The sequence below is a fragment of the Salmo salar genome, chromosome 12 (assembly GCF_965601325.2).
Source record: "Salmo salar chromosome 12, fSalSal1, whole genome shotgun sequence".
Lineage (NCBI taxonomy): Eukaryota > Metazoa > Chordata > Actinopteri > Salmoniformes > Salmonidae > Salmo > Salmo salar.
The window spans coordinates 55,581,922-55,689,457 of NC_138302.1; the positions used below are offsets into that span (position 1 = coordinate 55,581,922).

The 107,536-nt window shown below is 43.9% G+C and overlaps 7 protein-coding genes across 14 annotated transcripts; 4 read left to right on the forward strand and 3 right to left on the reverse strand.

Moving 5' to 3' along the window:
• The first annotated feature begins 11,910 nt into the window (after positions 1-11,910).
• Positions 11,911-17,855, forward strand: zgc:112334 (rab GDP dissociation inhibitor beta). Its single transcript, XM_014131922.3, has 11 exons — positions 11,911-12,008; positions 14,828-14,935; positions 15,025-15,121; positions 15,256-15,390; positions 15,594-15,792; positions 15,874-16,005; positions 16,123-16,222; positions 16,393-16,564; positions 16,702-16,846; positions 16,968-17,022; positions 17,293-17,855. The coding sequence occupies exons 1-11, from the start codon at positions 11,967-11,969 to the stop codon at positions 17,440-17,442; spliced, it is 1,335 nt and encodes a 444-aa protein (XP_013987397.2). The 5' UTR covers positions 11,911-11,966; the 3' UTR covers positions 17,443-17,855.
• A 363-nt stretch (positions 17,856-18,218) lies between these two features.
• On the reverse strand, positions 18,219-21,291 carry ndufaf3 (NADH:ubiquinone oxidoreductase complex assembly factor). Its single transcript, NM_001140686.2, has 5 exons — positions 21,141-21,291; positions 19,877-20,072; positions 19,584-19,650; positions 18,946-19,046; positions 18,219-18,631 (listed from the first exon to the last, which is right to left on the reverse strand). The coding sequence occupies exons 1-5, from the start codon at positions 21,227-21,229 to the stop codon at positions 18,536-18,538; spliced, it is 549 nt and encodes a 182-aa protein (NP_001134158.1). The 5' UTR covers positions 21,230-21,291; the 3' UTR covers positions 18,219-18,535.
• Positions 21,292-21,355: 64 nt separating this feature from the next.
• On the forward strand, positions 21,356-42,330 carry nckipsd (NCK interacting protein with SH3 domain). Of its 3 annotated transcripts, none has more exons than XM_014131919.3 (13): positions 21,356-22,129; positions 28,929-29,041; positions 34,158-34,335; positions 34,465-34,540; positions 34,713-35,263; positions 36,689-36,859; positions 37,099-37,185; positions 37,369-37,507; positions 38,428-38,508; positions 38,673-38,801; positions 39,516-39,605; positions 39,798-39,970; positions 40,168-42,330. In XM_014131919.3, the coding sequence occupies exons 1-13, from the start codon at positions 21,959-21,961 to the stop codon at positions 40,381-40,383; spliced, it is 2,175 nt and encodes a 724-aa protein (XP_013987394.1). In that variant the 5' UTR covers positions 21,356-21,958; the 3' UTR covers positions 40,384-42,330. The 3 variants fall into 3 exon arrangements, with proteins under 3 accessions (XP_013987394.1, XP_013987393.1, XP_013987395.2); XM_014131918.3 differs by having other exon boundaries at positions 21,359-22,129; positions 34,710-35,263; XM_014131920.3 differs by lacking the exon at positions 21,356-22,129 and adding an exon at positions 28,135-28,306 and having other exon boundaries at positions 34,710-35,263.
• A 2,432-nt stretch (positions 42,331-44,762) lies between these two features.
• On the forward strand, positions 44,763-51,223 carry slc25a20 (solute carrier family 25 member 20). Its single transcript, XM_014131916.1, has 9 exons — positions 44,763-45,097; positions 47,454-47,546; positions 47,660-47,787; positions 47,905-47,995; positions 48,236-48,353; positions 49,024-49,096; positions 49,300-49,409; positions 50,100-50,224; positions 50,514-51,223. Exons 1-9 carry the CDS (start codon positions 44,996-44,998, stop codon positions 50,574-50,576), a joined length of 903 nt encoding a protein of 300 aa, XP_013987391.1. The 5' UTR covers positions 44,763-44,995; the 3' UTR covers positions 50,577-51,223.
• Positions 51,224-51,517: 294 nt separating this feature from the next.
• On the forward strand, positions 51,518-65,464 carry LOC106565134 (cAMP-dependent protein kinase type II-alpha regulatory subunit). The gene is made up of 9 exons (XM_082959562.1): positions 51,518-52,213; positions 53,567-53,706; positions 55,608-55,714; positions 57,243-57,396; positions 57,488-57,589; positions 57,790-57,864; positions 57,965-58,030; positions 58,298-58,436; positions 65,005-65,464. The coding sequence occupies exons 1-9, from the start codon at positions 51,973-51,975 to the stop codon at positions 65,127-65,129; spliced, it is 1,149 nt and encodes a 382-aa protein (XP_082815688.1). The 5' UTR covers positions 51,518-51,972; the 3' UTR covers positions 65,130-65,464.
• A 610-nt stretch (positions 65,465-66,074) lies between these two features.
• On the reverse strand, positions 66,075-97,434 carry LOC106565133 (msx2-interacting protein). Of its 6 annotated transcripts, none has more exons than XM_014131907.3 (15): positions 97,160-97,434; positions 90,726-91,046; positions 87,501-87,986; positions 87,084-87,244; positions 86,645-86,845; positions 86,340-86,491; positions 86,100-86,225; positions 84,254-84,367; positions 84,034-84,147; positions 83,839-83,939; positions 75,764-83,708; positions 75,554-75,637; positions 75,168-75,362; positions 69,275-69,436; positions 66,075-67,293 (listed from the first exon to the last, which is right to left on the reverse strand). In XM_014131907.3, exons 1-15 carry the CDS (start codon positions 97,240-97,242, stop codon positions 67,162-67,164), a joined length of 10,377 nt encoding a protein of 3,458 aa, XP_013987382.1. In that variant the 5' UTR covers positions 97,243-97,434; the 3' UTR covers positions 66,075-67,161. The 6 variants fall into 6 exon arrangements, with proteins under 6 accessions (XP_013987382.1, XP_013987384.1, XP_013987381.1 ...); XM_014131909.3 differs by having other exon boundaries at positions 86,340-86,485; positions 87,084-87,247; XM_014131906.3 differs by having other exon boundaries at positions 69,275-69,433; positions 87,084-87,247.
• Positions 97,435-101,665: 4,231 nt separating this feature from the next.
• fblim1 (filamin binding LIM protein 1) lies at positions 101,666-107,006 on the reverse strand. The gene is made up of 8 exons (NM_001139916.1): positions 106,916-107,006; positions 105,616-106,013; positions 105,261-105,418; positions 104,240-104,339; positions 103,698-103,867; positions 103,424-103,602; positions 103,131-103,251; positions 101,666-102,893 (listed from the first exon to the last, which is right to left on the reverse strand). Exons 2-8 carry the CDS (start codon positions 106,007-106,009, stop codon positions 102,780-102,782), a joined length of 1,236 nt encoding a protein of 411 aa, NP_001133388.1. The 5' UTR covers positions 106,010-106,013; positions 106,916-107,006; the 3' UTR covers positions 101,666-102,779.
• Between the last annotated feature and the right edge of the window lie 530 nt (positions 107,007-107,536).

Genomic DNA, 107,536 nt, shown 5'->3' on the forward strand with positions numbered 1-107,536 from the left:
GGTGAAAGTCACCCAGGAAATACAACTTGAGTAAAAGTCTGAAAGTATTTTGTTTTAAATATACTTATCAAAAGTAAATGTAATTGCTAAAAGTATAAATCATTTCAAATTCCTATGTTAAGCAAACCAGATGTCACAATTTTCTTGTTATTTCTTTGTAATTTACTGATAGCCAGGGGCACACTCCAACACTCAGACATCATTTACAAATGAAGCATGTGTGTTTAGTGAATCCGCCAGATCAGAGATAGTAGGGATGACCAAGGATGTTCTCTTGAGAAGTGTGTAAATTGGACCATTTTCCAGTCCTGCTAAGAATGAAGGCCCAAACTGATATTCTGTTACCAAACTTTGCATCTGCACGGTTCTTCAAGTAAATGTGTTTTTGTAAAATCTTTAGTGGAAATGGTTAAAAGTAGTCATTGTACATAGAGTTGTATTATTTGTTTAACTTTGCAATTATTGGTTTTTGTTTGACATATATTTTAAAGTGAAAAATCTGAGTCTCAGTATCTCTCGGTTACCATGGAATGGTAAAGTTCAGCTATCCATATGCCTGAATAATGCTGTGTGGTAGCTTGCATAATAAATCAGACTTTTATACCAATACTGATATACAGTCTGAAATGTAGAGGTTTACCTTTACAAGCCAGAATGTTGAATAAAACTACATTTGAATTTACTCTGTCAGCTGTCTATGCGGTTGGTCTTTCAGCCGCTCGTAATTTGAGATAAAATATCCACAGGAAAGTATTGTTTACCCTACTTTTTAGAGCGCCGGTACTGCCGTTGAAATTGATATCACCCGGCACACACGCAAAACCATGTCAATTTACTTGAAGAACCATGTATCGCCACATTTCTTGCCTATGTGATCCATACATTTAAGAGGTAGTCATAAATCTGTACTTGGTTTCTGACTTGATTGATGTAGGCAAGCTCACATACTTTGCAAGCCTTGGGATCATGTAGGTGTGCTTTGACTCTTTGCTGTCTTTTTGCCCTTACAGAAGCGCTCCCTCACACACAGACACACACACACACTCCCTCTCTCATTCTCTCCCATTACAGTTCTGTGAGGATGGCAGCCTCAGCCTATCTCTCCTCTATAGAGGAGGATCTATCATGCCCCATCTGCTGCAAGACCTTGAGGGAGCCTGCCATCTTCTCCTGCAGCCACAGCTTCTGCAGGCCCTGCCTGGAGGCCAGCTGGAGGCAGGCAGGTGTCCAAGCCTGTCCTGTCTGCTGATGCAGGTCCTCCAGAGACCATCCCCAAGTCACTCTGGCCCTAAGAAGTAACTGTAATGCCCTGCTGAGGGAGAGGGATCGCCAGAATACTCAGGGGCCCACATAGGAGGCAATGGAATGGGTAACAGAGGGTGCTATGCAAGTAGAAGACAAAGGCTCGCAGGCTGTGTGTAGCCTCCACTCCCAGAGGCCCTGTTTATTCTGCCTTGAGGAACAGTGTGTGGTTTGTGCGGAATGTGTGTCTGATCACACAGACCACATTTTCTGCTCCGTTGCAAAGGCAGCAACCCAGTGGAGAGAGCAGCTCAGAACCACACTGAAGGCCCTGCAGTAGAAAATGGATTAGACCAAAGTCACCTCGGACAAAAGGGCACCTTACATCGGGGTTCAGGCCCAGCAAACGGAGAGGCGTATAAAAGAGGAATTTGAGAAGCTGCACCACTTCCAAAGAGTGGAGGAGAAGGCTATCTGCTCTGAGGGAGGAAGAGGGGGGAAAAGAGTAAAACGATTGTAGTGGAAATTCTTACACAGGGACACTCAAAGGCAATCTTAAATGAATTATTTTTTATTGTCAGGGCGCTGGAGAGGTTACAACAAACTTCATGCACTAAAGGGAATGTCTGTCAGGAGCTCTACCGGGGCAGTCCCGTTAGTTCTCTTATATACTTACACAGAAAGTAATATTTGCATGATTTAGCTTATTCATAATTTATCATTAACGTTTGCTTCATTCATGTGAACGACCAATACCGGTTCATGCATGTGACCAATACCTCACCAGGCTTCTTCTCTCCAAGCTGAGACCTTGAAACTGAGATATCACTTGCATGAACATAGAAATTGGTTATTAGACAAGCACAAACAGAACACAGAAATTGGTTATGAGAAAAGCACAAACATAAGAATTTCCATCACATTACATCATCTTATCACTTGTGTTATCATAACCATTACATTTTAATGTAAGCATTTAGATTTTAGCTTCTATATCAAAATATTCTATGCTTCTATTAATGTAAGGGAAATCAACACATAAAACCAGACACTTCATCATTTCAAACCCTTCTTTCTGGGTTAAACAATCTAATTAGTATGGTAATACTATAATCATAATAAAGGTTATACTTCTATTAATGGGAGTGAATTCATTAAAAATGCACACACATGTTAAATAACACAATTTAGACAAACTAAGAAAACAAACACATTGCAGCCCATTTGGCAATTTGGGATCCCTCACTTCCAAACAGGGATTCCAACCAAGTTGCAGGCGTCCACTCTGGATGTGGGGAATAATTCTTAGCAACAGTGGCAATGTATTCGGCGTGATCAGTCATATTAGAAGAGTGATCTCGGACAAAAGTACAACATTCATCGCCAAAGACCTGCCAAAAGATAGTCCAGAGCCTCTCTCTTTTGCAGAGACAATTTAGGCAATTATTTTAGCATTGCCAAATTTCTCTATGTCTCTAGAGATCTCCTGAATTTGGTCTAGGGCACATGCGTATTGACTTTCACAGGGAAGAGAGAAAACACGTTATAACACTTTCACACCAACCTTGATAAGAATGAGATTGGGACAAGGTTAGCCCAAGCTACAATCTAGTGGCTCTCCTCACAATTTAGGGGCTGTCTCTAGAAGCCTCGCCGTCCCAAATCTTTTAGCACTATTGAGAAATTATCCAACCCATATTTAGAATGACAGTCCTTAGTGCTTCACATTGGTTCTATCACTTTATTTTAAGACCCTCAATTTAGCACACACCAATACTGGCAAAATGTACATTTACATTGACATACAGTATATTCATCTTATATTTCTAGCATTAACTTCTCATCACTTGTGGTAATGACAGATTGGTATCTCAATGCATTTTAGTCTAAATTAATATACATTTAGCAGTGGGCAGGCCTTCACAATCAACCTGATACCCTAAATAAATCATTTTGGATAAGGCTAAATCAATTACGGGCACCCCCTCCCTCCCGGAACACATCCTTCTGGCGTTTCTTCATGTTATTCTTCAGATAGTGTTTCAGTTCGTTCTCCCAATGGCACATGTTCAAAGTGGATGGCCCTTGATAATGTCTCTCACCTGAGCCGCCACTGTCCTTTACAGTCCATTATGTCTTGTCCATTTTCCTACCAGTACACCAGCAGCATGAGAGACGTTTGGATGGGATCTCTCTCCATGCTCACTCCACGTGGACTCATGTTGCACTCCTGAGAGAAAAGGCAGTTGATAGCTTCGACTGGATGCAGTGTACAGGTTGCTGGCTCAGACTCAGGTCTCACGGTAGAAGTGGTGAAGGACCATACTGAACGCCATTGTCACCATTGCTTCCGCCGGTTGGAGGGGACCAAATTGGCCCAGGGGACCAAATTTGCATATTTACCATAGGGGACCGGTAATTCCCCCTTTGGACACATGACAGTGATTCATGCATCCAAAAAAAAAACAGCACAAGCATTTCCATCACAGGATGGAGAAATTGGATGAGATGAGTAAAGTTATGTTATTTTTGTAAGACAGAATCAGAGGTGAAGCTAGCGGGGAATGATGTGGCATTCCTGCAGAGTTAGAAGACTACGAGAGAGAGAGAGCAGCAGAGAGTATACCTCAGAACCCATAGATGGGTCCAGGAGCACTGGTCGATGTGGCCAAACACTTGGGCAACCTCGGGTTCAAGGTGTAGAGAATATGAAGGAATACACATGTGGTTCTGGACCCAAACACTGCACACTCAAGTCTTTGTCTGAAGATCTGACCAGCATGTGATGTAAAGGTGACATACTACAGAGTCTCCCAGACAACCCAGAAAGGTTTAGCAGATACGACATCCTGGGTTCAGAGGGGTTCATTTCAGGAACTCACTGCTGGGAGGTCTAGGAGGGGGGAAATTACATGTGGATGGTATGGGTGGCTAGAGAGTCTGTTGACAGGAGGCCCAGATGCTGGATTTTGGACTATAGGGATTAATTCTAATGTGCCATACATTCTGTATAACTTAGAACTTTCAGAGAATCAAAGTTTGGCTGGACATGGACAAAGGGGAGGTGTCATTATCTGTGTTATTCGGAGTGGAGCAGGTGAACCCAAGAGCAGACTCAGACAAGGAGACTAAGGTAGCCAAGGTATTTATTGAAAAACGGGGAAGATGGGGTGCAGGCCAGGGAAAGCTTGGGCAGGTTGCAGGGAACCAGGTGCTAAGGCAAGGGGAGTTGGGGCTGGGTAAGCAGGTCTGGAGTGGAATCCAAAGAAGCGGGAGAGTGGGGGGGTCCAGGACAGGGTAGCAGAACTGATGAGATGTGGGACACAGGGACCAGAGTGAACAGAACTGTAGCGGAGAGGAAAACAGCATCAGGCAAGGGAAAACAGGCACAACACGAAAACATGATCTATGCAGGAACACACGGCTAAAAACGCAGACTGACTGAGCAGAGGTTACGATCTGGCAGTGTGGAAGTGGCAGGGCTGAGTATTTGTAGAGGTCTTGATTAAGCCTGACCAGGCTTATCTGGGTGTGAGGTATAGAAAGCACGTAAGAGGGAGGGGTCCAGAATATGATGGCAGAGAACCCAGCAGTGCTCCTCAGGCCTGTATCCTTCCCAGTCCACCAGGTACTGCCAGGAGCGACCCTGACGGTGCACGTCCAGAAGCTGCCAGACGGTATAGGCAGGATGGTCATCGATGAGCCGAGGGGGTGAAGGAGCTTCTGCAGGAGGAGACAGGGAAGAGACTGGAACTGACAGGTTTGATCAGGGATACATGGAAGGTAGGGTGGATCTTGAGAGAAGCTGGGAGTTCAGGTGCACAGCAGAGGGGTTAATGACAATAATTTTCAAAGGGACCAATGAATCGGGGAAAGTTTCTTAGAAGCCACCTTCAATGGCAGGTCCTTCATTGAGAGCCATACCTTTTGGCCTGGAGCTGAGGCACAGTGACGGTGGGCTTGGGACTGGGTCCTGGCGGAGGCACGAATGGCAGCCCGGTCCTTCCTCCAAGTGCGATGACAATGGTGCATATGATCATGGACTGAGGGAACCGCCGCCTCGACCTCTTGGGTGGGGAACAAGGGGGGTTGATAACCCAGAGCACACTCGAAGGGTGACGTTCCTGATGAGGCGTTGGTGAGGGTGTTGTGGGAATATTCCACCCAGGGTAGCTGAGCACTCCAGGAGGAAGGGTTAGCCAAAGTCACGCAGCATAGGGCAGTCTCCATCTCCTGGTTGGTCCATTCGGTTTGGCCATTGGTCTGGGGGTGATATCCAGATGAAAGACTGACATTGATACCCAGTGCTGAACAGAAGGATCTCCATACCTGGGATGTAAACTGGGGTCCCCTGTCGGAAACAATGTCAGTAGGAATGCCATGCAAACAAAACACATGGGACACCAGCAGGTCCGCAGTCTCACAGGAGGAGAGAAGCTTGGAGAGGGGAATGAAGTGAGCCGCTTTGGAAAATCTGTCAATAATGGTGAGGATGACCGAGTTACCGTTAGATGGGGAAGGCCAGTGACAAAGTCCAGAGCTATGCGTGACCAGGGACGACTGGGTATGGGAAGAGGGCGAAGCAGGCCGGAAGTGGGTTTAGTGGAGGTCTTATTCCGGGCACAGACCGAGCAGGCTGATGCAAACTCCCGGACATCTCTCTCCATGGTGGACCACCAAAGCGCTGATACAGGAAGGGGAGGGTCCAGTTCATACCCGGATGACAGGTGAGGTGAGTAGAATGGGCCCACTGAAGATCAGAGCGAACTCAATCTGGAACAAACAGAGCATTTCTAGGACCGGTACCTGGGTCAGGCTGGTTCTGCTGAGCCTGGTGAATATGGGACCCGATCTCCCAGGAGATGGCGGCAACGATGCAGGTAGATGGCACAATGGCATCTGGCTCAGAACCAGTGTTGTCGGTGGTGAACTGGCGGGAGAGGGCGTCAGGCTTGGTATTGCTAGAAGTGAGTGTGAAGTTGAATCTCCCGAAGAACAATGCCCACCTGGCTTGCCGCAAATTCAGACGCTTGGCGGTCTGAATTTAGAACAGGTTTTTGTGGTCCGTCCACACAATGAAGGGGAGAATAGAACCCTCCAACCAGTGACGCCATTCCTCAAGAGCTAGCTTCACTGCCAGGAGTTCCCAGTTATCGATGCCAAAATGTCTCTGCATGTGAGAGCTTACAGGAAAAGAGCACACATGGGTGGAGCTTCTGATCAGAGGGGGGACGTTGAGACAGAACAGCACCTAACCCGGTGTCGGAGGCATCCACCTCCACAAGGGTCTGGCTGGGTGAGGATCGGAGCGGAAGTGAAGCGGCGCTTGAGTTCCAGGAAAGCTGCCTCAGGGGTCCAGTGGAACGGAGTAGAGGTGAGAGTGGTGAGGCGCTGCTAGACGACTGTAGTTGCGGATGAAACGTCTAAAAATGTGCAAACCCCAGGAAATGCTGTAGCTGCTTCAGGTTTGAGGGTGCAGGCCACTGACTGCCCCTGACCTTGGCGGGACCCATATGTAACCTGTGCAATAATATAACCCAGGAAAGATAGGAAGCATGGAACTCACATTAAGCTTATTCTCCAACAGCCATTGGAGAACTTGGCGACTGTTGCTGGTGAGTCAGAGTCCTAAGAAAAAAATCTGAATGTCATCCACATAGACAAATGAAACGTCCAATCACATCCCTCAGTACATCATTGACTAGGCTCTGGAAAACAGTAGGGGCGTTAGTGAGACAAAAATGCATGATCAAATACTCAGTGTCCAAGTGGTGTATTGAACGCCGGTTTCCACTAGTCCCCCTCTCTGATGTGGACAAGGTGGTAGGCATTCCGGAGGTCGAGTTTGGTGAACACCGTGGCACATGGGGTGTGGCAAAAGCAGGAAAGATGAGTGTCAAGGGACACTTGTTCTTCACAGTAATGTTATTCAGCCCACGAAATTCTATGCATGGCCTCAGCGACCCATCCTTTTTCTTTACAAAGAAAAATCCAGCAGCTACCGGAGTGGAATAGGGCCTGATATGTCCTGTAGCCAGGGAATCCTGGATGTACCTCTCCATAGTCTCCTGCTTGGGAGAGAGGTTACACAACCGGCTACAGGGGAGAGGAGCTCCAGGCTGGAGGTCAACAGCGCAGTCGTATGGCCGATGAGGAGGCCACGACAGGGCGTGGTGCTTGCTGAACACAGGAGCTAGATCGTGATACACGAGAGGAACTGATGACAGATCCAAAGGTTCAGGAATAGACTGGGGCACAGACAAGGCAGGGGCAAGGGCAGAACAAAGACAATTTAAGTGACAAAATTAACTCCAAGTGGTTACCTTTCCGGTGGTCCAGTCGATCTGTGGTTTGAGCAGATCGTGAATGTCTTTTCCACCTATGGCAGGGGACGAGAAGTGCACAGGAGTTCGCTTTGGACTTTCGGACCCTGGCCTCCCGAGCAGGATGGAACGACAGGGCCCTGATCGACCACTATCACTACAGTTTGCGCGAGGATGTCCGTCGAGAGTTGGCCTGCAGGGACACCACCCTTACCTTCGACCAGCTGGCGGACCTGTCCATTTGGCTGGATAACCTGCTGGCTACCTGCGGACGTCCAGATCGGGGTCTGTTGGTTCCATCCCTCAGCACCACCGCTCCGATGCCCATGGAGTTGGGAGGGGCTGCACTCAAGGAGACCGGAGGAGGTTTCGTCTCGTGCACCATCTGTGGCCGCAGAGGTCACACTGCCGGTCAGTGACGGGTTGGTTCCTCTGGGGGTCGAGGCAGCAGGCAGGGCACTCTGGCATCACCCCAGGTGAGAAAACACCATTCTCACCCAGAGCCCTCTGTTGCACACATGTTTTTGTTCGTCACTTTCCTTGAGTTTTCTCCGCATTCCCAGCATAAGGCACTCATCGATTCAGGCGCAGCTGGGAATTTTATTGACAGATCATTTGCCCATAGTTTAGGGATCCCCATCGTTCCTGTGGCTACGCCCTTCCCAGTTCACGCCTTAGATAGTTGACCATTAGGGTCAGGGTTGATTAGGGAGGCCACCGCTCCTCTGGGCATGGTGACGCAGGGGGGTCACACGGAGAGAATCAGTCTCTTTCTCATTGACTCTCCTGTTAGGCCTACCCTGGTTAGCTTGTCATGACCCCACTGTTTCATGGCTACGGAGGGCTCTCACGGGGTGGTCGCGAGAGTGCTCGGGGAGGTGTTTAGGGGTTTCCGTAGGTACTACTACGGTAGAAAGTCCAGACCAGGTCTCCACCGTACGCATTCCCCCCGAATATGCCGATTTGGTTCTTGCCTTCTCCAAAATGAAGGCGACTCAATTATCACCCCATCGACGGGGGGATTGTGCGATAAATCTCCTGGTAGACGCTGCACTTCCCAGGAGTCACGTGTATCCTCTGTCACAGGCGGAGACGGTGGCTATGGAAACATATGTCTCCGAATCCCTGCGTCAGGAGTACATTTGGTCCTCCACTTCCCCCGCCTCCTCGGGTTTCTTTTTTGTAAAGAAGAAGGAGGGAGGTCTGTGCCCGTGTATTGACTATCGAGGTCTTAATCAGATAACTGTGAGGTACAGTTGCCCGCTACGACTTATCGCTACGGCGATGGAGTCAATGCACGGGGCGCGCTTCTTCACCAAACTTGATCTCAGGAGTGCTTACAACCTGGTGCGTATCCAGGAGGGAGACGAGTGGAAGACGGCATTCAGTACGACCTCAGGGCATTATGAGTACCTCGTCATGCCGTACGGGTTGATGAATGCTCCATCAGTCTTCCAATCCTTTGTAGACGGGCAGGGTGTAGTGGTGTATATTATAGGGGTGTATATTGATGACATTCTGATATACTCCGCTACACGCGCCGAGCATGTGTCCCTGGTAAGCAAGGTGCTTGGTCGCCTGTTGGAGCATGACCTGTACGCCAAGGCTGAGAAATGTCTGTTCTTCCAACAGTCCGTCTCCTTCCTAGGATACCGCATTTCCACCTCAGGGGTGGAGATGGAGAGTGACCGCATCTCAGACGTGCGTAATTGGCCGACTCCCACCACGGTAAAGGAGGTGCAGCGGTTTCTAGGGTTTGCCAATTACTACTGGAGGTTTATCCGGGGTTTTGTCAGGTAGCGGCTCCATTACCTCACTGCTGAAGGGGGGGACCAGTACGTTTGCAGTGGTCGGCTGAGGCGGACAGGGCCTTTGGTCATCTGAGGGCTCTGTTTACCTCGGCTCCCGTGCTGGCCCATCCGGATCCCTCTTTGGCATTCATAGTGGAGGTGGATGCGTCCGAGGCTGGGATAGAAGCCGTGCTCTCTCAGCGCTCGGGTACGCCACCGAAGGAGTGAAACTATGACGTGGGGGACCGGGAGCTGTTGGCTGTCGTCAAGGCTTTGAAGGCGTGGAGACATTTGCTTGAGGGGGCTAAACACCCTTTTCTCATCTGGACTGACCACCGCAATCTGGAGTACATCCGGGCGGCGAGGAGACTAAACCCTCGCCAGGCAAGGTGGGCCATGTTTTTCACCCGTTTTGTTTTCACCCTTTCTTACAGACCAGGTTCCCAGAACTGTAAGGCAGATGCACTGTCCCGGCTGTATAACACAGAGGAGCGGCCCATGGATCCCACCCCCATACTCCCGGCCTCCTGCCTGGTGGCACCGGCAGTGTGGAAGCTGGACGCGGACATTGAGCAGGCGTTGCATGCAGAGCCCGCTCCCCTCCAGTGCCCCGCTGGGCGTCTGTACGTTCCGTCTGCTGTCCGTGACCGGCTGATCTATTGGGCCCACACGTCAGCCTCCTCTGGTCATCCAGGCATCGGTCGGACGGTGCGCTGTCTAAGTGGGAAGTACTGGTGGCCCACTTTGGCTAAGGACGTGAGGGTGTATGTTTCCTCCTGCTCGGTGTGTGCCCAGTGTAAGGCTCCTAGGTACCTGCCCAGAGGTAAGCTACACCCCTTACCTGTTCCACAGCGGCCATGGTCACACCTGTCGATCGATTTCCTGACCGATCTTCCCCCATCACAGGGAAACACCACGATCCTGGGAGTCCTGCCATCTCCTCCCGCTGCCTGGTCTCCCTACGGCCCTACAGACTGCGGAGGCCTTGTTTACACACGTCTTCCGGCACTACGGGGTGCCTGAGGACATAGTGTCTGATCGGGGTCCCCAGTTCACTTCGAGGGTCTGGAGGGCGTTCATGGAACATCTGGGGGTCTCGATCAGCCTTACCTCGGGTTTTCACCCCGAGAGTAATGGGCAGGTGGAGAGAGTAAACCAGGATGTTGGTAGGTTTCTGAAGTCTTATTGCCAGGACCGGCCAGGGGAGTGGGCAGCGTTCGTGCCCTGGGCAGAGATGGCCCAGAACTCGCTCTGTCACTCCTCCACTAACCTCTCCCCCTTCCAGTGCGTACTGGGGTATCAGCCAGTTCTGGCTCCTTGGCATCAGAGTCAGACCGAGGCTCCTGCGGTGGACGACTGGTTCCGGTACGCGGAGGAAACATGGGACGCCGCCCATGTTCACCTTCAGCGCGCCGTGCTGTTCCAGAAAGCTGCCGCAGATCGTCACCGCAGTGAGGCCCCGGTGTTCGACCCGAAACCTGCCCCTCCGCCTGCGCTGCCGGAAGCTGGGTCCGCGGTTTGTGGGGCCATTTAAAGTCCTGAGGAGACTGAACGAGGTGAGTTACAGGTTACAACTTCCCCCAGATTACCGTATTTACCCCTCGTTCCATGTGTCTCTCCTCATGCCGGTGGTGGCTGGCCCGCTCCAGGAGTCTGAGGTGCGGGAGGTTCCTCCACCCCCTCTGGACATCGAGGAGGCCCCGGCGTACTCCGTTCGATCCATACTGGATTCGAGACATCGAGTGAGGGGCCATCAGTACCTCGTGGACTGGGAGGGGTACGGTCCAGAGAAGAGATGCTGGGTTCCGGGGGAGGACGTGTTGGACCCTTCAATGCTGCGGGAGTTCCACCGTCTCCGTCCTGATCGCCCTGCACCTTGCCCTCCGGGTCGTCCTCGAGGCCGGTGTCGGTGCGCTGCTGGAGCCGCGCGTCAAGGGGGAGTACTGTCACGACTTCCACCGAAGTCATTTCCTGTCCTTGTTCAGGCGGTGTTCGGCGGTTGGCGTCACCGGTCTTCTAGCCATCGTCGATCCATTTTTCATTTTCCATTTGTTTTATCTTGTTTTCTTACACACCTGGTTTCCATTTCCCTCATTTATTGTTGTGTATTTAACCCTCTGTTCCCCCCATGTCCTTGTGTGGAATTGTTTGTTTATAAGCGCTTGTACTCTATGTTACTGGTGCGTGTCGGGTTTTGTACCCATGTAGGTTCTTTTTGTATTGCAGTGGGTTTTGTAATTAAACTGCTCCAGCTATTACCTATTTCTGCTGTCCTGCCGTCTGACTTCACTGCCACCAGTTCCGCAACCCTTACAGTTTGTGGCAAGAAATTATATTAAATAACAGGTTTGGGCATAAGTCATGGAATAGGATTTAAATTTCAACATGATTCCATTGATTTTGGTGATTTGTTATTGAGACACACAGAGATAAAGTTCAGTGCCCGTCTAATTACTTGTCGTGTCTGTGACGCTTGAGAGGATTATCATGACGGGGAAGACATGATAATGAGGTGTAGATGGAGAGAGTGAATCACACACACAGCCATACTTAACCATACTGGTGCTCAGTAGTAGCAGAGGGACTTGGCCCTGGGCACTGATCAGTCACCATGCAGGAGTTTGATATCATAGTGTTGGGTACAGGACTGAAGGTAAGAGAAACTCACATTCCCTCACACATATTTAGTTCTGCTTTCTGAACTACCCAATAAAGATACCATAAAGACTTAATACTATAAAAACACTTATAAAGTATGCGTGGCAGTTTATTCATATGTAGGGAAATAAAAAAAATAAAAAAAAGATTAATGTTTTTCATGGTGTTAATGTGTATCATTGATTGATCATTGATCATGGACTGTACTTGCCAGATTTTTGTCAGAATTTGACTATAGAAGAAACAGTGAATTCTATCAGCATGAAAGAATAAAGAAACGTAAGTCAGAGAATTTAGAGATGAGGTACATAGAACACAGTGGAGGCTGTTGAGGGGAGGACAGCTCATAATAATGGCTGGAACAGCGTGAATGGAATGGCATCAAACCACGTGTTTGATGTATTTGATACCATTCCACTTATTCTGCTCCAGGCATTACCACCAGCCTGTCCTCCCCAATTAAGATGCCACCAACCTCCTGTGATAGAACAGTATTATTATATACAGTCACTAGTGAAAGTCTACACACCCCTTGCACAGTCTTCACATTTGTTGCCTTCAAATTAAATCTAAAAAGGATTACATTTTTTTTATCCTACAATCTACACAACTGACTTCACATTTTCAAAGTGAAACAAAGATTCTACCAACCTTGCAGAACTCCTTGGGCAACATACAGGTAACTCCCAAAATAAATGAAACACATGTATATTGGGTATACAAAGTACATTGAAAGCAGGTGCTTCCACATATGTGTGGTTTTCTGATTTCGATGAGCAATTAACATCCCATCATGCTTAGGGTAATGTCTAAAAATGCCCAGTGGCCCATTTTGGCTACCATGGCTAGAATAAGAGATCTCAGTAACTTTGAAAGAGGGGTCTCAAAGGCAACCTGAACTCAGGAGTAGACATAACATAGTAAATGTGAATCCTTTACACTCCAATTAGTATGGTATGTTTCGTATGGTATGTATTAATTTGTGGATGTCCATCGTCCATTTCATACAATATGTTACGAATTGCAATTCGTACAAAATGTTAAAAATCAGCAAAACGTATGTTACAAATTCCAATTTATTGTGGCTAACATTAGCTAGGCTAAGGGTTAGGGGTTAATGTTAGGTTAAAGGGTTAAGGTTAGGGTTAGGGGAAGGGTTAGCTAACATACTAAGTAGTTGCAAAGTAGCTGAAAAGTAGCAAGTAGCTGCGAAGTTGCTAAAGTAGCCCATGCTGATATTTGAACATGCAACCTTTGGGTTGCTAGATGTTCACATTATACGCCTATCCATCCACCCCGACCAACTACCCTACTTTAATGATTGCCTTAAGTAACCTTTTGTCTTATGTAACCATACCAAACATAACATATCATACTAATTTGAGTGTCCCAGATTAGGATTTACATTTACTACGTTACGTCTAGCCTGAGACCAGGCTGGCATGTGCACCACTAAATCTCAACCCAATTGAACACTTATTGGAGATTCTGGAGCGGCGCCTGAGACAGCGTTTCCACCACCATCAACATAACACCAAATTGTGGAATTTCTAGTGGAAAAATGGTATCGCATCCCTTCAATAGTCCAATAGACAGTAGAGTATATGCTTGTGGTGGCCCAACACCTATCTGTCCCTGTACTAAAAACACATGTGGATGTTTCTGGAGTGTGAGTGCTGATGACACAATGAATAGATGTTGAAAGTAGCACTTGCTTTGAACAAATGGCTCGTGGACATACCATCTATTGTTTTTGTCAAAATTGCTCAAGCTAAGTAAATTTGGTTGGGAATCTTTTACGGACAGCAATATTCAAACCTTGTCTCTGATTCTTCAAGCAGATTTAAATCGGGACTGAGACTGGACCAGTCAGAAACACTCTTGGAACACCTCTTGGAAAGCCATTCTGGTGTGTCTTTGGCATTTGAATTTGTATAATTCTCCCGCGGAAAAATGCAACTCTATTACCTGGGCTTTGCTCTTTTCATATTTATTTTGATCCTAACAAACTCCCCAGTCCCTGCCGGTGACAAGCATACCCTTAACATGATGCTGCCACCACAATACTTGAAAATACAAATGGATCAACAACACTGAATTCACTCCACATTCCCAACCAAATTTACAGAGTTTAAGCAATTTTGACGAAAACAATATATACCAGTTGCCCTAAGAGTTGTGTAAAGTTGGTAGAATCTTATTCAAAATGTGGAAGGGGTGTGTGTAGACTTTCACAAAATATTGTATATTTATGGTACCATGGACAAAGTAATAATGATTCAATATAATACCTACCACTAGTGATCACATTTCTTTAAAATATTATATTTTACTTCAGTTCAATGCTATGTGTTTCATGTGTATTTTCTATAATATCAAGTGTCATAAATGTGTATTAATGAATGAATTAACCTACACACACATACAGACACGCACGTGCGCAAACACACACACACACACACACACACACACAAACACACACACACACGCACACACACACACACACACACACACACACACACACACACACACACACACACACACACACACACACACACACACACACACAGGTGATCCCTGGGCTCTCGAGGAACGTTCAAAGCCTTGCAGGCTGTCTAAGGAATTAGCATTATCATTTACCTGTCTACTGGAGCGCAGGTAACCTAGCGGTTAAGAGCAATGGGCCAGTAACCAGAAAGTTACTGGTTTGAATCCCAGAGCCAACAAGGTGAAAAATCAGTTGATGTGCCCTCGAGCAAGGCACTTAACCCTAATTGCTCTGGTTATGAATAGCTCTGACTCTATCTCCCTTAGGAATGTATTCTCTCTGGCTTGATGTCAGTGGGTGGGAAGAAGGTCCTTCACATTGACCGCAACCCTTACTATGGTGGAGAGAGTTCCTCTATCTCCTCCCTAGAAGAGGTTTGTATGAACGCATGCACAAACACACAAACATACAAAGCACTGAAGGGTTATTGTATAGTGTTAATGAGAGTGACTGTATTTTGTAGCTATATAGGAGGTTTCAGGTTCCATGTCCAGCTAAGCCAATGGGACGTGGGAGGGACTGGAATGTGGACCTTATTCCCAAATTTCTACTTGCCAGTGGTGAGGACTATGATTCATATTATGTTCATCTGTCTTGTCATCATACGTCTAATATGAATGTGAACATGTTTAACTGTGTGTCAAGGTCAGAGTTCATTCATATTGTTTTAACCTGTGTTTGTGTGTTTGTTCAGGTCAGCTGGTTAAAATGCTGGTGTACACCAAGGTAACTCGGTATCTGGACTTTAAGGTGGTGGAGGGCAGCTATGTGTACAGGGCTGGTAAAGTCCACAAGGTCCCTTCAACTGAGGCAGAAGCCCTAGCTTCAGGTAAAGCATACAGATCAAAATAAACAATATTTGTAACTTACAAATCCTGTGTTTCCGAATCGTTGATTCTAAACAAAGGATTGCCACATAACAGTCAAAGCCAACTGAAATTCATGGACATGACAAATTGATTAACTTGATTTCAAATACATACAATCATTCAAGGTCTCAAACAGTGGTTGTAACATGGTGTTGTGTTTCAGATCTGATGGGGATGTTTGACAAGCGCAGGTTCAGGAAGCTTCTTCTGTTCATTCTGAACTTTGAGGAGAGAGACCCGCGGACCTACCAGGACATGGACCCCAACAGGACCAGCATGAGGGAGCTGTTCCGCCACTTCGACCTGGGACCAGACATCATGGAGTTCACTGGTCACGCCATGGCCCTGTACCGCAGTGACGAGTCAGTGCAAATACTACACAGACAGTCAGAAAGACGGACACACACACACCTATCTCAATGGTTGTGTCCCTGTCTCCACAGTTACTTGGACCAGCCGTGCATCCAGACCATCAGACGGATCAAGCTGTATTCTGAGTCTATGGCTCGGTATAACTTCAGTCCGTACCTCTATCCACTGTATGGGCTAGGGGAATTACCCCAGGGCTTTGCCAGGTAACATAAACACACTCGTAAAGGTACTCAAGAATGCATAAATACATTAACTTCAAGTTTTTTTATGGTATTGAATATGACCGCAATGTAAACCCTTACTATTCCTGTGTGTCTCAGGTTAAGTGCACTGCATGGAGGGTCCTACATGTTAAACAGAGGAGTGGAGGAGATTGTGATGGACAAGGGCAAAGTGGTAGCAGTGAAATCTGAGGGAGCGGTGAGTGGCTGGTGAAGTAGAGAGTGGATAAGAGAGAGCGAGAGAGTTGAAGAGGGAATGAATGAATGAGAAATGGTAGAGCATGAACCGGAACATGGGCTGCATATCAGTGTAGTAAATTAGTAGTTGGACCTAATCTTTCTATCTTCTTTCACTTCCTCTTTGTGAAGCTGTTCCACTGTAAACAGCTGATCTGTGACCCCAGCTACGTGCCCAACCGGGTGAAGAAGGTGGGCCGGGTCATTCGGGTCATCTGTTTACTGAATCATCCAATCAAAAACACCCATGATGCCAACTCCTGTCAAATCATTATCCCTCAAACACAAGTCCACAGGAAATCAGGTATGACATCACAGATAGACCAGATATACACAAGAAGTTAGACAAAGGCCTAGGACCCCATATACCAAACAGGGAAAATATGATTGCAGTATTTTAGCCTTGGTATGAATCAAAAATGGACCCTCTTTGTTTTTCAGATATCTATGTATGTATGGTGTCCTACGCTCACAATGTGGCATCAGAGGGGATGTATATCGCTATGGTGAGCACCACCGTAGAGACCAGTAACCCAGAGAAGGAAGTGCAGCCTGGGTTAGAACTGCTTGAGCCCATTCAGCAGAAGTAAGTTCCACACAACCTACTGCAGACTTTTACATCCAGAGCCATTTGTCTATAGTAATGATGCAAGGCTAATTTCATAATACAAAAACAGTTCACTAAAGACAATGTGATTGGTCTACAGATTTGTTTCTATCAGCAACATGATGGTCCCCATTGACGATGGAAGGAACAGTCAAGTAAGGGTCAATACCTTCAATATATTGTAGCACCGTCAACCCCACAACTAACGTCCTCACTGAGATTCAGTTCAGTTCACTTGGTGTAATGGCTGAGTTGTTGGGATTACAGTTGCTGGATCTGGGTTCGAGTCCCAGTTGAGGCTACTGACTGAATGCACTGTAATATACAAACATGTGTTCATATTTCTTGGCCATTGGTTTGTACCAGTTTTATTAATTGTGGAATCTCCGGGTTTTGTTCATTGTGATCCTGTCTCCCTTTTTCAGATCTTTGTGTCTCGCTCCTATGATGCCACGACACACTTTGAGACGGAGTGTGAGGACATCAAGGATATGTATCGCCGCATCACAGGATCAGAATTCATCTTTGGTGACTTACGCAGAGACTGTGGTGGCGATGATGATGATGAGGACTAAGCGACACAAAGTAGAGTTGCTACCATTTTTGTCTTGAGTGGCTCAGTTGACAGAGCATAGTCCTTGCAACACCAGGATCCTGGGTTCAATTCCCTCTAGGGCGGGCCACCCATACAAAAATGTATGCACACGTATAAAAATGTCAGCAAATATGACATTACAACTATATTGTGGCTGTCTAAAATGTCCTTGTTTTTACTGTTTTTTTAAGCAACCTTTCGATTCACCTCTTGTATCTCCCAGAATGCCCAGCTTCACAGCTAATCTATCAGTCCTATTTATCATGTGCTTTATGTGGTAGATGCTCTCGTACTCTGATGGCATTGAGACTGGAGAGTGGCAAAGCTAAATAACTCAGTTGATTTAATACCCTGTCTAATAAACACCACACTTTATCTGACTGTGGTAAATGTAAAATGTGGCCTGAGATTGTGTTTAGTGTGTGTTCGAGTGAATGATTGAATGCATAGCCATGTGTTTGTGTGAAGTAGAACTGGATGGATGATGCTAAATGCATCAGAGCAGAGTAATTAGGGATACCCTTACCCTACAGATTAACTCCAAGGACAAAGCCGCTGGAGTTGCGTTATGTTCTATTCTGAGACAGATAAAGAGGTGGTTCAGAGAGATGGGGGTGGAAGCCAAACGGATAGACAGACAATGAGATTAGAGAGGTTTACTAATCCCAGTGAAGGAAAGTCACCTTGGGTAGATTACATACACAATGCACATACTCTCATATGCTTTCACTGACAATTAAATAAATACAAAACATTGTGTATTAGTTTATTGCGTCATTGGTAGCTGGCCTTATGTATTTACCATGATACAGATATATGAAACACTAAATAACCCTCCCACCAAATCATATCCTCCAATACTCGTCAGAAATCCTGTTCCCTTTCTCATTTACACATTTCATAACCAACCTACCCCTCTGTGGGGAAAGATCACACAAGTACACAAAGTTTGCAAAGGCTAAAAAACATAATTCAGCACTTGAATGAGGACAGATTTATCCAGATCATCCATCCCAGTGGTGAAAGTAGTTCCTCTTTTCCATCGAGACCTCCTCCTGTCATTTTTGTTGTTGCTACTCCAGGTCCGTGCTGATTGGAGGAGGAATCAGACCTGCCGCCACCACTCGCCGTTCACTGCTCAGGAAGTTAAAGGTTGCACAAGCGTTTGGCTGAGGAAGGTAAAGGGATGAGTGTCAGAGAGAGGAGAGAGGAGAGAGAAGAGAGAGAGAGAGAGATGAAAAATGCTAAATTATAACTGCCCTTTGCCTTATTCTATAGGCAGGGGCTGCCCATGTCTGTGTATGGATGGATAGCTACTTTCCAGGTGGTGGCACACAGTAACTTGATGTGAGAGAAATCTCAAGAGGACATTCTGAACCAGTCTTGGGCAAACCGGCCTATGAATGCTCACGCACTGAAATCTATTGCACAAGCCCAATCCTTCTACTGTAGACAGATGCCATGTGAGGTCAGGTGTCCCTACCGTGTCCTGCACCTCCACAGCGATGCCTTTGCTCTTGAGGAGGGCCAGGACTTTGGGGTCAATCCGCTCTGACCGACCCCCTGTGCCCAGGACCAGAACCTCTGTGGATACAAAGCATTCATGAGACACATCATGGTCATACACAATCATTAAGTTGTTCAGGTGATTACACCGTACAATTATCATCATAGTCAAGCTCTGACGATCAAACATGAACTGGCAACTATTTAAGAGGGGGCCCATCCCAACAACACTCCAACTGTAGTCTTATCTCTCTCTCACACACACACCCCTGCCCACGAAGGTTCTGGACTCAGGCTGGGCCATGATACAACCAATAGGGGATCACTCAGTTGTTGCCCTCCAACAGAGACTGATAGAAATACAAGGAGGTGACTCCGCCAAATCGGAAGATATAAATATATGCTTGCATGAATTGCATGGGCGCTATGCAGCTGTAGCCTCCAGTTTGGGTGGAATAAATCTAGTCTGAGCTTCCGCTGGTGTCCAACCGGATTTGTACCAGAACCTAACAGCATCTTGCATGAGTTTGTACATTCATAAATTAGAGTATGTGACTTTCTGTCTATCCTCATAATTCGTATCGGTGTGACTAAAGTATAATTTAATTATCTCACCAATTCGAGGTTCCAGCATGTGGAAAAGGGCCATGCTCTCTACAGTGATGTCTTTATAGCTGCCTACCTGCAGGGGGCGACAGATGAGCAGCCAAAAGGACAATCGACATATTACACTGTTACATCTCATATTCTACTCATCATCACTCCTCATTTAGCCAGTTAAATATCTCACTCTCAACAGTATTACAGGGAGCAGGTAAACTGAAGAGAGATGAAAAAAATAAAACCATCATAAAAGGTTGACTTCTGGTAGGGATTAGAGGAAAGATTTAAAAAAAATGTTTTCCTACATTCCATTGGAGGATTGCTGGAGGTAGCAGGGCACATGGCCCGAAAACACGGTTCCCATCGATGTTGAACCCTCTGGGGCTGTAGCTGTGGATCAGTGCTCCAGCTCCTGGTTCTTTTTGCATGACAGACACTGTGGTACGCTGGTACATCTCATCATCACTGGGACCAAGCCTGTGGGAGCGAGATAGAAAGGGGCTGGAGGAGAAGGAGAGACATTAAGTTGCCTTTCCATCACATACTGTACCATTACCTGGCTAGTGGCTACAACTGGATGACGTGAGATAGGGACATCAGACCTCGTTGATGTCTAAAAACGTTTGACAAACTTTGATATTGGGGTTGACTTTCCCTTCAAACATGTTTTTTATTTATTTATTTATTTCACCTTTTTTTAACCAGGTAGGCAAGTTGAGAACAAGTTCTCATTTACAATTGCGACCTGGCCAAGATAAAGCAAAGCAGTTCGACAACATACAAAAACAGAGTTACACATGGAGTAAAACAACATACAATCAATGATGCAGTAGAAGAAAAAAAAATAAGACTATATACAATGTGAGCAAATGATGTGAGATAAGGGAGGTAAAGGCAAAAAAATGCCATGGTGGCAAAGTAAATAAAGTATAGCAAGAAAAACACTGGAATGGTAGATTTGTAGTTTGAAGAAAGTTCAAAGATAAAATATAAATAATATGGTGCAAAGGAGCAAAATAAATCAAATAAATCAATACAGTAGGGGAAGAGGTAGTAGTTTGGGCTAAATTATAGATGGGCTATGTACAGGTGCAGTGATCTGTGAGCTGCTCTGACAGCTGGTGCTTAAAGCTAGTGAGGGAGATAAGTGTTTCCAGTTTCAGAGATTTTTGTAGTTCGTTCCAGTCATTGGCAGCAGAGAACTGGAAGGAGAGACGACCAAAGGAGATATACCTGCTGGAGCGCGTGCTACAGGTGGGTGCTGCTATGGTGACCAGTGAGCGGAGATAAGGGGGGACTTTACCTAGCAAATGTATTGGGATGCCATAGCCATTTTTTATCAGATTATATTAAATGGGGCTCTCTGTACCTAGCAAGATGTAATAACCATAGAATAGGTTTATTCTGCCTGGGATGTATTTCAAGTAGCAAGCCTTGACATCAGCATCTACCAAAAGCTAAGTAGCCAGTCAGGGGGTAGATATGTCAAATTGTGTAGCTAGTAGCAGTTAGCACTAAAACATTGTCGTTTCTATTCTCTAGATGTCTCGTTTCTCAGCAGTACTGTACCTTGTGAACGCGGGTGGTGTCAGAGGGCTGAGCCGAAGACCCTGTGCACATCTGTGGAGAAACAGTCGTGCACACATAGTGACAGCCATGTTGTTTACAATTAAGTACCTAATGCCCGTTGGAACCAGACATTAAAACCAGGGTGGGAACTAATTATGTGTAGCACAACGTTTGGTACTTCCGTTTGGGTACATCCGGTTATTTTATAACGTAACGGGTCTTGTGTAGATGCATTCTAGAAATCAGTGATTCATTGTATCAATGGCAGAGGAGGAAGATTACTTGCATGTGGTGAAAAAAACAAAACATTATAAAGCACATAAAAAAGTATATATTTCTAATCTGGAAATAGTTTCCAATAATGTCCTCCAATGGAACATGATAGGATGGACAGTCATAATTATGGCCCTATATCTGATACACATGTGAAGCAAGCTTGCATACGTTGGAATTATATTGCAAAACAACAACAACAACAACAACAAAGAGCGATAGGACGAGAAGCCTCCTCCGACAGCTCTGCCATTGATGAATTCGCCTGAATACCAAAGAGGCGTGCCCGCTTGTGTGTTATTCTGCGTGGGTGCGTGCGCGCCCCTTACTGTGTTTACGGGACAAGCTTGAAACGGTCAAGTCGCAAATTGGATTTTACAATGTAAATAGAAAGCAGGAGAATCAATCCCGAAGTCGTAAATATCTATTTAAAATTACCTTAGACTGGGTACATCAGTTATTTACTGAACTAGCTAATTGTGCATTTGCTGAAACAGTCATATCGGTGTTTTTAGGAATTACAAGGGATTTAAAACAGAATAAATATGTATCGGTCTCTGTATTCTTTCCGATCCGCGGAGCCCAACTCGCTCCACTTCGGGGCCGGGGAGGGCTTTCTGATCCTGGAACGCAGCAACAAACACTGGTGGCTCGGCTCGCGCTGCAGTTCGGGCGAAACCGGCTACGTTCCCACTTCTTACATCGAAAGGATTCAGGTATGTTTAACGGATTATCACTTTCTCGATTAGTGAAAGTGGGACGTGGATTTTGACAAGCAGGTCCTCCATGCTAGCTTGTTAGCATGATAAAAGAGTGGACCACAGAGAATTTGAACGAGGAGGCGAGGTCCAATTGGTACGTGCATTCCAATAGACCTCACTTCAGTTACTTTTGTGACTTTCATGTGACGGTTCTCCCTGAATGGGAGACGTGAGACAGAGCATTTTGCTCTACTGCATTGCCTGTGCCTCAGTTGTTTCTCATGAATCAAAGCAGATGTATTGGTCACATACACATATTTAGCAGATTGTATTGCGGGTGTAGCGAAGTGCTTGTGTTCCTACCTCCAACAGTGCAGTAATATATAACAACTCATAAAATACACACAAATCTAAAAGTAAAATAATGGAATTAAGAAATATATAAATATTAAGACGAGTAATGCCAGAGTGGCATTGACTAAAATACAGTACAATAGAATACAGAACATACATATGAAATGAGTAAAGCAGAATGTAAACATTATCATACTAGAATGTTTTGCTTCATTATTATACAGTATTTTCCACATTCAATACGCTATGCTAACGTTTACATGTTAACAAAAATATGTTTAGAATAAATAAAAATGTTTCAAATGGGTTAATGAGAGAGGCTTGGCAAGTTCGCAATGCCATCTGGGTGTGCACCGCAGGGGTCGTTGCGATATAAGCCAAAAATGCATGAAAATGTGGCGCAGCATCTGCCATTTGTGTGTGTCACGCGCATCTCAGCTCTCGTGACTGATATGAGATTAGAGCAAGTACAGTACATATGATAAATTGCTTTTAATCACATAACACAAATACAACTGTAAGGGAATTAACTGTGCCAAATCTAGGTCAGTTAGAAAGTTGTAATAGAAGAATGCACAAGCCGCAATTTCGAATTTGGGTTTTGCATCATCAGTTCCTCTTCTCATGTTATTAGTTGCATTCCTTAGAGAGCTGTTTATAACTTGTCAGAAATGTGCAGATCAACAAGCCCATGTCAGCTGTTTTTTATTTAGTTTTTTTGCCCATAGATATTGTTGTAATTTTTTGGTCACTCATATCACATGAGACATGGCAAAATACTTAGAATTGCAAGAAATGTAGCTTTGAAACTGAAACATTTTCTATGTACCCCATGACAAAATGGGTAGAATTGCAGCAAATAAGCTTTAAACCTGCTAAATGTTCTCCACTAACAAGAGAGGTGTGAACAGTTTGTGGCATGAACAGTGCTTGTGCCCATAAAAATAGACGTGGCAGGTGGGGCGTGAGATGTTCCCCAATGCTGGAAGGGGGGTCCCTAGTGAAAAAGTTTGCGAACCCCTGAGTTAGAGCTATGCTTAGATTGTGACAGAATACAGCTACTCTCACAGTTTCATGCATGCATCCATTAGCCCCGAGATGTACTCTTAAGGAGCCTACCATTGCTCCTTAAAAAAACAGAATTCTAGGACCCCTTAGGTATAAAAAAACAACTACTATAGCCAGTAGAAACGCATTGAATAACACATTCATAAATGGCTCAGGAAATATTTACGTTTTTTTCGGATACATATTTAACCTCTTATTTTTGTGGACACAAACCTATCTCCATACTTCCATTCATTTGTATGGGTTACCTTCAGACAAATCTTGTGACACTGAAAACGGAGAACACCATCCTGTTCGTGAGACTGTCCCCTTTCCACAGTGGAGTCATATTTAGGGTTGCAAAGGGCTGGAAACGATCCGGTAAATTTCCGGAAAATTAAGCCCAGGAATTTTGCTTAAATTCATTCAAAAAAAGTTAGCTTATACTAGTGAACCTTTTTTTGTGGGATACACATAAGGCAATTCTAGGTCTTGGGGCATATTTTGGTTAAACTATCTCCAATTCAATGGAATTGCAACCCTCTGCATGCGCAGTGCATTCTTCCATCACATGTACAGCTGATTCTCAAGATCTTGCACACTAAAGAGATGCTATTGAGCCCACACTACTACACTGTCTGAGCCAAGGACTACATGCTTTCTGGTAAGTTTTGATTACAAGACTGGGTGGGGTAAATATATTTATGACATACATCATTTTTTGTTAACTAGTAAATAGTAGCCTACAGCAAAGTGTGTTTAAATAATTTCTAGCTTGTTAACAATTTCTGCTAGTTGGTTTTTGCTACCATGTGGGTTTTAGCTTGCTTGAGTCTGCTAATTGAGGAGTGTTAATTCACCTGTTTCCATACATGTTTCATTTTAAAACATTTATCTTACAAAGGAGTTGTTTAATCTAACTGCTAACTATTTATCTGTACATGGAATTGTATTTGCTTTTATTTATTGTTTTACAAATGTTTTCCTAATCTTTACAGGAAAATGCCACGGGCACTATCTGATGTGTGGAGACATTTCACTGCAGCTAATGTAGAAGGAAAAGCTGTGTACATTTGCAAATACTGCGCCAAATCATATGCGAAGAATGCAACACATCTGGCCAAGTGCATAAAGTTCCATCAGCGCTCACAACAAGTAACCTCAGACAAAAGTCCCTCTACTTCTATTCGAGGTGAAAATGATGAATCAGACACCTTATCGATAGCAACAGTTCATGGTCCTCCTGGAATCAAAAGTTTTTTTGACTCAATGGAGGAACGTAGTCAGTGAAATGCTGATGAATGTCTTGCTCAAGCTGTGGATGCAATTGGTTCACCTCTGATGTTCACAGGCAATGTGTATTGGAAGAGATTTCTGAATGTTCTTTGCCCAGCATACACCCCTCCAACCATACATGCTTTATCTACTTATTTGCTGGATGCAGAGCTAAACAGAGTTCAAGTGAAGGTCAAGCAAATCATAGAGAAAGCAGACTGTATTGCAATCATCTCTGATGGGTGTTCAAATGTTCGTGAGCAAGGAATAATTAACTACATCATCTCCACCCCTCAACCAGTATTCTACAAGAGCACAGACACAAGGGACAACAGACACAAGGGACAACAGACACACTGGTCTCTACATTGCAGATGAGCTGAAGGCAGTTATCAATTACCTTGGACCACAGAAGGTATTTGTACTGGTGATAGACAATGCTGCCAACATGAAGGCTGCTTGGTCTAAAGTTGAGGAGTCCTACCATCACATCACAGCCATTGGCTGTGCTGCTCATGCATTGAATCTGCTCCTCAAGGACATCATGGCACTGAAAACAATGGATACACTCTACAAGAGAGCCAAGGAAATTGTTAGGTATGTGAAGGGTCATCACGTTATAGCAGCAATCTACCTCACCAAGCAAAGTGAGAAGAATAAGAGCACCACATTGAAGCTGCCCAGCAACACCCGGTGGGGTGGTGTTATCATGTTTAACAGTCTCCTGGAGGGAAGGAGTCTCTCCAAGAAATGGCCATATCACAGTCTGCCGATATAGACAGTCCCATCAAGAGGATCCTTCTGGATGATGTATTTTGGGAGAGAGTGGGAAGCAACCTGAAACTCCTGAAACCTATAGCAGTAGCCATTGCATGGATTGAGGGAGACAATGCCATCCTGTCTGATGTTTAGACTCTGCTTGCAGATGTAAGAGAAGAAATCTGTACTGCCCTGCCCACTTCACTGTTGCTCCAAGCAGAGGAAACTGCAGTTCTGAAATACTCCAAAAAGCATGAAGACTTCTGCCTGAAGCCCATACACGCCGCAGCGTACATGTTGGACACCAAGTATGCTGGCAAGAGCATCCTGTCTGGTGCAGAGATCAACAAGGCCTATGGTGTCATCACTACCGTGTCTTGCCTCCTTGGTCTGGATAAGGGTGAAGTTCACTTCCAAGCAAGGGCTTTGGGATGGAGATGCAATATGGCAGTCATGCCGACATATCTCATCAGCCACCTGGTGGAAGGGACTTTGTGGATCTTTCCCCTGTTGCCTCCATCATCCTCTAAATCCCACCAACATCAGCCTCCTCAGAGCGCAACTGGTCATTGTTTGGGAACACACACACCAAAGCACGCAAATTGGTGGGCATCCGGGCAATTTTAGGCTTTTTGAGCCTGACAACGAGCCATCCTCAACAAGGTTGGAAAGTGACAGTGAAGATGAGGCCTCAGAGTCTGATGTTCAAGAGGTGGACATTGAGGAGGTCCAGGGAGAATACATGGAAGCCTGAGAGGAAGACAACCAAAACTTTAGTTTCTAGACTATCATTTTACAGATCTATGTTGAAATTGTTTTTGGGAGATGCGATGGATCATTGGGATCATTCAATATTCCCTTTCTTTCGTTGTTCAGTGAAATCATCCCATGTAAAGAGTCAAATAATTTAAGTTGAATTCGTAACAATTTTTTTGAATCATTGAGTTTATAAACCCTCCATACAAACATGGTCTCTTTTTTGCTTTCTTGAGTAAGGTAGGTGTTTCAGCCTAGCTCAGTGCTTTCTATGGTTGTGGAGCAGCCAGGGGAAAATACAGAGCGTAGGGGTTGGTAATGTTCTCTAGATGCACCGTGACTGGCTCAGTGTTCTGTCACTCATGGGGACACTACCTCACTGCCAAATCTAAGGGTTGACCTCGAAAATTCAAGCCCCTTGGGTGCTGCCATAGAGTTACATTAGAAGTGACCATCCAAGAAGGCTCAAGGTCATTGGCCACAGATAAAATGTAAAATCATGTTATATCTACTGTAGCTTTGATTGCACTGATGTTAACATCATACTTTCAAAATCTTAGCTAGCAGTCATCATTATGAGTCAAGTCAACAATCTATTGACAAATTCTTTTTAATCCTTGTCATATGAAGAACAATTATAGATAAAATGCATCAGTGCTCATCGTCCATTGGACATAAACATTACACAATAAGGTGAAAATCGCAAATTCAACAATGAGTGGTTTGTAAGGAATCAGAGGCTAATTGCAAGCATTGCAAAGCAATCACTAGCCTGCTATTCGGTGGAGTAGATGTGTGGTCCCAATTCTCTTTTCCAAGTTTAAAATTCTAAACATTCAACATTGGCCATGCTGTCAATCCAGCATGATTTCAGCCACGCTCAAAACAACTGTTGACTCTGAACTGAGAAATCTGACTTCAGTGAGTTCAAGACAACTGGGAACTCGGGGAAAAAACTAGCTCCAACTGGGAAAGTCCGTTTTGAATGGTCATCCATCTCAGAATTGTAAATCGGGAACTTGGTGTACAGGGAGAACACTGTAAGAACGCCCAATGTTCTGAATTTTGTTGCTGTACATTTCAAAAGTGCTGAACAAATAGTTATATTGACTACGTTCCTCCTAGCTTGATAATTAATGTCTTAATCAAAGTTACGTGTTGCCTCTTATGCGCTCATCGTTCCCTTATGCCATAGTTTGTACATCTCATTTGTCAGTAGAAACCACATTTGTTTAAGCAAGTCAGCCATATCAGCTGTTTTTTTTTTTAAAGTAAATTAGTCTGAATGAACTGTTTCGCTGCCAGACAAGGCTCCGCTGATAGCCAGGTGTAGCAGTGGTAAGGTGTTGGGACAGCTTTATGTAGATCCTAACAGTTTGTGGGCACCGTTTGTCACTGTTATAGTGCAATTCATCTATTGTTTAGTGTTGTGTAGTGTAGTGGCTTTGCTGGCACGCATCGCCAAAATGTTTTTGTTTGTTTGCCCCACCAAGATTTACATGCTAAAATCGCCACTGGTTTCATGGTCTGGCAAACACCGCTGTAGCTCGGCGAACTTCGACCGCAGATGCGGAAGGCCGACATTGGCAGATGCAGTAGATTGAGACGCATATATCTCTAGCTTAAACTCACGGATTTTGATGGGTATTTTTTTGTTCCTTAGCCATATCCTCCATCTAAACGTGAATGAATTCTCTATTGCGATACGATTCTAGAAACATAAAGCCCTTTACTTTCATATCTCATCAAAATAATTTCACAAATGCTAAATATACACTTACTGTACACTGTTTTAACCGGATTGAACACAGTTGTAGCCAAACGTATTTTTCAGTGACAACACATTTCTGTTGGCCTTCTTCCGTTACACACAGGTGTTGGGAGCATGCTAGATAGCTAATTAGCACAGGTGGTCCCTCTGTCTCCCGTCTGTCTTCCGCAAACATGCGCCGTAACATGGATATATGGCCATGTGGGAACACTAACCGTAACTCTATAAAGGTGTGTATCAATGTAACCTTTTGTTTTTTGAAAGTTATTTCTCGCCGATATGAAAGAGAAGGTCCTTATGCTTCCAAAAGCGTACAGCAAGCGACGTATGTTAATGTTCAAACCTAGCGCCAGGGCTCTTAAAAAAATACAATAAATACAGAAGACACCTTCCTCCTATGACTCTTATGTGTAATGTAATGGAACTGAGAGTCACGATCAAGGGCTAGCATCCCATATGATGTCATAGGCACACAGACGGATGCTTCCATGCACTTTTATTGAGTCAGTGTGAACTGCTTGTTTCTGAGTGTGTGTTGCTGAAATTTCATCTGACGAATCAGTCAAATGAAACCATGCTGAAACAGATCGATATTCCGTGTGGATTCTCTGACTGTGCAGCAGGATTTGCTGTGTCTGTCCCTGTCTGGGTCGTGTAGTAGGTATGTTCCAGTTCAAGAGGGTTTGATTTTGGTTAGATAACTAGATTTTCCGCCCGGAGTCCCATTTTGCCTTTCGGCCAAATGTTTTGTTTGTTTTTGTTTCCAGTTTCATAATCATGAATGCTGATGATGAATATTTCACTCTCTTTTTCTCTCTCTCTCTCTCTGCCCTCCTTTCCTCTGTTCTTCAGGCTCCGGAGCAGGATGAAGTGTTACAGTCTATCGACAGGGCCATCGAAGGGATCCATAACGTGGCCATGAAGAACGGGGGCAAATACAACCTGGAGCAGCGAGACGTGCTACAGTGAGTGCAACATTAGCATGCACACAAACACACACAGATGCACACACACACACTCACGCACACACATTTTCACATTCAGGCACGTGCACAGATAGGGCTCTACTTGTGCAGAACACATGCCCCTTTGCCCTTACAGTCTCCAAAGTGCCCTTTTCAGTGGTAGTAAAATTCCCCCCCAAAAGTTTTATTTAAAAAAAAAAAACCCACTGCCCGCAAGACAAGTCGTTTCATGTCATTTCAGCAAGTCATGACACCATTTCAGATTGTTCTGAAATGGTTTCTGTAGTTAGAAACAGATAAGATACGCATTCCTGCTAAATTTGTTCAAAGACAATTTGAAATAAGCTAATTGATTGAACCCAAATTGGACATTTCAATTGATAGGATTCATATAATATTCAAGAAATATAGTACCCAACATCCGATTTGGAACAAACCTCTTCATAACAATGAAGTCATCCACGGACCCCAACGGCCAGTATACAGTATCAGTTCTCTATGTTTGACAAGTAGTGTATTGCTTGGAGTTTTGTTTATTCATACTATGTAATCTCAGTGAATTTAAGGATGTTCCCCCGTTCAGAGAAATTAGCCATTGAAGTCGCTTGCATTTCCCCTCATAAATTAGTGAAGGTACACCGTTTTGCCCACTAGATGCTGCTGTTCCTGCTACTGCCACACCTTTTTATCAATTTTACTGGTCTCTTGTATTTATTAAGTGGATCACTATTTTTTTTGTTGCAACATTGGGTAGAAAACCAATAGCTTTTGATCATGTAGAAAATAAATTGTGTGGTCATCCTCGCAAGTCAAGCCAGTCCTCCATGAATGCTTTGTCCAAACCGCTCGCCCACACGACGGCCGGTTGGATGTAATGCCAAATTCTGTAAAACAACGTGTTAGACGGCAAATGGTAGAGAAATGAACATTAAATTCTCTAGCACAGCTCTGGTGGACATTCCTGCAGTCAGCATGCCAATTTCACGCTCCCTCAAAACTTGAGACATCTTCGGCGTTGTGTGACAAAACTGCACATTTTAGAGAGGCATTTTATTGTTCCCAGCACAATGTGCACTTGTGTAATGATCATGCTGTTTAATCAGCTTCTTGATATGCCACACCTGTCTGGTTGATTGATTATTTTGGCAAAGAAGAAATGCTCACTAACAGAGATGTAAAATGTGAGAAAAATACACTTTTTTGTGCGTATGGAACATTTCTGGGATATTTTATTTCAGCTCATGAAAGATGGGACCAACACTTTACATGTTTAATTGATATTTTTGTTCAGTGTAGTATCAATAAACAATACACCAAGCCACAGCTTTATACTAGAGTCGTGGCCAAAAGTTTTGAGAATAACACAAATATTAATTTCCACAAAGTTTGCTGATTCAGTGTCTTTAGATATTTTTGTCAGATGTTACTATGGAATACTGAAGTATAATTACATGCATTTCATAAGTGTCAAAGGCTTTTATTGACAATTACATGAAGTTGATGCAAGAGTCAATATTTGCAATGTTGACCCTCCTTTTTCAAGACCTCTGCAATCTACCCTGGCATGCTGTCAATTAACTTCTGGGCCACATCCTGACTGATGGCAGCCCATTCTTGCATAATCAATGCTTGGAGTTGTCAGAATTTGTGGGTTTTTGTTTGTCCACCCGCCTCTTGAGGATTGACCACAAGTTCTCAATGGGATTAAGGTCTGGGGAGTTTCCTGGCCATGGACCCAAAATATCGATGTTTTGTTCCCCGAGCCACTTAGTTATCACTTTTGCCTCATGGCAAGGTGCTCCATCATGCTGGAAAAGGCATTGTTCGTCACCAAACTGTTCCTGGATGGTTGGGAGAAGTTGCTCTCAGAGGATGTGTTGGTACCATTCTTTATTCATGGCTGTGTTCTTAGGCAAAATTGTGAGTGAGCCCACTCCCTTGGCTGAGAAGCAACCGCCACACATGAATGGTCTCAGGATGCCTTTACTGTTGGCATGACACAGGACTGATGGTAGCGCTCACCTTGTCTTCTCCGTACAAGCTTTTTTCCGGATGCCCCAAACAATCGGAAAGGGGATTTATCAGAGAAAATGACTTTACCCCAGTCCTCAGCAGTCCAATCCCTGTACCTTTTGCAGAATATCAGTCTGTCCCTGATGTTTTTCCTGGAGAGAAGCGGCTTCCTTGCTGCCCTTTTTGACACCAGGCCATCCTCCAAAAGTCTTCACCTCACTGTGCGTGCAGATGCACTCACACCTGCCTGCTGCCATTCCTGAGCAAGCTCTACACTGGTGGTGCCCCGATCTCGCAGCTGAATCAACTTTAGGAGATGGTCCTGGTGCTTGCTGGACTTTCTTCGGTGCCCTGAAGCCTTCTTCACAACAATTGAACCGCTCTCCTTGAAGTTCTTGATGATCCGATAAATGGTTGATTTAGGTGCAATCTTACTGGCAGCAATATCCTTGCCTGTGAAGCCCTTTTTGTTCAAAGCAATGATGATGGCACGTGTTTCCTTGCAGGTAACCATGGGCGACAGAGGAAGAACAATGATTCCAAGCACCACCCTCCTTTTGAAGCTTCCAGTCTGTTGTTCAAACTCAATCAGCATGACATTGTGATCTCCAGCCTTGTCCTCGTCAACACTCACACCTGTGTTAACGAGAGAATCACTGACATGATGTCAGCTGGTCCTTTTGTGGCAGGGCTGAAATGCAGTGCAAATGTTTTTGGTGGATTCAGTTCATTTGCAGGGCAAAGAGGGACTTTGCAATTAATTGCAATTCATCTAATTGCTCTTCATAACATTCTGGATGGAGTATATGCAAATTGCCATCATACAAACTGAGGCAGCAGACTTTGTGAAAATTAATATTTGTGTCATTCTGAAAACATTTGGCCACGACTCTACTTGTCAAACATAGAGAACTTATATTGTATACTTGCTGTTGGGGTGGGCTTGGTGTGGTGGGTCCGTGGGTGGCTTTTGCCATTTCTTTTGGTCTCACTCATGTCTCACTCATTGTTAGGAAGAATTTTTGTCCAAATCGGATGTTAGTTACTATATTTATTAAATATTATATCAATTCTATAAATGAAAAGGGCCAATTTGTGTGAAATCATTTAGCTTAATTTCTCAGAGATAATAATGTTGAAGGAATTCTAGTCTGTTCTGAAATAATTTCGGTAGTTAGAAACAGATAAATCTGAGATGGTGGGAGTCGAAATCCTATTTCTTGTGCTTTTTGAAGTGGAATAACGCAGAGGTAAATCGCAATCAGTAAAAGAAATCAAGCTAGCTAACTAGCAGATTTACATCAGTCATCAACGTCATGATCAGCTGATGGACTTTACAGAAAAACCACATGATTTTACGTGTGGAAAATCACATGAAATCAGGCCCGCTTTCACATGTAGTTTCATGTTATCACGTTGCTTGACATGTTATCACATTAACTTCACACAAGATCACATGAAAACATGTGTACACGTCAAATACAGGTGTTTTTTCCGTAAGTGAGCCCACCCTTTTTTTCACAATGTCAATAAAGCTGTAAACTAGCTTGAATAAATCAAATCAAATCAAATGTATTTATATAGCCCTTCGTACATCAGCTGATATCTCAAAGTGCTGTACAGAAACCCAGCCTAAAACCCCAAACAGCAAGCAATGCATGTGAAAGAAGCACGGTGGCTAGGAAAAACTCCCTAGGAAAAACTCCCTAGAAAGGCCAAAAACCTAGGAAGAAACCTAGAGAGGAACCAGGCCATGAGGGCTGGCCAGTCCTCTTCTGGCTGTGCAGGGTGGATATTATAACAGAGCATGGTCAAGATGTTAAAATGTTCATAAATGACCAGCATGGTCAAATAATAATAATCATAGTAGTTGTCGAGGGTGCAACAAGCACGTCCGGTGAACAGGTCAGGGTTCCATAGCCGCAGGCAGAACAGTTGAAACTGGAGCAGCAGCACGGCCAGGTGGACTGGGGACAGCAAGGAGTCATCATACCAGGTAGTCCTGAGGCATGGTCCTAGGGCTCAGGTCCTCCGAGAGAAAGACAGAAAGAGAGAATTAGAGAGAGCATATTTAAATTCACACAGGACACCGGATAAGACAAGAGAAATACTCCAGATGTAACAGACTGACCCTAGCCCCCCGACACATAAACTACTGCAGCATAAATACTGGAGGCTGAGACAGGAGGGATCAGAAGACACTGTGGCCCCATCCGATGATACCCCCGGACAGGGCCAAACAGGCAGGATATAACCCCACCCACTTTGCCAAAGCACAGCCCCTACACCACTAGAGGGATGTCTCCAACCACCAACTTACCGTCCTAAGACAAGGCCGAGTATAGCCCACAACGATCTCCGCCATGGCACAACCCAAGGGGGAGCGCCAACCCAGACAGGAAGACCACGTCAGTGACTCAACCCACTCAAGTGACGCACCCCTCCCACGGACGGCATGGAAGAACACCAGTAAGCCAGTGACTCAGCCCCTGTAAAAGGGTTAGAGGCAGAGAATCCCAGTGGAAAGAGGGGAACCGGCAAGGCAGAGACAGCAAGGGCGGTTCGTTGCTCCAGCCTTTCCGTTCACCTTCACACTCCTAGGCCAGACTATACTTAATCATAGGACCTACTGAAGAGATAAGTCTTCAGTAAAGACTTAAAGGTTGAGACTGAGTCTGCGTCTCTCACATTGGTAGGCAGTTTGAATACAATTTGTGATGATGAGTGAGTATGTTGCAGAAATAAATTGGCCTATGTAAAAATAAATAATGTTTTGGCTACTGAGGCATTTAGAGCACCTGTCCCCTGAAAGGTCTGTGCACGGCCCTGCTCCTATTGTTATACCATACACAACCACGCATGCAAACTAGTCTCATGTTGTCTGGTATTGAATGGTCGCTATGTAGAACCGTCACGCTGCAGGTTCCTGATTGGTGCATCTTCTGCATTGTGATCAGTTATCTTCATAAGCTGCATCTGAAATAGCCCCCTATTCATTATATAGCCTGGTCCACTATTTTAGTAGTATTAAATGCCGTTTCAGACATAGCCACTGTCTCTCGCTCTCTCTCGATCTCTCTCTGTGTGTGTCTGTCTGGAACAGGAAGTTGATCCATCACAGGAAGGAGACCCTGTCAAGGCGAAGTCCAACTCCATCCAGTCACAAGCAGGGCCTGCCCTCATCTACCAGTGAACTGTCCCTCAGCCACACCCCTCAACCACCCAATGGGGTCAGCCGCACCCTGTCAGAGAGTACCGACAATGTTCAAGGGCTTTACCAGGTATTGCAGACTAGTATTCGTACACACCTGAGCAAGAATCCTTCATAGTCCATATTTTGCGGAACCTGAGACAAGTGCATGCACATAAATATCCTGATATTTACTCTGATTTACTCTTCTCTCTTGCAGGTGCCACCTCAGCCCCGCCGTGCAGCACCCATAACCCCTCCCCCTCCTGAGAAACAAAGAGCCAGCCGACGCCCAGGTGACTGTCTCACCATCACCATGGAGACGCAGAGCTACTCATCTTCTATCCGGACACACACAAGCGCACACACATACACACTACTCATGCAATCTACTGCAACATTACTTCTACACTGACTCTATCCTCTCCCGCACTTCCTTAGTTTTCCTTGTTCTCTCTTTCTCAGCAGAGTTTTCCATTCCTCCTCCTCCTGGCCCAGCCCCTCCTGCCGGGACTGGCCTGTCCCCCTCGGTCAGCTCCGCCTCCCTGGACTCTGTCTCCTCCCACTCGGTGGTGTCCTCTGATGTCAGCCTGACAAGCGTTGCCAGCACCCCGCCCCCAGTGCCAAGCCGTGTGAAGCCCCCACCCCATCCTCCAGACGACGTGCCACCCTCTACCCCCTCTCCCCAGCCAGTTCCCTCAAAGAAGGGCCATGCCCCCCAACCTCCACCACCACAGCCCACTCCACCACCACAGCCCAGCACCGAGGACCAAACAGAAACCGACTGGCCTCTTGCTCCGCCCTCTGTCGCTGAAAGCACCCCCGGCAGCCCCTCTCACTCAGAGCCTGTCCCCGGGACAACAGGGGCGGAGCTTATCGAGCTGGTTCGGAGCAACACAGGCCTGAGTTACGAGCTGTCTCGGGTGGCGGTGGGGGTGGTCGTGGGTCACCTGCAGACCACCCTTCCTCAAGCCTCCTCTGCCTTAGAGAAGGTCCTCCTCTCATTGGTAGAGAGCAAGGTCAGTCACGTAACCGTGTAGTTGTAGGATGTCAACTAACTTGCTCCAATATATGGAATTTCATGTTAGGACTGTGTTTTAACCACACCTTCCAGAACAGGGTTCTCCAACTGGCAGCCCGCTGACCGAATTTGGGCTGCAGTGATTTTAAGTTTTCAGAGCTTGTTTTTTTTTTCATTTTTATTGTTGGACATAAATGACTGTAAAAACACCAGCAAATCAGCTCAAAGTAATTATAATTTTGGAAATCTGTTCCAAAGTATTCCCACATTATAGAGATTATATGTGATCCTATACAAATGTAATCAAGATTTGAAATGTGTATTTGTATTAAGGCTCCCCATTTAAGGCTCCCTCTTCCTGTGGTCCAGCAACATTAAAGCAGTTATATACAAGAAAAAAATATATTACATGACATTACATTTCATAACACTTTTCACAACACATTAAGTGTGTTCCCTCAGGCCACTACTCTACTATCACGTCTCTACATTACAAAATCCATGTGTACGTGTGTGTACTGTAGAGCGTGTGTCGTATCATGTGTATGTGTGTCTCTTCACAGTCCTCGCTGTTCTATAAGGTGTATTTTTATCTGTTTTTGAAATCTGATTCAACTGCTCTATGTAGTACGGTGCGCCCCCCAGATTCTGTTCTTGACTTGGGGATTGTGAAGAAACCTCTGGTGGCATGTTTTGTGGGGCATGCATGGGTGTCTGAGCTGTGTGCTAGTAGTTTAGACAGACACCTCGGTGCATACAGCATGTCAACACTTCTTACAAAAACAAGGAGTGATGAAGTCAGTCTCTCCCCCACTTTGAGCCAGGAGAGATTTACATGCATATTATTAATGTTAGCTCTCCTTGTACATTTCAGGGCCAGCCATGCTGCCCTGTTCTGAGCCAATTGTAATTTTCAGAGGTCCCTCTTTGTGGCAGCTGACCATACTACTGAACAGTAGTCCCAGTGTGACAAAACTAGGGCCTGTAGGACCTGCCTTGTTGATAGTGTTGTTAAGAAGGCAGAGTAGCGCTTTATTGTGGACAGACTTCTCCCCATCTTAGCTACTGTTGTATCAAATTATTACATTTTGGTCAAATATTATTTATGTTTGGGCTTCTTGCCGTCAATTTGCGGTCAACAAATGAATTGTAAATTATATACCGGCCCCCTGACCATCCACTCAAGAAAGCATCGGCCCGCGGCTGAAATCTAGTTGACGACCCCTGCTCTAAGAAGTGACGTGGTCAAATGCGCACGTTATACATCCGCGCCTGATGAGAAACTGTACACAAAGAAACCCGGAAAGCCTGCAAACTACAATGCTCTTTATACTGACTATAATTGTGACAATGTTTCCATCCGAAGTGGCTCTTTGGCAGGTCAAACAGATTCCACGTGCACGTAACATACCTCTCCCCGTAGGATCAGAGATCTGCGTTGCCACAGGGACAAGTGTGTCACGATGAACAGCGCCTGGAGGTCATATTAGGCGACCTCGCCCGTCACGTCGACGACTCTCAGCAGCGCAGCTGGGCCCTTTACGAAGACCACTCCCTCATCGCATGTTACCTTGAGGAGCTGCTGAAGATACTGGTGAGGCACATGAACTCGGGGACAGTTGACTCAGGGCTGGTACCTGGATAACGGATGTGTCCAAAATGGCACCCTATTTCCTGTTTAGCGCACTATATGGAGAATAGGGTTCTGCTTGGGACGGAGCCAAACACTTTCCTTGATTACCTGTTGGGATTTGATGTGAGAGGACCACTGAGACCTTTGGTAATTGTTGAATCTAAGGAAGTGTGTGTGTGTCTGTGTGTGTGTCCGTCCAGACGGATGCAGATCCAGTGGTGTGTAAGAGGATGTGCAGGGTCAACCACTCTGAGCCAGTGCTGTCACTCGTGTCCTACTATCAGATGGTAAGAGATTCTACTCCCACACCGCCGCTACTGTTCTCCTGTTGCCCACCCAAGAGTACCGCACTATTGTTAAATGTGTTGTTGGTGCTAGGAATGTACTTCATTATCATAGATTGAGTGACGTCTCACTGGCACGTTGTAAGCGATGTGTAACTGTGTGTTACTTCCTGTGCCACTGTGCAGGAGCACCGAGTGTCTCTACGCCTGCTGTTGCTCAAGGTGTTTGGGGCGATGTGTAGCCTGGACTCTGCCCTCATCTCCACCCTCCTCAACTCCATCCTGCCCATGGAGCTGGCCAGAGACCTGCAGACTGACACACAGGGTGAGGAGGCCTCCCCTCCTTTCTCTCTTTCTCTTTCTTTCTTTCTTTCTTTCTTTCTTTCTTTCTTTCTCTCTTTCTTTCTCTCTCTTTCTCTCTCTTCTCTCTCTCTCTCTCTTTCTCTCTCTCTCTCTCTCTCTCTTTGGGACCTCTGTGTCCTTCCTTATGTCATTCTGATTCAGCCTCTATTATTCAGCATATCTGTGCCCCTCTATATCTCTTTCATTAATGTGTGTGTGCCTGTATCTCTTTCATTAATGTGTGTGTGCCTGTATCTCCTTCATTAATGTGTGTGTGCCTGTATCTCCTTCATTAATGTGTGTGTGCCTGTATCTCCTTCATTAATGTGTGTGTGCCTGTATCTCCTTCATTAATGTGTGTGTGCCTGTATCTCCTTCATTAATGTGTGTGTGCCTGTATCTCCTTCATTAATGTGTGTGTGCCTGTATCTCCTTCATTAATGTGTGTATGCCTGTATCTCCTTCATTAATGTGTGTGTGCCTGTATCTCCTTCATTAATGTGTGTGTGCCTGTATCTCCTTCATTAATGTGTGTGTGCCTGTATCTCCTTCATTAATGTGTGTGTGCCTGTATCTCCTTCATTAATGTGTGTGTGCCTGTATCTCCTTCATTAATGTGTGTGTGCCTGTATCTCCTTCATTAATGTGTGTGTGCCTGTATCTCCTTCATTAATGTGTGTGTGCCTGTATCTCCTTCATTAATGTGTGTGTGCCTGTATCTCCTTCATTAATGTGTGTGTGCCTGTATCTCCTTCATTAATGTGTGTGTGCCTGTATCTCCTTCATTAATGTGTGTGCCTGTATCTCCTTCATTAATGTGTGTGTGCCTGTATCTCCTTCATTAATGTGTGTGTGCCTGTATCTCCTTCATTAATGTGTGTGCGCCTGTATCTCCTTCATTAGAGCATCAGAAGATGTGCTACACAGCCTTGGTCCTGACTATGATCTTCTCTATGGGGGAGCAGGTGCCATATCACCACTATGGTACGTGCAATATCCCCTAACCCCCTTAAATATCACCACAATATTGCTTTAAAAGCCAAATGTATCAGCTATAGAAACAAAAGTCCAAAATGTATATATTGATTGATTGATAGAATTGACATTTTCTCCTCTCTCTCTGTCTCTCTCCATCCCTCCCTGCGCAGAGCACTTAAACGCTAGCTTTGTTCAGTTCCTGCTAGATGTGGTAGAGGAGGGTCTTCCCTCTGACCCCACGGAACAACTCCCTGACCTTTGCGTCAACCTCATCCTGGCCTTCAACCTGCATCTCACAGGTGAGTCGACAGAGGCTTTAGACAGAGCAAGCACCTTTTTGTTTTTAGCCATCTGCAGTTGCTGCATCCATTTTGGACTTCACTTCTAAATGATTAATATGTACCCATTGATTCCTGACGAACATAACTTATAAACGCCTCATGACGAGCTTAGTTCAACTATCGTACCCCGTCAGAACCCAGAATATAAGCTTGTTTTACTCCAATGTTTGTAAACAAAAGTAGTAGTAAACATACACTGTGTAGTCTCAAAATAAGGTTAAAACTATAATCGTTATATCATGGATGGTCATTCCTTGCATTCATAGATCTGTCTATAAATGTGAGAGTGGCTACAATTCTCCAGCCCCATCCCTCAGCTTTGTTCCCGAAACATTGGCTGGTAAACGCTTTGTTAGTGTTTCAACTGCGGATTGCCACTTTTCAACCTCATATTCATCGTGATCTGCAGCACCATACCAATTTAATAATGTATTTAATCTATGTGAGGTGAAGAAATGGTGAAGGGCCCCTTTAATGTGCTATCAGAATAGTGAATCGGGAATGTTCCCTATCGACTGCTTTAGGTTTTGGGATAATGGAGACCCGAGTCCTCTTTTTGAAAGATTTTGAGTTACTTTAACTGTGTGTGTTTGACCTTGGAAGTGTGGTATTTGTGGTAATGTAAAGTGTGTTATTTGAAGGTGTGCACTGTCTGTTCTGTCTCTCTCTCAGTGCCCAGCAGCAACGTGATAATGCAGACTTTGATCAAGAAAAACGTGAAGCTCTTTTCTGAGAAAATAGTGCTGCTACTAAACCGAGGAGGTGAGGCACACACTTGTTAACATGGATTTTATTCAATATATTTCAATTCAATACATTTCAATTCAATACATTTCAATTCATTCATTTTTTTCCCCCCCAACCCACTCTCATTCCTTTGCCATTTGTTTACTGTTTTTACATTCTATGCTTCCTTTTTATCTCTCTCTTACTTGGTCTTTCTCTCCTCTCCAGATGACCCTGTGTGTGTCTTTAAACATGCTCCCCCTGCCCCACACTCAGTTCTTAAGTTCCTGCAGGATGTCTTCGCCAGCCAAGACTCTGCTAACATCTTCTACCGCACGGACATGATGGTGATGATAGATATTGCTGTTCGATGCATCTCTGACCTCTCACCTGGGGAAAAGGTGAGACTGATACGCACACCACGCCTCTTTCCATTGACCAGCCAGCAGGCACCCTCGCCATGACATCATCCCGAAACAGGAAAGCGAATGTCCTCTGTATAATGACTGTGTTAATGGCCTCTCTCTCTCTCTCTCTCTCTCTCTCTCTCTCTCTCTCTCACCTTCCCATCTTTTTATTTTTTTCCTCCTCCTCCCAGTTGAGAATGGAGTACCTCGCGCTCATGCACTCCGTCATGCGCTCCACAGACTACCTGGAGCACCGGCACCGCCTCTCCGACCTGCAGGGCGCGCTGCAAAGGATTCTAAGAGAGGACGACTCGGGAGCGGACGAGGGCGGGGCCACGGCCAAACAGATGGATAAGCTAATAGTGCAGGAGATCTACAAGGAATTCCCTCAGATCAGAGACACCTAGGACGACTGAATACGACAGGGGTGGTGTGCACTCATGAGTCGGTAGTCTGTCTCCTTTATACCGAGGGATGGTACTGTGGCGCTTCCTAGGGTTGACAAAGGACTGTAGTCAGCCACATTAGTTTCTGAGTGTTACAACCCTCCTTCACACTTTTTACAGTTATGACATAAGAGATGGCGTGAGCACCAGCTGTCACGGCAGTTTATTGCATCCATTGTGTTATGATAATGCTATGTAGCTCTTATGACGGAGGATTCAAGTGAAGTGTTACCCAACAGCATACTGCATTGTGCTTTAAATGTACTCCCTTGTACTGAGGGACCAAACTGCGGTGTGAACGGAGGGCCTTGTAAACCCTGGGACTGGTGTGCTGTATACTGTCTTCTTACTTTCAGTCTATTCATGTGTCTTGATCACTCTTATTCCTCACCACCTGGCATGGCCTGACAGTATGTTACTAAGACAGTTCAAAGAAAAGACAAACTAGGTGATTTATACTGATTAAACAAAACATTCTGGTCCAGTTTCCTAGACACAGATGAAGCCAAGTTCTGGACTGAAAAGCGTGCTCAATGGAGAATCTACATTAACCAGGCTTAATCTGTGTCCTGGAAACCAGACCTCTGACAATAATACATTCTAGGCATTGAGGTTAGTTTAATACTCACTATTTATTGCAATGGCAATGCTGCTACATGAGCCTCATTTACCTTAATATCTATGGCTGTGATTCTCTGACTGAGCACAACTTGTTACCATGCTTTCGCCATTACCTGTTACCTTGCTTTCGCCATTACCTGTTACCTTGCTTTCGCCATTACCTGTTACCATGCTTTCGCCATTACTTGTTACCTTGCTTTCGCCATTACCTGTTACCATGCTTTTGCCATTTCTTGTTACCTTGCTTTCTTCCCTACACTTTATCTACAGTAACCTCCACTCTAGGCATGGCTAAACTATGACATGCTCTAAATTCTTCTCAACCAGACCACTCCTACTCTGCTCTGCTGCTTGTGCTGTAGATGGAACGTAACGGTACTGTAATAACAAGCTGTAACACGCTGCTTCTACATACTAAGCCTTGACTAACTTCCTATATAGCTATAGCTCTCTGAAAGGGAATATAGATATTTATTCATAGGAAATAATAAGGGATTGATAAGATTCGATTGGTCAGTATTTTTTATTTTTTAAATGTAGTCTGGGGTTAACTAAGGCACTTGTCACCTAGATTGATTGATTGCTTTTCCCTGATCATTTTGGTCTGAAATCTATCAGTTACCACAGTATGGTGTCTCCCATCCTTAGGATGGCACTCTACTATGCCCCCTACTGTAATTTAACCCTTTACTATAGTACCCCTGAGAATCAGTCTACAAGACACAAAGCATATCTTCTTAGTTTCCACCAGTTTTGCTCGACACACAATTTTTATTTTGCAAATCTCACTCTTTACTGACTTCTCTGAGTCTCTGTCTCCCTCTCCGTCAGAGCTCTTTCTCTCTTTGTGTCATAGTTTATTTTTACTTGGCTCTGTTACAGCTAATAGGGGAAGTGTTTGTGGCAAAATAGTCGTGGCCATCCTGATGCACGTATACCTTTTAACACACACTTAAAAGGAAGTGTTTACACACATAAACATATATACCAGAGTGTATTTTCTCTGACGTATGTGTTTTTATTATCCAGTGTTCATGCATAAAGCTATGCATGTGTGTGTCTATGTACGGTTTGTGTTTATTTTCGTAACTATGTATGGTTTTATCATTGTCCCTGTAGGTTTGAGCCTCCATTGTCCCTTAAGGTACGACTGTGTAATAGTAATAAAACCAACTGAACTATATTTTCCCAATTAAATATATCTGAAATGGTTGTTCAGAGAGGGGTGACGCAACAAAGTGTATTTTCTTAATGTTTACCATCAACTAATAAACATCTCAATGAACAGTGAGTGTTCCATTTTTTTTTTTTTTTTGAGTGTACTGTACAAATTTGGGGTAAATATCAACATTTTAATAAAACAAGAGGGTTTTTACGCATATTTAGCAATACCAAATGTTTGCCATTTATTTGAAATAGTATTTTGAAAAAGTAGGGTCGAACATTTTGTGAGAGGAAATGCTTAATTCTTACTGTAGTCTAGGCCTATAAAAATATGAAGCGTTTATGGTGGGACACTAAGGCTTTATAAGTGGGATGCACTGTTGAACGCTACATCGCGAGGGGTTCGTGCTGATTGTACGGAGATTGTGGCAGCTGGTTAAAAGGCGTCCCTTGACAAGGCAAGAACAACATGTACGTCAGAACTGCAGTATTATCATAAGGAGCGCTATACTTGGAATACGGAGGAGGAATGGAGGGAAAAAGAGAGGCAGAGGAGGTCTAAGAGAGAGAATGGGAGGAAGAGGGTGAGCTTGAGTCGGTTGAAAATGGTGGGAAAAAGGGAGATGGTTTGTTAAAGAAGGATGGTAGAAAGTGTAAGCAGAGTGAGTTGAAGACAGGAGGGGAAATGGAAGTGAATGAGGGTGAAGTATCGGAGGTGACAGGTGTGGTGAAGTTCTCTGCTGGTCAGAGAGAGCAGGCTCTCCACTTTAAACAAATGAGGGCAAGAGATGTGAATTGTTTTGCTCTCAAGAAAAGGGCGCCATTGAGTGGAGTGATTACTGGGGTCACGGTAAATGTGAAAGTTGACCAACTGAAGGGGAAGATTCCCAGTATTTGTGACGCTCACCATTTGGTGCGACGCAGACAGGGTGGCGTGAGTGGTGAAACAGAAGAGTCGTTGTCTGCTGTTTTGATGTTGAGTCTTTGGCCGACAAAGTGATGGTAGGATATTATCCTGTACGAGCTTTTGTGCCGAATACATTTCCTTGTTAAAGGTGTCAAGCTTATGGGCATGTGGCAGCAGTGTGTAGGAGGGAGGATCCTCCTACACACTGGAGAGGTCTGGCAGTAATAAAGAGATGCTCTGCTTTTTTGACACCACACTCCAAAAAGCAAGTTCTGCAGTCTCTAGTTTTGTCTAATCTTGATTATTGTCAAGTCGTGTGATACAGTGCTGCAAGGAAAGACCTAGTTAAGCTGCAGCTGGCCCAGAACAGAGCAGCACATTTTGTTCTTAATTGTAATCAGAGGGCTGATATAAATACTATGCATGCCAATCTCTCTTGGCTAAGATTTGAGGAGAGACTGACAGCATCACTTTTTATAAGAAACAATGTGTTGGAAATCCCAAATTGTTTGCATAGTCAACTTACACACAGCTCTGACACACACAATTATCCCACCAGACATGCCACCAGGGGTATTTTCACAGTCCCCAAATCCAGAACAAATTCAAGAAAGCGTACAGTATTCTATAGAGCCCTAATTGCATGGAACTCACTTTCGTCTCATATCGCTCAAATAAACAGCAAACCTGGTTTCAAAAAACAGATAAAGCAACACTTCACGGCACAACGCCTCTCGCCTATTTGACCTAGATAGTTTGTGTATGTATTGATATGTAGGCTACGTGTGCCTTTTAAAAAAATGTATGTAGTTCTGTCCTTGAGCTGTTCTTCTCTATTGATCTGTATTACGTCGTTCTGTATTATGTTTCGTGTTTTGTGTGGACCCCAGGAAAAGTAGCGGCTGCTTTTGCAACAGCTAATGGGGATCCTAATAAAATACCAAATACCTAGGTGTGAGAAGTGTGCAAGGGCATGAGACAAAGGAATGTGTAACATTGGGGAAAGTAGTGGTATGGGTTAATTGTAGTGGTGCCCATGGGGCTGGGGATCAGTAATGTCCCGTGTGAGAGAGGCAGGTTGAGGTTTCCAGGGTTAGAGTAGTGCAGAACTTGTCATACGCTGAGGCAGTGAAGAAAGTAGAGGATGGTGGGTCAAGGGGGAGGGACCTGAGAGGAGTGGTGTGAGTAGTAGATCTGTAACAGTACAGAGGGATAGGCCAACAAGTTATATATGTTTCAGTAAGATTGGATTTTTGGCATTTATAGCAATGGTTATCAACTGTACTGCAGGGATGGAACATAAGTCGTGGAAAATAGAAGTTTTGGTGGCAGCTGCAGAGAGGTATTTGGGTGTGCAACATTTGACGTCAGAAGAGTTACAGGGTTTGTTAAGTGGTGGTGTCCCATCCATTCAGGCTGTTGGTCTGAAGTAGGACTAAATAGATTTAAATAGTGGAGTATGGTATTTATTTATTTTTGGTGAGTTTAGTGTTAGATGGTAAGGTATTTGTTTTATTTATTTATTTCAAGCAAAGTATAAGGGAGTTATACCCCAGTCTAGTAGGTGGCGGTAATGCAACATTTATTGGATGCCAACTGCCGTTAAACCTCATCAAAGTAGAAGGTCGGACGCTAAATGAAGAAGAACCAAAGCATTTGTGTAACAGACAATTCGGTCCGGGCATTTATCTGGGTGAAAGGTCCACATTGGATGACACTACTGTAGCTGTCAAGAAATATACCTTTCATTTGAACCGACAGTGGTTACACAGGGTTAACCTGTTAGCTAGATAGTTATTTTCCCAACTAGTTACGGATCGTAACGACGCAACATTTTGTGTTTTTCTTTTCTCGTTAGCTGTCTTTTCTTGAACAGAAACCATGTCTAAACAGCAGGCGATAAGTCCAGGGAAGAACTTCTTTGCTGGGGGTTTTGGGGGTGTCTGCTTGGTCTTCGCAGGACATCCACTTGATACCATAAAAGTAATTATTTATTTCTCAAAGTAACTCATTCCTCATCTAGCTAGCTGTTAATAATATCTTGCCTCACGAGCCTAACTTGAATTGTTATTTGCTGCACGCAGAATTCAGATGTATAATTGGTTACTGGGTGTGAGTGTCGTGGCTGTTTACATTTGATAGAGCTCCTGACATTTTCAAGGGACTGTCAGTTAACCCAATGAGCGAGGTCGAGTGTAACATTAGACCTTTGACCTATGTCAATTTCTGTCATATTGCACAACATTAACCCTATGACAGTGACTGGCCTGTCATTACAGGTGAATTATCACATGAGCCACTTATAGGAAGTAAGAAATACACACTGTAAAAGGTTTACTTATTTTCGGTAATTATTTTTATCCTGTGTGCTTGGCATGTGCTTAATATGCATTTTAAATGTATAAACCAACTCCTATATATGTTTGTACAATTTCAAAAGGTTAATTAAACAAAACATTCCAGGGGTTTTATTTTTACTATTTTCTACATTTTAGAATTATAGTGAAGGCATCAAAACTATGAAATAACACACATGGAATCGTGTAGTAATCAAAAAAGTGCTAAACAAATTTAAAATATATTTTAGATTCTTCAAAGTAGCCACCCTTTGCCTTGATGACAGCTTTGCACACTCTTGGCATTTTCTCAACCAGCTTCATGAGGGTTGAGGTCGGGTGATCTGATGCAGCACTCCATCACTTTCCTTGGTCAAATAGCCCTTACACAGCCTGGAGGTGTGTTTTGGGTCATTGTCCTGTTGAAAAACAAATGATTGTCCCACTAAGCGCAAACCAGATGGGATGGCGTATCACTGCAGAATGCTTTGGTAGCCATGCTGGTTAATTGTGCCTTGAATTCTAAATAAATCACAGACAGTGTCACCAGCAAAGCACCATCACACCACCTCCTCCGTGCTTCACGGTGGGAACCACACATGCGAAGATCACAGATGACAGCTTTGCACACACTTGGCATTCTTTCAACCAGCTTCATGAGGTAGTCACCTGGAATGCATTTCAATTAACAGGTGTGCCTTGTTAAAAGTACATTTGTGGAATTTCTTTACATAATGCATTTGAGCCAATCAGTTGTGTTGTGACAAGATGGAGGTGGTATATAGAGGTAGAAGATCAAGTCCATATTATGGCACGAACAGCTCAAATAATCAAAGAGAAACAACATTCCATCATTACTTTAAGACATGAAGGTCAGTCAATCCGGAACATTTCAAGCGCTATGATAAAACTGGCTCTCATGAGGACCGCCACACGAAAGGAAGACTCAGAGTTACCTCTGCTGCAGAGGATACGTTCATTAGAGTTAAATGCACCTCAGATTGTAGCAACACAATAAATGCTTCACAGAGTTCAATTAACAGACGCATCTCAACATCAACTGTTCAGAGGAGACTACATGAATCAGGCCTTCATGGTCGAATTGCTGCAAAGAAACCACTACTAAAGGACACCAAAAAGAAAAAGAGACTTGCTTGGGCCAAGAAACACGAGCAATGAACATTATACCTGTGGAAATCTGTCCTTTGGTCTGATGAGTCCAAATTTAAGATTTTTGGTTCCAACCACCGTGTCTTTGTGAGATGCAGAGTAGGTGAACGGATGATGTCCGCATGTGTGGTTCCCACCGTGAAGCATGGAAGAGGGGGTGTGATGGTGTGGGGGTGCTTTGCTGGTGACACTGTCTGTGATTTATTTAGAATTCAAGGCACACTTAACCAGCATGGCTACCACAGCATTCTGCAGCAATACGCCATCCCATCGAGTTTGGGCTTATTGGGACTATCATTTGTTTTTCAACAGGACAATGACCCAACACACTTCCAGGCTTTGTAAGGGCTTTTTGACCAAGAAGGAGAGTGATGGAGTGCTGCATCAGATGACCTGGTCTCCACAATCACCCGACTTCAACCAAATTGAGAGGGTTTGGGATGAGTTGGACCGCAGAGTGAAGGAAAAGCAGCCAACACGTGCTCAGCATATGTGGGAACTCCTTGAAGACTGTTGGAAAAGCATCACTCATGAAGCTGGTTGAGAGAATGCCAAGAGTGTGCAATGGGTGGCTACTTTGAAGAATTTAAAATATATTTTGATTTGTTTAACACGTTTGTGGTTACTATATGATTATTTGTGTCATATCATCGTTTTGATGTCTTCACTATTATTCTACAATGTAGAAAATAGTAAAAATAAAGAAAAACCCTTGAATGAGTAGGGGTGTCCAAACTTTTGACTGGTACTTATATATCTCTTAATCTATACATAAGTAATGTCATGTGTGTAGGCCTTTAGGGTGAGTCTGTTCATATCCTCCTCTCTCTTAGGTGCGCATTCAGACCATGCCTGTGCCCGGCCCTGGCGAGAGCCCCCTGTATAGAGGCACCTTTGATTGTTTCAAACAGACCCTTGCCAAAGAGGTGGGTAATAGTAGGTGTATGGCTTTTTGGTTTTCCATTCAATGTATTTGTTTGTTCACCACTCTTTGCTCTCTCTTATTCATTCCTTCTCTCTCTCATGTTCTCTACAACAGGGGTTCAAAGGCCTGTACAAAGGCATGGCAGCCCCTATCATTGGAGTCACGCCCATGTTCGCTGTCTGCTTCTTCGGCTTTGGCCTGGGCAAGAAACTACAACAGAAAACCCCTGACGATGTCCTTACGTAGGTGATTGTTCCATAGTAGAGTGTCTTCCCCATTTTTTTTATATGGTGAAATTGTGTGCGGGCGGATGTATGCTTGTGTGTGTGTTGTGCATTACCATCTGCTGTCCCTCTCAGGTATCCACAGCTGTTTGCTGCCGGCATGCTGTCAGGCGTGTTCACCACAGCCATCATGGCCCCTGGAGAACGTATCAAGTGTCTCCTACAGGTGAGGAACGCACTTACAGAACTGAACGTAGGTTAACAAGGATTAGGTTAACTGGGTTTTGGATAACAGGCTGAGGTCAAAGGAGATGCGTTTCAGTGAACCGCACTCACGTGATAAGGAGCCTTGCCATAGACCGGAAGACTTACGTTCCCTGGGCTAACACAGTCTCGTGGCATGAAGAAGGCCAAGGGTTCCAACCTAGTTGGTTACATTACATGTTATGTGTGGATGTGTGTACAGATCCAGGCGGCCAAAGGGGAGGTGAAGTATGCTGGGCCCATGGACTGTGTGAAGCAGCTGTACAAAGAGAGTGGGATCAGGGGAATCTACAGAGGCACTGCTCTCACCCTCATGAGAGGTACTTCCTGACTGAATATTCACTGAGTGTACAAACATGAGGAACACTTTCCTAATATTGAGTTGCACCCCCCTTTTTGCCCTCAGAACAGCCTCAATTAGTTGGGGCATGGACTCGACAAGATGCCGAAAGCGTTCCACAGGGATGCTGGCCCATGTGGACTCCAATGCTTCCCACAGATGTGTCAAGTTTGCTTGATGTTCTTTGGGTGGTGGACCATTCTTGACACACACGGGAAACTGTTGAGCGTGAACCCAGCAACGTTGCAGTTCTTGACACACTCAAACCAGTGCTCCTGGCACCTACTACCATACCCCGTTCAAAGGCACTTAAATATTTTGTCTTGCCCGTTAACCCTCTGAATGGCACACATACACAATCCATATCTCAATTGAACTCAAGGCTTAAAAATCCTTCTTTAAGCTGTCTCCTCCCCTTCATCTACACTGATTGTAGTGGATTTAACAAGTGACATCAGTAAGCTTTCACCTGGATTCACCTGGTCAGTCTGTCATGTTCCTAATGTTTTGTACACTCAGTGTAAGTCTTATACCCGTGTCTCTGATATCTAACTCTTTATCTAGATACTTGTGTTCAGTAGTGATTGTGTAATTAAGACCCCACTGAGTCTTTGCCAGTAATTCTGACAGTTTCTTACCTTGTTTCTCAGACGTGCCAGCCAGTGGGATGTATTTCATGACCTATGAATGGTTGAAGCGCCTCCTCACACCAGAGGGCAAGAGGTGAATGTGTGTTTACTGTGTGTGTATGCAAATGAAACCCTAAGCACATGTGTCTTTGTCCCCACAAAATATATTTTACAGCTGTTTTGTGAATCTATGTATGATTAGCTGTTTATCTGTGTTATTGTTTGTGTGCCGTGTAATTTCTTTATGTCATGGCATATGTGTTGTTTGTAATGAATTGGTGATTGGTTGTTCCACAGCCCCAATGAGCTGAGTGTTCCTAGTGTTCTATTTGCTGGAGGGATGGCAGGAATCTTTAACTGGGCCGTGGCCATTCCCCCCGACGTACTCAAGTCTCGCTTCCAGACAGGTGTGTCTTTGGCATTTCTGACTAAGCCCCATTTTTGGTGTAAATACTGTGTAATATGTATTTCTTACCAGGTTGGGGCAATTCAGTCAATTCCGGAAGTAAACTGAAATTACAATTCCATTTTTACATTTTCCTCATAGAAATCATTGTGGAAAAATGGAAGTAGAATTAGAAATTCAGTTTACTTCCTGAATTTAAATTCTAACTGTAGTATACAGTATATCGCTTACCAACCGTACTGTCTGTTTGGTTTAGAGTAGTAGAGTGACTAAAGGCGTTAGCGTTTTTCAGTTCGGCTGGCGCCTAGCCCAAACTCAGCTAGCCTGACCGAACGAGTGTGCTCGCATACTCCCTTAAAAGACCTTTGCTTGAAAAACGAGGGAAGAAAGCGGCAATAGTACTATTTGTCCATTTTGAAACGCCGTAGACAGTATACACTTCCTCAAAATAGTCAGAATGAATCTAAGGTAAGTCAACAAATCTGGTGTGGGCTCCGAACTTCAGCTTGCCTCCAGAAAAAAAATTGTGTGCCCGGACAGCCCTAAAAAAAACCTAGCCGAAGTCCAAAATGAACAAAAACGTCACAAAATGTCGTCATAAACTCTTCAGAACTGTTTCGGTTGGGAAGCATGCCTTAAGTGTACTGTGTAAAACAGTAGTATGACTGGAGCCCTCTCTCTCTCCTCCCAGCCCCTGAAGGGAAGTACCCTAATGGTTTCCGGGACGTTCTACGAGAGCTGCTAAGGGAGGAGGGCGTGGCCTCTCTGTACAAAGGTTTCACCGCTGTCATGCTCCGAGCTTTCCCCGCCAATGCAGTGAGTACACACGCTCTACTCACATACAGCACATACGGTCTGTTTAACTCTCATCACACTCACTGGTCAGTCAGAGATGGTACTCACACATGCTACGTCCACCATACTCACTGATCTCCTATTACCACTCAATTACAGCATATCATACGCAGAATAAACAGTATGGTTTAGTGCACAAACCTTTTTAAATCACCTGCATTCTACAGTCATAATACCCCTTGCCTGTAGAAATGTTACACTTTTCATGAAGTCAGTTAATGGTGACCACATTGATCTTTTCTCCCCTTAGGCTTGTTTCCTTGGGTTTGAAATGGCCATGAAGTTCCTGAACTGGGCAGCACCCGGTCTGTGATGCCTGTCCACGGCCCAGGCTTAGACGTCAGAGACAGAACTCACTAACACAGTGGAGGCCGACAGTACTCACATACATACACTTACGCAGAGGTACACATTGAACGTCTGACTGGCATACAGACTGAGAAAGACGCACACATTGTAGAGGTGGGCAGAGGGGGGACACACACATTGTTCTCACTCCCTGGTGTTTTACTTGCATTTGTTTAGGTTTTTTTTGTGTTTTTAATTAGAACATTTGTGAATTGAACATGTGCCTTTACTCACTCAGAGTGAGTCTGCATATCAGGGAATTGGTACATTTTCACAGGTTGCGTATAATGTGTGTTGGTATGCCCTGTGTGTGCGTGTATCTCTCTCTGTGTGTGTCTCTGCGTGTGTGTTTAAACACAAAACATATGGCTTTTAAAACATACCAGTACATTAAAACATCCCTGAATAGTCTCATTCCAAACTGTGATCCAATAAAACCAAATCATTGCATTGGAAATTGATAGTTGATTTATTAATGAATGAATGAATAATACTTTTCTCCAAGGTTGTTGCAGATGTAACTTATGCCACAACATGGAGAACCCTCATTGGGCCATTGTCTCATGTTTGTATGTGTCATTATGTATGTAAATAAATACAATGAAATCATGATCTATTTCTAATTTCCAATTAGAGCATCTTATTACACGTGTATAACTATATATTTACTGAGCACCTCGCCGTCAAGGTCTGATACACAATAGGCCTAGACAGGCATGAATTACATTTGATCTGAAAAGTTGTGACAGCCTAGTTACGCCCGGTCAATACTTTCCGATACGCTGCTTCTAGTCTAAATGCGGAAACCCGTAGACCCGTCAATCAACCAGTAGACGCGGACTGGGAGTGGATTAAAATGGGGGGGGGGGGGGGGGGGGGCAGAACCGCGCTGTGAGCATTTAGCAAAGTATGCATAATATCAGACCATAACTAATATTCGAAAGGCTACATTGCAAGGAGGTCGGTAAATTGGTTACAATTTGTTTGATAGCTGTCAATGGTAGTTTTTAGTAAATGTATTTATGTTTGCCTATACTTCGATATTTGCCATGGCCGCTGATCATTGATCTGGCTCTTTATTCTCACATAGCCTTGGCAACACTGGATATCAGGGAATGCATTTTATATTGGACAGACACTGAAGGTTATATTCAAATGCTATTGTATTTGTACTACTTATGCTATTTAGCATACTTTATGACTTGGCCTGGGCTAAGTTTGACAAATCCCTGGTCTTGGAAATTCTTGATTATTATAGTTATGTGATATTTTTTAGGCCTATTGTTATGGATTAGGCAGATTGTTTTACTCAAATTTGTATTTTTAACTTGTCCAAGATCATTATAGGCTACCATAGTTCTATGATGAGCATCGAGATACCTGTTGGTTTGAAGGACATGCTGCAAGGATACACTGTGGAGGTACTACGGCGCAGACCGACAGATTTGGTTGAATTCGCAATCCAATATTTCACGCGTCTTCAAGAGAGCCGAAAACACGACAAACATGCTAAAGACAGCCCTGTCAATTCTGCCCGAAAGGAGGTGGCTTTTGATGGTAATTCGTTTGAATCCGATGAAGATGAGGACTCTGATGACTATAGTGAGTGACATTTGGCATCTCTATTTTACAATAATCTTCATGATTTGATTATTAAATATATTTTAATCATTTCCCATGTTCTTTATTTCTGTTATAACCTTTTTACTTAATTATTATAACTTTTTACTCGCTCCCACTTGCACACATAATAGGCTACATAAATAAGCGCACAGAATGCATAATGAATCATTATGATATTAGTCTCTATTCGATAATACTATGAAGTCCTTTTTAAGTCATCTGCATGCCAGTTGAATGAGTTCTCATTGTAACGTGAGGGCCCCTGTAGTCATGTGATTTTCTCTTCCATTTCCAGAGGTTATCAGATGATAGGATGCTACTGGGGTTTTAGCCTACTGAATAGCTATTTGTCCTGATTTATTTCATTATTCAGTAGCCTATTTAAAGCAACATGAGATAATGAACGTTTGTTTGAGGGTGTCTCAACCACTTTTGATAAATCAGCTGCTGTACTCTGACAAAAATGGTTAAGGGAGAAAATAAGAGAATGTATCTGGCATGGTAGTAGTACCATCCCCTACTCATTTACTGTTGGATGTATCTATGTAACTATATTTAGACAGAATTGGGTGTAAGCTCAGCCTCCCGAGTGGCGCAGCTGTCTAAGGCACTGCATCGCAGTGCTTGAGGCATCACTACAGACCTGGGTTTGATCCCAAGCTGTGTCGCAGCCGACTGGGAGACCTAAGAGGCGCCGCACAATTGGCTGTGTCGTCCGGGTTAGGGGAGGGTTTGGCCGGCATTTCCTTGTCTCATCGCGCTCTAGTGACTCCTTGTGGCGGGCTGGGCGCCTGCAAGCTGACTTCGGTCGCCAGCTGGATGGTGTTTCCTCCGACACATTGGTGTGGCTGGCTTCCGGGTTAAGCGAGCAGTGTGTTAAGAAGCAGTGCGGCTTGGCAGGGTCGTGTTTCGGAGAACGGATGGCTCTTGACCTTCGCCTCTACCGAGTCCGTAAGATAGTTGCAGCAATGGGACAAGACTGTAACTACCAATTTGGATATCATGAAAAAGGGGTCAAAAATAATTGGGTGTAAGCTAAAGTGTGTCAAATGATTCATAAGAACAACTAATATTGATGTTCAGTGAAACCAACTTCATTTCCAGCACTGAAACATCTCTCTCTTTCTCTAGTGCCACCTCCCACCCCAAATAAATACAGTCGCAGAGTATCTGGTGAGCCTCATCATTGGGTTTTGCATCCATTATATGCAGTGTATGAAGAATCTTATTTCTGTCTCTCACTTGTGTGTTACAGTCACAACATTCCCTTTGGGAGTATTTGTTTGTCCTCAGTGTGTGTCACAGTGTTTTCTCCCCCCCCCCCCCCCCCAGTGTGTGCGGAGGCCTACAACCCAGACGATGATGAGGATGATGACTTTGAGCCAAGGGTGGTACACCCCAAATCAGATGAGCAGCGTCGCAGACTCCAGGACGCCTGTCGAGATATATTACTGTTTAAAACCCTCGACCAGGTAAAGTATTGTATTCAAGCCTCTGTCTTCAGGTATTGAGAATTACTTCTAAGTTAAGAGGAAATACAGTTAGTCTTCCTGTTAGAGTTATTTTATCTTATGTTCGGTTATGAACGAAACAAACACCCTCTCAATAGTCATCCTAACACATTGGAGTTTGTATTGATTTATACTGAACTAAGATATAAACGCAACATGTAAAGTGTTGGTCCCATGTTTCATGAGCTGAAATAAAAGATCCCAAACATTTTCCATACGCACAAAAAAGCTTATTTCTCTCAAATTCTATGCACATATTTGTTTACATCCCTGTTAGTGAGCAATTCTCCTTTGTCAAGATAATCCATCCACCTGACAGGTGTGGCATATCAAGAAACTGATTAAACAGCATGATCATTACACAGGTGCACCTTCAAATCAAATTGTATTTGTCACATGCGCCGAATACAACAGGTGTAGACCTTACAGTGAAATGCTTACTTACAAGCCCATAACAAACAATGCAGTTATAAGAGATAAGAACAGCAGCAGTAAATAACAATAGCGGGGTTATATACAGGGGGTATCAGTACAGAGTCAATGTGCAGGGGCACCGGTGTCGAGGTAATTGAGGTAATATGTACATGTAGGTCGAGTTATTAAAACGACTATGCATAGATAATAACAGAGAGTAGCAGCAGCGTAGAAGAGGGGGCGGGAGGCAATGAAAATAGTCTGGGTAGCCATTTGATTAGATGTTCAGGAGTCTTATGGCTTGGGGGTAGAAGCAGTTTAGAAGCCTCTTCGACCTAGACTTGGTGCTCCGGGTGCTGGGGACAATAAAAAGCCACTCTAAAATGTGCAGTTCTGTCACACAACACAATTCCACAGATGTCTCAAGATTTGAGGGAGCATGCAATTGGCATGCTGACAGCAGGAATGTCCACCAGAGATGTTGCCAGAGAATTTAATGTTCATTTACATTTACATTACATTTACATTTAAGTCATTTAGCAGACGCTCTTATCCAGAGCGACTTACAAAATGGTGCATTCACCTTATGATATCCAGTGGAACAACCACTTTACAATAGTGCATCTAAATATTTTAAGGGGGGGGGGGGGGTTAGAAGGATTACTTTATCCTATCCTAGGTATTCCTTAAAGAGGTGGGGTTTCAGGTGTCTCCGGAAGGTGGTGATTGACTCCGCTGTCCTGGCGTCGTGAGGGAGCTTGTTCCACCATTGGGGTGCCAGAGCAGCGAACAGTTTTGACTGGGCTGAGCGGGAACTGTGCTTCCTCAGAGGTAGGGGGGCCAGCAGGCCAGTGGTGGATGAACGCAGTGCCCTTGTTTGGGTGTAGGGCCTGATCAGAGCCTGAAGGTATGGAGGTGCAGTTCCCTTCACAGCTCCGTAGGCAATCACCATTTCTCTACCATAAGCCACCTCCGTCGTCGTTTTAGAGAATTTGGCAGTACGTCCAACAGGCCTCACAACCGCTGACCACATTTAACCAGCCCAGGACCTCCACATCTGGCTTCATCACCTGCGGGATCGTCTGAGACCAGCCACCAAGACAGCTGATGAAACTGAGGAGTATTTTTGTCTGTAATAAAGCCTTTTTGTGGGGAAAAACTCATTCTGATTTGTTGGGCCTTGCTCCCCAGTGGGTGGACCTGGCTCCCAAGTGGGTGGGCCTATGCCCTCCCAGGCACACTCATGGCTGCGCTCCTGCCCAATCATGTGAAATCAATAGATTAAGGTCTAATGAATTCATCTCAATCAACTGATTTCCTTATATGAACTGTAACTCAGTAGAATCGTATAATCAGTATATTTGTGTGAAGCTTGTTGCTGGGTGTCCCAGTTTAGAATGCTCACACACACACAAACATAATGTATGAGTGTTGTTTCTCTCTTTCAGGAGCAGTTCTCAGAGGTGCTGGATGGCATGTTTGAGGTATTGGTCAAACCACAGGAGCACATCATAGACCAGGGGGACGACGGAGACAACTTCTATGTCATAGAGAGGTGTGTGTGTGTGTGTGTGTGTGTATTGAATCTATCTTTTTTCTGTGAGAGGCATTAGGCCTAATTATTTGAATCAGTGGAGGCTCCTCAGAGGAGGAAGGGGAGGACCATCCTCAGTGAATTTCAGAAAGAAAAAAAATTGTGAAACAAAAAAAGCTATCTTTTTTTATTCACGTCACCAAATAACTGATTAAAACACTGTTTGGCAATGAAGGTCTACAGTAGCCTCAAAAGCACCCTCCATGGTGTAGCCGGAGGTAAGCTATTTTCTGTCCTCCTCTGGGTACATTGACTCCATCCAATCACGAGGATCAGAGAATGAATCTAGTACTGAAAGCATAAGCTCCAGCTAGCTGGCACTGCAGTGCATGAAGTGTGGTGAGTAGTTGACTCAAAGAGAGAGAAAAACAATAGTTGAACAGTTTTGACAAATTAATTTCTTCAACAATTAAGAAGAAGAAGAAGCAGCAGAGAGAGAGAGAGCTAGCTATATTTCGTTGTAATGTTTTTCTTCTTAGTTTACCTTTTACTTACTTAGCTAATGCAGCTAATTTAGCCTACTCACAACCTGACTCAAACAGAGATGAACGCTATTTATGTTAGCTAGCTGACTAAGGCTATCCAACATTGCAACTCTTTCAAGACAAGATAAACTTTCGGTTTTAGAAATGTATTGCCACTGCCTGTGTAACTGCTAAACTGCTTGCTGTACACTGTACTGCGTGATTGTATGCATTAATTGGCTTGTGGGTTTACAAACGCAGTAGCTCTAGTTTGTTGACTATAACATTAATATGGTGACAACAATGCAGGCTGTGTAGCGGTTAGTGGTTATGGTATGAAAGTTTGGCTTCGAGAGGTTTTTGCGGCTGGTTATAGACAGCTGTTGTGTTGTGCACTGAAATCCAAAAGCATAGGGAAAAGGTGATAGGAGAGCCCATAGATGCAAGAAGGAATAACGAGCAAAGAGATCATGCTGTTTGTATGTGGCTGCTATGAAAGTTAACTGAGTGTGCGGCTGATCAGGGGTGTATTTATTGTGCCGATTTTGTTGCAAAATGTTTCTTAAACAGAAGCAAAGAGAAAGAAGCGGGGAGGGACCTACCTGAATTTGTACAATAGAAACTCTCATTTTGGACTAATGCTTACACCCCAGATCAGCTAAATACAGGCAAGAGTATGCAAGGCGGTATTGAATGTGTCACTGTCTGTCACCTTGATTACTACAATTTGTCTCTTGACCTGTACAACTATATTATAAACTTTAATTTGCAGGCTAGGTTTTAGCAACCTCGTGATGAGTATATGACAAATGCGAGTATCGCGTAGTAGCCGAAACCCATCGATTTTACATTGAGCTGTGTGAATGGAATATGAATGACAGTCATCCAATATGCTGTAATAGAAATAAGGCCATGCTTATAAAATAAATACGTCCTCCCTCATCTTAAACAGCACTGACCACCACTAATGTGAATGTGATGTCCTATGATTGCTCTGATGTCTTGTGTACCTCTGTGTGTTGTAGGGGCGTGTATGATATTATTGTGCTGATTGACGGAGTTGGGAAATGTGTGGGGAAGTATGACAACAAGGGCAGTTTTGGGGAGCTGGCGCTCATGTACAACACCCCACGTGCTGCCACCATCATGGCCAACCAGGAGGGGGCACTGTGGGGACTGGTGAGTCACAGTAGGAGACCGAACAATCCTACTTTATACGTGTGGGGTTTTTTTCAGTGAGAGATGAGTAACTGGTATGTGTACGTTTTAGGATCGGGCCACATTTCATAGACTCATAGTGAAAAACAATGCCAAGAAGAGGAAGATGTACGAAGCCTTCATTGAGTGTGTACCCCTTCTAAAGTCTCTCGAGGTCTGTTTCATTTGACCACAGCATCTTAAAGTGCTTCACAATAAAAGTGTACTGTGCAGTTTGTTTCAAAGGACACCATAAGAGAATGAATCACATTGCACACACAGAATCCATTGTAAACAATCTTTCCTCTCAGAATGCATGTAAAGATCAATGTATACTTTTATCACACCGTCGTCTGTCATCTTGCTCTTCCTCAGCTCTCTGAGAGGATGAAGATTGTTGATGTCGTGGGAATGAGAGTGTTCAGAGATGGGGAGTGCATCTTAACACAGGTATTGTCGACTTTTACTGTACATTATTTATATTTGATTACAATTCTTCTTTACTTCGTACTGTATCACTGCCGATTCCACTGCATTTCTGCACTCTTAGGGGGATAAGGCAGATTGCTTCTACATTGTGGAGTCTGGGGAGGTGAAGATCATGATAATAAGCAAAGTAGGTGTACATGTTTTTTCCCTTCCCTAGGTGGTGTGTTAGATCTACTGTATAAATAACGAGTTTGCTGTGGGTACCTGCTGCAAGGCACTGTATGTATTGTATGTGTAGCTTCTTTGGAATGTGGTATGACTGGCTTTCCTGCTTTCGCAGCTAGTAAAATGAATGTATCAGTTTGGGTGGTAGATAAGGAAAGGATAACTGTAATTGTTAGATATGGAATCGGTTACAGCAGTATCATCATCATGTCTACATCTCCCTACCTAGACAAAGGCAGGACAGCAGGGTAATGCAGAGGTGGAGATTGCACGCTGTTCTAGGGGCCAATACTTTGGAGAGCTGGCTCTGGTCACCAACAAACCACGTGCAGCATCCGTCTACGCCGTGGGAGTTACCAAGTGCTTGGGTACGTTGTATGTACACACATACAAACCATTACTCTTCAGTCGTGAAAATTGATATTCATGGTCATTCTCTCTGTCTGTCTAAAGCAGTCAAAAATGAATAGATCATGGACTGTATTCATGCGTAAATGAAACGGAATTCCCGTTCCATGCACCTTTCTCACTACGCGTATTCGGACCTAGAATTTAAGCATGAGAATAGCATGCTACTCACCCGCTATTCCGTTTTGGGTGGAGATCTAAGAAATGAAGGTGTGACGGAGGTGTGTCTACAGTATTCTGACCTTGACTTAATTCCCTCATAATTCCACCACCTTTATGTGCAATGAAACGATGAATAAGGTTGAGCAATCTACTTATTTTATGCCCTTGGGGGAATCCCCGTCGCCATCTTGGCGCAAATGATTAGCCAAGCAAGGGAAGTTTGCAATGTAAGGCCCTCAGCCGTCGTTTTAAGTCGGCTTTGCGACTGTATAACTCCCCATAATTCAATTCGTGACGATTGTACATCCGCTAAGAAAAGTCAACGAAAACTTCAAAACAACATCAATGGAGAAGTCAACATACAAGTGTAAGTAAAAACGAATGCAAATAAGTTAGAAATAGTGCTACTAATGCAAATGACAGCACAAACAGGTCTCGTAAAAAGTAAATATATTTTTGTTTGGGTATCTTTTGGAAATTGTAGAAAAAAAAAATCCTTCTTCATAAATTCCAGCTAGGCAGGCTAACGTTAGTTAGCTAATTCATTTGCTAGCTATCATACAGTAGGCGTATATTAATAATTATATATTTAATATAAGTAGACATGCAATCATAATTGACTGTAGCGCATATAAAGCACCCACAAGTTACCGGTGGCTGAAAAGACAATAAGGATGGTCCATTAAAAATAATTCCTGCCTCCCTTGCCCTGCAAGTGTATACTCGGTCAAACGTCATGAAACGTCATCAGAAGTGTTCACTTAATTTGAGGGCTGAGGGGATAGGGTGTGTCTTTAAGTGTTTTATAATATAAGCAATCGGAAATGGTTTAAACTTTCACTTCTATTTTTGATACTTAATTACTTTTGAGCAATTCCATTTACTTTTGATACTTAAGTATATTTAAAACCAACTACTTTTAGACGTTTACTCAAGTAGTATTTTACTGGGTGACTTTTAATTGAGTCATTTTCTATTAAGTTATCTTGACTTTTACACAAGTATGACAATTGAGTACTTTTTCAACCGCTGCCATTCTCCATGCACTCTAATTTACGAATTGATAAGAGCTATTGATAATAACTAGGTAAATTAGTAAGCCGTTTGGATAAGGGGATTGTAAATATAAATGACAAATGTTTTTTTTTTTAAATCTATGTCACCTTATGATCGCTGGAGACAAATGCGAAACCAGTCACATGACAGCAAACTGAAGCGTTTGAAAATAAGGGAGAGCCGCACACTCTAGGAGCTCAGATGCAACAATGTTATTTCCAACGTTTCGACAGCAAACTGAAGCATATCAACATATCACCTTTTCCACAGTGGAGTTTATGCAATGTTGGCCTTATAACTTGCAGATATGAAATGTGGAGACCCAAGCTATAGGCTTCTGTAGCCATATGCAAATTATAGTATAGCGCCAAACCTACCGAGTTGATTTATGATTGTATTTCAATTTTAACTGTATTTTTACGATTTATATCGTGTTAAAGATCACGAAAAGTCATTCCCATGTAAAATAGCATTTTGAGTGACTAAAATAGCATCCATAATATTTTGGGGTAATAGAAATGGGGAAACTACCAGGAAGTTTGAAAAGACAGGCTGAGTGGGCAGGGAGTTTATTGTCATGAGCTCGCATTGACTGACAGCTGTTTGAAACGCCTATGTCAAGAAACTTGGATACAGTGTGCGGTGTTGCAGTAAAATCATCTCAAGCTAATTTGGTGATACACAAAGCAACTCAAACAACATTGAAATTGCATCAATAACCTGGTTTCCATCCAACCTTTTCATGTGAGTAAAGTAAATAACGGATAAAAAAAATGTCATTACCTGCCTGATGGAGAAAATCTATATATTTGGTAAACGTTCTAAATGTCAACAATATAATAACCATCAAATCGAAGTAAACTTGAAGTCACGCGATGACATGTTGTGTGGTCCTCGCACTACGACTCTGGAAAGCGTGCAGTTTATTAGGCTACAGAAGAAATACATTATAAAGAACTTCACAGGGTGCTGAAAGTGCAAGGTGATGAGCTTGAGGCTCCTTTCCAGTAAATATCCAGGGTCTTATTCTGGTGACATTATAATCGATGCTTGGCTGCAGTTTGACATGTAAAAATAATCTTGCTTTTGTCAATATAATCTCATCATGTGAACTACAGGTGCGCTCTAGCCAACAGCGCCCAGATAGCGCACTTGCCAATATAAGAGTGGGCACATTCACTATATAACTTGTGACGGAAACCTATTTAACTTGTATTTTTTATTCCATACATGGGAATTTAACCGAAACATTTATTTTTATCTGCTCTACATCATCGCGCTCGCACAGCCTTTAATCTGCAACAAGTCCATTTTATGGAAACATCTCTGGTGGGAAAATGCGCCTTTGTTTTTATGCGGATTTTAGAATATTCTGAAGACCTAGCTAGCCAGTAACTAGCTAACACCAGATACAAGTTAAAGGGGAGACAAATATGTGGACACCTGCTCCTCGAACATCTCATTCCAAAATCACGGGCATTAATATGGAGTTGGTCCCTCCCTTTGTTGCTATAACAGCCTCCACTCTTCTGGGAAGACTTTCCACTAGATGTTGGAACATTGCTGCAGAACTTGCTTCCATTCAGCCACAAGAGCATTAGTGAGGTCAGGCACTGATGTTGGGCGATTAGGCCTGGCTCACAGTCGGCATTCCAATTCATCCCAAAGGTGTTCGATGGGGTTGAGGTCAGGCCAGTCAAGTTTTTCCACACCAATCTCGACAAACCATTCCTGTATGGACCTCACTTTGTGCACAGGGGGCATTGTCATGCTGAAACAGGACAGGGCCTTCCCCAAACTGTTGTGACGAAGTTGAAAGCACAGAATCGTCTAGAATGTCATTGTATGCTGTAACGTTAAGATTTCCCTTCACTGGAACTAAAGGGCCTAGGCCGAATCAAGAAAAACAGCCCCAGACCATTATTACTGCTCCACCAAACACTACAGTTAGCACTATGCATTTGGGCAAGTAGCGTTCTCCTGGTATCCACAAAACCCATATTCGTCCGTCGCATTGCCAGATGGTGAAGCGTGATTCGTCACTCCAGAGAACGCGTTTCCACTGTGGAGTCCAATGGCGGCAAGCTTTATACCACTCCAGCCGACGCTTGGCATTGCGCATGGTGATCTTAGGCTTGTGTGCGGCTGCTCAGCCATGGAAACCCATTTCATGAAGCTCCCGACTAACAGTTCTTGTGCTGACGTTGCTTCCAGAGGCAGTTTGGAACTCAGGAGTGAGTGTTGCAACCGAGGACAGACGATTTTTACGCGCTTCAGCACTCGTTGGTCCCGTTCTGTGAGCTTGTGTTGCCTACCACTTCGCGGCTGAACCGTTGTTGCTCCTAGACGTTTCCACTTCACAATAATAGCACTTACAGTTGACCGGGTCAGCTCTGGTAGGGCAGAAATTTGACGAACTGACTTGTTGGAAAGGTGGTACCCTAGGACGGCTCCATGTTGAAAGTCACTGAGCTCTTCAGTAAGGCCATTCTACAGCCAATGTTTGTCTATGGAGAGTGCATGGATGTGGGCTCGATTTTATACACCTATCAGCAACAGGTGTGGCTGAAATTGACTAATCCACTCATTTAAAAAAGGTGTCCACAAAATGTTGTATATACAGTTGAAGTCCGAAGTTTACATACACTTAGGTTGGAGTCATTTAAACTCATTTTTCAACCACTAGACAAATTTCTGGTTAACAACTATAGTTTTGGCAAGTCAGTTAGGACTTCTACTTTGTGCATGACACAAGTAATTTTTCCAACAATTGTTTACAGACAGATTATTTCACTTATAATTCACTGTATCACAATTCCAGTGGGTCAGAAGTTTACATACACTAAATTGGCTGTGCCTTTTAAACAGCTTGGAAAATTCCAGAAAACGTTGTCATGGCTTTAGAAGCTTCTGATAGGCTAATTGACATCATTTGGATGTGTACCTGTGGATGTATTTCAAGGCCTACCTTCAAACTCAGTGCCTCTTTGCTTGACATCATGGGAAAATCAAAAGAAATCAGCCAAGACCTCAGAAAAAAAATTGTAGACCTCCACAAGTCTGGTTCATCCTTGGGAGCAATTTCCAAACGCCTGAAGGTACCACGTTCATCTGTACAAACAATAGTACGCAAGTATAAACACCATGGAACTACGCAGCCGTCATACCGCTCAGGAAGGAGACGCGTTCTGTCTCCTAGAGATGAATGTACTTTTGGTGCAAAAAGTGCAAATCAATCCCAGAACAACAGCAAAGTACCTTGTGAAGATGCTTGAGGAAACGGGTACAAAAGTATCTATATCCACAGTAAAACGAGTCCTATATCGACATAACCTGAAAGGCCGCTCAGCAAGGAAGAAGCCACTGCTCCAAAACCGCTATAAAAAAGCCAGACTACGGTTTGTTACTGCACATGGGGACAAAGATCGTACGTTTTGGAGAAATGTCCTCTGGTCTGATGAAACAAAAATAGGCCATAATTTGGCCATAATGACCATCGTTATGTTTGGAGGAAAAAGGGGAGGCTTGCAAGCCGAAGAACACCATCCCAACCGTGAAGCACGGGGGTGGCAGCATCATCTTGTGGTGGTGCTTTGCTGCAGGAGGGACTGGTGCACTTCACAAAATAGATGGCTTCATGAGGATGGAAACTTATGTGGATATATTGAAGCAACATCTCAAGACATCAGTCAGGAAGTTAAGCTTGGTCGCAAATGGGTCTTCCAAATGGACAATGACCCCAAGCATACTTCCAAAGTTGTGGCAAAATGGCTTAAGGACAACAAAGTCAAGGTATTGGGGTGGCCATCACAAAGCCCTGACCTCACACCTATAGAAAATTTGTGGGCAGAACTGAAATACGTGTGAGCAAGGAGGCCTACAAACCTGACTCAGTTACACCAGCTCTGTCAGGAGGAATGGGCCAAAATACACCCAATTTATTGTGGGAAGCTTGTGGAAGGCTACCGAAACGTTTGACCCAAGTTAAACAATTTAAAGGCAATCCTACCAAATACTAATTGAGTACTAATACTAATCCTAACTGACCTAAAACTGAATTTTTACTAGGATTAAATGTCAGTATTTGTGAAAATCTGAGTTTAAATGTATTTGGCTAAGGTGTATGTAAACGTAGGACTTCAACTGTATAGTGTTTCTTTGCCATAGATGAATTGTGAAAACTTGTAATTATATTTGCTGATACCCACAGTAAAATTTTGGCCACAGTAGAGTAGCTATCTCGCTATATAAACCATGCCCGCCCCTCCGCAAACATGCCTTCTCTGATGTTGGTTACAAGGCGGAGAATATCATGTTACCATTGGTGTATTCGTTTACATTTTGCATCATTCCATTACATCATTAGTTTACCTTTCTTTCCTCTGTCACATTTGTGTGGTTGTTCCTGAGGATTGCTACCAGTAGTGGATCATATTAGGCTAACGTATTACAAGCTTTGCATTAATTTGGAACATGTAACCTATTTGAATCATTATGGAATGCAGACCATAGTTAACAGTTTGAACCTGGAGCCTTGGCGGACGGCGCACAGTTCACAACCACTGGACCGTTGTCATCACAGTTCCATAATTAGTGAGGATTATTAGGGTAGATTTATAGGGCAACTGGACAAGTTCAGGTCAACCCCTATTGTACATTTTTCTTACCTTCCGATGTTTCATGGATTGAACAATTTGAATATGGCAACTTCCAGGTTCAATCAAACCACTGTATTTTTGATAAACCAATATATTTTGTGAAAATGTTCTCTAAAATATTTTTTTATAATTCATAAATACTTTCCTAACCTTAAATAATATACAAGATCAGAGTATTTTTAAATGTATCAATTGGTGCTGAAAAGTAGACATATGCATGTATTTACATTCTGAACCGTTCTCGCCATTATATTCTAATGAGTCTGTTGAGAAAATCTGAATTAAACGTACTGAAAACCCAGCAAGTGGGAGGGTTTTCAGCAGTTTAATTAAATGTATTCAGCGCACGTGAAGGGAACCATGCCTGCAAAGCATTAGGCAGCTATGCATCTGAATACCAACTACTGAGACGTGCATAGGAAAGGAATACATTTCTTAAGTCTGAATCGGGCCGATAGCGCCCGATTAGTCTCAGGAGTGCTGATCTAGGGTCAGTTTAGTCTTTTAAATGATGAATAAAAGGGGGACCAGATCAGCACTCTGACACAAGGACACTTTATAAACACAGGCCCAGTAGATCAGTATGGATGTAGATCAATAGCCTTTTAAAGAATTTTACTTGACACCCCCCTCTTTCTCATCTCTCTTGCAGTAATAGACATTCAGGCATTTGAGCGTTTGCTGGGTTCCTGTAAGGAGATTATGAAGAGGAACATTTCCCAATATGAGAACCAGCTGGTAGCTCTGTTTGGTTCTAGTGTAGATTTGAAACATTAATGTATAATTGTCTTTGTAAGAAATGTCACACACAAGAGTACTTCCTGAACACAAACAGGTGGATACACAGACTGTCTTTAGTAGTACTAAATTATACACAGTGTGCATACTTACACCAAAACATACTGCTTGACATTTAATTGTAGAATCTACAATTGACATCCATGTTACTACGTGAATGGCGTGAAATGACTGACCATTTTATTTACATTTAGCTACTAGTATTTTCTTTATTTTTTTAAATCATTGTGATAGTTTCCGTATTCTTCACCATGTTGGTAAATTGTTAATGTATAATTCTAGCCCAATAAAGCTTCCTCAAATGCCGTTTTAAACTGACTTTGACTAAAGGTCCATGACCAATCAATCAAATATTAACATGTACTTTGCTTTTTTATGTCAAGACTTGTTTCACCTGCAGATAGTGGGACTTCATAAATGTAATCCCTGTTGAAAACCCAAGGGGTCAATATGTTGTCATCGCATGAATGGAAGCTGCTAATTTGCAATTTGTTTTTTTTTGCAATGACATTTTTCATTAAAACAAAGTTTGAAATGTGCTGTGGCACACTGTAGTTCATTGGACTTTAAGTGGTGTGAAAGCCAAGGGTGGCTGGGTGTGTGTAAGGACTTGGCCTGTGTCACTTATGCAACAATTCCAATGCACATTAACCCCTCTGATAGACAGTATCAGTGATTAAATGCTATTGAACTATGGAAATGAATTCCATTATTAATGGAACGTTCTAAATACTTGACAATGTGAAGGGAAGTCCCCTAACCCAACACCACATCCTGTATCAATCAATATGTTACATAACCCTTAGGAATGAAGTAGGCCTTTACTGAACCGTAACAGAATACAGATTATATTTACACAATGTTCAAACATTTATTTCAAACAGACATCATCTCAAAGAGAAACAACAATGACAAACATCCAGATGAAATAAAAGAGCTCATTTAATGTTCAAGTTTTCTGGATTGTTTTTTTATTGGAGTAACAAAATGTGATGTGCCCTCAGCAAACTCCACACGAGAGTTTGCCAACCTGCTGTATTAGAAGCATTTACTCCACAAAATCAAGGGGTTTCATCTGCGTCCTTCCTTACAACCCCAACAATCCCACCTTACCATCTTGTATTTCCACGGTTGGTTGGAAGTCTCTTGGTGTCAAGTCGTCTCAAGTTCCATTTTGTCCGTTTTAAATATTTAAAATATTTACAGAGTCCAGTATTCCAAAAACTCTTTAATCCCACTGTTGCTCGTATAATGCGGAAACAGGTGGAAGGGAAGAGCCTTGTCTGGTTTGAGTAGAGAGAAAATGGAACAGCAGAGCTGGTGGAATCAAAGGGGTTTGTTAGGCTGACACCGTCCTCTCTACAAGATCTAGGAGTCCCAAATGGCACCCTATTTCCTTCGTGTACTACTTTTGACCAGGGCCCTAAGAAGTGCACTATATGAGGAGTAGGGAGCCATTTGAGACATGCCCTAATAGTATTTTGAAGTTAATTCTTTCTCCTCTATGGGATAGGCTGAAAAATGACATTGAAATGTCTGTTTTTGCCATTGTTGTACAATGACCTATGATCCTTTATGAAAAATGAACCATAATCATTAAAAAGATGAAGAAAAAGGCCACACAGTTAGTCACTCATTCTTTTCATCAAACATCCAGATTTTTCTTCAAAGTATCTCCCTACGTAAAAATAAAACTCCCCCAATAAATACAAATACAGCAGGAAAAAAAAAAAAAATTGTCCAATAAGAATGGACACATATAGGGCTCTGGTCTGGTCCATCCCTGAGCTCGCTCTTTTGAGAAGGACAAAAATACCAGGATTGACAAAAAAAAAGAAAAAAAGAAATTGATATGGAAAAGGTAAAAGTTCCAATAGGACGTTATTCCTACATGTTCCCAGTGTCTCCAGGAGCAACGATCCTGCCATTCCTCTTGGTTCCTGAGGCTCAACGTTAAGTACGTCCACTGAAGAGAAGAGGTGGTTCCCTTTTCCCGCTGGGGGAGGGGTTGTTAAACGGAGGTGATGACTATCATGAGGTGAGGGGAGATATTGGAGATCCGGTTGAGGAGATCAGGGGCTAGCCGGGATAAGTGGCTCTCTGAAAACTCACATGGTGGGAATATCTGCAACACGTAGGCAGGCTAGAGAAGAGAGATAGAAATGGATCAATCTAAAGACACTTATAAAATGTAAAACAACTCACACATACAAGTAAACTTAATTTGTCTCTATATTTTGGATTTGAGATCAAATGTTTTATATTGGCCTTGCATCGCAGTGTTGCGGCATCACTACAGCCTGGGGTTCGATCCCGGGAGTCCCATAGGTCAGCGCACAATTGGCCGAGCGTCGTCAGGGTAGGTTTGGCCAGGGGGGGGGGGGGGGGCTTTACTAAGCTCATCGTGCTCTAGCGACTCATTGTGGCAGGCCGGGTACCTACAGGCTGACTACGGTCATCAGTTGAATGGTGTTTCCTCCGACACATTGGTGCGGCTGGTTTCTGGGTTAAGTGAGCAGGTGTTAAGAAGCGCAGTTTGGCGGGTCATGCTTCGGAGGACGCATGACTCGACCTTCGCCTCTCCTGAGCCCGATGAGACAAAATCGTAATAATGAAATTGGGGGTTAAAATGAAAAACAATAATAATAAATGTATATTAAGCAACAGGACAGCATGTCACCTTTTATTTTAGGGTAATTTCATACATATCCGTTTTAGCATTCAGAAATGAAAGAGCCTTATGTTATCCACCAGTTTGAAGGCGTCATAAGTAATTTGGGCAAATTCACTTAGTGTATAAAATGTCTAAAGTTTAGTATTTGATCCCATATTCCAAGCACAATGACTACTACAAACTTGCTGGATGCATTTGCAGTTTGTTTTGGTTGTTTTTCGGATTATGTTGTGCTCAATAGAAATGAATGGTAAATAATGTATTGTGTCATTGGAGTCACTTTTTGTAAATAACAATAGAATACATTTCTGAACACTTCTACATTAATGTGGATGCTACCATGATTATGGATAATCATGAATGAATCGTGAAAGAAAGTTAGAGCTATAAATATCATACCTCCCATTATAGGTAATGTTTTGGGGGCCTTGTCCATTTAACTTTCTCACTCCTCATTCATTCATGATTATCCATAATCATGGTAGCAGCCACATTGATGAAGTGTTAAGAAACATTCTTATTTACAATAGTGACGCCAAAATGACAATATTATTTACCATTCATTTCTATTAGGCACAACATAATCTGAAACATCCAAAACGAACTTAAAATGCATCCAACAAGTTTGTAGAGTCACAAGCTTGATGTAGTCATTGCATGCTAGGAATATGGGACCAAATATTTAACTTGACTGCAATGCTGCCTTTAAAATCTCAATATCAACTCATTTCGGGATAACAATTAACTTCCTTACTGTGATTGTTTTCAATTAAAATTGTCAAAAAGAAACAAAAATAGCTTCTTAGCAAAGAGCAATTTCTCAAGCAAGAATTTAGCTAGGACTGTCTGGGAGTGGTCTGAGTGGGGAGGGGAAAACTGAAAACTAGCTGTTTGGCAGAGGGTTTTGGAACTCTTTCTTATTGGTCTATTAACTAATTTACCGCCTGGTGATGCCACCAGGCAGGCCAAAACTCCATCCCACCAAAACATGCTGTAATTTCAGACTGTCTTTTATAACAGCTCTTACACTAAAATGGCATTATCATTTTCACAGTATTCTTCCAACCTCAGTGTGGAAATAAATATAACACACAGGAAAATATAGTTTGACTGCACTATAAGTGAATTTGTCCAAATACTTATGACACCTTCAAAATGGGGGATACATAAAGTGCATTCATTTCTAAACTGTACAACTGACATACCCTAAAATAAAGATTGTGCCATTCGGTACTGTCACCTCACAAAACATTTGATTTCAAATCCAAAATGCTGGAGTACAGAGCCAAATGAACAGTTTTAGCTTCACTGTCCAAATAAATACATAGGGGAGTGTATAACTTCACATTTACTAACAAATTACATTTGATCAAAAACAAGGAGTGGCTGATGGTTTGCAAAAACAGACATCGACTGTAGCAAACACCTAAATAGGCAGACTGAGACCCACCTGATTGGAGCCTGGGTTGGGGACATTGATGATGCCTGCAGCCAGCTTGGCCTGTAGGTAGTTGATGAAAGCGGTTCTTAGGGCCTGGGTCTGGTTCAGGACATCCTCCTGGTCCCGTCCACATGGCAGAGCTAGCAGGAGACAGAACTCACTCTCCCCCTGCAGTAGACAGAACATAAATCAAATTAGACCAAGGACATGTGATGTAGATGAATGCTAGAAATTCTTGACCATTACTTTAGTTGCTGAGAGACTAAGTTAAACATTTTCCTCATGTAGGATCCACTCACTTGCTGTTTGCCTCCACTTGATCTGGGCCAAAAAGTCCCCATGCAGTCTTTTAAATTATTATAATTTTTGAATCACCGTTTATTTAATGAAAATAACTCCAGAATATATTTATCATTCATTTCCCTGAGGTTCTTTTGACCATTGAAATGCTCAGTAATTGTGTGGGTGTTAGGAAACTAATTTGAAGACATTTAAATACACAGCCCTGATTGACTGATAGGATGGTCTAGATCCCACCCCCCTTACTCAGATGAACAGTTATTGGTCTATTATAATCAGATAAGATTGTGACAACATATGGCCAAAAAATCATATCACAATATTTTTCACATTGTTAAACGGTATGGCATTTTACGTTTATGAATAATAAAAAAGTCCAAAATTTGCTTAATGAGTTGTGCATAACCCTAGGGTAGCAGCACAAAGATTTTTCCATTCTGATTGTTTTATACTGTTACGTAGGGCTGCACAATATGGGCATCAAATCTTGGCCTTAGTTTTATCCAAATATTACAATTGCGATTTGACTTGAGATCAAAACACTTGGGTGAAATGTTGGCATTATGGAAATAGACTGATTATTCAATTGAGCGGTCTCACTTTCGCAGTCAAAAAGCAAGCTGAGATCTACCGCTCAGATATGTTTCAACTTCAAAAATGTAGGCCTATACAACATTAATGTAATAAAAACTGTTCTGTAGGAATGAGGTTAGGCCTACTGCACTAACACATTATCCCAGCATATTGGCTATGCTTGGCCTGTCAATATTGTTCTTCTCAGACCATATTATATTTCAAAATTCGAGCTTTGATAACAAAATTGATCACTTGCAAGGCAAAGCTGAGCATCAATTGAAATCATTTGCTTTTTTATTTTACTGGACTGATGGTACCTGCATCTGATGGTCAGTCTCAGCGGAGGGAGAGAGCAGAAGAGGGTCCGCCTCACAGTCCCTGTTCTCTCCCTTCCTGGGTTAGACTGACCCGAGGGGACACAGTCGTCCACACGATGGCGAAACTCGAGACGCACTACATTATTTGTGCCTCATGCACAAATTCGTTGCTCCTATGACCAGAGAAAGTGAAATATTCCTCAATATTAAGACACCACGAGCTGCTAATAATAAAAACGCAGGGCTACCAATACACTTGGCAACTCATTCATTGCAGCTGCAGCGTGAGTGGAAGTAGGGAGAAGTGAGTTTTATGTTTTGTAAAAGTGTTTGAATCACATTTTTAACATGAACTCACTCAAAAACAGCAGCTCTTTGCTTTATTCTTTGACAGCCACACTCTGGTCATGGTTTTAAAAGTTATGAAATCTCACGTAGGCTAGTAAACTTTGCTGTAGAGTCGTGGAAGCTGTAGGCATGGTAATTTGAGCTAATCAGATTGGCCAGCGCAATTTAGCCACAGCTCTCCTGGTCTGCCGGGTAGCTGGAGTTTGTCCGTTCAGACAAAATAAATGGTTAAAAACGGGAACAATTTGCCTACGGCGCACATTGCTTCTGAATCAAGTGCACCTACCGCCAACAGCGCATGAGAAATCTTTTTTATATGAGCAAAAGGCTTTATCGTTGGCTTTTCTACAAACCTGTTTGGTGATCAACTAGGAATGCCTTGAAGATCGACCAGTTCTAATTCTATAGGTAGAATGTAATAGTGGGCACTTAGAATACAGTGTTTTCTGACATGACAAATAAAATCTATATCTTAATAGGCATACCATGTGTATATTTTATACACACACACCACACACACACACACACACACAGTGCGCCTATAGAAAGTATTCAGACCCCTTGAATTTTTCCACATTTCGTTACGCTACAGCTTTATTCTCAAATTGATTTAAAAATTCTTACAATCTACACACAATATCCCATAACGTTTTGATTTTTTTGCTAATTTATAAAAAATGTAATGTAAATATCACATTTACATAAGTATTCAGACCCTTCAATCAGTATTTTGTTGAAGCACCTTTGGCAGCGATTACAGCCTCGAGTCTTCTTGGGTATGATGCTACAAGCTTGGCACACCTGTATTTGGGGAGTTTCTCCCAATCTTCGCTACAGATCCTCAAGTTCTGTCCAGTTGGATGGGGAGCGTTGCTGCACAGCTATTGTTGGGTCTCTCCAGAAATGTTAGATCGGGTTCAAGTCTGGGCTCTGGCTGGACCACTCATGGACATTCAGAGACTTGTCACGAAGCCACTCCTGCGTTGTCTTGGCTGTGTGCTTAGGGTCGTTGTCCTGTTGGAAGGTGAACCTTTGCCCCAGTCTGAGGTCCTGAGCACTCTGGAGCAGGTTTTCATTAAGGATCTCAGTACTTCACTCCGTTCATCCTACCCTCAATCCTGACTAGTCTCCGCCGCTGGCAATCTTCCCCACAGCATGATGCTGCCACCACCACGCTTCACCGTAGGGATGGTGCCAGGTTTCCTCCAGACGTGACGCTTGGAATTCAGGCCAAAGAGTTCAATCTTGGTTTCATCAGACCAGAGAATCTTGTTTCTCATGGTCTGAGAGTCTTTGCACTGTCAACTGTGGGGCCTTTCCAAATCATGTCCAATATATTGAATTTACCACAGGTGGACTCCACTCAAGTTGCAGAAACATCAAGGATGATCAGTGGAAACAGGATGCACCTGAGCTCAATTTTGAGTCTCATAGCAAAAAGGTCTGAATACTTACGTAAATAAGGGATTTTTTTTATATATACATTTGCAAAAATATCTAAAAACCTTTCTTCGCTTTGACAATCTACACACATACTATATATACAAAAGTATGTGGATTTGGCTATTTCAGCCACACCGTTGCTGACAGTTGTATAAAATCGAGCCCACAGCCATGCAATATCCATAGGAAAACATTGGCAGCAGAATGGCCTTGCTGAAGAGCTCAGTGACTTTCAATGTGGCATCCCACAATTGTCCCAAACTATGTTTGGAATATTTATTTCTTGCACAGAACAGGTCAACCTTTGTACTATGGTGGATAGTAGATTGACGCAGGCTAGTGCTTTTGCTGTTCGTTATGCCTACTCATCTTGTTGGCTGACATATCAAAGCAGAGCTCACACCTTTCAAGCTACTTTTGTTCAAATCATTAGTTGCATCACGCAGCCTTACAATGTATCAAAAAGTATAGCCCAACGTTTGTAGAACTAAACTTACATTACTAACTCTAAATTAAGCATATAGGAGTACCTATTTATTTATTTTTTGTTAACCGCTCAACACAAAAGCCGCAGGTGCTTTCTATTTTATTCAGCTTTGTTCAATTGTATTTTTCATTCTATAAAATAATAAAAACAATAATGCCACGGAATTCTAAGCACATCTTGTCTGCTAAATTAACTGGTGTAGCACACAGCCATTTGGCATAGCCAGATCAGGACCTAACAGATGAAAAACTCAGTATGCTATTCTGTTCTTCTAAAATAGACTACCTTTTCTTCATATCATGCTTCTGTAGACCCGTCTAAAATAAATAATGGATTTGGCTATAAGGTGCAGGCTGTATTAAATGGATATAGACTTTTTTTAAATGTAGATGTTCCAAAGATCTGCATCAGTGGCGTGTAGGCTGTGTGTGTGGAAGTCAGGAGATGCCAAATCTGTTAATTAGACGTCAATTACCGTGAGAACGACAGTTATTTGCTTGACAATTACCGTCTGACAAAATCTTGTGACGGCCACAGCCCTTTACACTCGTACCCGTATGCGGGTTGTGTGGGTTGACTGCTGTAAATTAAGAGGACTCCACGCAGCTTCAAAGATGAGACGTTGAGGATTATAATAAATACTGCTCTGTCATAAAAGCAAGCCAAACCCTCGTGAGTCCAAATGTGCACTTCACATAAAACTTGTCATCAAAACTTGTTATCATGTATGATCACCCGGTTTGATGTAGTTGCAAGATGACATGGCATATCCTTGGTTGTTCTGAAGAATATGAGCTTGTTTGTCTATTGTCAAGAAAATTTGCCGCGGCACACACACCTGAACGCACTCATGACTTCTTTCTACGCAAACCAAAAATGATGATCTGTTTCACTGAATTGCATTGTAATATCGGATTTTAGAACTTAGCTAGTCATGTTGGCAATAGAACCGGCTTTCAAATGACGACCACCTGACCCATATTGCGCTTTATATTTGACCGGTGTTGTGTGAGGGCGGGGATGCAGAGTTGTGTTCCAAATAAAACTAAGTATGCTTTTTTTAGTTTCTCAACGGCACAGCTAGAACTCAAACAAGCACCTTAAATAGGTGCTGTGCACACTTTGGAGAAGTGTATGACCACTTTGGAGAAGTGTATGACCACTTTGGAGAAGTGTATGACCACTTTGGAGAAGTGTATGACCACTTTGGAGACGCCTGTTAGTCCTCTCACTTAAACCCTTGTCATTTTTTGTCTTATGTTGCACCTACCCCACAATTTCCAGGAATATTATGTTCCTGAATGTATCCAGAGTATTTGAAGATTTCTTTTCAACAAATGTGGGGGGAAAAAATACAGTAAATGTAAAATACACATAAAAATCAGTGTAATGTTTGGATTCAGTCGTGTCAGGTGAGCTGTTGTGTCCTCACCTTTTGGTCGAATAATTTTCCCATAATCTCCAAAAACTTTCCTTTCATGGTTATGCATATGCTTTTCATATTTCTTCTATAAACATTTCAAATTGGCCCCATCTATATAGGCCAATTCCCATGAGTGTAAAGGGTTAAGATTGCCCGTTGCACAATTCAAGGACATTAATAAAGACTGACAATATAAATATTAGTTTAGAAGTTGAATTTGTCAAAGTAACATTTACTGCAACTTTTATTGACAGTAGTCGACATGTAGGCCTATATTATTAGCTGTTTGGTTTGCGAGGGGTTTTCCGACAGCACTATTTATTTAGCCTACACGTTAAGTAAAGCAGAAACGTACCAGGTTTGTTTAAACTTCCTATTCGATTAGTCTAGTTTGTTCGCTCTCTCGTTTTTACTATCCTATGTTCTTATTTAGGCTATTCGTAAACAACTTTCTGAGCTGGCCTATAGATTCATTCGATGGTTGATCGCGAAACAGTAGGCCATGCCTAGGCCAACTAGTCACATTGAAATTGAACGGGGATTAAGGAGAAAAAGGGGAAATTAAGATTTTAAAACAATAAGCCAGACAACTGAGTGTCCTCTGCAAAAGGCCCATGATCATCTGAAATAGGAGAAGAGAGGGGGAAAAAAACAGACCCTATCTGACATCTTGTGCTGCTTTGGTGCTCTACGCTCTTTCCACAATCTACATTGTTCTCTTGCATTATGTTAATTGTCCAACTACTTAGGCTATGGCAATTAGGGAAAAGGCCATTTGGCACGTCGCCCTGCTGTGTGCTCACTGCGCTGTTGTGTGCTGCCAGATTCCGGCAGGGCAGCCAAGTCCACTTAAGCTGAACCATCGTTTGTGACATCTCGATGTCGTCCCCGACGACGATGACCGTCAAACACCGTCGACAGACGATGCAATCGTAACAAAATCGCCCAACCTTAAAATGGACTCTCATCCCAACGTAAACAATTCATGAACAGGGACAAGAAACTTACTGTCATTCTTCTAGCCACACCATCCAATTGTGACGCCTCGAGTCTCATTCTCTGGACGATCCGAAGCAGCGATCCTCCCTCTGGTAGGGGCAGTGACCGTAGAGCCAATCCTTTGTTGCCACAGACAAAATGCAACTGGACAGCAGCCTGGTCATTTTTCAGTGCCAGCAGCCCTTGCCACACTATCGGGTACTTCTGCTCAAACAGAGAAAATATTTTTTTTAAGTGATATAAAAACGGAATATAATTGCAAATAGTTTTCCTTTACTTCACTTTATCCTGTCCACTTTGCCCAAAGCTCTTGGCCTTACTTCTCTGGCCCTGTTCAGTTGTCTCTATCCGGTTTTACCCTTTACTCCCCATTTCCATATATCGAAGTGACTCACCGTGAGCAGCTGCACCATGTTGACAGGTTGCTGTCCAACTTGTTTCACCTTGACATCAGCTTGTGACTGGCTGGGATCTGCACCCTGAGGACCAGAACAAAGCGATTTTAGTATAAAGAAGTTGGTTTTCAAACATCATTTAAGACACTACCACATGATCATTTTTAAATTGTGGAGATATAAAATTACATTGAATAGGGTTTAACTCACTAAGGCAGAAGTTATGTTGAGAGGTACCTGGTTGATCCCAAAAGGGGAGGTCTCAGTGATCTGTGAATGGATGGCCCGGGTGTTGGTGTAAATTCCTGGATACTCCGAGAAAGAAGCTCCCGTCCCTGATGGCAGCAGCTGCACCCTTTGGGGGGACGCCATGGCGGCCATACTTGGCCGAAACCCCATCATCCCATCCTTCAGAGGAGAGTGTGGCCTCTTGACCTCTTGTGGCTTTGTGACATCCTTCTCGGACACACCTTTAGTCAGCAGATGTGCCCTGGGAGACATCGACGAGGTGATGTTGGTAGATGTTGAGGAGGGTGGGACAGTCTCTTGGATGTGTCCCTGGTGTGGCTCTGGGGCCGAGCGCTCTCCCTGAGGGTGGTGCATGAGCACACGCAAGTCCCTGGGCGACATGTACGGGTCCAGCTGCAGCCCGCTAAGTAGAGCCCCACGGGGATCCGGCTGCATAGTCTCTGCTTTCAGCTGTGCGGCAGATTGTCTCCCTGTGGCCTGATGGAAGCGCCTGGCATCGTCTTGCTCTCCCTCATGGCCCCTCACATTCCCAGGGTTAACCTTGAGGACTATGTCTCTGCCTACGGCCTGGGGCGAGGTGGGGCGTTGCTGGAGAGGACCAGACCAGGGAGAGGCAAGAGGGTCTCCATGCATCGCGAAACTCATGACAGATAGGGGTGGCGTGTTCACCCTGACCTCTCCTTGGACAAGGTGCCCCATGGGGATTGCTTGGGAGGCACGATGGGGTGACATCCTTCCAATGCCACCGTGAGCACTGTGAGGTTGCATGATGACAGACTGCTCAGGGTGGTGGACACTGGTGACATACTGCTGCATGGCGGGCAGGCCAGAGGGCAGCATCCCAGGGAGGCCTTTGGGAGAGGAGGAGCCGATGGGAGAGGACACTTTAGTGAACGGAGAATGTGGATGGCCTGACTTGCGAGGAGAACGGGGCTCCTGTTTGACCCCACTGAGATGTGAGGGAGTTCTGTCAGTGGCCGAACCGGGAACAAAGCCTACGTGGTTGCCAGCCGGAGAGGGCAGGTGGGGGCTCATTGCAGGACTTATGGCAGAGGTCCAAGATGGTTTACACCCGTCAGCGTTCATAGCGTCAGCCCCATCCACTTTCTTTGGATGCTTCAATAACATTGTGAACTCTGAATGATGGTAACCCATCACTTGTGGATTACCAACTGTCTGCTGGAGCCTCTTCACGACTCCTCCTTGAGGCCCTGATGGGTAGGGAGATTCTAACTTTTCCATACCAGTGTTTTCTTGTTTAATGGAGGAAACCGTTTGTTGCGTCTTAAGGTGCCCATGGTCTGTCTGTATTGGAGGACACTTTGGAGTGTTTGACTGGGAGTGGGTATACATATCTGGTTTTATCTGGGGCATGGACACTAGCTGCTGAGATTCCATGTCAACTACAGTAGCTGGTGGTATCTGGCTGATTTTGGCACTTATCCTCTGTGGTCCCTCCTTGATCTGTCCTGAGTGACTCAACACCACCACTCCCTCTGAGGTATTCACCCTTAGACCTGGGCTGGAGCCTGTACCCAGACCGGAGCTCTCAACCAAGTACCTCCCAGCACTTCCACCCTCTTCGCCAACTGATGGTCCATGGTACGAACCACTGTCCCTGTCCTCCATGCTGGGCGGCCTGTATGTCTGCTTGGAAAGTGGCATGTCCACTACGGGATTTCTGTCAACTGACATATTAACCTTCTCCATGTCAGGTGGATTGCAAACACGACTGATAACAGAGGTGGCAGTGGAGGCGATAACAGAAATAACCGACTTTGACTCAGGGGATGGTAGTGAGGCTGGGGGCCGGACTACAGGCTGAGCTGGATGAAGCCTGTTGTCATTAAGAGAGGTCTTACTAGTCACAGCAACCATTGGGGTATTACTTTCAGGTAGGTGTGGAGGATCCCTAAGGGATAAGGTGCCCAAATTGCTAGGAACAGAACTACTGCATGGGACTGGGAGTGAAACATTCTTGTGCTTCATGAGAATCCTACGCAAGTCACTGTTGTTACGCTCAGTCTCCATGGGCTCAGTGTCAGAGGGAATTGCTGGGTTCTCAAAGGAAGCTGCTGATGTTCTAGGAGAGGAAGGGACACCTGCGTCCTTGGACTGGTTGAGCCAATCTGGTGGGGAAACTGCGATCCTGCTTGGCTGTGTGGGCCTGATGTTTGGCCGGGTTGGGGGTGGAGAAAGTGAAGGTGAGATGCACTCAGGTGGTGGTGGTTGTTGTTGAGGCTTGGGGAGAGTGGGACTTTTGGTTGGGGGGCAGACAGGTTTCAGATGTTGAGGTGGAGGTTGCTCTGCAAGGACTGGAGGTAACTTCGATTCTTTAGGCATGTCCGTAGCCTTAGGAGCCAAATGCTCAGTTTTAGGCTTCCAAGAGGTGGTTGTAATGACACCTGCAGCTGAGGTTGAGGGAATAGTTTCTGGAACAGGCTGTGAATTGGAGGGTATGCTGTCTGATGTGATAACAGTGGTGCTCTCCGGTTCTGATGAAATTTCTTTTACAGGGTCCTTTTTGTTTGATTTTTGGCTCTTAGACCGTTTTGGTGTTTTAGCTCTGCCCTTAGCACCCTTCTTGGGTGTAGTTGGGAAAAAGGACTCCACCTGAATAGGGGATATGTTACTCGCAGGTTCAGCTTCCTTGGTCGGCTGGACGAAGGTTGGAATCTCTAGGTCTGAATCCACAACAGCACTAATTACCGGCTCTTGAGGCAGAGGGACGGGTATATCCTCACCCATAATCGAATCAATGGCAGCAGCAAGTTCATACTCACTAGCAGGATTGGCAGATTTCTCTTCCTCAGTCTCAATTTTTAATTCTGCAGATGGTGTGGCAAGTGGAGTTGGTGACTCTGCTGGGAGGGTTGGGTCTGTCAGTTTAGCAATGTTCTCCACAGCTTGCTCAAGCTCCTGTTCCTGTTGTAGCAAAGTTTTAGGATCTATTGGAGGCTTAGTTTCTGGTGTGCTCTCATCTTTATCCTCGTTGCTAGAACTCACATCTTTTCCTGGACTAGACTCTAATAATGGATCATTAGTAGATTCGCCTGGTTTGGACTTTTTTGAAGAATCATCCCCATTTTCCGGTTCCTCATCCCCCATTTGAAGCAAATCTTTCACCTCAGTGACATTTAGTCTGATCTTCAGGTTCTTGAGGACAGGCGATTTTGGAGTCCGTGTCAAGCGTGGAGCTTTTCCTCTCCCACTCTTCTCCATTTTCTCCAATAGAGGCAGTTCTTCCACGACTGGTGGTTCAGACGCTTTCTCACCAAATGTAGTTCCACTGGCTTTCTCGTCAACAGGGTCCTTTTTCTGCCTGTCTTTATCTCGTGGTTTCTCTGTTCCTAGTTGTTGCTTAACATTCTCCTCTTTCTTTGTCACAGCTGGTGCTACAGTGTCTTCCTTACACGAGACAGTGGAATCCTGCATGGCCAAACTGTCTTCTGTAAAATCCATCTGCTGAGAAACATCTTCAGGTGGCTCAGTTTTGTCCCCCTTCCTACTTGATCCAGTCGCTATGGGCATGGGTAATTGACTTGCCAAAGCTTTATGACCATGAGGAGAATGTCTGCCTTTTGACACTTTTGAAATTCTTTCACTACTCTCTGATTCATTGGAGTCTGTATCCTTGGTCTCCATTTTTGATCTATCCCCTTTAGCTGTTAACATGTCCTCTCCTTGTCGCCGATTCTTAGGGGGACGTCCCCGCCTTGAAGTAATAGGTGCAAGGGAATCCTGCTCTAACGGTTGCTGAGGGGCTGCTTCCTTGTCTTTGTCTCCACCTCGCTTCCGTGCAGTGCGAGGTGACTCAGTTACATCCTTTCCAGCCCCCTTAGTGGCATCTTCCTCAACTGGGGTGGCATACACAGATTTCACATTTCTACGCCTTGCTCTTCCAACAGATATACTCTGCTCTGTGCCATGTTCAGGGTCTGCTCCATGTATGGGAGACTTGCCTGTGGATTTGGAATCTGAGCTTGCCTTTGAAGACTCTGCTCTAGGGGATGATGCACGTTTTGTGCGTTCACTCTTGCGGGTAAGTGGTTTCTCTGAACTAGTTGTTGAAACCAAAGGAGTTAGTGGGACTTGAGGAGACTTACTCTTTTTGTTCTTGGACTTCTGAGGTGGTGAAATTGACTCATCACTGGTTTCATTATCAACAAGCACCTGGGTCTGATTGAGTTCAAGTTTCTTTACCACCTCTGTATGAGTGTCTGTATTGTCAGTGTTGGTATCATCTTTTGAAACCTCCATCTCCTCAACAGGGTTAGGTGGGGTGGAACTTAAAAATGCAGGTGGTAATTCAGGAGGTGCCAGCTCAGGCTCTGGTACAAAACTACTCACTGATGTTTCATGAAGGCAATCACTGCTGGAAGACCGCTCAGGGTTCAACATTTTAATATCCTGAGCTATATCTTCAGATTTCTCTTCACTAGGGGATCTTTTAACTTTTCTCACAGAACGGATGTGCTCAGGGGCTACTAAATTAACAGAAGCAGGGGGCAACATCTCACAGGGAGATATTTGTAGGAGGGGAAGGGGCTGTTCATTTTCTCTGTTTTCTTTTGTCAAAGGTTCTGGGGCAGCTGGCTCTGGACCCTTTGGCTCTGGAGTAAACATGTCATGTATTTCCACTGTTGGAGACATCTCTTTGGGTGGAGACATCTCTTTGGGTGGAAGAGGTGGAGACATTTCCTTGGGTGGAAGGGGTGGAGACATTTCCTTGGGTGGAGACATTTCCTTGGGTGGAAGGGGTGGAGACATTTCCTTGGGGGGAAGGGGTGGAGACATTTCCTTGGGGGGAAGGGGTGGAGACTTGTGCTTGGGTGGAGACATTTCCTTGGGTGGAAGGGGTGGAGACATGTGCTTGGGTGGAGACATTTCCTTGGGTGGAAGGGGTGGAGACATTTCCTTGGGTGGAAGGGGTGGAGACATTTCCTTGGGTGGAGACATTTCCTTGGGTGGAAGGGGTGGAGACACTTCCTTGGGTGGAAGGGGTGGAGACACTTCCTTGGGTGGAAGGGGTGGAGACATCCGCTTGGGTGGAGACATTCCCTTGGGTGGAAGGGGTGGAGACATTTGCTTAAGTGGAGACATCTCCTTGGGCATAAGTGGGGGCTGGGAAATCATGTGGTTCTCAGCAGGGCTAGTTGGTTTAGTCTCTGGATCCATGACCGGTTCTGAGGTTTTAGGAAACGGCAGAGGTTGCTGTTCTGCCTCCGGTGACTTCTCCACCCTATTACTATCAATGGAATCTGCTCTTTTTACTTCATGTAACTGTTGGTCTTTCTGCTGTTGCAGCCGCGTGAACTCCAAAAAGCGGCTATGGAAGAGGACAACTGGTTCTGTGTCAGGCTGCCCATCTGCCAGGCCTTGCTGACCAGTTTGTTGAGCCTGACTTTGCTCAGGGTCCTCATGCTTTCGCTCAAGGTGCTGAAGACGTCTTGAGTCCTGCTCAAAGATTGAGCTGTGTAGGAAACGGGAGGCAAACAGTTCCCTGCGTTCATGTTCCTCTGGCTTGGGCTTGGGGTCTTCCTTCCTGTCATCTAGTTTGTCTTCAGACCCACCACTGCGAATTTTCTTCTTCTTCATGTACCAAGAGGGTGTAGGAAGTGGTGCTGATTCAACCTTTTCAGTATCTTTCCTGCTGTGCAAACCAGCAAAGTGTGAATCATAATCCAAGAAAGACCAGTTGTCCTCCCTAGAGGAGGACAGAGACTTTGCTCGCTCTAGCAGGGCCTTGGTATCTGGTGTGATGGTCTGGTCAAGTGCAAAGGAGTAGAACTTCATCCTCTCCAAAGTGGCAAGCTTGGGGTCTGAAAATCTGTCCACTCGTTGCCTGTCAGAGAAAGGCATAGAAGTAGAGGGCATAGGAGAATGTGGTTTGTGTTCTCTATCCTCTTCAGAATCGGATCGTACTTCCCCAGGCTCCAAATCGTGCAAAATTCCATACTCCAAACGCTTGCGATTGTGTGTATTTTTTCCAATGCCTCTGGAGAAGTTTAAGTCGGGTAAAAAATCTTGCTTGACTCTGCTCTCCCAACGTTTTTCCCGCTCTTCTTCACTAAGTTGTAAAGGAGTGCTTGGCTTGGACATTTGAGTTGTATGTGTCCTTTTGACTGCCAGCTCCAGGTCTGGGTGGCTTTTATCCTCCGTTTTAACCTCCCTGAGATGTGAAGATTCCGCAAAGTCCTGCTCAGCATGATGAGAGAAGTGTTGCAAGCCTGGAGATGCAGTGTTGTGCCACTCAGGATCTTCACTCTTTTGCCGGAAGCTCCTGTAGACACGGTCCCCCCTCTTGGCACTGATATCTGCATCAAATTGCTCTAGTTTCTTGAGTTTATGAGATGGGAAATTATCTGTGACATCTTGAGGTGGCTTGCCCACTTCATGTACCAGACTGCGGTGTTCTAGGTCCTCCGTTTCTAAGCCTTGTGGACTCCCAGCTTTTTCTTGTTTGTCTGGCTCCTGAAGCTGTTGGTGGAGCCTCCTTTGCTCCATCTGTTTGCGGTAACTCTGGGAGAGATCAATATCAAGAGGCTCTTCCTTGACACCCTTGTCATTGTCTTGTGCACCATATTTGAAAGGGCTCTGTGGATCTTGATCTCTTGCATTGTCTTGGTCCATGTTCCCATCATGGGAGAACCTTCTGGACATACTGTGGCTAGGGTGGCGTTTTGAGTCCATAGGGTCCATGCTCCCCTCGGGCAGCTCTTCTTGTCCTCTCATTGCAGGATCCTGACCCTCTTTATGACTGCCAAGAAACACCAGCCTCTCTGATTTGGATCTTGAATCCCTCCGCTGTGAGTCTTTTTGCTGAGCCTTACTGTCACCATCAGTCTCTTTTGTAAAGGCAGTGCTAGCTCCAAAGTCTTGGGGTTGACTCCCATCCTCATCTTCCAGCCTTCTCCTCTTCTGTCGAATGGTTCTCCCACTGGCATCTCCAAAGCGCCTCTTTCTCGCAGCCAACCGATCAGAATCCACTGATGGATCTTTCCCATCATTTCCAGTGTCATATTTTTGGTGTTTCTTGGATCGTGTTTTACCATCCTTGTCTGCGTTCTCACCTTTCCCCGACTCAAGCCTCTCACTTTTTACAGGCTCATGGCGAGAGGTTGACGTGGTCGGATCTGAAGGAGGAGGGTCGTTGTCACCTTTATACCTCTGTCTGTCAAGGACGTCCTGGTCTGACACCTTTCCCCTTCCAGAGCCTCCATCCAGGCTGGGTTCTAGCTCTGTCTCAGATGGTGGGATGCTGGGAGATTGCACCTTCGCTTTCCTTGACTTACTCTTCTCCCCTTTTTCTTTGTCACCTTTCTCCTTTCGTCTCCCCCGCTTGCTCTTCTCAGTCCCAGCAACACGCTCAGGTTCAACCAGTTGGATGTCTTTTTCCAACCTCTCACTCTTAGAGCTGGCTCCATGTTCCAAAGGAGGAGCCTTGTCAGTCTTGTCAAAGCGTGGTGGTGAGAGTGAGCTGCAACTACCACTTCGCTCAGAGGATTGACTGTAGACCCGTCGCTCTGGGTCTCTGGGAGCACGCTCAGATGGTGAAGGGGAGGCAGAAGGGGTGATCGGGCGCCGTGGATGAGAGGGGCTCCACATGCCATGGTCTGCCTCAAAGCGCTCCCGCTCTCTTTCTCGCTCCCTCTGGATGTATGTGTACTTCCGAATGTCCTGCTCAAAAGGATCTCGATAATCCCTGAACTCCCGGGGGTCTTCATGGTAGCGTGGGTCAAAGTGTTCTCCCTGGTAGTGCTCCAATTCAGAATACCGCTCACGGCTGCGGGCAGGATAGTCTCGGCGAGGATCTTCGGGGTAAATGGTGCCAGGGGTGCGTGCATTCTCAAAGTAGGCTCTTTCTGCTGAGAACTCATGGTATGGAGGTCTTGGTCGTTCCTCTCTGTAAAGAAGGGGGTTGTGGAATAGGAAAAAAATAAGTACATTGAAGTGAGATCAAAGTACACCCGAAAACATAATTCAAAGTAATCCCTCAAATACATTCACCTCACATAACAAAATGAGAACTTTACCGTCTTTCAGTTGGAATTTCATAGAAGTCTCTAATGTCTTGCCCAGAGGCCTGCATAGAGCGATAAAAAGCCATCTGACTCTCTTGGCTGGCAAAATCCACCTGCAGACAGAAAACAAATCAACAATTTGTCTCCTTTCATCTGGTTTACTGTGAAACTGTCAGTCACTAATAAGTCACACTCGTTTAGTCATACCTTTATTTTGTTGCCGCCAATCTTCCAGCCTTTGGTCTCCCTGACAGCTGCCTGTGAAAAATCTGTGTTGTTATACAAGATGAGAGCCATCCCCTTCAACCTGTCAAACACCACCTATAGAAAGAAAAGGGAAAATCATGTTTAGAATAACATGTCTAATATAGTCTAATAGAATGTCAGGGACTCAAAAAACATTGGAGGGGGAGAAAAGAGTATGGACCTTGACTACATGTCCATAGCGGCAGAAGTGACGTGTGAGATATTGCTCTGTGATGTTGGAAGCCAAACCGTCCAGCCAAACACATGTTGTGGGCATACTCTTCCCAAAACCCAGCTGCAAAGGAGACAGAACCAGACAAGGATGTAGAAACAGGTGAAAACATATTGCTAAAGTTACTTCACTATCACTGAACGCAATTTCTTTTGTACTAACAGAGTGCATTTGGAAAGTACTCAGTCCCCTTGACTTTTTCCACATTTTATGTTACAGCCTTATTCTAAAACGTATTAAATAGTCCCCCCCTCATTAATATATACACACACACACACACACACACACACACACACACACAATACCCCACACAATGACAAAGCAAAAAAGGTTTTTAGAAATGTTTGCTAATGTGTTCAAAATTAAAAACCGAAATATCACATTTAAATAGGTATTCAGACCCTTTAAATCAGTACTTTGTTGAAGCACCTTTGGCAGCGATTACAGCCTTGAGTCTTCTTGGGTATGACGCTACAAGCTTGGCACACCTGTATTTGGGGAGTTTCTCCCATTCGTCTTCCAGATCCTCTCAAGCTCTGTCAGGTTGGATGGGGAGCACCACTGCACAGCTATTTTCAAGTCTCTTCAGAAATGTTAGATCGGGTTCAAATCCGGGCTCTGGCTGGGCCACTCAAGGACATTCAGAAACTTGTCCCGAAGTCACTCCTGCGTTGTCTTGGCTGTGTGCTGAGAGTCGCTGTCCTGTTGGAAGGTGAACCTTTGCCCCAGTCAGAGCTCCTGAGCAGGTTTTCATCAAGGATCTCTCTGTGCGTTGCTCCGTTCATCTTTCCCTCGATCATGACTAGTCTCCCAATCCCTGCTCTGAAAACATCCCCACAGCATGATGCTGCCACCACCATGCTTCACCGTAGGGATGGTGCCAGGTTTCCTCCAGACGTGATGCTTAGCATTCAGGCCAAAGAGTTCAATCTTGGTTTCATCAGACCAGAGAATCTTGTTTCTCATGTCCTTTATGTGCCCTTTGGCAAACTCCAAGCAGGCTGTCATGTGCCTTTTACTGAAGAGTGGCTTCCATCTGGCCACACTAGCATAAAGGCCTGATTGGTAGAGTGCTGCAGAGATGGTTGTCCTTCTGAGGGTTCTCCCATCTCCACAGAGGAACTCAGGAGCTCTGTCAAAGTAACCATTGGGTTCTTGGTCACCTCCCTGACAAAGGCCCTTCTCCCCCGATTGCTCAGTTTGGCTGGGTGGCCAGCTCTAGGAAGAGTCTTTGTGGTTCCAAACTTCTTCCATTTAAGAATGATGGAGGCCACTGTGTTCTTGGGGACCTTCAATGCTGCACACGTTTTGGTACCCTTCCCCAGATCTGTGCCTCGACACAATCCTATCTCAGAGCTCTACGGACAATTCCTTCAACCTCATGGCTTGGTTTTTGATCTGACATGCACTGTCAACTGTGGGACTTTATATACAGGTGTGTGCCTTTCAAAATCATGTCCAATCAACTGAATTTACCACAGGTGGACTCCACTCAAGTTGTAGAAACATCAAGGATGATCAATGGAAACCGGATGCACCTGAGCTCAATTTTCAAGTCTCATAGCAAAGGGTTTGAGTACTTATGGAAATAAGGTATTTCTGTTTATTTTTTAATAGGTGAGCATTTGTCATTTTGAGGTAGTGTATGTAGATTGATGAGGATTTTTGTTTCTATTTAATACATTTTAGGATAATGCTGTAATGTAACAAAATTTGGAAAAAGGGAAGGGGTCTGAATACTTTCCGAATGCACTGTACATAAGAGGTTAGGGCAATATATATTTAGGAATAATACCTTGAGCCGGTTGCTCCCCAAATACTCTCCATCCATCTTCTTTATAGCTTTGCAGACACTGACAATATCAGAATACTGCACAAATGCGTATTGAGGAACACCATTAACCTTTTTAATGTCAATATCCTGTGGGAGGGATGACAAAATGAAATTTTTTAAATAATTATTTAGTAATTTATTTTTATTTTTAGAGGTGACATTTCACTTGCATAACCTTTCAGTGGCCAGTAACACACATACCACAATCTCTCCAAAGCGCTGAAAGATATCAAGGAGTTGTTGGTAACTGGTGGTCTTCTCCAAGTTGCCGATAAACAGGGTCCTAGTCGCCTTGGGGTGAAATTCATCAATCCGTCCATCCAAAGGCCTGAATTCATTCTCGCTCTCTGTTTCTGAGGGAAAGACTTCTATTACAATCACCAAACAAGACAAGTACACTCAACAGTATGTGAATGAGCCCTCATTACAATACACATCATTAGTATTTAAGGCCCAAGCTCAAATAATGATTGTATTACATTTCAACAATCTAAAACGTTTCATACCAGGGCCGTTCCAGGCAGAAACCTCGATCATCATGCCGAAGAAAAGCTTTCCTTTGGAGACGTTGAGGGCTTTCTCTTGGTCTTCCTGCTGTCTGAAGAACACCAGACCATATCGGTCCTCCAAGGCCCCGTGGATCTGCACGGATGTCACTTTCCCATGTTTCTTGAACTCATGGAACAGTCCATCTTTTAAACTTGTGTCTGGAGAGGGAAAAGGACAGTTAATTGACGGGTCACACAGCCGCATTAAGGACAAAATGAAATGTTATGTAAAGGTTGAAAATCCGAGGGAGAACTTCTTTGATAAGCTAGCTCTACAGCTCACCGTAGCAGAGGAGGTACGCTATTTATTAGTGACCCCCTTCATAATGTCATGGTGCACAGCAAAGTGCAGCCAGAATGCCTGTTTGTGTGTATACTGGTAGCTAGTGGTACTCACCTGTGGAGCGCACTGGTAGGTTCTGCACCCTGATGCCAAAGCTTCTGCGTGGTTCGTCACCTTCCATCACCATAGAGCACGGCTGAGAGGGGGGTGCATGTGTAGCAGAGGACTGAACAGAGCGTGCATGAGACCCATCACTTGAGCTGCTGTTTGAATCGCTGCTGCCAAACGGACAAATGTGAGATAAGAGGGAAATGTTCAGAGGGTCTTCAGCTAACATTACGTCTGTATGCATCTCAGGTCAGTGAAATTCTCTCCATAATCCTACAGTCAAACAATGTATTTTAAACTCTTTTACAACTGGGTAAATTGAATGTTCCCATCTCTTGCACACGTCTAGAACAGACTAATTGACTGAATTGTGCTCCATCCATAACAAATAAACATCCGCACCATCACAAAAGCACATCCTACCTGCCACTGCCGGTACTGCTGGTGCTGCTGACAGAATCAGAGCTAGAGGACCTACTGCGGGACCTAGAGCGTGGACCTCTACCTGGGGAGAGGGGGGCTCTTTTGGGGGAATGGGGGGCTTTGGGCGTTTGCCCCGTGGTCCTTTGCGGGGAGGGGTGTCGAGATTGTGAAGAATGAGATGACCGACTGCGGCGATGATAAGTTCTGTCAACACGACGCCCTCGGTCATCTCGATAGGGGTCGCGCCGCGCAGCACTAGACAAGGTGAAGGGATCTCCTCGAATCCTGGACTCAAAATGAGGCTCCGGGGTTTCAAAGCTCCCACCCATAGCGCTGGCACTTCCAGGCCCAGGGCTAACTCCAGCTGCAAACATGGTGCGATCGCGGTAATAGTCTGCGTTGTAGTGACGCTGTCTATCAAAAGTGCCACCGCGCTCATGGTGTCCATAGGGGCTGTGATCATACGCACGCTCCCGGCTCTCTGAGCTGTTGGAAGACACATGCAAAGGATGGATAGAAAGGGAAGAGAGGAGAGAGAGAAAGAGAAAGAGGGGGAGAGAGTCTGTTATTGTGACTCCAAAAATACTTATAGAAAAACTTGCAGATAACTAATGACGTTTCAAATAGGCAAGTGCACTGTTAAAACGTCAACTTAAAACACAAACAAAACCGGAATGCTGCGGAGCGCTGGTTCTATAGAAGACAGTGGTTTGTGATTCCATTAGGAACAATAGAATACATTAGGGCATTTGGTCAATTCAAACGACGGTAGGTAGGTAGTACATTTTATTAGGTCCTTCTCTAGTATTTATGCTGACAGACAATAGCTTGTATACGTTAATAAAATGGGGGCAGATCTATTTTGATAGTGGCATAGAGCAAGGTCAGGTAACCCAAGGACATGAAACCAAATATAAAGGGCCATGCTAAGACTAAAGAATCCATCTACACACATTGTGAGAATTTATTTTCTTTTGGCTAAACGTAACACTACCACAACCGTAATGATGGGCTGGAAAGCTGTTGAACTCTACCGTTGACTATAATCATCTGGAATCTGTGTCATGTCACATTTGGCAAATCCTACTCCCTCAGATCAAATACCACTTCTGAATCAAGTAAGAACAGGGGGGTCTCGTAGGTGAGAGAAATGCTGGCGGACCTGCTGGAGCTTAACTAGCCTATATTAAGCCACCTAGTAACAAGGAGGAGCAAAAGCATAGAAGGGAGAGAGAAAGACAGGAGAGAGGGAGGGACAAAAATAAGAGAGCGAGAGAGGAAGGAAGACAAGCCATTGGCACAGATGGTGTCTGCAGAAGCCCCCTGGCCCAAGCAGCTGTGTCTTTTTCACTAAAAGCTCTAACAATTAGTGCAGGAGACGAGGAAAGAGACAAGGGTGCAAATCTGGGTTAGGAAAAGAGATGCAGAGGGCAGGACAATACCAACCTTTTCCAAAAGCGGTAACCGAATCTATAATCCCAAATACAATCTAGGACAGAATGGTGTGAGCAGGATTTAAAAAAAAAGAAAAAAGAAAATTGAGCAAAAATGTTTATTTTGTCATCGTGCGTATAGTCTTCGACGTTCGAGAAGAACAGCAGGTCAGGTAGGTATCTGAGGTATAATCCATAATTTCTTAATCTCTTTGTTTGATGGAAAAAGGAAGAAAACAAAATAACCAAAGCAATGGATTTCTTATGACAAATATTGATGCAGTAGTAAAGGTATGATTTGGAAAAAAAACGATGAGTCACACATAGCAGTGCATTCCAAAAGTGACACTAGAGATGGGCCAGACTGAAAATATATGTCCAATTTGCTTATGGTAACCTAATATAAAGAAGCAAAAAAAGCATGAGTTGTCTGCATACTAGTGTCCAAAATAGAGACCGGTATTATTCCTCTTCAAAACTAGGAAGCCAGTTTGCATACACTCCTGTAAAAAAACAGTATCTTCTCTCACCAAAATGCATGGAATAATCCTAGTCCACCGCAACATAATTAATTCCTTAAAATAGGCCTATTACATATCCCAACGGCAAAATAGACCGTCTACTCCCATCACTTTGTGTAGATGACATCCTCTTCAGGCTTCATTCGATTTTCGCTGAAAATGCAGATGTTTCTATTCTTTGTTCGTAACCCAAACCAAATATTGATGCTGAGAGGATATACAGCTAAATCCACACTGGAGCGGAATAATCCAGCAATGGAAATGCGGTTACACGTGTACATCCTATACCCAACATCCTTACATCCAATACGGGGGTTACATCCATTCTTCCATGAGGCAGGTACATCCAAAATGCATGTCTTCAGTTGTCTTCGTGGCCATCGCTCTCCCCAAAAATTATTCCATGGAATTTCTTGGTGCGTGTTCTGTTACTCCTCAGTTTCTCTTTAGTTCCTTTTGATATAAGCACCTTACTAAATTACAATTATACCCTGTAAAATATTGTTTCCTTGTCTGAAAATGATCAATTAGCGGTGAATTATGTACTGATGGGGCACTGTGATGACTGATGCCTAGCCAATTTACGTCCTTACAATGGAAACTTACATCCTTTGGTCCATGATGTTATTTAAATCCAGACAAGTAGCAGACATCCTTGGTTTGGAGACATCCAGAAAAATTGTTTATGTCCAGCAGTGGAAAAAGGTGGTGAATGGAAAAAATACTCCCTGTCTTTTCTGATGTATAGTCCATACGTAAATTAACCTGTCCGAAAATAATTCTCAAGAAAATATAGGGGTATTAAATCCATCACAGGCAACGATTTACTTCCAAGCAACGACGATCCCAGGTAAATCGTGGTTAGAATCCATGGTTCGGAAAATCTAATTACCCAAAAAAATTCACCAGGATAAATTCCAACAAATGTCATATATCCAAACTCACCAGGATATTCCCCACAGGTGTAATATCCAACTTGAAAGCAGGATACGTCTCACACAATAAATCCAAAATTTTGAATGATAATACCTCATATCCATACCTTTAAATGACCAATAGATTTGCATAAATATTTCACTTAGATCCCGCGAGAAAGGACAGGTCTGTGCAGACGGAGAAGGGATCGTTTCCTAGGTTACCTTTATATGAAACTGTAAAGAATATATTCTCCTTGTTCTATTAATAACCCAACAAGGAAATCATGTGATTGCGGGAGAATACTTTTTTTTAACTGACACCCTGATCCCTCAGAGGTGACCATGTCCACTTACCCATCTCTTATCCGTTCATAACGCCCCTCTCTGGTGTGAAGGGACACTGGGGGGCCAAACACTGGACCCACTGCCCCCCTAGAGAATCCTGAAACATCCCGCCCGTGACTGCTCGAGGGGGGGTTGTCATCAAGGCCCCGAACAGCACTAGGGACAGACCCAGGTTCATTGTAGTCAGTGCGCAGGTCCCTGTCCCCCATCTTGTTGACAGCATTGTGAGCCTTCTGTGCACTTTTGATATCCACAAAATCCACAAAGGCTGCCACGCCGCCCTCCGAACCACGCTTCCGCAGGACCTTGACGCTCTCGACGCGTCCATAGCTGAGGAGCAAGAACAAAAAGGGAAGAGACGTCACACTTTATTGAGAGGACTATGTACGCGTCCCTTCACTCATGAGCATAATAATCTGTTGGAAAAACATAATTAAACAACAAAGAAAACACAGGAGGCTGCTTTTGCCAGCCAATTAGTCAAATTAACATTAGTGGAGGGCCAAGCCTTTTGTGACCTTGGTGTGGTAAAAAAACTAAATAAAGAAATGTCTTTGCTCATCTTAAAGGCCCACCACAGGGCAATTCTGTTTTTCCTCTGTTTTGTATCATATTGTACAACAGCTGAAGAAACTAACACCGTCAGTGTGAAAATTGCTGGATCAGTGTTATTCCTGAAAGTTGCTGGTTAAAAATACAATCTACACAAAACCTTTAAATCAGTAGGTTTGCATGGGCGGGAGTTTCAGCTTTTCCATGGTGACATCAACATGTGGTCAATTGGTTAAAGGCCCAGTAAAGTCAAAAACTAGATTATTGTTTAATTTACATATCATTTTCCACACTGAGGTTGGAATAATACTGTGAAAGAGTATTCTGAAAACACCACTTGAAATTTCAGCTTGTTTTGGTGGGATGGAGTTTTGGCCTTCCATGGTCACATCACCAGGTGGTAAATTATGTAATAGACTAATAACAAAAGAGAGTTCAGATCCTCTCTGCCAAAAACAGCTAGTTTTCAGTTTTCCCCTCCCCACTCTGGCTGTCCATGCAAAATTCGTGCTTGAGAAATAGGTTTGCTAAAATGAAATTTTTGCCCATTTGAATAGAAATCTATTTATTGTTACCCAGATATAATTTTATATTGCTATAAAACAGCGGCAGTGGCCCTTCTAAGCTATTCTACAGGTCAGGAGTTGTAGATATTGTCAGTTGGTCTCATTCTACCCCCTTCATAGACAAACTGCTTTAGCGCCTACTTAAAGATAGTATCTGTTCATATCAGTGAGAAACAAATCTCAAAAAACAAAAAAGGTTCATCCTTAAGAGTAAGTAACATAATACAAAGATCCCCATTAAAATCTGTCAGTTTAAGCTAGAGATACCTGTTTTGCATGGGCTGCGTCTCAATCCACCACATCCGCCTATAAAGTCACCCTTCTGCATCTGCGGTGGAAGGTGGCCGAGCAACAGACGTGTTTGTCAGACCATAAGACATGCCGAAAATTGGTCTTCTCACGAAAACTGCTAGCATTCCAACGGTTTCACCAACAAACACGACGGTGTTCTCCATTTTGCGCTACGACCCCCTCAAGCACCAAGGGACTTGTCACTAGTCGGTAACGCAGATGTGCCAACTAATGTCTGTAGCGCCCAAACCATTTGGGCTACAAACTAATATTATCCGACTGTGGAACGGCAAGACTCACGATGGCGTTCTCAGTTTTACTCTACGGCCACCACGTGTCACGGGACTCGTCTGAAGGTAACCCATACAAATGAATGGAAGAATGGAGGTAGTCTTTTGCCAACAAAAAGGGGTTAAATGTGTCGAAAAATATATATAAAGCAATCCTGAGCTTTCTAATATTTCCTAGATATAGGACAGACAATTCAAAACCTTATTCCCTATGATTTTTTTTGACTGTCTGCCATTTATGAATGTGTTATTCAATGTGTTTCTATGGGTTATAAACTCAGCAAAAAAAGAAACGTCCCTTTTTCAGGACCCTGTCTTTCAAAGATAATTCATAAAAAAATCCTAATAACTTCACAGATCTTCATCGTAAAAGGTTTAAACACTGTTTCCCATGCTTGTTCAATGAAACAAACAATTAATGAACACGCACCTGTGGAACAGTCGTTAAGACACTAAGAGCAATTAAGGCCACAGTTGTGAAAACTTAAGACAGTAAAGAGGCCTTTCTACTGACTCTGAAAAACACCAATAGAAACATGCCCAGGGTCCCTGTTCATCTGTGTGAACGTGCCTTAGGCATGCAGCAAGGAGACATGAGGACTGCAGATGTGGCCAGGGCAATAAATTGCAATGTCCGTACTGTGAGATGCCTAAGACAGCGCTACAGGGAGACAGGATGGACAGCTGATTGTCCTCGCAGTGGCAGACCACGCGCAACACCTGCACAGGATCGGTACATCCGAACATCACACCTGCGGGTCAGGTACAGGATGGCAACAACTGCCAGAGTTACACCAGGAACGCACAATCCCTCCATCAGTGCTCAGACTGTCCACAATAGGCTGAAAGAGGCTGGACTGAGGGCTTGTAGGCCTGTTGTAAGGCAGGTCCTCACCAGACATCACTGGCAACAATGTCGCCTATGGGTACAAACCCACTGTCGCTGGACCAGACAGGACTGGCAAAAAGTGCTCTTCACTGACGAGTCGCGGTTGTCTCACCAGGGGTGATGGTCGGATTTGCATTTATCGTCGAAGGAATGAGCGTTACACCGAGGCCTGTACTCTGGAGCGGGATCGATTTGGAGGTGGAGGGTCCGTCATGGTCTGGGGCGGTGTGTCACAGCATCATCGGACTGAGCTTGTGGTCATTGCAGGCAATCTCAATGATGTGCATTACAGGGAAGACATCCTCCTCCCTCATGTGGTACCCTTCCTGCAGGCTCATCCTGACATGACCCTCCAGCATGATAACGCCACCAACCATACTGCTCGTTCTGTGCGTGATTTCCTGCAAGACAGGAATGTCAGTGTTCTGCCATGGCCAGCGAAAAACCCTAGATCTCAATCCCATTGAGCACGCCTGGGACCTGTTGGAGCGGAGGGTGAGGACTAGGAGCATTCCCTCCAGAAATGTCCGGGAACTTGCAGGTGCCTTGGTGGAAGAGTGGGGTAACATCTCACAGCAAGAACTGGCAAATCTTGTGCAGTCCATGAGGAGGAGATGCACTGCAGTACTTAATGCAGCCCCTTTGTTCATTATTCCATTTCTGTTAGTCACGTCTGTGGAACTTGTTCCGTTTATGTCTCAGTTGTTGAATCTTATGTTCATATAAATATTTACACATGATAAGTTTGCTGAAAATAAACAGTTGACAGTGAGGACGTTTTTTTTGCTGAGTTTAGTAGTAAAGTCCAAATTTTATCAAATAATTTCTCTCTCTCATATATAAATAAAGGGGTCCTAAAATTCAAAATCAAATAGCTAAATGATCCATGGTATGACCATATTAAAACAAATCCATATGTTAACTTAGAAGTAGAAGCCACCTCCCCCCTCACGGCTTAGACTTTTATAGTTTGTTTTACTTTATAGGGTTAAGGGTTCCCACACAGTCATATCTTAAGTTTACAAAAGACAGACTTTAGACATAGGCAGCCACTTGTGCTAATTATCTAGCGTGCTCCGAATACCGTAGCAGGGTAGGAAGTGTCGTCCGTCAACTGAGACACAGAGCTTGTGGATCTTTGCAAAACTGCTACAGTAGGTGTAACTTTTTTGTTGAAAGATTTTTTCCTTGCTGATGTGAAATGCGAAAGGGGCATATCAGCATATGTTTCGAAAACTATGATTAACATTTCTAAACGCTAAACATTTGAAAACCCTAGGTACGGAGAAGAGTTTGAGAGCTACACTACAGGCTTGCTTTAATATGAACACATTAGTGAGCATGTCTAAAAGAGGGTGCTCTTCAGTAGTTGTACACTGAAACACTAGATCCTTGTGCAGGTGCACACAGTGCTCATGTTCACTGAATCTGGCGCTTAGCTGAAAGCAGTGCTTGACTTGGGCCAGAGCAACATACTGGCACTTCAAATTTCTGGGGAATTGCGTACTGGCTCTTCTATAAAAAAAGTAGCTTATCGCCGGCCCAGATTAACAGAGACAAAAATGCTTGATCAAAGCGGAATCCGCATTGAATAGCAATGGAGCGGGCATTCATTTCTTGATTCCGCTTTGATCAAGTTTATTTGCCGCTAGTCTGTGAATCTGTGTGACAGTAGGCTGCTAGAAATTGTGCAGACTGAAAATACACCAGCCTGAAAGCGCTGTTCCAAGTTGAAAAATGAGGGTTTGAAAGGTCATCGAAATTTGTTAATAACTTTTGTTAATGTAATTAATGAAAGCATACTTAAATATTATCAATAATTTAAAAAAAATCTGCATGTCAGCCATTATCTTAATGACCCTTCAGCGCGTGTCTGTGTGTACCAGTGCGAGTGGACTGTTGCCCGAGAGAGCGAGCGCAACATTTCAGCAGCAGGTATAAAATAAACAGACTAACAGGATAGTCAACTGTTACAAATTATGTTTTGAATTATCTGGCTAGTTAACTATAGCTAACTAAGCATTACTGTCCTAGTTGCCTTTCCACCTGCACTGTAGATAGCCTAAATACATCTGCACTGTTGGAAAGCTGGGATTCCCCCTCTATTAAACAGTAGCCATGTAATTGGACAAAGTAAAAAATATTATATAAAAAAAAAATTCAAAAGCCACATACAAAACTTGCTGTGCATAGATCGCCCGTGAAACAGGAATATTTGAGTCTTCTATATAAACATGCCCAGTTAGATACCTTGCTTTGAAGTGGCCATTTGGGGCGGCAAGTAGCCTAGTGGTTAGAGAGTTGGACTAGTAACCGAAAGGTTGCAAATCGAATCCCCGAGCTGACATGGTAAAAATGTGGTTCTGCCCCTGAACAAGGCAGTTTACCCACTGTTCCTAGGCTGTCATTGAAAATAAGAATTTGTTAACCGACTTGCCTAGTTAAATAAAGGTAAAAACATTTATTTTTAATGATCCCTGAATCATTCTATGCACAAATCATTCTATAAAGACAAAAGTATTTGGTTGTAATTTTTTTTATTTTATATCAAGGGTGGCAACTAGGTATCCAGGCTATTGTTCATGCCCTGATCTAACCACATTGTGTAGCCTAAACATCAGCTGCTCAACAGGACCTTGATTAAGGAGACTTGGGTGTTTCTGTGCTGGATCAAAAGCCAAGCCTGCACACCTAGGAGTTCTCCAGATGGAGGGCTGACCACATTTTGATAGCATGTGACTAACAGTGCAGTTCTACTTTGTCTGTGTGGGGAGGGGCTAAGTGCCTTGATCAATGGCACAACGGCAGGAGATAGTTGGCATACATGGGTTCAGACATAGCAGCATTCCAGTGTCAATAACGCGTACTTTTTCATGTAGGCTAACAGTCATGAACATGTTAAATGTCATGGGAAATGTGTATAAACCCTTAACTGAATAATCAGAAGACTCTATAGCATATTGTAATTTGTGAATATCGTTGAAAAGACTAATGGACCAACTTGGAAAAAGACAGCCCCCGAGTCAAGCACTGACTGAAAGCTAGTTCCAAGAACCTGGGCTGAAAGTCGCGGATCACGATGTATAATTTTCAAATTACCTTTATCATAATCGCAATAACTTATCTCCCTGCAACTTTTAGTTTTCGGACATTGGGGGATCCAGTGTGATTGATGGTAGCCAATTTTCGGACGATATGAACAGCGGAACATTGCAGGGAAGACGTGTTGAATTATGCATTAAACGAGCAATAGAAACAAGAAGCCCATATGTTAAGCGAGGGCTTTCATATTTCACCTTACTGGCAAGTTGATCAACTCGCCGCCAGGCAATCAAACACCACATATTTCGCTAGCGAATTATGCTAGCTATCTAAAACGAAGCTAGCTTCAGAAGAACGTGGAGAAACGATGCATTTCACGCGAAGGTTTGATGACCTATTCAGTATTAAGTAATCCAACTAAAGATGTAAATGCATAACTAGTAGACGAAGTGTCTTAACACATTTTAATAATAACATTAGTTAGCTAAATACCCAGCTAACATGTTAGCTATCTTTCATGCTTAACTAGTCAGGCATGATGTAGACTGTAGTTACCCATCAAGTGAGCGACGACAAAATGGTAGCTAAGCATTTCAGCTTGCTGGAATCCATCAAATTGTGACTTTTTTTATGCAAACGCCACGCTGTTGTGTGTTGGTTAAAAATATCAAGGGCAAAGCAACATTTTCCAAACAACAGAGGCCGTTTGGTGTTGAATGTAGATGGTGGCTAACGTTAGCTAGCTCAGCTGGCTAGCTATTGGACATAACGCGCGCTACCTCTCCATAACCGTCTTGCGTAACATTAACTTACCGTTTAAAATGTTCGACAATTTTCTCCTCTCGAACATGTTCGGGTAAATTTCCCACCCAAAGGTGTCTGGTTTCCCGAACCATACTGTACGTTACTTTCCCCCTTCATACATATGCTCTAGCACGTTTTAATCCCCGCTGGTCGGGAAATCCGCTTTACAAAATGAACGACGAGAGATTCCGTGTAAAAATGATCTTGGCCTAGCTCCGTCCCAATCCATCCGAATGTGTGTGTGTATTCTCCAGAGATAGGGTGCGAGCTGCGCGCTTCCCTGTGACGACGGCTTCGTTTCTCATGACTTGCGCGCTCCCGAGATCATGCGACAGCTACTCAAGGCTAGAGGGTATACGGTTTATGTCAACTTGATTTCTTAAATTGTTTTTTTTGTTGCATTTTAAATAACCCTAACCCGTTTCCTAACCTTAACCTAATTACCATAACTTGGTACTTTTATTCTCATAATCTGCTGCGTAAATTATCCTAACCTCCCATGAAAAGTAAATTCTGGTCAATTTTGACATAAACTGTATACCGTCTAGTCAAAAGTCGTAGCAGTCCTATGGCTTTGTATTTTGTATTTTTTTAGGGGTACTTAAAAGGCAGCAGCAACTCTTCCTGGGGTCCAAACACATTAAGGAACTTACATCACGCATAAAACAAACTGTAAAACAGTACTTCATATAACATTACTACACCACTACATATCTACAATACAAAATGTATAAAACCACCATACAACAATATTACAATGTAGGGTGTGTCTGTTCTATGTAGTACTGTGCACCGCCCAGATTCTGTTCTTGACTTGGGGATTGTGAAGAAACCTCTGGTGGCATGTTTTGTGGGGCATGCATGGGTGTCTGAGCTGTGTGCTAGTAGTTTAGACAGACACCTCGGTGCATACAGCATGTCAACACTTCTTACAAAAACAAGGAGTGATGAAGTCAGTCTCTCCCCCACTTTGAGCCAGGAGAGATTTACATGCATATTATTAATGTTAGCTCTCCTTGTACAGTTCAGGGCCAGCCATGCTGCCCTGTTCTGAGCCAATTGTAATTTTCCAAGGTCCCTCAAATCAAATCAAAGCAAATTTTATTGGCCACATATACATGGTTAGCAGATGTTAATACGAATGTAGCGAAATGCTTGTGCTTCTAGTTCCAACAGTGCAGTAATATCTAACAAGTAATCTAACAATTCCCCAACAATGACCTAATACATACAAATCTAAAGGGATGGAAAATAATATGTACATATAAATATATGGATGAGCGATGGCCGAGCGACATAGGCAAGATGCAATAGATGGTAATGAGATGAGTAATGTAAGATATGCTAACATTATTAAAGTGGCATTGTTTAAAGTGACTAGTGATCCCTTTATTAAAGTGGTCAGTGATATGAGTCTCTATGTAGGCAGCAGCCTCTCTGAGTTAGTGATTGCTGTTTAGCAGTCTGATGGCCTTGAGATAGAAGCTGTTTTTCAGTCTCTCGGTCCCAGCTTTGATGCACCTGTACTGACCTCGCCTTCTGGATGGTAGCGGGGGTGAACAGGCAGTGGCTCGGGTGGTTGTTGTCCTTCATGATCTTTTTGGCCTTCCTGTGACATCGGGTGCTGTAGGTGTCTTGGAGGGCAGGTAGTTTGCCCCAGTGATGCGTTGTGCAGACTGGACCACCCTCTGGAGAGCCTTGCGGTTGAAAGCTGTACAGTTGCCGTACCAGGCGGTGATACAGCCCAACAGGATGCTCTCGATTTTGCATCTGTTAAAGTTTGTCAGAGTTTTAGGTGACACGCCAAATTTCTTCAGCCTCCTGAGGTTGAAGAGGCGCCTTCTTCACCACACTGTCTGTGTGGGTGGACCATTTCAGTTTGTCTGTGATGTGTATGCCGAGGAACTTAAAGCTTTCCACCTTCTCCACTACTGTCCCTTCGATGTGAATAGGGGGGTGCTCCCTCTGCTGTTTCTTGAAATCCATGATCATCTCCTTGGTTTTGTTGATGTTGAGTGAGAGATTGTTTTCCTGACACCACACTCCGAGTGCCCTCACCTCCTCCCTGTAGGTTGTCTCGTCTTTGTTGGTAATCAAGCCCACTACTGTTGTGTCATCTGCAAACTTGATGATTGAGTTGGAGGCGTGCATGGCCACGCAGTCATGGGTGAACAGGGAGTACAGGAGGGGGCTGAGCATGCACTCTGTGGGGCCCCAGTGTTGAGGGTCAGTGAAGTGGAGATGTTGTTTCCTACCTTCACCACCAGGGGTGGCCCGTCAGAAAGTACAGGACCCAATTGCACAGCCCTTGTTAGCCGGCTGCGACGGTGGCACTGTATTATCCTCAAAGCAGGCAAAGAAGGTGTTTAGTTTGTCTGGAAGCACCTGACCACACGACTGAACAGTAGTCCAGGTACGACAAAACTAGGGCCTGTAGGACCTGCCTTGTTGATAGTGTTGTTAAGAAGGCAGAGCAGCGCTTTATTATAGACAGACTTAGCTACTGTTGAATCAATATGTTTTGACCATGACGGTTTTACAACCTAGGGTTACTCCGTGCAGTTTAGTCGCATCATCTTGCTCAATTTCCACATTATTAATTACAAGGTTTAGTTGAGGTTTAGGGTTTAGTGAATGATTTGTCCCAAATACAATGCTTTTAGTTTCTGAAATATTTAGGACTAACTTATTCCTTGCCACCCATTCTGAAACTAACTGCAGCTCTTTGTTAAGTGTTTCGGTGATTTCACTCGCTGTGATAGCTGACGTGTAGTGTTGAGTCATCCGCATTCATAGACACACTGGCTTTAGCCAGTGGAACACACGCAGCAAACTATGACCGATAATGTCAAAAGCCACACTGAAGTCTAACAAAACAGCTCCCAGAATATTTTTTCAGCCAATCATCAGTCATTTGTGTAAGTGCCGTGCTTGTTGAATGTCGTTCCCTATAGGCGTGCTGAAAGTCTGTTGTCAATTTGTTTACAGTAAAATAGCATTGTATCTGGTTGAACACAATTTTTTCCCAAAGTTTATTAAGGGTTGGTAACAGGCTAATTGGACGGCTATTTGAGACAGTAAAGGGGGCTTTACTATACTTGGGTAGCGGAATGACTTTTGCTTTCCTCCAGGCCTGAGGGCATACACTTTCTAGTAGGCTTAGATTGAATATATGGAAAGTAGGAGTGGCAATATTGTTCGCTATTATTATCAGTAATTTTCCATCCAAGTTGTCAGACCCTGTGGGTTGTTATTGTTGACAGACAACAATCATTTTTTCACCTCTTCCACACTCACTTTACGGAATTCAAAATTACAACGCTTGTCTTTTATAATTTTATCAATTTTATTTGGATGTGTGGTGTCAGAGTTCATTGCTGGCATGTCATGCCTAAATGTGTTAATCTAGCCAATGAAAACATAATTAAAGTAATTGGCAATATCAGTGGGTTTTGTGATGAATGAGCCATCTGATTCAATGAATGATGTAGCTGAGTTTGCATTTTTGCCCAAAATTTTATTTAAAGAGCTCCAAAGCTTGTTATCATTCTTTATATCATTTTTCTTTATTTCATAGTATAATTTATTCATCTTTTTATTCAGTTTAGTCACATGATTTCTCAATTTGCAGTATGTTTGCCAATTGGTTGTGCAGCCAGACTTATTTGCCATTCCTTTTGCCTCATCTCTCTTAACCATAACATTTTTCAATTCCTCATCAATCCACAGTGATTTAACCATTTTTAGTTATTTTCTTAATGGGTGCATGCTTATTAGTAACTGGAATAAACAATTTCATAAATGTGTCAATTGCAGTCCGGTTGTTCCTCGTTACACACCACAGACCAACAAATATTCTTTACACAATCAACGTAGGAATCACTACAAAACGTATTGTATGACCTCTTATACACTTCACATTATCAAACACATCTATGCAGCTTCTGAGGTTTTAATGAATCGAGAAGCCATTCGGTTAATATGCTGCCTGAGGTGATCTGTGATTCTCCCAAAATGGCTTATTCCAAGGCAACCCTGTGCTGACAAGGCATGGCACACTTTGCCTGCATGTATTATGTACGTGCATTGACAGGATACACGTAATTCTTCCTAAATCAAAGAGCCTATTTGTATCATGGCTTTGTTGAATATTCCGTTCTAAAGGGTGTTGATTACGCAAGTCATTGACCACAGCATCTTTGTAGGCTAAACTAATTTGTGAAGGTTTTAATGGCACGTCGACTGTGCTCTGAAATTGCATAACACCATGTCCACCCCCATCATGGTTTATTTTCTTAGAACTGTACAGCCTCTGGTTTAATTCCTCTTGCATAGGTAATTCTCCTTGTATATATCCTATAACTAATATGTTTCTTTACTTAGTTAATGTTCTCTGTGTTCCTTGAGTAAATTATGCATGCAAGCCATACATAGAACATGCTTGCCTCAAAAAAGATTGACAATGTGGAGATGGCAAGGGAAGCAAAAAAAACACAAAAAAACGAAGCACAGTACTATATAATATATTAGTTTATTTTCTCATATGAAAGGATATATTGAGAATGAACATACAGCACTGAGCACTACATAATATTCAAAGAATGCATACGACAAAATACTTGAAAATGTATGTTGAATAAATATCTTTGGTGCATTTACTAGTGTGGGTTAAAAAAAGAGTGCAAAAGTATCAATTATGAAAGAAGTATAGGAGGCAATTGATAAACATGTCTTGCTACGTAAACAATAATTGCAAATCATTTCTAAATGCTGTGTGATGAAGAAAGTTTGTTACATTCGAAGTCCAACGACTTATTCCCATGATGCAGAACTAGGAAGGCTCGTCTTCTCTCCCAGTTTCATCGGTATTTCTCCTCTCCTCAATCAGGACCTACTCTGTTGCCTTTCAGCCTGCCTCTCCATATGCTCCATTGCACAGTTGGAGCGTCCCATCCTGGTTCCTGGGCCCGTATTCATAAGGGGTCTCAGAGTAGGAATTTTGATCTAGGATCAGGTCTGCCCTTTCCATACAATCTTATTCATTACGATCTAAAAGGCAAAACTGATCCTAGATCGTCGCTGCTTTTCTGAGACGCTTTATGAATACGAGCAGGGCTTGGTACTTTCTAAATGTAATTTGTTTGGTTACAGTTACTAGTTAGTTACCTGTCCAAAACTGCAATCAGTAACATCACTTTTGGATTACCCAAACTCAGTAATGTAATCATATTACTTTTGGATTACTTTCCCCTTACGAGGCATTAAAGAAGCCAAAAAGGATCCGTCAAACATTTGGTGGGTCATCATAGTGGTCTCTGACTTGTGTTCAGACTCGCTCAGGCGGAGCACACTTAAATGTACATCTTTTTCCAATGCTGAATTAAATGTCATTGAGAAAACAAAAAGGTGTCATCATTTCGCAAACATTCTTCCTAAATTTAAAAGTAATCCAAGAAGTACGTTTTCAAAAGTATCTGTAATGTGATTACATTACATGTAATGTGATTACATTGCTGGTAACGTAACTGGTTAAAGGTTACGTTTTTTTTGTAATCAGATACATGTATCTGACTACATGTAATCAGTTACTCCCCAACCCTGAATATGGGCCCTGGTTCTGAGTTCAGTATTAGAGCTGGGCAGACTGAACCATGGTCAGGTGACAAGACTTACACAGCACCCTCTCATCCAGTGGATGGCAGCCATGGTCGTTTGGCTCTGGGGAGAGCTGGGTACTGCAGACCTGAACACAAAGGGAAAAGGTTGTGAGATGCAGATGCCACACAGATGCCACAGCCAAGTTTCCTCTGGGAAAAATAAAGTGATTCTATTCTAACGTTATTCTATTCTTGCTGTTTGAACTGATTGTGAAGAACCCAATCCCCAGTAATTATTCAGCTGATTGAGATCGGCATGCAAATATAGCAAACCCATATCACACTAACATATAAAGAGCCTTTCTCTTGTTGGTGTACGGTACCTCACAGCGATAGCAGTCCTCGTGGAAGGAGCGTCCCAGGCATTCCACTGTGTAGCTGTCCGTGCCATCCTCTCTTGGAATGATCAGCTGCTGGCAGGCACTACACTGGGGAGCGTATTTCCTTCAACAAACAAATCAGACACAGGACAGTATTTCATTATTATGTATTCATGATGAATTATTTTCAATTACAACATCAAGCCCATTTAGTAGCTCTCATCATCAGGTAACCATGATACGTGAGTGTGTCGGGAACAGAAGATGGAGATATGTGTAGTAATGCGTTTGTTTACCTGTAGTAATCCTGGAGGCAATACACTTCCCCAACCTCTCCCTGGGCGAATCTCTGCTCTCCAATTGGTTGGCTGCATGTTGCACAGATAAAGCAAGGTGGGTGGTAAGCTCTTTCCAGTGCACGGATAACATGGTCTTTGATAACTTCCCCACATGCCCAGCAAAGTTCCAAACTGGCCTGTAGGAAAGAGTAGTAGTTTATCATCATCATCATCATCATCTTAAGTCAATCTCAACTACATGTACTGTTCCTCCCCGGGAGGTTGTTTATACCTGGTAACAGTCCTCACAGAGCGGTATTCCTGCCTTATTGTAGTACAGTTTACCGGCCAGAGGGATATGGCACTGTCTGCACTGGAAGCAACTGGCGTGGTATGTCCTGTTCAGAGCCTCTATGGCAGTTTCACTCAGAGCCACAGGCTTACGACAGAAGCCACACACCTCTACGAAGCAAGCACACATATTAAGTCAAGTGTCAAATGTGAAAAGTGCCCCGAAAAACGCATGTACAATTTCACAGGCTACCCACAGAATCCACACACCTCTACAAAGCACACATTCACATATCAAGCAGGATCAAATTACACATTGAGTCTTGAGGGTGCCTAATGCCGAAATCTCTGACAATTGTGTGTGTGTGTGTGTGTGTGTGTGTGTGTGTGGGGGGGGGAGGATTATTTGATATTTCAATTGTTATGTGGTGTCCTTGATTTGTTATGGGGGTAACTGGAGCCCTGATATCTTAACTGTGAATTGTGAAAAGTGACATGCCCGGGTGACATTTCTATAAAGTCACAGACACAGTTTCACCTTACCCTTGCTTTCCACCATCTCTAGCTGCAACTGGGACGGTTCCTTCTGTTCCCCCCCACTAGATGGTGTTCTTTGCTCTGGCTGTCTATTCGCTGCAAAGTTCTGTGGGTAAAAAAAAAAGAAGGGGATTAAGTCAAAGATTCTTCACTTGCGTGACTAATCATTTTGTTTGGCACACAGACACGCTATTCTTCAGCCTTCCTCAACAGTGCCATTTTAAAGTAAAGTCAGTACACTATTTTCTCTCTGTTTTCTCTCTGTCTCAAAATTTGAGCATTTTGTTGTTGTTTTTTCGTCCACACTTTCTGGATCGAGAGGGCTACAGTTCATGGTAACGGAGAAAGGTCTCACACACAGAGTGTTCTCAGCAAAAAAACATCAACTCCCCAGTGCCCCAGAGAAAGGGGAACAACACTCCATGTACCCAATAGTCCTGCTCTCTCCATTCAGGCATCTTGATCGGTTTGTGCTGTTATTGTTTCAACCGAGAGTTGGAGAACAGAGAACAGAATAATGGGGTGACAGGGAGGGTAAAGCTTCCCTGAGAGTGATCAACAGTCCTGTTTCTTCATTTTTTGGGGGGTGAAAGAAAATGTAGAAGTGCTTTAGAAGCGGGTGCTAATGGGTTTTTGATCCGTGTCATCCACTGTATTCAAAAGACAGCTGTGTCCCCCCCCCCCCCACTAATCTGTAGTACAGATGTATCCTTGTTGTCTCCTCAACGGATTTCATCCACACTACAGAGTCTCTTGCACACAGCGAATGGCACCCCTCGGTATCATGGCCCGCTAAGTCATTACTGAACATTTCAACAGAATGGTCAAGAGATGAGGTCTCATGAGAAATATATGTGGACCTGTTCCATAGTATTGTCAGAAGAAATCGAAACATGGAGGGCGTTGAACGGCAATAATATAGCCTGGTCCCACATCGGTTGGCACAGCCTTACCAACTTCACGGTCATCTCGTGCCAGGGCTAGCAATAACATGGCATGGGATGTAGAATACTAGGGCCAATCTTACCGGTTGTTCAGACACTGTTGGTCTGTCTGTATGCACAGGTCGGAAGATGGGAGCAGTTGGGGTCTCCTGTACGGGTGGAGGAGGCAGGAGAGGTGCAAGATCCTCCGTCAGTTCAGCGTCCACAGACACAGGAGGAAGGGGAGGTGGAGGAGGGAGCGCTGTGAGGAAAAGAGGTTCCAGTGTGGCAATAATGACACCGCATTCAACATCACAACCCTGCCTGTCAACGTGTTATTTAAACATGTACTTTGTTATCGTTCATAACAATCCTGTCACATGTAAATTGTAATATTTAGATTTATTCACGGCAAAATGACAGCTTTTGGAAATGAATGTATTGGCTGCTCCTCATTACCCTCAGGACCCTTGTATGCTGCGGTATCTGTCTGCTGCTGCGTGTCTTCCGGACCCAGGGTGAGGTTAGGGGTCACCGGGCTGGGTGGAGGTCTGGGTTTTGAGGGTCTGGCCAGGGAAGGTGTGGAGCTCTGGTCCCCGTTCTGCGCACTGCCCTGGGACTCAGACGGAGTCCTCTCTTGCCTACGTATGGAACCATGCTGTGTGTCACCGACACTGGGCTTACGGGTGCTGCTGTCCTCTGGGCTAACCCGCGTGGCTGCATGTGGCATGTCATTGGCGGTGGCGCTGTGTGTGCGCGCGTGTTGGTGCTGAGTGACGGTGGCTCTGTAAGGGGACGTTAGCGTGATGAAGACGGAGGATACCATCCTCTTCTGCGGAGCAGCTGACGCCATGATGCTGGAACACACAGAATGCAATGCACAATAGTCCGTCAGGTACGACATGAAACACACTAAACAACACAGGACTTATTTGATTGCTATATCAAGATAAGCTGATATAACGTCCCGCTGTAACTAGCACGTGTGAAGGACAAGCTAGGCATACAGTCGAGACTATTGAACACACTGAGGCCCGATGGTGCTAAATTCCTGTGGGAGGTGTCTTTTGAATGCCTAGTCATCCCTACCGTTTCAACACTCACCCATACACTCATACATGAACATACAGTACGTATGCCTGATCTGTGTCACGGCACAGAATGTTTAGCCCACCAGAACGAAATAGCTTGGCATTGTCCCCTCTTGAACTTCCGTTTCATAAAGGTGTGGTGGTATACACGCTCTGTCAACTGTGCCAAAATAACTTTTTACACCAGCTGACATAACCTGTACATTTAAACACCACATACCTGCTCCACTCCCTCATGCGGTATAGTACATGTACACAAACATTTCTAAAATATTCATACATACTGTGCTGAACTCATGCATGAAAAACATACCATGCATGAAAAACATACCTACCTAGTCAAAAATACACACTCACATGAGTACACACACACACACACACACACACACACACACACACACACACACACACACACACACACACACACACACACACACACACACACACACACACACACACACACACACACACACACACACACACACACACACACACACACACACACACTACACACACACACACACACACTAGCACAAAGCCTCACATCCTCTCTGCGGCCTAACTACTTTGAAATGAGACTCCTAACAATGGCCTAAGTGTAACAGTGAAAAACTACAACCTCATTCCTCTCCGTATCAAATCTGATCTTCTACTGTGCCGTTACGTACCTGAGTGAAAAATGTGGGCGTCAGCTCTGTATTCTGTCTTTCCCTCTCTGTCTCGGCACTCCCGGTCAGCTCCTCTATTGTCACTTCTAAGCCGCCACTGAGAGGGCGAGCTCTGGCAGAAAGGACAGCTATCTACAGAAAGCCACTCCTTTTCCTCCTGCACCTCCCTCCCTCTCTCTCCCTCCCTCTCCCCCTCCTCCTTCCTTTCCCGCTGAATGACAACAACACTTTCCCAACCGTAAAAGGTGAACAGTTAATCACCAACAAAGTGCAGTAAAAAGCATGACACATTCAGACAAGCAGTCTGGCGCACAGGCTACGCATAGTCCTGCACAAACGCTCATGCATACTCACACGCACGCACGCACGCACGCACACACACACACACACCCACACACACACACACACACACACACACACACACACACACACACACACACACACACACACACACACACACACACACACCGTTGGTAATGCGCACAGCACGTACAGTATCACAGAGTGAATGCTTTCCCCCCTCTTTTTTCCTCCCTCTTTATCTTTTGAAATCCAACAGGATGTGACTGTACCTGCCTTTTCCAGCTGCCCTCTTTCTGTAGCTATCCTCTCCCCACTCTC

Excerpts from the sequence above, each read along its gene's own strand:
- zgc:112334 (XM_014131922.3), top strand. The coding sequence starts at position 11,967 with ATGCAGGAGTTTGATATCATAGTGTTGGGTACAGGACTGAAG. Across the intron at positions 16,223-16,392 it reads CAGTGAAATCTGAGGGAGCG|CTGTTCCACTGTAAACAGCT; the intron begins GTGAGTGGCTGG and ends CTCTTTGTGAAG. Across the intron at positions 16,565-16,701 it reads ACAAGTCCACAGGAAATCAG|ATATCTATGTATGTATGGTG; the intron begins GTATGACATCAC and ends TTTGTTTTTCAG.
- ndufaf3 (NM_001140686.2), bottom strand. The coding sequence starts at position 21,229 with ATGGCTGTCACTATGTGTGCACGACTGTTTCTCCACAGATGTGCACAG. Across the intron at positions 19,651-19,876 it reads CAGCAATCCTCCAATGGAAT|GTAGGCAGCTATAAAGACAT; the intron begins GTAGGAAAACAT and ends CGCCCCCTGCAG. Across the intron at positions 18,632-18,945 it reads CTGTGGAGGTGCAGGACACG|CCAAACGCTTGTGCAACCTT; the intron begins GTAGGGACACCT and ends TACCTTCCTCAG.
- nckipsd (XM_014131918.3), top strand. The coding sequence starts at position 21,959 with ATGTATCGGTCTCTGTATTCTTTCCGATCCGCGGAGCCCAACTCGCTC. Across the intron at positions 22,130-28,928 it reads CTTACATCGAAAGGATTCAG|GCTCCGGAGCAGGATGAAGT; the intron begins GTATGTTTAACG and ends TCTGTTCTTCAG. Across the intron at positions 36,860-37,098 it reads AGGAGCTGCTGAAGATACTG|ACGGATGCAGATCCAGTGGT; the intron begins GTGAGGCACATG and ends GTGTCCGTCCAG.
- slc25a20 (XM_014131916.1), top strand. The coding sequence starts at position 44,996 with ATGTCTAAACAGCAGGCGATAAGTCCAGGGAAGAACTTCTTTGCTGGG. Across the intron at positions 45,098-47,453 it reads ATCCACTTGATACCATAAAA|GTGCGCATTCAGACCATGCC; the intron begins GTAATTATTTAT and ends CCTCTCTCTTAG. Across the intron at positions 47,996-48,235 it reads GTATCAAGTGTCTCCTACAG|ATCCAGGCGGCCAAAGGGGA; the intron begins GTGAGGAACGCA and ends ATGTGTGTACAG.
- LOC106565134 (XM_082959562.1), top strand. The coding sequence starts at position 51,973 with ATGATGAGCATCGAGATACCTGTTGGTTTGAAGGACATGCTGCAAGGA. Across the intron at positions 55,715-57,242 it reads AACTTCTATGTCATAGAGAG|GGGCGTGTATGATATTATTG; the intron begins GTGTGTGTGTGT and ends TGTGTGTTGTAG. Across the intron at positions 58,031-58,297 it reads AGATCATGATAATAAGCAAA|ACAAAGGCAGGACAGCAGGG; the intron begins GTAGGTGTACAT and ends CTCCCTACCTAG.
- LOC106565133 (XM_014131905.3), bottom strand. The coding sequence starts at position 97,242 with ATGGTTCGGGAAACCAGACACCTTTGGGTGGGAAATTTACCCGAACAT. Across the intron at positions 86,226-86,339 it reads AGCGCTTTGGAGAGATTGTG|GATATTGACATTAAAAAGGT; the intron begins GTATGTGTGTTA and ends TCCCTCCCACAG. Across the intron at positions 83,709-83,838 it reads GAAATTCCAACTGAAAGACG|AGAGGAACGACCAAGACCTC; the intron begins GTAAAGTTCTCA and ends CCTTCTTTACAG.
- fblim1 (NM_001139916.1), bottom strand. The coding sequence starts at position 106,009 with ATGGCGTCAGCTGCTCCGCAGAAGAGGATGGTATCCTCCGTCTTCATC. Across the intron at positions 105,419-105,615 it reads AGCATACAAGGGTCCTGAGG|CGCTCCCTCCTCCACCTCCC; the intron begins GTAATGAGGAGC and ends TTTTCCTCACAG. Across the intron at positions 104,340-105,260 it reads CAACAGTGTCTGAACAACCG|AACTTTGCAGCGAATAGACA; the intron begins GTAAGATTGGCC and ends TTTTACCCACAG.